The sequence below is a fragment of the Heterodontus francisci genome, chromosome 13, assembly GCF_036365525.1.
Source record: "Heterodontus francisci isolate sHetFra1 chromosome 13, sHetFra1.hap1, whole genome shotgun sequence".
In the NCBI taxonomy this organism is placed as follows: Eukaryota; Metazoa; Chordata; class Chondrichthyes; order Heterodontiformes; family Heterodontidae; genus Heterodontus; species Heterodontus francisci.
The window spans coordinates 75,907,005-76,051,183 of NC_090383.1; the positions used below are offsets into that span (position 1 = coordinate 75,907,005).

The following is a 144,179-nucleotide window of genomic DNA, read 5'->3' on the forward strand; positions in this document are numbered from 1 at the left end:
GGGAGACCAAACGCAGACTGGGTGACCGCTTTGCGGAACACCTCCGCTCAGTCCGCAAGCAGGACCCTGAGCTTCCGGTTGCTTGCCATTTCAACACTGCCCCCTGCTCTCATGCTCACATCTCTATCCTGGGCTTGCTGCAGTATTCCAGTGAACATCAGCACAAGCTCGAGGAACAGCATCTCATTTACCGATTAGGCACACTACAGCCTGCCGGACTGAACATGGAGTTCAATAATTTCATAGCATGATGGGCCCCGATTTTATTTTTAGCTATTTTTTCTTTTTTTTACATTTTTTTGTATGTTTATTTTATTTCATCTTAGTTTGTTCAGTTTGCTTACCCACTGTTTTTTTCATGTTTGTACTTGCTGCTGTTCAATCTCAGTCCGTTAACACCCTATCTGTACTAATGCTTTGTCTCTCAACACACCATTAACATAATGTTTGCCTTTGCTCCATGACCTTCTGGTCAGCTAATCTGTGGCCTTGTCCAATCTACACCTTCTCCTTTGTTATCTCTTGCCCCACCCCCACTTTACTTGCTTATAACCTTTGACATTTCTAATATTTGTCAGTTCCAAAGTAGGGTCACTGACCCGAAACATTAACTCTGCTTCTCTCTCCACAGATGCTGCCAGACCTACTGAGTATTTTCAGCATTTCTCGTTTTTATTTCAGATTTCCAGCATCCGCAGTATTTTGCTTTTATTATTCTTCTCAGACCCCTCCATTTCCTCTCAACCAGACTCCCAACTAAAGCCTCCCAGACTGTCTCTCACCATCCAGCCATAATACACACCCTGGAGCTGGTTCAACTTGGTTTCAATTTTGCTGTTTACCCTCAAACTTTAGATGAGAGAATGTATCAATTAAGTATATCCATAAAGGAACCATTTTTTTGAGCAAGTAACTAAAGTAGTAGACAGAGAAATTTATATGAATATAGTTTATATTGACTTTCAGAAGGCATTTAATAAAGTTCTGCATTAAGAAGCTGTTAGCTCAAATTAAAGCTCATGTAATTGAAAGTAAATTATTGACTGATTGAATGATTAGTTGGGAGAAGACAGAGATAATAGGTATGTATGCAAATTGGAAGGAACAGACTAGTTGTGTACCACCAGGAACCTTAACTATTCACTGTAATTATTAATGACTTAGATATCACAAGAGAGCCATATATCCAAGTGTGCTGATGATACAAAAATTGAAGGCATAGTAAATAGTATAGACAGGAGCACAAAATAACAGACAACATTGATAAAGTGATTGGGCAAAACTGTGGCAGATGGATTTCAACACAGAGGATAGAGAGATCATCCATCTTGAACCAAATAAGGATAGACCAGAGCATAGTTTAAATATTAAAAAGCTAGGAACAGTGGTGATGCAGAGATTTAGGGGTCCATGCACACAGATCACTAAAATATAGTAGTCAAGTACAAAAGAAAAATCAAAAATAGCCTTTATATTTAGAATATAAAAAGGTAGAAGTTTTGCTACATCTATACAAAGCCCTGGTTAGACCACATCTAGAGTACTGTGTATAATTCTGGGCACCACACTTTAAAAAAAAAGATACAACGACCTTGGAAGCAATGCAGATTCACCAGCAAGCTACCAAAGCTCCAAGGGTTAAATTGAGATTACTAATTCCCTGGAATACAGAAGGTTAAGGGGTGATTTGAGCTTTTTAGGATTTTGAAAGGAAATGATAGGGTAGATCGAAACTTGCATTGGTTGGTGTCTGGGACAAGGGGAATTAACCATAAAATCAGAGCCAGATCATTTAGGAGGGAAGTTAGGAAACATGTCTACAGGAAGGTTAGTAGAAATGTGGAACTTTCTCCCACAATATGCAATAGATGCCCACTCACTCAATTAATAATTTTAAATCTAAGATCGATAAGATTTTTACTAGCCAAGGGTAATAAAGGGATTTTGGAGTCTAAGTGGGCAAATGGAGCTAAGAAACAGATCAGTCATAATTTCATTTAATGGCAGAAAAGGCTCAATGGGCTGAATAACCTACACCTGTTCCTATGATAGAGATGGAGAAGTTGGTAGACATAGTGATATCAGAGGGAAGGAAAAAAACTTACAGAAAGAACAAAAGCAAGTGTTTGAGAACATAGGAAATGTGGAAGCTATCGACGTTTAAACAAAAAATAAAATGGAACTAGGGAGATGGATACCAAAAGCAACAAGTTACAGAAAGATTTTTTTTTTTATTCTGTATAAAATGCATCTTGGATCACAGTTATGCAAATATATTTCCAATATTATATATTTAAATAGTTATTGACCAGCAATTTACTGGTCTTGAATTAACCTGAGCAATTCTCAAGCAGTTATGATTACTTGAATTCCCAAAGACCTTAAAAGGGACAGATCAGGTTGGCTCCAGAACATAGCCAAATCAGACTTTACAGTACTGAAAAGCAATGGCCAGGAAATCTATTGTAGAATGCATTTTGTATTATGAGGTGAAAGTGACTGCTCTTGACATTACATTTGATCAATTGTGATATCAAGGAACCCTAGCAAAATTGAAGTAAATGAAAATTGGGGCAAAACTTCCCACCGTTTGGAGTCATGTCTAGCAGAAAGGAAGATGGTTATAATTGTTGTCAGCCAATCATCTCAGCCCCAGGACATTGCTGTAGGAGTTCCTCAGGATAGTATCGGAGACCTAAACATCTTTGGCTGCTTCATCAATAACCTTTCCTCTAATGTAAGATCAGAAGTGGGGATGTTCGCTGATGATTGCTGTCACACCAACTTGCTTTGAATAATTTTCTTTAATCCACTGACGCGAGATCTGAATTTATAGTTTTTAAAAAAAGAAATTTTAAAAAGATCAGATAAAAGATGATTTTTGCTAGCAGTTTAAGATGGCCACCTGACTTGCAACATTGTATCCTACATTGCAAAGCATATGAGGAGGGAGACGAAATGTCTGCTCATCCCAACAAGAACTAAGACTCAAGAAGTTTAAGGGAACTGCTTGTTCTTTTTCTTTTAGGAAGAAAAACTGCTACTATGCTTGAATCAGAGTGACTGTCACGTGACAAGCCCCTCCCCATCTGTGGTTTTAAGCTTGTGTATCTTTGCAGCAGCAAGAAGCATCTGGACTCAGACACGTGCAGACCCAAGTGGGGGTCCCTCACTCTCTCTCTCCATTCCAGCTTGTAAGCTTCAAATCCTGCCTGTTGATTGTAGCCAGAATATGAAAAGGTGGTCAAACAGAAACCCTGTTGGAGGAAATCATCTGCATCAGTCTCCAAGAGACCCACCGAACCAGTCACCTACCTTTTCAAACTAAAAGCCTCAGGAACACTGAATTCAGCTAGAAGCCAGCCAATTCACCAAACCCCACAGACTGTATACCCCTTTTTTCTGTGGACTCTAATTCAACCAATCTACATTTCCCCACTCTGTAACCTGTATGTGTGTGTGTAAAGCTCTAGTGTGCGTGTGACTGAAAGTTGGCGCATAGTTTATTATTTTCATTAGTTTAGTTACAATAAAGTTAACCTCTTTCTTTGTTAAAGTCAAGAAAACCTGTCCGATTGGTTCTTGTTACTTTCTGAATTGGTCAGTACATCCACTTTCAGAAAGAATTAAACCTGTTGTGGTCAAACAAAGAGAGGGAAAAGAAGGAAGCCCTTCGACCCCATCTCACTTGACTGTAATAATTGCATACTCCTCAGATGCTGAAGCAGTCCATATCTGCATGCAGCAAAACCTGGATAACATTCAGGCTTGAGCTGATAAGTGGCAAGTAACATTCTCACCACACAAGTGCGAGGCAATGATCATCTCCAACAAAAGAATGAATCTAAAAATCTCCACCTGACATTCACGAGCAATACCATCACTGAATCCCTCACTTTTAATATCCTGGGGGTTACCATTAACCAGAAACTTAACTGGACCAGGCATAATAATACTGTGGCTACAAAAGCAGGTCAGCGGCTAGGAATTCTGCAGTGAGAACTCACCGCCTGATTCCCCAAAGCCTGTCCATTTGTGATGGAATACTCTCCACATGCCTGGATGAGTGCAGTTCCAACATTCAAGAAATTTAACACCATCTAGGACATAGCAGCTGGCTTAATTGGCACCCTATCCACCACCTTAAACATTCATTTCCTCCACCACTGGCACACTGTGACAGCAGTTATGTACCATCTACAAAATACACTGCAGCAACTCACCAAGGCTTCTTCAACAGCTTTTTTCAAACCTGCAACCTCTACCACCCAGAAGAACAAGGGCAGCATGCACATGGGATCACCACAACCTGCAAGTTCCCCTCCAAATCACATACCATCCTGATTTGGAACTATATCATCTATCCTTCACTGTAGCTGGGTCAAAATCCTGGAACTCCCTCCCTAACAGTACCACATGGAGTGCAGCTATTCAAGGCAGCTCACCAACATCTTTAAGGGCAATAAATACTGGCCTTGCCAGCAAAGCTCACATCCCATGAACTAATAAAAAAAGCTACAATGTTCTCATTGTAAAGCATTGTGCCCTCTGTCATGGAAAATCTGCTAGCTTTTAACTAAGAAAATTGTAGATTTACAATATGTATCACATTCCTTAAATTTATTTAAAATCATAAAAAGGTTGAAAACAAGCAAAAAGAGTGTCATTGGATATACAATTTTTGACCTTTACAATATTTAACAAAAATCAGTAGGTACAGTTAAATTTATGCCACATTTTTTATTTATTTAGAGATACAGCACTGACACAGGCCCTCCGGCCCACCGAGTCTGTGCCGACCAACAACCACCCATTTATACTAACCCTACAGTAATCCCATATTTCCCATCACCTCCCTACACTAGGGGCAATTTACAATGGCCAATTTACCTATCACCTGCAAGTCTTTGGATGTGGGAGGAAACCGGAGCACCCGGCGAAAACCCATGCAGACACAGGGAGAATTTGCAAACTCCGCACAGGCAGTACCCAGAATCGAATCCAGGTCCCTGGAGCTGTGAGGCTGTGGTGCTAACCACTGCGCCACTCTGCCGCCCTATCTCACACAAACAAACCTATCTCACACAAAAGACATTCGAGTTAGAAAGTAGCAATTCAACTCTATTATAAATGAACTGTATGAAATGTATTAATTTTCATTTGTTTAGATATTCCATACCACATTTATACAAGTTTACTTCACCTGAATCTTCATTTGTTGAATGTGAAGAACTGGTACATAGGCCAGAATTTTACACCCTCCCCACCCCTGGGAGCTGGCTGGAAGTGGGGGGGGGGGGGGTTGGTGTAAAACAGAGTGGGAGGTGCCATTCCTGTTGCCTACCTGCCCCATTGCCATTTTATCAGGAGTGGGGGAGGTTGAAAATGGCCCGCCCATCCAGTAGCACCTGGGCACTCGGGTAACCTGTGACCCATGGAGGGGCCCCCACACTGCACAAGACAACCCCTCTGGTGTACCTTCTCTCACCCTCTCAAGAGACTGCCTCCAGCCTTGTCGGGGCCCAGCCGATTGTGTGGGGCCTTGCTGGTGATACTCTCCTCTATTACAGGGCCTCTTCCATCTTGCTGCTCCTGTGTGGGTGCAGTCCCAGCAATGGCCACCAATCTCAGTGGTGCTGCTGGAACTGAAGAGCTGCCAGCTCGCTGTTTGGTCGGCAGCTCTTGGAGGTGGGACTTCCTGCCTCAGAGGGTCAGAGGTTCCACCTGAGGCTGATTAAGGGCGTCGGCCCAGACAAATTGATGTGTGGCTTCCAGGCCAGGCGGAGGTGGGCTCGCCCCTGACTTTTAAGCCGGTGGGCGGGGCCTCTATCACCACGTAAAATTCTGGCCAGTCACAATATACATTACGCTAGAACAGAATATCAGATAGGTTTAGTTAAAAGTGAATAAATTGACAAAGCAGAGAAAAAATAAAAAATCAAAAACTAAGCCATTTTGTACACATTTTAAAAAATCTTCCCTGCAACGTTAAATAGAATTAAGTAGAGTTTTTTGAAATACAAAACACCTAAAGAACAAATTAAACTCAATATCAAATCTAAGCCAATCATCTCTTACAAATCTAAATAAGATGGCAAATCTATTTTAAGTTGTATTTATTTAGGCAATTCTTAAAACTACTTAATTTTCCATTTTGTTTTCCCTCACTTTTAGACCCCTCCTCAGTGCTGCACACCTAGTTAGTATGAATAGAAGACTTTGGTCATGCACCTCTGCTATTACTCTAACCACTTCCAAACTGAGGTGCTAATTGTCTTTCATTGAACCTGGCTAGAAACATTAAAAAAAATCAGAAGTTATATACAGAAATGTACAAGTTGTCTGTTGACACTGAACATTTGGCAGGTTTAATGGCTGAGATGCAGTCTTCGCTTTGGGTATTGCTCATTAACATAAGAATCTATTTTCCTCTTGTGTGAGCTACGATTCTTCAGTAATTTCCTTTCATCAGTCTCTATGGGAGTTGCATCTGTTCTTCCAAATGGAAGAGCTTGTCCATTGCTATTTTGGAAGCACATCTCTGTGTTGGTCGAGAAGATTGCCTTATTTGTTTGGGACTGCTTCATAATGGGAACGAGACTTAGAGTTTGCAGAAGTCCCTCGGCTTTCTTCATAAATGTTGGTAAATGCTTGGGAGACAAAAAGGTACAGTTATTAGTACTTTTACATCACAATTATCCACACCGGCAAGAACTACAGAAATTAAGCTGTACATTATAGAAAATCCTTTAATGACCTTCAGACTTGATAAACTGATATATTACCTATAGGTCATGTAATTGTAAACATTTGGCTGTAGCAACCACTCATTGTTAAACCTACCCATAATCCAATTGCAATTGTAATCTAAACTGTAATCTTCACCCTAACCTCATCAATTATCCTACCTTCCTGAAGGCACTTATTCCTCAATGGGTACAGTTGCACAAGTGTTAATCACATTCAACTAACTTTTATTCACATAAGCTTCAAGAGCATTTACAGAAAATAAACTTTATTTGTTCTTGTGATGTGGGCAACACTGGCAAGGCAATATTTACTGCCTATCCTTATTTGCCCTGGGGATATTGAGGATCAATCACATGATGTGGGGCTGGAGTCGTGTAAACCAGATTGGACAGCAGGTTCCTTTCCCTAAACTAGACTAGTGAACTAGTTGGGTTTTTCCAACAATCAGGCAGCTTTCATGGTTAATTTGTGGTGCAAGCCCACAAATAATCAGATTTATTGAATTCAATTTCACAACTTGCCACTGTAGGATCTGAATACTAGCCCAGTACCATAACTACAGCCAAACACAATCCCTTCTACATATAAAAACAAGAAATGCTGGAACCACTCAGCAAGTCTGGCAGCATCTGTGGAAAGAGAAGCAGAGTTAACGTTTCGGGTCAGTGACCCTTCTTCGGAACACCTTCTCCACATGCTCACTTTCAGCAGCAGCCACTGAACAGTAGGAAGCCATGCCAGCTGACTAACCCATTGTTGCTGAAGCCAATTAATGCACCCTAGCTGATATCAGCTAACGCAGCAAAAATTAGGGATTGAACCTGGCACCTTATTGGTCAGTAAGGCTCAACTACTCATTGAGCTATTGAGGGTGCAAGTCTACTTTTTGCATTTTTCAACCTTTTCACTTCATTTTAGCAGAAAGTTCCTTTGAAATGAGCCGAGTCAAGAAGTTTCACAAAATTAGTACTCAATTCTTGCCACTGTAACAGACTTCAATAATGAGACATATTGTTTTACTAAACAACTTCAGTCACTGGGTGGAGCTGTACATGGGTACAGTTGTAGTTCTTGGTTTCTTAAAATTACCACCTAGTGGTTAAAATTAGGTAAATATTTGTGTAAATTTTAAAAATATGTGAACACTTCTAGCTGCTGGCAAAAATTAAGTACTGCAGCAAAGGAAGCACTGAATTAATTAAAACTGAACTATACATCCTGGGACTCAGACAACCAATTAATACACACACACACAAAATTTAGAAGTTTTTTTTGCTACATCCACAGCATGGATAGATACATACACAATTGCAACACTGGACATATGTATGTGAACACAGCCAGTTTAAATAATTCCCAACTATCCATTTCATTTTAAGGCAATTTAACAACCAAATGCAAACTTTTTTTAATAGCACAGTATTATAATTAGCTAAGAACACTGTACTGGAGATGGAATTAGAATAGCACCTTGGGGGAGTCCAACCTAAGGCAAACCAGTCTAGAGGTAAGACAACTTGTCCAAAGTTGTCTAAATCAAAGTGCTCATAAACAGTTCCTCCAAAGGCTCCAGTTGAGATCTTACAGTTCAAAAAAATTGAAACTCCTGAAATTTGTTAAGTAAAACTGCTGACTGAACTTCCTTTAGATAGAAGAATTAAAAATATAAAGATTGCTCTAGAATGCTTACCTTCATAATATCACTCATATCTTGAGAAATGTTTGATGCAACTCTCATCACTTGTGTCTCCTTGTATACTAATAAAAATGCATTTGCAAAATACATTAGATAAAAAAGTCATCTACATTAAGCACCAAGATAGCTTGATAATTACTGTGGTTCAGGATTTTTCTAAATCAGAAGGAAACCGTTCAGCAGACCCATGCCTCAAATGCAAATCCTTCCACAAAAATTACCTACCCTAAATGGATGCACAGAGTACCCATATAGTCTTCTGAATAAATAGTTCCTGACCCCAAAGATAATCGAACAGAACTCCATAATTATCCATCTAACCCATTTGTATTTATTACCCACCAATTGTTTCAGTTTCCACATTGTCTTTTGACTACAAGTTTTTAAACTACAGCTATATTAAGCATTCAAAACCACTTTTGTCAAACTGTGTAAATAAATGGTCACTATACAATTGACAGATCAGAAACAATATGGAATGCTATCTGTACAATGAGCAAAGTTAGCAAAAAATGTAACAAAAAGATTGTGATATCACTATTTTCAAAATGGACATCTGAATAAACAAGAAAAGAGCACCAATATTTGCCCTAATGCTCCTATTTCTCATTCACTCTTTCCCCTTGGCCACACTGTCCAAAAACATGTATGCCGATGATACCCGGCTCTACCTCACCACAACGACTTTGGTTGACTTCTATACTGCCTCCAATTTGTCATGTCGCTTGTCTAACACTGTGTTGGATGAGTGGAAGTTTCCTTCAACTAAATATTAGAAAGACGAGAGCCATTGTCTTTGGTCAACACCACAAACTCCACTCCATAGGCATTGACTTGATCCCTCTTTCTGATCGCTATGAGGCTGAACCAGAATGTTGGTGTCTTATTTTACCCTGAGTTAAGATTTAGAGCTCATGTCCTATTTGTCGCCAGGACTGCCTAATTCCACCTCTGTAACATTGCACATCTCTGCCCCTGCCTCAGCTCACCTGCTGCTGAAATCCTCATCCACTTCTTTGTTACCTTTAGACTCGATTATTCCAATGCTTTCCTGGCTGGCCTCCCAGTTTTTACCCTCTGTAAACGTGAGCTCATCCAAAGATATGTTACCCATATCCCAACTCACTAACTCCTGTTCACCCATCAACCATGTGTTAACTGTACATTAATTGTGTGCAGGTTGTGGGTATTAACTGGAGATTCACTTATGCCCCGAATAAGAACAGACTGAAACTGTGATGGTTAGGTTAGGAGATGCATGCTTGTAATGTGCATCTCTGTAAATAAATGCTTATAAAAAGGGGCACAGTGGTTAGCACCGCAGCCTCATAGCTCCAGCGACCCGGGTTCAATTCTGGGTCCTGCCTGTGTGGAGTTTGCAAGTTCTCCCTGTGTCTGCGTGGGTTTCCTCCCACAGCCAAAAGACTTGCAGGTTGATAGGTGAATTGGCCATTATAAATTGCCACTAGTATAGGTAGGTGGTAGGGGAATATAGGGACAGGTGAGGATGAGGTAGGAATATGGGATTAGTGTAGGATTAGTATAAATGGGTGGTTAATGGTCGGCACAGACTCGGTGGGCCGAAGGGCCTGTTTCAGTGCTGTATATCTAAATCTAAAAAGTGTGTAAAATTGGCTCCAGTTCTATCCTTCACTACCTGGTTTTCTGGTGTATAACATCCTGTACTCAGTGACCTACGTTGACTCCCAGTCAAACAATGCCTTGAATTTAAAATCATCACCCTTTTCAAATCCCTTCATGGTCTTGTCGCTCTACATCTCTGCAACATCTCCAGTCCTACAACCCTCCCACATCTGGCCTCTCCTGCATTCCAGATTTCCTTTGCACCATCATTGCAGGCCATGCCATCAGCTCCCAAGGCCTGAAGGTCTGCAATGCCATCCCTAAACTTCTCAATCCTACTTCTCTCTCCTTTAAGATGCTCCATAAAATCTACCTGTTTGTCAAAGCTTTTGGCCACCAGTCCTACTATCTGATGTGACTTAGTGTCAAATTTTGTTTGATATCACTCACTTGAAGCACCTTTAGATCTTTTACTTTGTTAAAGGCACTATATAAATGCAAGTTGTTGGAATTTCCATTTTGCCCTTCCCCAAAAGAATGAAGGAAAATCATTCATCCTTCAGTAGCTGGCTAAGAGGAGGAAAGGTAGTGGCTGGAGAAGCTGGCAATGTACCACACCTTCTAGTACTGATTGGTGCATGGTCCCAGATGAATCTTTGAGAAGAGCAAAAGGAGAGAGAAAAGCATGACACCAACCCACAAAGACAGCTAATTTCCATTTTTAATTTTCCCAATAAAACAATATTTGAATATATCTATTGGGTTGTGGTTCAGTGGGGAGCCTAGAAACTGGAGAAGGCATTGGAGACTGAAACAAAAATACAATTGTTACATGTTTACCTTGTTCTGGTTGGATTTCTGGTTTCATTTGGGAGGATACTGTAGGCTGATAAAGCTTCTGCACACAATGAAATATGTATTATCAGTAATGAAACTATATGTAAACAGTTAAAGTATTTAAATATCAAAGTAACCCCTCTGGTTCACTTTTAAGCTCCTACAGGTTGAATAGTAGAGTGGTCAAAATTGCAGACCTTTCTAATACTCGTACCAACTAACAGGAATCACAGAACCTTACAGCACAGAATGCCATTTGCCCCATTGTGCTTTAGCTGACTCGTTGGAAGAGCTATCGCCTTAGTCCTTCTCTTCCTCATACCAGTTTAGACTTTTATTTTTCAAATATTTAATTAGTTCCCCTTTAAAAGCTATTACACATTCTGCTTTCTTCACTGATTCGACTAAGGCATTCCATACGTCAACAGCGCACTGCACAAGAAATATTTTTGTAACTCTTCCTTTCAGTATCATGTGTTACAGCAGGAAGCAGACTGCATAAGTTCTCTTTCCCATAAAAGCAATGTCCGCTTAATCACAAAGGTCTGGATTTTACAGTAATAACAGCAAGGCTATCAGCACTCACTCTTACTATGCAGCAAATTGGACAGCAAATTCTGGAGTACACAAATGCACAATTAAACATGTAAAGTCAGAAGTTGCTGTCAGATACCCTGCGCCTCAATAGAGTTTGTCGTTTCAGTGCTCATAAATGGACTCGGCATTGAAATCACTGAAGGCATGAACTTGCTGTACTTGCCTACTAGTTCTGCATCAAGACGTTTGAAAACGTTAAGGCCAGTACATTCAGGAGTAAGGGAGTTTTTAAATAGTACAAAAAGTGCTGTACCACCTCTCTGGCCCTTAACATTAATAAGCGTGGACTCTTATTCCCTCAGAAGAAAATTAATGTTGGAGATTTAAGAAAAATACATTTTTAAAAACATTTTCTGCCTGTCTCTTTTCACTTTCTCATCATTCCATGCTTCACAATCTTTATTTCCAGGAATGGTAGCAAAGTGGTTATGTTACTGGACTAGTAATCCAGAGGTAAAAACAAGAAATGCTGGAACCACTCAGCAGGTCTGGCAGCATCTGTGGAAAGAGAAGCAGAGTTAACGTTTTGGGTCAGTGACCCTTCTTCGGAACGTTCGGGTCACTGACCCGAAACGTTAACTCTGCTTCTCTTTCCACAGATGCTGCCAGACCTGCTGAGTGGTTCCAGCATTTCTTGTTTTTATTTCAGATTTCCAGCATCCGCAGTATTTTGCTTTTATTTTAGTAATCCGGAGGCTTGGACTAACAATCTGGAGACATAAATTCAAATCCCACCATGGCAGTTGGGGAATTTAAAGTCAGTTAAATAAATCTGGAAAAAGAAGCTGGTAGCTGTAATGGTGAGCATGAAATTACCCAACTGTCATAAAAACCCATCTGGATTCAGAACACATCTAGCAGCTCAAAACTGGGTGCCCATGAGACGCTGTGGGCCATCAGCAGCAGCACCAGAAATTGTACTCCACCTTGTAGTCCAGCATATCCCTCACTCTACCATCACCATCAAGCCAGGGGGCCAACCAGTGGAGATCCATGAACATCCCCATCCTCAATAATGGCAGAACCCAATGCACGAGTGCAAAAGACAAGGCTGAAGCATTTGCAATCAGCTTCAGTCAGAAGTCTCGAGTGGATGGTACATCTTGGCCTCCATCATCCCAGAAGCCAGTCATCAGTCAATTCAATTCATGCCACATGAATCAAGAAAGGGTTGAAAGCACTGGATACAGCAAAGGCTATAGGCGCCCATAACATCCCGGCTGTGGTGCTGAAAACCTGTACTCTAAAATAAAGTCAATGGGAATTAGGGGAAAACTCTACAATGACTAGAGTAATACTTAGCACAAAGGAAGATGATTGCGGTTGTTGGAGGCCAACAGCCCCACGCCATCACTGTAGGAGCTCCTCAAGGGCCTAGGCCTAAACAATTTTAGCTGCTTCATCAATGACCTTCCCTCCACCATAAGGTCAGAGATGGGGATGCTCTCTGATGATTACACAGTGTTCAGTTCCATTCACAACTCCTCAGATAATGAAACACACACAGCAAGACCTGGACAACATTCAGGCTCACTGCCGGATTAGAGGAAATCTCTGCTGACAAGCCTGCAAGAGGCCTGTGGGCAGTTGTCAGCGAGGCGAATGCCGAGCACTATTCCTTCGTGTTGACAGCAAATTCCAGGCCGAGATGTTCCACCTAATGGGTAAAACTATGCAAATAAATCAAAGTGACAGCCAGCTCCATCACAACTTGTGGCCATGTGTCTAGGAAAGTGCACTGTAAGAATTAAGATATATGGTTTTCTGGGTTTCTTGAAGAGAAATTAGACTATAAATCAGGAGTGAACTAAATCACTATAAAATCCTAAATAAACCCTTGTGATAAGCCCACATTTTCAATATGATGTCAGAAACCACCACATATTTTGTGCAATTTGATGTGAACAATGCAAGGTTTCAATGCAAATGGGGGACAAGTTGGAAAACGTAAATGAAAATAGCAACACAGAAGACTTAAGGTTAATAAATTTTAGATACTGTGTTTTAGATTTAGAGATAAATGCTTGTACCAAGAGTTACTCCTTTTAGGAGCACATACAAAAAGGTCCTGTTCTAATTTAGTATCCATCTCCCCAACATTAATCTATCTTTTTTTCTTAAATTCAAACATCCACCATTTAATTGTTTGAAGTCAATGCATTTATAATGGCCTCCAGTGCCAAAATTGGGTACTGCAAATACTGCAATTTGATACTGACTTGACAAAACTGCCTTGTTGAGTTTGGAGGACTGGCCCCTTTTAACATATATACCCATCATTAATTGGAGAAAGGATTTACTGCATAATCAACAATTAAAGCAGTTCTCCCTCATTTGTTTCAACAACAGTATACAACTGAATATATTTACCAAGTACAGAAGAAGTTAGTTGCTGTCACATATAAAGCATAGTATTCAACATATCTGTAGCAAATCAGTACAAACTGAATTCCAAGACAAAAGATACAAAAAGAATATGAACGTACTAGTGACTCCCTTTCTGCTTTCATGGTGCTAACAAGATGTCCAACAATCTTCCTTGGAAACTGCTTACGTTTTGAGGCTGTCTCTTTGATACATTCATCTAAATCATCATCTAAACTCTTTATGTCATTACCTGGAAATAAAATTGTTATATCAGGACATTTAGTAAAAAGGCACAGTATTCATTTGCCAGATAGTAACAATACAATATTGCCTTTTTGGAATTGATCAATCAGCCTGTTGAAATCAGGTTCTATAGAGACCGTAACGAATATAAAAACCGCAAAAATCACATGGGTTTGCCTAGCACACAATTTTAATAAAGTATGGAGATGTTATGATCAGAGGAGTCAATAGCAACTGCTTGATCTTCCAGAAGCAGAATTGAATCAAGATTGATTAACAGATTGCTTAGTTGGAAGTATGAGACAGGAATAAAGAAAACCAATGATATTATGGTGGCACTTAATTCAACATTTTGGCTTACAAAATAATTCAAAAATCATTTAAATAGTTGGTTACAACCAGGAAACTCAGGTTCAGCTCTATTAGTAATGTTCTGCTGCTGAATGTTAATGCTGTTTTTGTAGTTGCTTCACTATTAAAATATATAAAAAGCATACTAGCTACACAGTAATAATAAACTTTGTAGACAGCCCAGTTACATAGGATGGCTGCTCAGAAATAGGCCATTTGGCCCATCTGGTCTCTGCTGTTTATGCTCCACACAAGTCTCCTCCCACTCTAACTGCATATTCTTCCATTAATTCCCACTCCCCCATATATTTATCGAACTCCCCCCAAACGCAACCATTCTTTGGGTAAAAAAAATTTCTTCTGAATTCTTTATTGAATTTAGTGACTCTCATATTTATGGCTCCTAATTTTGGCCTTCTCCACAAGTGGAAACATCTTCTCTGCATCTACCCTATCCAACCCCTTCATAGTTTTAAAGACCTCTATAAGTTCACCCTTCAGCATTGTCTTTTCTAGAGAAAAGAGCCACAGTCTGTCCAGACTTTCTTGCTAGTTATAACCTCTCAGCTCTGATATCCTTGTAAATATTTTTGAGCTTTCAGTGCCTCTATCTCCTTTTTTGTAATATGGTGGCCAGTACTTTAAGTGTGGTCTACCAAGGTTTTGTACAACTTTAAAGAGAACTTCCCTATTTTTCAATTCTATTTCCCCAGAAATGAACTCAGAAGTGTTTTGTTTTAATTTTTATGGCCTTGTTACCTTCTGTTGCTACTTATAATGATTTGTGAATGTGTACCCCTAGATCCCTTTGCTCCTCCACCCCAATTAGACTCTATTTTCCAATGAGTAAGTGGTCTTATTCCTCCTACTAAAATGCACCACCTCGCACTTATCTATATTACATTTAATTTGCCATTTATGTGTCTGTCCTGCATGTTTATTAAAGTCTTCTAATATTTTACAGTTTTCCTCAGTATTAACTATAACCCCCAATTTGCCCTCACCTGCAAATTTTGAAATTGTACTCCTGATTCGCAAATCCAAATCATTTATGTAAATGCTGAAGAGCAGTGATCCAGCACTGATCTTTGTGGAACACCACTTCCCACCTTCCACCAGTCTCAATGACTACCTTTAACTACTGCTTTCTGCTTTGTTTTGTAGTCAGCTAGCTATCCATTCTGCCATTTATGCAAATTCCACACGCTCTGACTTTAGTCATACAGGACGATATAGATGGGCTGGTAAAATGGGCGGAGCTGTGACAAACGGAATTTAATCCTGAGTAGTGAGAGATGATGCATTTTGTGAGGACTAACAAGGCAAGGGAATATACAATGGATGGTAGGACCCTAGGATGTACAGAGGGTCAGAGGGACCTTGGTGTACTTGTCCATAGATCACTGAAGGCAGCAGCACAGGTAGATAAGGTGGTTAGGAAAGCATATGGGATACTTGCCTTTATTAGCCGAGGCACAGAATATAAGAGCAGGAAGGTTATGATGGAGCTGTATAAAACGCTAGTTAGGCCACAGCTGGAGTACTGTGTACAGTTCTGGGCACCAAGGATGTGATTGCACTGGAGAGGGTGCAGAGGAGATTCACCAGGATGTTGGCTGGGCTGGAGCATTCTCAGCTATGAAGAGAAACTAAAAAGGCTGAGGTTGTTTTCCTTCGAGCAGAGAAGGCTGAGGGGAGATATGATTGAGGTATACAAAATTATGAGGGGCATTGATAGGTTTGATAGGAAGAAACTTTTTCCCTTAGCGGAGGGGTCAATAACCAGGGGGCATAGATTTAAGGTAAGGGACATGAGGTTTAGAGGGGATTTGAGGAAAAAAAATTTCAACCCAGAGGTTGGTTGGAATCTGGAATGCACTGCCTGAAGAGGTGGTAGAGGCAGGAATCCTCACAACATTTAAGAAGTATTTAGATGAGCACTTGAAATGCCATAGCATACAAGGCTACAGGCCACGTGCTGGAAAATGGGATTAGAATAGTTAGGTGCTTGATGGCCAGCACAGACATGATGGGCCGAAGGGCCTGTTTCTGTGCTGTATAACTCTATGACTATGAGTCTACAAAATGGCACCTTATTGAAGGCCTTTTGAAAATCTCAGCTCATGTCTACTGTTTGGTACTTCTAAGTGTCAAGCAGGATCTTCCCTTTTGAAATCCATGTAGACCATTCTATAACATCTTTGAGTAGAGTCCTTTACCTTTCTTATCACGGACGTTAAACTAATTGGTATATAGTTCCCTACGTTTGTTCGATCTCCCTTTTTAATGTAGGAATAACATCAGCATGATGGTTGATGTTGTATATTCCTTTGTCTTGCAAAAGCAATTGATAAAAGACTTGCATTTTATAGCAATTAAAATGCCCACCGGACATCTCAAAAAGCTTTTCAGCCAAAGAAGTACTTTTAAAATGTAACCACTGCTGTAATGTAGGAAATGGCGGCAGCAAATTTGCACACAGCAAACTCCCATGAACAACAATGTAATAATGACCAGATAATTTTCTTTTGTGACATTGATCGAGGAATAAATATTGGCTGGGACACCGGGTATAACTCCCCTGCTTGTCTTCAAAATAGTGCCATGGGATCTTCAAGTACTGCTTAGATGACTATTAAGAATAATTAGATCTCATGGGATTATAGAATAGCTAGCCGGCTGGAATTGCATAAGCAGGGGGTTGTTAATAATAGTGGATTGATTGGGGACTGGTTATGGATGGAGTTCTGCAGGGTGCTGTAATGGAACCATTGCTGCTCATGATCTAGGAAGGGACTAAATGGAACATTTCTTAAACTCAAATATGATGCAAAAAAGTGTGTAAGGATTAATATTTCAAACCAAACCAATAGCAGGACAGTAATAAAAATGAGAAATGCTGGAACCACTCAGCAGGTCTGGCAGCATCTGTGGAAAGAGAAGCAGAGTTAACGTTTCGGGTCAGTGACCCTTCTTCGGAAGGGTCCAGTTCCGAAGAAGGGTCACTGACCCGAAACGTTAACTCTGCTTCTCTTTCCACAGATGCTGCCAGACCTGCTGAGTGGTTCCAGCATTTCTTGTTTTTATTTCAGATTTCCAGCATCCGCAGTATTTTGCTTTTATTATAGCAGGACAGTAAATTTAGGTAAGTTAGGTGAATGGGCCTGTGTGGAAGATGCCATCCGATGTGGATGAGCGCAAGGTCAAACACTAAGGTTTAGGAAATTTCAGCTGTCCAGGAGGTAACCATTAAAGACAAAGGATCAAGAAAAGATTGAGGGATCATTAATTAAATGGGCATAGGCAGCTTAAGGTGCCTAGTGAGAAAGAAAATAGGGTTTCTGGTTGTACAGTTAGGACAATCAAGTCAAAAATTATTAGTACAATAATTAAAGCATGCAAGGTTATGATATATTTATATCTGAACTACTGTGTCCAGTTTTGGCTCCTGTGAAGGATATGGTGAAAGAGATCAAGGTTCTGGAGCGAGCTTAAAGGAGGCAGAGCAGGTTATTATCAAGCCTTAAAGCTCAGTAATGAGTACATGGACGGGGATCCAACAAACAAGTCACGTAAAGTATTAAGGCATTAACAGATTGATGAATCAAACAATTCCATTCAATTCAAACATATGCAATTGACAACTTGCCCAGCTAATGTAGTTATGAGATACCATTTCAAATGTCCTTGATGTCTTCCAACGACTTTGAATGGTATATTTGGGCTGACTTGATCCTAGTCAGGACAGACTAGGCTAAATTTCTCTATTGCTATGCTAATGTTTTTGCCACTTAACTGAACAATCATTGTTCTAGGGTCAATTTAAGTGATAATGCCGTAGAAGTATTTCTGCTATTTTGACATTGAGGCAAATAGTAAAGTTTTCAGTTACTTTAAATATACTATTTGCACCAAAGACTATTCACTTATGTGAATAATGTTAAATAAATATGAAATGTGTCTGTTAATTTATAGACTGAGCCTCAGCCTCAATGTATATTCTTCCACATTGAAAAAGCAACAGGTGCTATATTTTCAATAAACTGGATCACTATTGCAAAGGTTCACTGTTCAACCTCCAGGTCTTGCTTTATTTATCTAGATAATGGGAAGCAAAAAGGAATTTAAGAATGATGAAGAGAAAATGCCACCCTTCCTAGATTTATTTAAACAAAACCAAAGATGAACGGATACAGGAGAATTGTGATCAGATTGCATGGGAAAGTTTTGTTTTCTCTTAAAGCACAACATCTGCCTTATCATTACAATTTGATTCCAATCTAGAGATTGCAAAGAAAATTGAACTGAATTTATTTACTTCCATACCAGATCTCAGCTCCTCTTCCTCGGAGACTTCGTGCCAGAACAGCCCACTGACAAGGATATTCTCCTGAACTGCAGTTTCAAATATCTGCAAAAAGAATTATGGCACAGGTTCAAGTTGAAAATAATTCACTACATAGGGCTGGAATAAAAGGGATTATGAAAGGAAACTTGCAAAGGACATCAAAATCAATACAAAGAAATGTTATAGTTACATAAAGGGAAAACGGGTGGTCAACAGCAATGTAGGCCCACTAAAAGCTGAAAATGGAGATACCGTCATTGGTAATGGGGAAATGGCAGACATGTTGAACAATTACTTTGCCTCAGAATTTACAGTTAAAAAGGAGGATAACTTGCTGGAAGTCCCGAAAAAATTAATAGCCGATAGGGGACAGGGACTTAATACAATTAACTTAAGTAAAACATCAGTAACAAGGAAATTAATGGAACTAAAGAGTGAGAAATCCCCAGGACCTGACTGTTTCCATCCGAGGGTGTTAAAGGAAGTAGGGGAGCACATTGTAGATGTCCTAACTATAGTCTTTCAGAGTTCCCTAGATTCAGGAGAGGTCCCTCTGGATTGGAAAGTTGCACATGTCACTCCACTTTTTAAGAAGGGTGAAAGGCGGAACCAAGGAAATTACAGACCAGTTAGCCTGACATCTGTGGTGGGCAAGTTGCTGGAGTCTATAATCAAGGATAGGGTGACTGAACACCTAGAAAAATTTCAGTTAATCAGGGACAGCCAGCATGGATTCATGACGGGAAGGTCATGCCCGACAAATCTCACTGAATTTTTTGAAGAGGTGACTAAGGTAGTGGACAGGGGAATGTCTATGGTTGTTATTTATATGGACTTCCAGAAGGCATTTGATAAAGTCCCACAAAAGAGACTAACTCAGGTAGAAGCCCATGGAGTTGAGGGCAAATTATTGACATGGTTAGGAAATTGGTTGAGTGGTAGGCGACAAGAGTGTGGGGATAATGGGTAAGTACTCTGATTGACAGGATGTGACGAGTGGTGTCCCATAGGGATCTGTGTTGGGGCCTCAATTATTCATTATCGGCTTGGATGATGGCATAGTAAGTCATATATCCAAATTTGCTGATGATACAAAGTTAGGCAGCATTGTAGAGTCTAGATGACAGCATAAAATTGCAAGGACATATTGACATACTAGGTGAGTGGGCAAAACTGTGGCAGATGGATTTCAATGCGGGCAAGTGTGAGGTTATCTATTTTGGACCAAACGAAGGATAGAGTAGGGTACTTTCTAAATGGGAAGAGGTTAAGTACAGTGGATGTCCAAAGAGACTTGGGGGTTCAGGTGCATAGATCTTTAAAATGCCACGAGCAAGTGCAGAAAATAATCAAAAAGGCTAATGGAATGCTAGCCTTTATATCTAGAGGACTGGAGTATAAAGACACATAGGTTATGCTGCAGCTGTACAAAACCCTGGATAGACCCCACTTGCAATACTGTGAGTAGTTCTGGGCACCACACCTTAGGAAGGATATATTGGCCTTGGAGGGAGTACAACGTAGGTTTACAAGAATGCCATCTGGACTACAGGGGTTAAGTTACAAGAAGAGAATACACAAATTAGGCCTGTTTCCGCTAGAATTTAGAAGGTTAAAGAGTGACCTGATCGAAGTCTTCAAGGTATTACAGGAAAAGACAGGCTAGATAAAGATAAACTATTTTCACTGGTTGGAGATTCTAAAACTAGGGGGCATAGTCTAAAAATTCGGGCCAGGCCGTTCAGGAGAGATGTGAGGAAGCACTTCTTCACACAAAGGGTGGTAGAGGTTTGGAACTCTCTCCCACAAACAGCAGTTGAAGCTAGAACAGTTGTTAATTTTAAATCTAAGATAGATAGATTTTTGTTAAGCAAAGTTAGTAAGGGATATGGGCCAAAGGCAGGTATATGGAGTTAGGTCGTGGATCAGCCATGATCTCATTGAATGGTGGGACAGGCTTGAGGGGCTGAATGGCCTACTCCTGTTCCTATTTTCCAATGAATTTGCTGAAAAAAATAGCATGTCTCATGGCCTTATTAATGTTCAAATTAGACAGCAATTTGTAGCAAGGAAGATATACCCCATGGAATCACAAGGGTAATTTGTTATGCTCTGGTGTTAAGCTATGAAAATGGAATCTTGCCCTTACCTCCTGTGATTTTCGTGAAGTTGGTGCGCTTGCACATTATTTGTCATTAAATGTGCCAGAATGTTATTTCTAGTAATTATCAGTGCAAGTAATCTTTTATTGATGTGATTGTTAATAGCTGGAGAGTAGCATACACCATAGCATGGTGAAATATCTATATAGTGTATATACACACTATACAGACTAACCAAGCACATCTTTCATTTTTTAAAAAATTTATTTCATGGGATGTGGGCATTGCTGACAAGGGCAGCATTTGCTGCCCATCCCTAATTTCCCTTGAGAAGGCAATGGTGAGCTGCCCTTCTTGAACCACTGCAGTGCATCTAGTACAGGTACACACAGTGCTGTTAGGAAGGGAGTTCCAGGATTTTGATCCAGCAACAGTGAAGGAACGGCAATGTATTTCCATGGCAGGATGGTGTGCAGCTTGGAGGGAAACTTGCAGAAGGTGGTATTCCCATGTGTCTACTGCTGTTGTCTTCCTAAGTGGAAGAGGTACTGGGTTTGGAAGATGCTGTCAAAGGAGGCATGGTGAGTTGCTGCAGTGCCTCTAATATATGGTACACACTGCTGCCACCTGTGCACGGTGGCGGAGGCAGTGAATGTTTAAGGTCGTGAATGAAGTGCCGACCAAGTACGCTGCTTTGTCCTGGATGGTGTTGAGCTTCCTGAGTATTGTTGGAGCAGTATTCACCCAGGCAAGTGGAGAGTAATCCATCACACTAAAATAAAAGCAAAATACTGCGGATGCTGAAAATCTGAAATAAAAACAAGAAATGATGGAACCACTCAGCAGGTCTGGCAGCATCTGTGGAAAGAGAAGCAAAGTTAACGTTTCGGGTCAGTGGCAGGAACTGTTCCGAAGAAGGGTCACTGACCAGAAACGTTAACTCTGCTTCTCTTTCCACAGATGCTGCCAGATCTGCTGAGTGGTTCCAGCATTTCTTGTTTTTATTTCAGTAATCCATCACACTTCTGACTTGTGCCATGTAGATCGTGGACAGGCTTTGGGGAGTTAGGAGATGCGTTACTCACTGCAGAATTCCCAGCCTCTGACATGCTCTTGTAACAGAGTATTTATGTGGCTGCTCTAGTTCAGTTTCTGGTCAATGGTAATCCCCAGGATGTTGATAGTGGGGGATTCAGCAATGGTAATGCCATTGAAAGTCGAGGGGAGATGGTTAGATTCTTTCTTGTTGGAGATCGTCATTGCCTGGCACTTGTGTGGTGCTAATGTTACTTGCCACTTATCAGCCCAAACCTAAATGTTGTACAGGTCTTGTTGCATATGGACATGGACTGCTTCAGTATCTAAGGAGTTGTGAATGAATTGGAAGATTGTACAGTCATCCAGTATATTATACAGTGGTAGTACAAAGTTGACATTGCATTTACACCAGACATTATATATTATATTGAATAGAAATTATTACATTCAGAACATTATGCATTGCAATATACACATTGCCTATATAAGGCATTACATCACGTACATTACTGAAAACACCAAGTATATTCTTCTTTGGCCTCCTTGTCTCAAGAGACAATGGGTAAGCGCCTAGAGGTGGTCAGTGGTTTGTGGAGCAGTGTCTGGAGTGGCTATAAAGGCCAATTCTAGAGTGACAGACTCTTCCACAGGTGCTGCAGATAAAATTGGTTGTCGGGGCTGTTACACAGTTGGCTCTCTCCTTGCACTAAGTATATACATACTGCTTAACATAACATGACAGATTATATATTTATAGACCAGGTCTGTCCAACCTTTTCAGGCAGAGGGCCACATTACGATTTTTGCTCAGCCCCGGGGGGACCGGTCAGCAAATTTCAAATGATAAAGGCATTAAAAATTTATCTTACTAATAAAAACATCAAAAGTGCATTTTTGTGAAGAAGCTTTAAATGGGATGACTAATTTATTGACTTACTTTTTCGTCACTATATTGAAAACTGATTTAGTGACATACCTGGCATTATTTTTACTTGTACAAGCAGTCAACCTCTGCCTGCACACGATGTAGCAATGCAGAGTATTCTGGATAGATGTCCATCTTTCAGGAGAGACCCTGATCTCTCTCCTCCGCCCTCTCCCTACACATTGTGTGTGGGGGTCTCGTTCTCTCCCCCCCCACCCCCCTCTAGGACTAAGGGACACAGATTGAAAGTTTTGTGCAAAAGATGCAGCGAAAATATGAGGAAGCACTTTTTTTTTTTTTACGCAGTGGGTGGTAATGACCTGGAACAAGCTGTCCACAAGGATGGTGGAAACAGTGACGATCAATGACATCAAGAGGAGGTTGGATGGCGAACTGAGCGAAATAGACTTGCAGGGCTACGGGAATCGAGCCAGGGAGTGCTGACTTCAGAGGTCTGTGGAGTGTCAGCATGGGCTCAATGGACAGAATGGCCTCCTTCTGTGCCACAAGTAAATGATTCTTTGACTTTCTCCCCCCACCCACCCCCGTCTCTCTCCACCCACCCTCTCTGTATCTTCCTCCCCCCTCTCCACCCCTTGTGTCCAGTGTTCCCTGTTGCCCGCTCCGTGTTCCCCACTCAGCGTTGCTTGCTCAGTGTTCCCTGCTCTCTCTGTCCACCCCCTTTGTGCTCTCTCTCTTTTCTCTCCCCCTCCCTCTGTCCCCCCCATCCCCCTCTCAGTTGCAGAGAACGGAACCCTCAGCTTTTAAAAACATCATGCTGTCAGTTTCACAGGTGTCCGCTGCTGATATCGGGAACGGCCATTTCCAACAGACTTGGTGTTTGCTGGCGGGTTCTGACTTTGGAAAACCCAGAGTCTGTTGGGTAACGGCTGTTCCCTATATCAGCAGCTGATATCACAGAATCACAGAATAATACAGTGCAGAAGAGGCCCTTTGGCCCATCGAGTCTGCACCGATGCATTAAAGACGCCTGACCTGTCTACCTAATCCCATTTGCCAGCATTTGGCCCATAGCCTTGAATGTTATGACGTGCCAAGTGCTCATCCGGGTACTCTTTAAAGGATGTGAGGCAACCCGCCTCTACCACCCTCACAGGCAGTGCAAACCAGACTGTCACCACCCTCTGGGTAAAAAAGTTCTTCCTCAAATCCCCCTTAAACCTCCTGCCCCTCACCTTAAACTTGTGTCCCCTTGTAACTGACCCTTCAACTAAGGGGAACAGCTGCTCCCTATCCACCCTGTCCATGCCCCTCATAATCTTGTACACCTCGATCAGGTCACCCCTCAGTCTTCTCTGCTCCAGCAAAAACAACCCAAGCCTATCCAACCTCTTTTCATAGCTTAAATGTTCCATCCCAGGCACCATCCTGGTGAATCGCCTCTGCACCCCCTCCAGTGCAATCACATCTTTCCTATAATGTGGCGACCAGAATTGCACACAGTACTCCAGCTGTGGCCTTACCAAAGTTCTATACAACTCCAACATGGCCTCACTGCTTTTGTAATCTATGTCTCGATTGATGAAGGAAAGTGTCCCATATGCCTTTTTCACCACCCTATTAACCTGCCCTTCTGCCTTCAGAGATCTATGGACTAATACACCAAGGTCCCTTTGTTCCTCGGAACTTCCCAGTGTCAGGCCATTCATTGAATACTTCCGTGTCACATTACTCCTTCCAAAGTGTATCACTCACACTTTTCAGGGTTAAATTCCATCTGCCACTTTTCTGCCCATTTGCCCATCCCGTCTATATCTTCCTGTAACCCAAGACACTCAACCTCACTGTTAACCACTTGGCCAATCTTTGTGTCATTCGCGAACTTACTGATCCTACCCCCCACATAGTCATCTATGTCCTTTATATAAATGACGAACAATAGGGGACCCAGCACAGATCCCTGTGGCACGCCACTGGACACTGGCTTCCAGTCACTAAAACAGCCATCTGTCATCACTCTCTGTCTCCTACAGCTGCCAATTTTGAATCCACCTTATCAAGTTACCCTGTATCCCATGTGCATTTGCTTTCTTGATAAGTCTCCCATGTGGGACCTTGTCAAAGGCTTTGCTGTAATCCATATAAACTACATCAACTGCACGTCCCTCATCTACACACCTGGTCACATGCTCAAAAAATTCAATCAAATTTGTTAGGCATGACCTCCCTCTGACAAAGCCATGCTGACTATTCCTAATCAAATTTTGCCTCTCCAAGTGGAGATAGATTCTCTCCTTCAGAATTTTCTCCAATAGTTTCCCTACCACTGACGTGAGACTCACTGGTCTATAGTTCCCTGGCTTATCTCTACAACCTTTCTTAAATAGTGGGACCACATTAGCTGTTCTCCAGTGCTCTGGCACCTCCCCAGTGGCCAGAGAGGAATTAAAAATTTGGGTCAGAGCCCCTGCAATCACCACCCTCGCCTCCCACAGCATCCTGGGACACAAATCGTCCGGACCTGGAGATTTGTCCACTTTTAAGCCTGCCAAAACCTCCAATACCTTGTCACTCCCTATGACAATTTGCTCAAGAACCTCACAGTCTCTCTCTCTCTGAGTTCCATATCTACTTCCTCATTCTCTTGGGTGAAGACAGATGTGAAGTATTCATTCAACACCCTACCAATGTCCTCTGGCTCCACCCACAGATTTCCCCCTTGGTCCCTAATGGGTCCTACTCTTTCCCTGGTTATCCTCTTCCCATTGTTATACTTATAGAATATCTTGGGATTTTCCCTAATTTTACCAGCCAGAGCTTTCTCACGTCCCCTCTTTGCACTCCTAATTGCTTTCTTAAGCTCCATCCTACACTTTCTGTACTCCACTAATGCTTCCATTGATTTGCTCTCCTTGTATTTGCTAAAAGCCTCTCTTTTCCTACTCATCGTACCCTGAATGAGTCTGGTCATCCATGGTTCTCTGGGCTTGTTGCTCCTACCTATTACCCTAGAGGGAACATGTTGGGCCTGTACCCTCCCCATTTCCTTTTTGAATGCCCCCCACGGCTCTTCTGTAGATTTCCCGACAAGTAATTCTTTCCAGTCTACCTTGGTCAGATCCTGCTTTATTTTACTAAAATTCACTCTCCCCCAATCCAAAACCTTTTTTTGCAACTTGTCTATTTCTTTCTCCATAACAAGCTTAAATTGTACCATGTTGTGGTCGCTATCACCAAAATGCTCCCCCACCAACACATCAACCACCTGTCCGGCTTCATTCCCCAGAATTAGGTCCAGCACTGCACCCTCGCTTGTTGGATCCTCTACATATTGAGCTAAAAAGTTCTCCTGTATACATTTAAAGAACTACACTCCATCTAAGCCCTTAACACGGTGACTATCCAATTAATGTTGGGAAAGTTGAAATCACCTAATATAATTACCCTATTCTTATTTTTAACACACCTCTGCGAATTGCACACATATTTGCTCCACAATTTCCCGCTGACTATCTGGGGGTCTATAATAAACACCTAGCAATGTGGCTGTCCCTTTTTTATTCCTAAACTCTACCCATAAAGCTTCATTTGATGCCCCCTCCAAGATATCATCGCTCTTTACTGCAGTAACTGACTCCTTAACTAATATTGCAATGCCTCCTCCTCTTTTACCCCCTCCTCTGTCTCACCTGAAGATTCTATATCCCGGAATATTGAGCTGCCAATCCTGCCCCTCCCTCAACCATGCCTCCGTGATGGCTACTATATCACAATTCCACGTGTCAATCCTTGCCCTTATCTCATCCGTTTTACCTGTAATACTCCTGGCATTAAAGTAGAGGCCACCCATCCTGGTCTTACTCCCTTGAAACTTACTTCCATTGTATTCCCTCTGACTTGTTTGCTTTCCTGTGTTTAGCTGTGTCCCTATTCTGCTAGGAGTCTGCGTCCCCTCCCCCTGCCAAATTAGTTTAAACTCCTCCCAACAGCACTAGCAAACCCGCCAGCAAGGATGTTAGTCCCCCTCTGGTTCAGATGTAGACTGTCCCGCTTGTACAGGTCCCACCTTCCCCAGAAACGGTCCCAGTGGTCCAGGAATCTAAAACCCTCCCTCCTGCACCAACTCTTAAGCCACGCATTCATCTACGCTATTCTCCTACTTCTATACTCGCTAGCACGTGGCACTGGGAGTAATCCAGAGATTACAACCAGAGAGGTCCTGCTTTTTAGTCTGCTGCCTAACTCCCTGAATTCTTGATGCAAGACCTCATCCCTCTTTCTACCTATGTCATTGGTACCAACATGTACCATGGCCTCTGCTTTATCACCCTCCCCCTTCAGGATACCCTGCGGCCGTTCAGTGACATCCCGGACCCTGGCACCAGGGAGGCAACACACCATCCTGGTGTCATGTTGACGACCACAGTAGAGCCTATCTGTTCCCCTGACTACAGAATCCCCTATTACTATTGCTCTTCCTCTCCTTCCCCCGTCCTGTGTAGACAGGCTGCTTGTGGTGCCAGAAGCTTGGCTCTGTTCGCACTCCCTGGAGGAACCAGCCTCATCAGCCTCCAAAATGGAATACCGATTTGCAAGCAGGACCCCAGGGGACTCCTGAACTACCTGCCTGATTCTCTTGGACTGTCTGGTAGTCACCCATTCCCGTCCTTCCTCAAGTCCCTTCAGCTGCGGTGTGACCACCTCTCTATACGTGCTATCCACGATGCTCTCAGACTCACGGATATAGCAATGTTTTTAAAAGGCCGCTCTGTAAGAAGACGACAATGGGAAATTTCTCATCCCCAGTAACGGTGAGGATGAGGAACGACCCCAGGAAAAGTTTACACCCACGGGCTGGATGGAAACCTTAGGTGGGCCGGATCCTGGCCCGCGGGCCGTATGTTGGACAACACTGTTATAGACTGTTACACAGGACAAACAATATGTATATTTTATGCACGATATGTATTATAAAATGTTGTATATAGTTTGAGACAACACACAAACATTACACAACAACCCCAGACACACGGATTCCTCGAAAACACTTTCTCCCTCTTCTCTCCCATCCAATAGTATAAGGCTCCCTATAACATTTCTCCCTTCTCTTTGCCCCTCACAGGGTCCACCAAAAAACCTCCTCCATGAAAATATGGCCACTATAAATAGTTCCTCTGCCACCCAGGCCCAGTCCATTACACCTCCCCTCCTATTTATGGGGTTTGCTATAGCAGCCCCTCCCTCCAAAAAAAATTGTTATTCAACTCTTTTACTGCTTGTGGGATTGTGTGTAAACTGACCACATACAATAACTTGCATTTAATAATGTCTTTAACACAGAAAAATGTCAGGCATTTTCCAAAGGGTCCTGAACCTTTTTAGAAGAACAGGGAAGTTGAACAAAATCTTGAATCAAGAGATATGGTTGGAAAAGTTTTTTCATGGTGGCAAGGAAGAGAGGTGGAGAGAGTTGCAAAGAGGAGAGCCAAGGCAGCTGAAGCCTCTGCTACCAATGATAGAACAGAAGGCTAGAATGAGAAGACTGAAAGACATGGAACAAGTTGCAAGACTAGAGAATTTAAGATGGGCTCAGATGATGGAGGGAATGGGGACAAAGATTTTATATCCAATAATTTCTACTATAAGCCCACTGACTCTCACAGCTATCTTAATTACATTTCCTCCCACCCTGCTTCCTGTAAGAACTCTATTCCATTCCCCAAGTTTCTCTGTCTCATCTATTCTAACAATGCCACCTTCCATACCAGTGCTTCCGATATGTCTTCCTTTTTCCTCGATAGAGGATTCCCATCCATTGTGGTTGATAGGACTCTAGATATGTCCACACCATTTCCTTCACTTCTGCTCTCACCCCTTCCCCTCCCTCTTAGAACAATAGGGTTCCACTTGTTAATTCTGTATAAATTGTTTAATTATATGCAGGTGAAACGTGCTTGAGCACTTATAAGGAAATTCAATAAAGTGACTGGTGAAGGGTTTGAGTGACGAGCTACACGTTTGTAATTCTTTTACTCTGTACAATTAATGTGAAACCAGGTAAAGACAGGCTCCAGCATTATCCTTCCACAACAAGTTTTCTGGAAGTTAACACCCCTTGTCCTTTCCTTTCACCCACCAACCTCTACATTCAAAGGATCATCCTTTGCCCGTTCTGCCACATCCAGTGTGATTCCACCAAACAGATCTTCCCTTCCCAGCATTCCGAAGAGATCATTCTCTCTAAAACACGCTAGTCCACTCTTCAAACACCCCTGACAGCCCCTCCCCATCCCACAGCACCTTCACACATATGTGCAGTAGATGCAACACCTGCCCTGTTTACCTCTCCTCTTCCCACCATCCAGAACCCTAAGCACTCCTTCCAGGTGCAACAGCAATCTATTTGTACTTCTTCCAATTTAGTATATTGTACTTGCTGTTCACAATGCTGCCTGTCTACACTGACAAGACCAGATAGATTAGGTGATCACTTTGCAGAACACCTCTGTTTAGTGCACAAGTGTGACCCCAAGCTTCTGATTGTTTGACGCTTTAATTCTCTGTCCCACTCTGACTTCTCTGTCCTCAATCTCCTACACCGTTCCAATGAAGCTCAACGCAAGCTCCTGGAAGAGCACCGTATCTTTCGATTAACACTTCAGAGTCTTTTGGACTCAACATTGAGTTCAACAATTTCAGATCATAAACCCTGTCCCCTTTTTTTTTTTCAGATGGCAGCTGTTGGGTGATTATTTTGCGATTCCCATTTACAATCCTCCAGATCCTCTTTTTACTTTTCTTGTCCCATTACCACTCCCATTTGCCTTGCACCATCATCCCTTTTAATTTCCCCTGCCTTCCACCCTAGCTCAGACCTTCCCTCCCTTTCCTTGCTTTTGTACTTGCTTAAAACCTGTTACATCTCTACCTTTTTCCAATTCTGACAAAGGGTCATCAACTGGAAATGCTGTTTCTCTCTACACAGACCTGCATTTTTTGTTTTGATTTCAGATTTCCAGCATCCACAGTATTTTGCTCCTGTATTTTACATTATATCTATTTGGGGATGTGAAGCCAATGTAGGTCAGTGGGGATCTGATTGATGGTGGCAATGGTGGAGTTTGGATTTGGAGGGAAGAGGTCAGGAGGTTGCAAAATGATGGTCATCTTTCAAAACTCTGGAAAAGTTCCTACAGATTGGTAGGTGGCAAATGTAACCCCACTATTTCAAGAAAGGAGGGAGAGAGAAAATGGGGAACTACAGACCTACTAGTCTAACATCAGTCATAGGGAAAATGCTAGAATCTATAAAAAAGGATATGATAACAGGACACCTAGAAAATAACAGTAGGATTGGGCAGAGTCAACATGGATTTATGAAAGGGAAATCATGTTTAACATACCTGTTGGGAGTTTTTTTGAGGATGTAGCTAGCAGCATAGATAAGGTGGAACCAGTGGATGAGATATATTCAGATTTTCAGAAAGCTTTTGGTAAGGTCCCACACAAGAGGTTAGTAAACAAAATGAAAGCACATGGGATTGGGGGGAATATACTGGCATGAGTTGAGAATTGGTTAACAGTCAGAAAACTGAGAGCAAGAATAAACAGGTCATGCTCAGGTTGCAGACTGTGACTAGTGGGGTACTGCAAGGATCAATGCTAGGGCTCCAGCTATTGTCACAGAACCGTATTTATTTTCTCCTTGGATTAAAATAGTGTGCCTTTAAGACTCTGTCTGAAACAGTGTGCTTTTATGACTGAGTACAGGGTGCCAGCTGCACCTGTCCCTAGGCCACAGCAGGAGAGGTCACATGGTATAATGTTTCAATCTGACTGTGTGTAAAACTGGCAAAAGCCAGTCTGAACCAGTTAGTTTTGACAGACTCACCAGAAAGCATGCTGAAGGAAAGAGCTGTCTATTCTCTCTCAGCATAAATTCTACAAGGAGCTACAGGCCAAGTTAATTGCCTAAAAATAAAGCCTTTTTTTTTTAAAAAAGAGACTATTTGTATCACTGAAGGTAGCCAAATCCCTTTTCTTTACTTCCAAGTATTTGCTTCAAGATTGAATCTCTCTTGACTGATTGTCTTCTGGAATTCGAAGTAGTATTTCAACAGCGACACTGTGGGGTTTAAAATTCAAGTTGACCTATTGCTATGCTCATCGTTGAAAGAACTGTTTGATGCCTGCCGCAGCCGAAGTGTTTTGAATTCCAATCTATTGAAGGACTATTTCATCAAATCCGCGTGGAGACTTCGAGTACCATTTGATTATTTTCACATTAGAATACATCACCCATCAGGAATGTAACCCACAAAGACTTATTTATTAGAAACAGCTAATTTTTTTAAAAACATAATTTTTTCAAAAAAAGAAACTGGTTAACCGTGATTTTTGAGTGTATGTGTGTGAATGGGGAAGTTAGGTTAAAATAAGAAGTTACAAGGTTTTTAGACATTGGTTTATCTTAATAGTGTTTAAGATTTAGTTTTTTTTAATAAATGGTTAACTCGTTGTCTAAAGATACCTGGTTTGGTCTGTTTTATTCTGGGGGTTACTACAGTGTTTAATTTGGCTGTTTATCGATTGGGTGGGAAAACTTTAGTAATAAGCTGCGGCCTCTGGAGTGATGGGACTGAATTGACAATGCATTGCTCCTGCCTCGGTTGTAACACTATTCACAATCTGTATCAATGATTTGGATGTGGGGATTAAATGTTATATTTCCAAGTTTGCAGATAACACAAAACTAGGTGGAAGTGAGAGCTGTGAAGAGGATGCAAAGATACTTAAAGTTGATTTGGAGAGACTAAGCAAGTGGGCAAAATTTGGCAGGTGGAATACAATGTGGAGAAAAGTGAGGTTATCCACTTTAGTACAGAGTATTTCTTAAATGGTGAGACACTGGGAAGTGATGAACTTCAAAGGTACTTACTTGGGTGTCCTTGTTCATGAGCCACTGAAAGCTAACATACAGGTACAGCAAGCAATTAGGAAGGCAAATGGTATGTTGACTTTCATCAACAGGATTTGAGTATAGGAGTAACAATGTCTTACTGCAATTATACAGAGCCTTAGTGAGACTGTACCCTGAGTATTATGTAGTTTTGGTCTCCTTACCCAAGGAAAGATATACTTTCCAGAGGGTGTGCAACAAAGGTTCACCGAACTAATTCCTGGGATAGAGGGATTGTTCTATGAGGAAAGATTAAATAGACTGGGCCTTTATTCTCTGGGTTTCAGAAGAATGAGAGGTGATCTTATTTAAACATACAAAATTCTTACAGGGTTGATGCAGGAAGGATGTTTCCCCTGTCTGGTGAGTCCAGAACAGGAGGGACACAGTCTCAGAATAAGGAGCAGGCCATTTAGGACTGAGATGAGGATGAATTTCTTCACTCAGAAAGTAGATGAATCTTTGGAATTCTCTGCCCCAGAGGGCTGTAGAGGCTCAGTTATTGAGCATGTTCAAGACTGAAATCAGTAGATTTCTACATATTAAAAACATCGCAGAGATGAGGATAGTGCAAGAAAATGGCATTGAAGTAGATCAACCATGATTTTATTGAATGGCGGAGCAGTCTCGAAGGGCTGAATGGCCTACTCCTGCTCCTATTTCTTATGTTGCAAGGGAGATGTTGAGAGTTGAAAAACTGGATCCGGGATTGGGGCAAAGATGACCAAGGTTCAGGGAAAGCTACCCTCCCTGATCTCCCCGATCCACAGGCCCTCAGCCGGTCTCCCTGGAGACGCAGGCTCCCCGCTCTATCGGTACCGTTACACTCACCCCCCGGGCCTCCCGCTCTCCTTCCAGCGGTATTTTTTCCAGCCGCTTCTGCAGCGGCTCCAGCAGCCGCTCGAGCGCCTCCAACATCGCGCGCTTGGAGCGGCAACGCACGCGCCCATCTCGCACCTCCATCCGTCCACTCTCTCCGTTGAAATCCTTAAACCGCCAAGGCGCGAGTTCAGCCACTTTTCCGCCGCTTTTTTTTTTGCCTTTTCCGGCCGAATCATCAAACGACAGTTCCGCCTGGGCTGACGTCAGATCCATGATTTTAGCAATGACAATTGCGCATAGAATGCGCCGTACAGGTCGGTCATTTATTGTTCGTGGAAAATAAATCAAGTGGTATTTTTACGGAACAGATCTAAATAACACAACAGAATAGAAGACTCCGGCACCAGGAAAGGACGCTGCATTTTTCCAATCATAAAGGACAATTAAAGAAATGCCTTTTTGTTTCTGAGCTGGTGGTGCGTCCGTTTTTGTAGTCCGGGCAACATGAACGGATTCATCGATTGTCACTGTCACCTGGCAGCGCGGGAATTCCTCACAGTAAGAGCTCGGCCTCTTTCCACTCAGTAAAAGTAATGCCTTCTCAACCTGTTAGCGATTATCGTGTAATAGTTCAGAACCGTGCTTCCTACCGCCCGAGCGAAGGGCCACAGGTTTTATTCCTGGGCTGTGTTGCGTCAGTGTGGTGGTGGGGCACCGCAGTTGGTCTTGTTTCGGAGCTGGTAGGAAATGAACTAGGGTTCCTGCTCCTAGTCACTATTCTGCAACTTGTCAGTAGATGGGTTGTGATTCTCCCTTTTGGTTCCTCAGGCTCTCTGCATTTACCATTCGGGACAGACATGAACTCTGAGTACTTGGGTGCCGTACTGGAGAGCATCCAGTACCTGTGGAAGTGTACCCCAGCAATTCATCAATGCCTTGAGGAGAGGGAGAAATTTTTTAAAAAATCAAATCTATTAGTTTTCCTTTCTTTCCATTATCACTTATCCAGACAGCGCCCTTTTAAACAATGCTCTATCCTTGGCAACGTTGTATTTTATATTCAAATTAGCCCAAAGTATATTTTTGTGTGGATTCTAGGTAATTTATAGACTGGGACTTCTATAAAAGTTTTCACTTTGTTAAAGTTAGTTTGTTTTCAACAATAGAACATTGTTTTCACGTTCTCTAAATTTGTTTTTGAGACCCTTAAAAGCTCTGTAGCCAAATGTGCAGTTTACTGTACCACTGAGTTGTTTAGACCAGAATATCCAAGATTTGATTCCCTGTTAGTTTTGAATTAGTTGCTCTTTCTAAGAGCAGTAGCTAGGTTGAGGCCCCAGGTGACAGCTAGTCTCAGGGACCCCACATTAGGGAAATGATAATTAACCTAGATTCCTGTTTCTAATTGCAATCCAGAGATACCTGGTAAAAAGCAGGAAACTATAGGCCAGTTTGCCTAATGTCTGTCATTGGGAAAATGCTAGAATCCATTATTAAAGAGGTAGTAATAGGGCATTTAGCAAAGCACAATGCAATCAGGCAGAGTTAACATGGTTTTGTGAAAGGGAAATTGTGTTTGACAAATTTATTAGCGTTTTGTGAGGATGTAACAAGTAGGGTGTATAAAGGGGAGCCAGTAGATGTAGTATATTTGGATTTCCAAAAGGCATTTTAATAAGGTGTCACATAAAAGATTATTATACAAGATAAGAGCTCGTGGTGTTTGGGGTGATATATTAGCACGGTTAGAGGACTGGCTAACTGACAGGAAACTAGAGTTGGGATAATTGGGTTATTTTCAGGATGGTAAACTGTAACAATGGAGTGCCACAGGGATCAGTGCTGGGGCCTCAACTATTTGCGATCTATGTTAATGACTTGGATGAAGGACTGACTGTATTGTAGCCAAATTTGCTGATACAAAGATAGGTAGGAAAGCAAGTTGTAAGGAGATACAAAAAATCTGCAAAGGGATCTAGATAGGTTAAAGTGGGAAAACATTGGCAGATGGAGTACAAAAGTGGGAAAATATAAGGTAGTCCACTTTGACAGGAAGAATAGAAAAGCAGAATATTATTTAAATGGAGTGAGACTGCAGAATGGTATGGTACAGAGAGACCTGGGTGTCCTTTTACATGAATCACAAAAGGTCAGCATGCAAGTAATTAGGAAGTCAAATGGAATGTTGGCCTTTATTGCAAGTAGGGTAGAGTATAAAAGTAGGGAAGTCTTGCTAAAACTGTGCAGGGCATTAGTGAGACTGCACCTAGAGTATTGTGTACAGTTTTGGTCTCCTTATTTAAGGAGGGACATACTTTCATTGGAAGCAGTTCAGAGAATGTTCAATCGGCTGATTCCTGAAATGATGGATTTGTCTAATGAGGAAAGGTAGCAGGTTGGGCCTATACTCATTGGAGTTTAGAAATTTGAGGGGTGATCTTATTGCAGTGTATATAATTCTGCGGAGGCTTGACAATGTAGATATTGAGAGGATGTTTCCCCTCATGGAGGAATCTAGAACTAGGAGGCACAGTTTCAAATTAAGGGGTCTCCTATTTAAGTCAGAGATGAGGAGGAATTTCTTCTCTGAGGGCTGTTAGTGTTTGGAATTCTCTTCCCCGGCGAGCAGTGGAAGATGAGTCTTTGAATATCTTCAAGGCTGAGTTAGACAGATTTTTGATTGACAGGGGAGTCAAGGTTTATGGGGGACAGGCAGGAAAGTGGAGTTAAGGCCACAATCAGATCAGCCAAGATCTTATTGAATGGCGGAGCGGGCTTGAGGGGCCGAATAGCCTACTCCTGCTCCTACTTATGTTTTTAAGTGCATGCGGGTGAACATTAGATGAATACAGAACCAGACATTTGTGTGTTGGCCTCTACAGTGAATCACTCACTGAAACTTAATGTTTATACCCACACTGCGTGACATGTAGCCATTTGGATAGGATGCTCTTAGAATCATACTGCAGTAGGGCTCTTACAATTACAATATCTTACAATTGGGGCGGTGCAGTGGTTAGCACTGCAGCCTCACAGCTCCAGCGACCCGGGTTCAGTTCTGGGTACTGCCTGTGCAGACTTTGCAAGTTCTCCCTTTGACTGCATAGGTTTCCACCGGGTGCTCCGGTTTCCTCGCACAGCCAAAGACTTGCAGGTTGATGGGTAAATTGACCATTGTAAATTGCCCCTACTGAAGGTAGGTGGTAGGAGAATGGCGGGGATTGGTAGGGAATATGGGATTAATGTAGGATTAGTATAAATGGGTGGTTGTTGGTCGGCACAGACGCTGTGGGCCGAAGGGCCTGTTTCAGTGCTGTATCTCTAAATAAATAAAAAAAATTGCATTCCTCTTGTTTTAAAGGTGGCACATAGTTCCAACAGCTTTTGTTTTTAAACAGAATTTGTGAATAGTAATAAGTCCCTACTTTCTAGTCACACCAGTGAATACAAAACCTCACACCTCCTTACTGTAGATTGTGACCCCATCGTCCTCTTCCTCCACAATTTCAGGAAGTTAGCAGTTAGATGAAATGTTGCTACTCATTTGGGCATTAGGTGGATTAGTGGGTTAGCACATTCATAGAATATAAAACTGTAAAATTTCCGTGGAGTTCTTCTGGTCTCCTGATGCAACTCTGGCAGGAGACCGTCAAAACCATGGGGAGCCAGCATAAACAATGATCATTTAAGCCATTTTCCTTGGGCTTTAACTAGTGTGCTGGAGTCACAGTAGGACCCCTGGGGAATTTTAGCATGAGAAAGTTATGTCAGGGAACAGGCTTTTCAACTCATACCATTTAATTTTACTCTTCTGAAGCAACTATCTAATTTCTTTTTTAAATAATTTATGGTCACTACTAGCCAGCACAAGTATCTCAGCCTTGGTTATTGAGCCTTCAGCCACTTTTTTCCCTATTTCTTGGAGCACCATCCTAAATCATTCTGCTTTTCCACTTCTCTCTCCACCTTTAAAAACCTATCTATTTGACGAAGATTTCAGTTACCTCTATCCATCCGTGGCTCTTTGTTTATTTGCCTATGTATTTTATTTGTGATGCATTTTGGGATAATTTGAATATTAATCATGCCAAATAAATACAAATTTTTGTTGATGTTGAATCAGCATTCCACTTTCTCATTACTCTTATATCCTTTCTATAACAAGGTGTCCAAAACTGTGCACAGTACTGCAACTGCAGCATAAGGGCTTGTGCATGTTCAAAATTACTTCCTTGCATTTATGCCTCTAGGTACAAAACCAAGAATTCTGTTCGCCATTACTATGGCCTTACCTACTTTAATGCTGCCTTTAATGAGTCGTGTACTTTTTAAAATTCTTTCATGGGACGTGAGCGTCATTGGCAAGGCCAACATTTGTTGCCCGTCCCTAATTGCCCTTGAGAAGGTGGTGGTGAATCATCTTCTTGAACTGCTGCTGTCCATGTGGTGTAGGTACGCCCAGAGTGCTGTTAGGAAGGGAGTTACAGGTTTTTGACCCTGTGACAGTGAAGGAACAAGGATATAGTTCCACGTCAGGATGGTACGTGGTTTGGAGGGGAACTTGCAGGTGATGGTGTGTCCATGCGTCTGCTGCCCTTGGCCTTCTCAGTGGTAGAGGTCCCAAGCTTGTAGATGTTGTCAAAGGAGACTTGGCGAGTTGCTACAGTGCATCTCGTAAATGCTACACACTGCTGCCACTGTGCATCTGTGGTGGAGGGAGTGAAAGTTTAGGGTGGTGGATGGGATGCCGATCAAATGGGCTGCTTTGTCTTAGATGGTGTCAAGCTTCCTGAGTGTTTTGGAGCTGCACCCGTTCAGGCAAGTGGAGAATATTCCATCACACTCCTGACTTCTGCCTTGTAGATGGTGGACAGGCTCAGGGGAGTCAGGAAGTGTGTTACTTGCTGCAGAATTCCCAGCCTCTGACCTCTTGTAGCCATAGTATTTATATGGCTGGTCCAGTTAAGTTTCTGATCAGTGGTAGCACCGCCCTCTACCCCCCCCCTCACCCCAGGATGTTGATGGTGGAGGAATCAGTGATCATTGAATGTCAAGGGGAGGTGGTTAGATTCTCTCTTGTTTGAGATGGTCATTGCCTGGCACTTGTGTGCCGCAAATGTTACTTACCACTTGTCAGCCAAAGCCTGAATGTTGTACTTGCTGCATGTGGACACGGTCTGCTGCAGTATCTGAGGAGTTGTGAATGGTGCTGAACACTGCAATCAGCAGTGAACACCCCCACTTCTGATTTTATGATGGAGGGAAGGTCACTGATGAGGCAGCTGAAGATGGTTGGGCCTAGGACTGCAGCAATGTGTGGGGGCTGAGATGATCGGCATCCAACAGCCACAACCATCTTCCTTTGTGCTAGGTATGACTCCAAAAAGAGAAAGACTTGCATTTATACTGACTTTCATGATCACCAAACGTCTTAAAGTGCTTTGCAGCCAATTACGTACTTTTGAATTGTAGTCACTGTTGTAATGTGGGAAACGAGTGGAGAGTTTTCCTCCTGATTCCCATTGACTTCAGTTTTGCTGGGGCTACTTGATGGCAAGGGAAGTCACTCTCACCTCACCTCTGGAATTCAGCTCTTTTGTTCATGTTTGGACCAAGACTGTAATGAGATCTGGAGCCGAGTGCCTTGGCGGAGCACAAACTGAGCATCGATGAGCAGGTTATTGCTGAGCAAGTGCCTCTTGATTGCACTGTTGACAACCCCTTCCACCACTTTGTTGATGACAGAGAGTGGACTGATGGGACGGTAATTGGCCCTATTGGATTTGTCCTGCTTTTGTGGACTGGACATACCTGGGCAATTTTCCACATTGTCGAGTAGATGCCAGTGTTGTAACTGTACTGGTACAGCTTGGCTAAGGGTGTGGCTAGTTCTGGGGCACAAGTCTTTAGCACTACAGCCAGGATATTGTCAATGCCTTCACATGTTTCTTGATATCACATGGAGTGAATCGAATTGGCTGAAGACTGGCATCTGTGATGCTGGGGATCTCAGGAGGAGGCCGAGGTGGATCATCCACTTGGCACTTCTGGCTGAAGATAGTTGCAAATGCTTCAGCCTTGTCTATTGCACTCACATGCTGGACTCCCCCATCATTGAGGATGGGGATGTTTATGGATACTCCTTTACGGGTCGGAAACTCATCTTGGGGTCAAATGCGACACCAAGGTGGCAAACAGAATGGCTTAATTTCTGATGGTTAGCAGGGAGAGGAATGGAGTTGGTAGTTAGGGACTAGAGTTTGGAGCGGGGACAGAAAACGGTGTCTTCAGTCTTCTCAATATTTAAGAGGAGATTTCTGTTTATCCAGTACTAGATGTCATTTAAGTAGTCTGATAATTTAGCAACAGTTGAGGAGTTGAGAGAGGTGGTGGTGAGGTAGAGCTGGGTGTCATCAGCGTACATGTGAAAACTAACGCTGTGCTTTCAGATGATGTCACCGAGGGGTAGCATGTAGATGAAAAATAGGAGGGGGCCCAGGATAGATCCTTGGGGACACCTGAGGTAATGGTGTAGGAACAGGAAGAGAAGCCATTGCAAGTGATACTCTGGCTAATATTAGATAGATAAGAATGGAGCTAGGTTAAAGCAGTCACACGCAGCTGTACGACAATGGAGAGGCATTGGAGGAGGATGGTGTGGTCAAAGGCTACAGACAGGCTGAGAAGGACTCGGAGGAAAGGTTTACTGTTATCAAAATCACAAATGACATTCTATGTGATTGTGACGAGCTGTTTCGGTGCTGTGGCAGGAGCAGAAACCTGATTGGAGGGATTCAGACATGGACTTTGGGAATGATAGGAACAGATTTGAAAGGTGAAACATATTCAAGGACTTTAGAGAGGAAAGGGAGGTTGGAGATAGGACGGTAGATTGCAAGGGTTGATTTTTTGAGGAGAGGAGTGATGACGGCAGATTTAAAGGAGAGAGGGGCAACACTTGAAGAGAGAGAATCTTTAGCAATATTGGCCACCATGGGTACCAGGAGGGGAAGTTGGGAGTTCATCAGTTTCGTGAGAATAGAGTCAAGGGAGCAGGAGTAGGACTCATGGACAAAATGAGCACAGTGAGGGGAGATAGGAGAGAAACTCGAGAAAGATGTGAGTTCAGAGCTAGGACAGGGTAGAGCATGAGAGGAAGTTTGGCCAGGTGGGCTAGTGGAAGGGAGGGACAGAGCAGAGATAGCTGGTCAGGTGGAGGAAATAGAGGAAAGAAGTTTAATAAGATGGTTTGCAGTAGCGAATAGAAGCCGGGGGTTATCTTGGCATTCCATGATGAGTTGTTTCAACAGACGAGTTTTAAGTCGTCCAACCAGATATGGCTAAACCAGTTGTCTGCCATAACCTTTCAAGTCTGCATCCCTTAGACTTCAGGGAGCAGAGATGAGGGCCGTACTGGGGGAACAGCCAGGGTGAGAGAGAGAGTGAGTGTGGTTTTATTGGGGACTGGGGCATCAAAGATAGAGGTGAGGGTGTAGGTGAGCAAATCAGTAGCTGAGAAACGTTGTGGTAAATGGAGGGCCAAAGACTAGTCAGTTGGGATTTTGAAAGTGTAGTTGTAAGTGAACTGGGGGATAGATCTTTCCTGGGATGGATACAGAAGGAGATAGGGTTTGGGCGAGAAAGGGGGATGTGGATGGTGAGTGATACAAAGAAGTGATCAGAGATGGCCTTAGCTGTAATTGATACGATGGACTGGCGATAGCACTTGAGATGGCAAGGTCAATGGGGTTTATGGTTTGAGGGGTTTACAAGGAGGGAGAGATTTAGGTAGGATAAAGGGGCAGTGAGCTCAGAGGAGAGAGGACATGATGAGTTGAGATGGAAGTTGAAATCACAGAGGATGAAAAGCCATTCTTTGCAGAGGCTGAGGGAGGAAAGCAGCGAAGATATCTCTGTGATAAAATTTTTATCATACTTGGGAGGACAGTAGAGAACAATGATTTTGAAAGAGAGGTGAGATGCTCAATGGAAGATGTGGCAGAGGAGTAGGGTAGGGGGGAGGGGGTTAGGCCAAGGTGTGATCAGATGATAAATGCCACACCACCGCCGCACAGTCTTGGCAGAGCAAGTGGTGAAAGATGTGGCCAGGTGGGCGGCTTCATTAAGTGGCAAGGTGTCATCACCCCTCAGCTAAATTTCCATTAAGGCCATGTTGGTGCAGTTATCCACAATAAGTTCATATATGGCAAGAGCCTTGTTCACAAATGAATGGACATTCTGAAGGGAGATGGGTAGAGAGGTGGTGAGAGCTGAACTACTGGCAGAGTCCACAAGGTCAGCAATGGGAGGAGTGAATTGGACAGAAAGGAGATTGGCAAGATTAGCCCCCAGCGGCCACGCTGAGTGAGTGGGATGGGGCATTTAGGGTTGTTGAAGAGTGTATGTGTGCTGAGCATTCGACCTGCCCTTATGCATAACACTGCACTTTTTCGAATTAAACACTATTTGCCTATCATGAGCCCAATCCCGTAATGCATCGCGATCCGCCTGAAGCAATAGAGCATCATTTACAGGCCTAACACTTGTACAGATCTTAATACTGTTTGTAAATTTCACTGATCTGTTAAAGCTACAGTGGGAGATTGGGATTAATAGGCCTGAAGGACTGGTAAAGTTTACTCATTGATTGACCAAAATCTACCAAACAGGAGTAGCAGTTCCAGTCCTCCAGACCCAAGAGCTTAAACAAGCTAAAGTTCAAAGTTGCTGAAGAAAGCATTGTACACAGAACTGACTGCAGTCTCATGGGTCAGATCAAAATAGCTCAAAGGCTGCATTTGGCCTGCAGGTGGCATCTTGGATGTCGATGCACCACTAAATGCTTTTTTGAAAGTCCACATATGCCTCATCCACTGCATTTTCCTTTTCAATTCCTCCTTTTATTTCTTCAAAGGAATCTGTAACGGTCGTCAGCCGTGACCTGCCTTTTTGAAATCTAGTTTTGATTAGATCACGTTTCCCAAAATACTTATGTAATTTCCTTCTGTATTTTAAGCCCTAGTAGTTTACCAGTAACTGAAGTAAGGCTAACTAGTCTGTGCAAAGTCCTGGCTTATCCTGTCTCCTTTTTTGGAAAAGAAGAAAATCAAATTTTCCTCAAATCAGTGCCTCTGCTATTTCTTTCATTGCTTCTGTCAGGGTTCTTAGATTAAGCCAAAGGATCCCAGTGATTTATCTACCTTAAGTTTAATTAACTTATTTAATACCATCTACTCTTTGAATAATAACCTCCACTAACTGTTATATACCCATCTTTACTGGTTCTTCAATCCCAATAGCTATCTACTCTGAAAACTAAAGCAAAGTATTTATTTTGTATCTCTGCCAGTTCCTCAATTTCTACTACAAACTTGCTTATTTTGTCTCTTAATGGTTCTATCCCAATTTAGATTTTTTTTTTAGATTTAGAGATACAGCACTGAAACAGGCCCTTCAGCCCACCGAGTCTGTGCCGACCATTAACCACCCATTTATACTAATCCTACACTAATCCCATATTCCTACCACATCCTCACCTGTCCCTATATTTCCCTACCACCTACCTATACTAGTGACAATTTATAATGGCCAATTCACCTATCAACCTGCAAGTCTTTTGGCTGTGGAAGGAAACCGGAGCACCCGGAGGAAACCCACGCAGACACAGGGAGAACTTGCAAACTCCACACTGGCAGTATCCAGAATTGAACCCGGGTCGCTGGAGCTGTGAGGCTGCGGTGCTAACCACTGCGCCACTGTGCTTTTGTGCCCATAGAAAGGCTTTTTTTTGCTATATTTCTTTGACACACCCTCTTTGCTTTTCTAACATTCCTTTCTGTAGTTTTCCTATATTGTTTACAGTTTGTTCTGGCTGTCTTTTTATTATCTGCTCTATAAGCACTAAATGCCTTTTTTTAGTTTTAAATTTGTTCTAGTTTCCTTTTATGGCACCACAGCCTTTGATACACTCTCTTACTCTTTAAGTGTGAAGTGATGCATTTTGGTAGGAAGAATGAGGAGGGGCAATATAAAATCAAGGGGCTGCAGAAGTAGAGGGAACCTTGGGATATATGTGTACAAATCATTGAAAGTGGCTTGGCAGTTTGAGAAATTGGTTAGTAAAGCATATGAGATCCTGGGCTTTATAAATAGGGGCATAGAGTACAAAAGCAAGGAAGTTATGACGAATCTGTATAAAACACTGGTTCAGCCTCAAGTGGACATCATAGAGAGGGTGAAGAATATTCTGCAGGGGCAAGTGTGTGAGCCAGTATCAAAGAATAGCAAGGGCAGGTGTTGAGGTCCTATGGTCAAATTTTCAGGAGCTAGGAAGGAAGTTTAAAAACTAGGTCCTCGAAATTAGTAATCTCCGGATTACTACCAGTGGCACACCCCAGCAAGAGTAGAAATAGGAAGGTAGTGAGGATCAATGCATGGCTTGAGGCATGGTGTAGGAGGGAGGTCTTCAGATCCTGTCTTTCAGCACATCATTAACATACCGTTTGCCTTTGCTCCATGACCTTCTGTTATTCTCTGTGACCTTGTTCTGTCAACACCTCTTTTGTTATCTCTTGCCTCACCCTCGCTTTACTTGCTTAAAACCTTTTACGTTTCTAATATCTGACAGTTCTGATGAAGGGTCACTGACCTGAAACATTAACTCTGTTTCTCTCTGCACAGATGCTGCCAGACCTGCTGAGTATTTCCAGCATTTCTTGTTTGTGATTCAAAAATCTGTCTGTCTCAGCCTTAAATATACTCAACAATGGAGCAGCCACAACCCTCAGAGGTAGATAATTCCAAAGATTCACAACACTCTTGAGTATTGGAATTTCTCCTCATCTTCGTCCTAAACAATCGACCTGAGATTCCCCAGCTAAGGGAAACAACCTCTCTTGTATGCTTGTATGTTTCAATGAGATCACCTCTGATTCTTCTAAACTCCAGAGTATAGACCCAATTTACTCAAACTCTCATCATAGGACAACCCGCTCATCCCAGGAACAATCTAGTGATCCTTTGCTGTACTGCCTCCTAAGCAAGTGTATCCTTCCTTAGATATGGAGACCAAAACTGCACACATAAGAATCCTAAGAAATCAGAGCAGCAGTAGGCCATTCGGCCCCTCAAGCCTGCCCCGCCATTCAATAAGATCATGGCTGATCTGCTCCAGACCTCAACTCCTCTTTTGTGCCAGCTCCTCATTGCCCTCAACTCCCCGATATTTCAAAAATCTATCTACCTCCTCTTTAAATACTTAGTGATCTAGCCTGCACAACCCTCTGGGGTAGAGAATTCCAGACAGTCACTACTGTCTGAGAGAAGAAATTCCTTCGCATCTCAGTTTTAAATGAGTGTCCCCCTATTCTGTAACTATGTCCCCTAGTTCGAGATTCCCCCACTAGTGGAAACATCTTCTCAACATCTACCCTGTCGAGCCCCCTCAGAATCTTGTACGTTTCAATAAGATCACCCTCATTCTTCTAAACTCTAATGAATAAAGGCCTCACCTGTTTAGCCGTTCTTGATGAGTCAACCCCTTCATCCCAGGAATCAGCCTAGTGAATCTCTTTTGAACTGCATGCAATGCCAGTATATCCTTTCTTAAATATGGGGACCAAAACTGTACACAGTACTCCAGGTGCAGCCTCACCAACACCCTGTACAGTTGTAACAAGACTTCTTTATTTTTAAACTCCAACCCCCTAACAATAAAGGCCAAAATTCCTTTTGCCTTCTGAATTACTTGCTGCACCTGCATGCTAACCTTTTGTGTTTCATGCACAAGAGCATCCAGATCCCTCTGCGCTGCACTTTTTTGAAGTTTCTCTCCATTTAAATAATAATCTGCCTTTTGGCTCTTCCTACCAAAGTGCATGATCTCACACTTCCCTACATTAAACTCCATCTGCCAAGATTTTGCCCACTCACTCAACCTATCTAAATCCCCTTGCAGATTCCTTATGTCCTCATCACAACATGCCTCTCACCTATTTTTGTATCATCAGCAAATCTAGATATATTACACTCTGCCCCCTCCTCCAAGTCATTAATATAGAAAGTAAATAATTGAGGCCCTAAGACTGATCCTTGTGGCACTCCACTAGTTAACGTCTTTCCAACCTGAAAAAGACCCATTAATCCCGACTCTCTCTCTTCTGTGAGATAACCAATCCTCAATCCATGCTAATACATTACCCCCAATACTGTGAGCTCCTATCTTGTGCAATAATCTTTTATGTGGCACCTTACTGAATGCCTTCTAGAAATCCAAATACACTACATCTACCAGTTCCCCTTTATCAACTCTGCTTGTTATATCCTCAAATAACTCTGGAAAATTTGTCAAACATGATTTCCCTTTCACAAAACCATGTTGACTCTGTTTGATTGCGTTAAGCTTTTCTTAATGTCCTGCTATTTCTTCCTTAATAATGGACTCCAGCATTTTCCCAACGACCGATATTGGGCTGACTGGCCTATAGTTTCATGTTTTTTGTCTCCCTCCCTTCTTGAACAGGGGTGTCACATTAGCGGTTTCCCAATCTGCTGGGACCCGCCTGAAATCCAGTGAGTTCCGGAATATTTCGACCAATGCCTCCACTATCTCTGCAGGCCATCAGATCCTGGCGACCTTTCTGCCTATAGTCCCATTAGTTTGTCGAATACTTTGCCCCTCGTGATAGAGACTGTTACAAGATCTTTCCTCCCATTAGCTCCTTGCTTATCTGATATCTGTGGGATGTTTATAGTGTCCTCCACCGTGAAGACTGATGCAAAATATTGGTTTAAAATATCTGCCATTTCCCTGTTTCCCAGTCAAAAAGAAGGACTCATTTCCCATTATCAATTCTCCAGTCGCATCCTCCAAGGGTTCCACGCTCACTTTAGCTACTCTCTTTTTATATACCTGTAGAAGCTCATGCTGTTTGTTTTTCTATTTCTTGCCAATTTACTTTCATGATCAGTTTTCTCCCTCTTTATTAGATTTTTAGTCATCCACTGCTGGTTCCTAAAAAAAATTCCTGATCCTCTGGCCTACCACTAGTTTTCACCGCTTTGATTACCTTAGTTTTTGATTTGATACTCTCCTTGACTGCCTTTGTTAACCACGGGTGCTTCATCCTTTTCATCGAGTCTTTTTTGACTGGAATAAATTTTTGCTGAGCGTTAAGAAATATCTGTTTAAATGTCTGCCACTGACCTTCCCCTTAGTCTATTTTCCCAGCCCGCTTTAGACAACTCTTTCATCATACCTCTGTAATTGCCCTTGTTTAAGTTGAGGACGCTGGTTTGAGACCTGAGTTGCTCGCCCTCAAACTGAATTTGAAATTCTACCATGTTGTGATTGCTACCCCTTAGAGGATCCTTAACTACAATATCTCTTCTTAATCCTACCTCACTGCACATTTCTAGATCAAAAATAGCCAGTTCCTGGGTAGGTTCTGAAAAGTATTGCTCTAAGTAACAATCCCTGATGCACCCTGCAAATTCATCTTCCATGTTACCTCTGTCAATCTGATTTGTCCAGTCAATATGCAGATTAAAATCACCCATGACAATTGTAGTGCTCTTCTTACACGTCTCCATTATTTCCCTATTTAAATTTTGTCCTACAGTGAGGCAACTCTTCAGAAGCCTATTGACTACTCCCACCGTGACTTCTTCCCCTTGCTATTCCTTATTTCCACCCAAACTGATTCCACATCACGATCTATTGCACCGATATCACTACTCACCACCACGCTGATACCTTCCTTTTATTAACAAAGCTACCCCACCTCATTTTCCTTTTTGCCTATTTTTCTGAAATGTCGAATACCCTTGAATATTGAGTTCCCAGTCTTGGTCACCCTGCAACCACGTCTCTGTAATAGCTATCAAGCCATATTCATTTATTTCTATTTGTTATGTCAACTCATCTATCTTGTTACAAATGCTGTGTGCATCCAGGTAAAGAGCCTTAAGCTTTGACTTTTTACCATTATTACACATTCTGGTTCTAATATCTACTGCACTCTTCTGCTTATATTTTCTGCCCCTTCCTGTCACACTTTGATTAGTGTTCGCCTGTTCACTACCCTGCACCTCTGCTCTCTCATTTCTTTTTGATTTTTTAAACTTCCCTCCAATTGACCCCTCCCCTCCCCCCCCCCCCCCACTAATTAATTTAAAGTCCTATCTACAACCTTAGTTATACAATTCGCCTGGATACTGGTCCCAGTATGTTTCAAATGAAACCCGTCCCAACGGAACAGCTCTCTCCTTCCCCAGTAGTGGTGCCAGTGCCCCATGAATCAGAACCCATTTCTCCCACACAAATCTTTGAGCCAAGCATTTACACCTCTAATCTTATTTACCCTATGCCAATTTGCACATGGCTCAGGTAGTAATCCGGAGATTATTACCTTTGAGGTTCTGCCTTTTAATTTAGCCCCAAGCTTCTCATAGTCCCTCAGCAGATCCTCTTTGCTCGTCGTTGGTACTTATGTGGACCACGACAACTGGATCCTTTCCCTCCCATCCAAGTTCCTCTCCAGCCCAGAAGAGATGTCCTTAACCTTGCCAGCAGGTAGGCAACACAGCCTTCGGGACTCACTGTCTTTGCTGCAGAGAACAGTATCTATTCCCCTAACTATGCTATCCCCCTATTACTACATTTCTCTCTTCTCTTCCCCCCCCCCCCCCCCCCCCATTTGAATGGCACTCTGAATCACAGTGCTGTAGTCAGTTCGCTCATCCTCCCTGCTGTCTGTGCCCTTGTCCACGCCGGGAGCAAGAACCTGGTAACTATTGGATAAGGGGACTGGCTGAGGCTCCTGCAAAGCTAAATTCTGGATGCCTATACCTGCCTCACTCGCAGTCTCACCCTCCTGTCCCTGACCACGGTCCAAATATGATGTAATTAATCTAAGGGGTGTGATTGTCTCCTGAAACACAATGTCCAGGTAACTCCCTCCCTTATGTGTTGCAGTGTCCGCAGCTCAGACTCCAGCTCATCAGCTCTGAGCTGAAGGTCCTCGAGCAGCCAACACTTGCAGATGTGGCCACCGTGGATCGCACCGGTGCCACCAGCTCCCATTTACTACAGCTGCAACACATCGCCTGCCCAGCCCACTATTCTATTTAATTAATTAATTTGGATGTTAATATTTGGATCTTTGATGCTATGTTTGAATTAAAAGTACCTGTTTAAACATCAATTGTAATTAATACTTCTAGTCCTGCTCTGTATTTATACTCTTGTTGTACTACCACGATTGAAAAATTTTTAATTACCCAGCTCCTAATTTGAACCAATACCTCCCTCCGCCTCAGTTTTTAGTTATCATGCTAATGAATCGATCAAGTCTTATTTTATATTTGATTAACTTAGATTAACCGGCCTGCTTCTGTTTCCCCACGCTCTCTGTTGATTGTGACGTCACTTTTCGATTTTTTTTTGATTTGCCTTGGAACCTCCCGCTCCTCTCCCACTGCTTCTCTCTGAATTGCCAAGGTTCTAGGTTACCTTTTGAATGCTGTCCTCTCCCGCTGCTTCTCTCCGAATCTCCGAGGTTCTGGCGCACTTTTTGAATGCTCTCCTTTCCTGCTGCTTCTCTCCGAATCTCCGAGGCAGTGTAAATTCCGCTCACAGATGAGCCAGAGATCTTGATTACGATGAGAACCAGGAACCCAGATCAAAGACCCTTTTGAAAGCAGCGTACAAGGTTGTGACACCAAAAGGGTTTTGCTCTTAGACGGGAACCAGGGGCTCTGAAATGCAAATCCAAGTTGCAATTGTTAACACCTGGAAACAAAGGAAGGCCCAGATGGTTTTGCTATGATTAGACTTACGGGCCAGGGTTTTGTCTTGGTGACAGGGTCTCGACCACTGGCAAAAGCGCCGGCGAGAGGCCCACGCCACCTCCTCTGGTGAAGGTCCACTATATCAGTACCAATTAGGCACTTAAGCAGACAGCGGCGGGTCATCCCCAGGATCAAGGACTCCAGCAGCAGAAGTCCCACCTGCTTAGAGCTACTGGCCAGTCACCATGGAGGTGGTGGCTGCTGCCAGTAGAGCACTCACCCAAGGCCCTGGACCCAGTCCACAGGTAAGTCCCAGCAGGAGGTATTTTGCTGTGTGCCGGTTGTGGTGGAGGAGGGTACAGAGGGGCAAATGTCGGGGGGGGGGCGTAGGTGGGTAGCTCTCAGCAGGCGCCCCTTCCCCATGCCGGGTCCATCATTCAGGCACTGGGTGCCTTTTAACGAAGGATACCCTCTCCCAAGAGATAGCAAGTAACAAGCACAGGTTTGCTTGACGTGCTCCCTGTGCGGCGACTGGCATGCCCGCCGCTGGGCTAAATTCGGCGGCAGCAGGATGAGGCCCTTAATTGGGCATTAATTGCCCACTTAAGTGCCTCAATTGGCGGTGGAGCGGGAAGACCATTCACAGGCCTTCCCACTCCGGACCTAATTTGGATGGAGGTGTGAAAGTAACGGGAAACTGCCTTGCCACCATCCCACCCATTTATATGCTCTCCCTGCCTCCAAACCCGACCTGTGGGAGGGCTTAAAATTCCTGCCAATGTCTCTGAGAATTGTGAACGGCAAATGACTCTTGACTTTTTGATCTGGATAAATTCAAGAGGCTTTCCTCAGTCTGGAGGCTGAAAGGAAGAAAGCAAGACCAACATGCAGAGCTGTGCAGCATAGAGAGAGAAAAAACTGCACTCGGGTCACCGATACAGTAAAAGGCTGCTAAGACTTGAACCCAATTTGAAAGTTGAGGTCTGCGGAAGAGAAAAGACCAACGGACTCACCAGAGATTGCCATATTTAAGGAAGTCCAGGTCAAATGTGCTTGGAAGAAGTGAGTGAAGAGGACATTGGCTTTGAGAAGAACTGGGAGATCAAACCCATTGCAACTGGGAGGAGTTTGAAACTTTTAACTGCAAGGATGGAAAAAAGACTGATGGGGCGGTGATTGGCCGGGTTGGTCTTGTCCTGCATTTTATGTATAGGACATACCTGGGCAATTTTCCACATTGCAGGGTAGATACCAGTGTTGTAGCTGTACTGGAACAACTTGGCTAGGGGTGTTGCAAGTTCTGGAGTACAGGTATTCAGTACTATTGCTGGAATATTGTCAGGGCCCATAGCCTTTGCAGTATCCAGTGCCTTCAGTCGTTTCTTGATATCACGCAGAGTGAATCGAATTGGCTGAAGTCTGGCATCTGTGATGCTAGGGACTTCAAGAGGAGGCTGAGATGGATCATCAACTCGGCACTTCTGGCTGAAGATTGTTGCAAATGCTTCAGCCTTATCTTTTGCAGTGATGTGCTGGGTTCCCCCATCATTGAGGATGGGGATATTTGTGGAGCCATCTCCTCCAATTAGTTGTTTAATTGTCCACCACTATTCACGGCTGGATGTGGCAGGACTGACCATTGGTTATGGGATCGCTTAGCTCTGTCTATCGCATGCTGCATACGCAGTTTGGCACGCAGATAGCCCTGTGTTGTAGCTTCACCAGGTTGACACCTCATTTTGAGGTATGCCTAGTGCTGCTCCTAGCATGCCCTCCTGTACTCTTCATAAAACTAAGGTTGCTCTCCTGTCTTGATGGTAATGGTAGAGTGGGGGATATACTGGGCCATGAGGTTACAGATTGTGGTTGAGTACAATTCTGCTGCTGCTGATGGCCCACAGCGCCTCATGGACGCCTAGTTTTGCATTGCTAGATCTAATCGAAATCTATCCCATTTAGCACGGTGGTAGTGCCACACAACACGAAGGAGGGTATCCTCAATGTGAAGGTGGGACTTTGTCTCCACAAGGACTGTGCGGTGGTCACTCCTACCAATACTGTCATGGACAGATGCATCTGCAGCAGGCAGATTGGTGAGGACGAGGTCAAGTATGTTCTCCCCTCTTGTTGGTTCCTTCACCACCTGCGGCATACCCAGTCTAGCAGATATGTCCTTTAGGACTTGGCCAGCTCGGTCAGTATTGGTGCTACTGAGCCACTCTTGGTGATGGACATTGACGTCCCCACCTAGAGTACATTTTGTGCCCTTGTCACCCTCAGTGCTTCCTCCAAGTGCTGTTCAACATGGAGGAGTACTGACTCATCAGCTGAGGGAGGGCTGTAGGTGGTAATCAGCAGGAGGTTTCTTTGTCCATGTTTGACCTGATGCCATGAGACTTCATGGGGTCCAGAGTCGATGTTGAGGACTCCCAGGGCAACTCCCTCCCTATTGATGGTAATACAAAACACTGCAAGCTTGAGTGCATATCTTCTGGGGTAACAAAGAATGTGATCTAATAACGTTTTGATTAAGTTTTATATGGATACTTTCTCCTTTGCTTTATTCTGGAGTCTACAGGTTTTAAGATAAATAGGTTTTAATGTTGACGTCATAAATAACTTCAGAAAGTTATGAAGAAACAACTGAACAGAACACTTTAACGAGTCAACTGAAATGTTCAAGACTAAGATTGATAAATTTTTGTTAGATAAAATGATCTAGGATATGAAGCAAAGGAGGTTAAATGGCGTTGATGTGCCAATCAACTATAACCAAATAGAATGGTGGAATAGGTTTAAGGGGCTAAATGTTCCTCAATTCTTATGAGTAAAGATAACATTTGAGAGACCTTTTCACTAAAGGAAATACAATGTGGAAATTCGATTCATGGTTTTCACTTGGAAAGGGATCTCAGAGAGACCTTATATTGTTTAGAATGTGTGTTAATTTAATGCTTCAATTCTATTCCATTTTGAATGCATTTTAAGTTTTTATCAGATCACATTTAGACCTTTTGGGCTGAATTTTACGCCGCCACAGCAGGTCGGATGGTGTCGTGGGGGCGGCGTAAAGTTGAGCGGGAGGCTCCGGGTGGTCTACCCGCTCCGCTCCCGCCTCTGGTCAACGTTACGGTGGTCGGGAACCGGCCCACCCGCCTGAGGTCAATCAAGGCTCTTAACGGCCACTTAAGAGCCCTCGCCCGCCTCCATGGGTAATTTGCCTGTGGCAAGCGGGCGTGCTGGGGATGTGAAAGGCCGCCCAGCAATAGCTGCTGGCCTTTCCGCGCACCGGGACGGGGGGGCCATGGTAGTCGCACACAGGGTGCCTGATTGAGGGCTGCCCCCGCCTCCCAATTCACCTTGGGACCCAAGACACCCCCTCTCCCCAAACGACCACTCCAGCCTCACCAGGGAAAGACCAATCCCCCTTGTGAGGCAAGCCCAACTTATCTCGTCTCCAGGCTCCATGGCGTCGGCTGGGCTGCAGTCCCAGCAGTGGCCACCTCTCCCGCTGATTGCCCGGCAGCTCACTGAGGAGTGACCTCCTCCCTCAAGTGGGTGGAAGCCCTGTCTCGGGACAATTAAAGCCCGGGGACCCGTAAAATATGGGACGGATCCCCGGGTTGGGCGAAAGCAGATTCGCTACCGACTTTTACATTGGTGGCGAATTTCTGTCCGCCTAAGTTAAAATCCAGCCCTTTCAGTTTCCTCACCAAGGCTGTGAAGATTAAAGTGCTTGTGTAAGAGCCAGCCAGCAAATATGTAAAATTTGTCTAAACAGTAAGATAATTTGCTGCTAGGATTAAGGACCGCTTTGACAGATTTACACTGTATAAGCATAAAGAATTATTTGTTACACAATGTATTCTCAACTTTATTAGAAAATTATCCATCCACTGCCCTAAAGTTAATGCATATCAAAGTTTCTTCATCAAATATTGTTAAAACTGTAATGTGTATTTACAATCAAAATATTCTGCACAACAATGCATATGGAAAAAATGCTTTATGTATCTATTTTCATGCTTCATTTAAGCATAATAAGAGCACTAGAGGGCAGTATATAAACACTTTCTTGTGACAGGCCACAAGTTAAGTTTGAATGATATAGGGCCTTCAGTGCATTTGATCTCATCTTTTTCAGGATGCCATATATACCTTCTACCTATCACTGCATCTACTCTTTTCTCAAAAGAATCTGTCCACCTAGCAACTCATTCTGCATGTTGATTATCCTCTGTGAAGAATTATTTTCTGATACCTGTCCTAAATTTCAGTCACACCTCTGAACCTTTAAACTCTTGCCCAACTTGCCTGGCACATCTGAAAGTATTATTTCTGGTTAATTTTATCTGATAGATATCTTGCATAACTCCATGAGGTCTTTTCTGTAATTTTTTTGTCTCCTTTTGAGGTCAAACAGCTGTATTTGTCAAATCATTCTTCATAGTTCTGATACCAGGTTTTAAATTTGTTGCTTTTCTCTGCTCAGGGGACACAATAAGCACTGTGGTAATGTTACTGGACTCATGATCCAGAGGCTTTTAGCCCAACTATTTTGGCTGTATTCCAACTCAAGTCCTAGAGATCAAAGGATAAAATTCAGAGCCTAATTCATTCCACCACCGAGTGTCACACATAGCACTTTTAATCATTTGACTGGTAATTCAAGAGATAAATTGTTTTATGAGCCTATCATGATTTTCTGCTGACAGGCATATGATGTTTTAGAGGTGTGATCTCTTAAGGTTGACCTCTCTGAGGCTAGACTGTGAAGGGTGACAAATTTGAAAGGATGCACACAAGACACAAGAGTATTTAATTCTATAGATGTGTTAGATTGTCTGGAAAGATGCTATACCTCCATAATAGCAATCAATAGAGGAAAAATATACCACCTAGTTCATAAATGAAGACTGCTGTCATTAAATGCCCAACAGTATTTTAAATTTGCATAATTATCTTTGTTAAACTAACTTTGGTAAAGTGAAGATTATGGACATCATTACTAATCTTGTTTCTTTCATTTTAGGATATCGATGCAGTGATAGAGCAAGCTAAAAAGGTACAGTGTTATTTATTTCTATTAATCAATTCTTGCATTAAATAAAACACACAAAAAAATGTTAATTTCCACAAAAGCATCAAAGAATAAGTATTCCTAAATTGACATTTCTGGTATGGGGGTTACTGATACTAATCAGAATTTCCTCAGAGCTTCTCCAGCTTCACCGCCATAACTTCTTGGGAAATATGGTGGAATCCCCTGTTTACACACACAGTGGGGCTTCTGCCACACCTCCAGTGAAATTACAACAACTGAGTGTGAGCAGCTCTGAAGAAATTCCAGGTGTATGATTTAACACAACAATCTGCTAAGTGTGAATTTTACCCCATCTGGACCAATATTTTCAATGTGGTTAGCTTGCTGAGACTGCAACCACGTGTTTCTGCCCACTTGCAGGCTGGCCCTGTTACACAGACAGCTCATGGTACACTAAACAATGTAATAAACTCACTATCGTAACTGGCACTCTAGCTGATGTGGAGAAAAGTGTGAAAAGGCTGGTTAGCACCTGAGCTACCATGCCTGTTGAATGTGTAGTCTTTAATTAGAGCTGAGCAGCAGTGTTTCTATTTTTGATTGCATCTTGCAGGCTTATATACAGCTGTTGCTGATGTGAGGATGGTTGTCAATTACAGCAATTCTTGTTCTTTACAGGCTGGACTTCTAGCTCTTGTAGCAGTAGCAGAGCATTCTGGAGAATTTGAAAGGCTAATAGAACTTTCAGACAAGTATGTATATTATACCTTTTACACATTATTTGTAAAATATCCAAGCCCTAAAGCCTCTCTGATAATTCATTTGGTAAAGGTACTATGTGATGTGGTACTGAATCATATAGACTAGGCAGGTCTTATGTTTGATTCCAGGTTTATACTGAGATAGCTAACCTCAGCTGCAATTTTGCAGAGATGCTACTTTTGGCCTCATTATCATTGAGCTATGAACAAGGAAAAAAAATCAGCAAACACCCCTGCACTTGATTGCTATCTAGCGTCCCCTGAAGGAAAACGTGTATGAGCATTGGATGATGAAATTCCCTTTAGCCAAATGACCCATCAACACTCACATGAAGAATGGCCTCTTAACTGAGGAACTAGAGGATTGCACCATTGGCAGAACTCAGCAACAGAAAATCTCCAAGTTATTCTGTTTCCTTCATGTACATATTCCTTTTAAACTTGTATTGAATGACACTGTGTGCTGCTTACCTTGACCTTTAAATTCAGATTTGATTCAGATCTGTCAGTGTAGGTACCTGTTTTGAAGTGTTCACTTCTGATGGTTTTTAAAGGGACGGGAAGAAAAACGTTAATCCAAAACTGTTAATTAAAGTGCTAATTGTGTCCCATGGTGGCAGTATTTATGTTTTTACAGTTATAGAAGGCAGCCACAATTTTATTTTTTCAAAGGACTCAGGTGCCCAGATAAAACTAACTACAAGTCTGCTTAACACTCCTGAGTTTAAAGACCAAAATAACATGGCATGTAACCATTTGGGGATCAATTAAATAGTGCTCAGCCTGTACTTGAAGGAAATCACTTGGGCTATGATTCATGGTGAAGATATATCTTGACGTTACGTGAACCATTACTAAAAACTATATATTCAGTGTTGAAATTGCAATGTAATTGTATCCCCAAACCCATCTAAATTTGGCCTCCTGTGCAATGCCCCTTTCTTTGCCTCGGCTTTGGTGGCCATGTTTTCTGCTGCCTTAACTTCCCTACTTATATACGAGGGATAAATTTAAAAAGGGAGGGAAGAGAGAAAACTGGGAACTACAGACCTGTTAGTCTTGCATCAGTAGTAGGGAAAATGTTAGAATCTATTCTCAAGGATGTGATAAATGGACACTTGGATGATAATCTGATTGGGCATAGTCAAAATAGATTTATGAATGAGAAATCATGTTTGACGAACCTGTTGGAGTTTTTTGAGGATGTTACTAACAGAATTGATAAAGGGGAGTTGGTGGACGTAGTATGCTTGGATTTTCAGAAGGTTTTTGATGAAGTCCCCCACAGGAGGTTGGTTAGCAAAATTAAAGCACATGAGATAAGAGGTTATATATAGGCATGGGTTAAGGATTGGTTAACAGGCAGAAAACAGAGAGTAGGAATAAACGGGTCATTATTGTGTTGGCAGGCTGTGACTAGTGGGGTACCACAAGGATCAGTACTTCGGCCCCAGCTGTTCACAATATATATCAATGATTTGGATGTGGGGACCAAATTTAATATTTCCAAGTCTGCAGATGACACAAAACTAAGTGGGAATGTGTGTTGTGAGGAAGATGCAAAGCGGCTTCAAGGGGATTTGGACAGGCTAAGTGAGTGGGCAAGAACGTGGCAGATGGAATATAATGTGGAAAAATGTGAGGTTATTTATTTTGGTAGGAGGAATAGATGTGCAGAGTATTTCTTAAATGGTAAGAGATTGGAAAGTGTAGATGTACAAAGGGGCCTGGGTGTCCTCGTCAATAAGTCATTGAAAGCTAACATGCAGATGCAGCAAGCAATCAGGAAGGCTAATGGTATGTTAGCCTTTATTGCAAGAGGATTTGAGTAGAGGAGTAGGGAAGTCTTGCTTCAATTGTATAGAACCTTGGTTAGACTGCACCTGGAGTACTGTGTGCAGTTTTGTTCCCCTTACCTTAGAAAGGATATTATTGCCATAGAGGGAGTGCAACAAAGGTTCACTTGACTTATTCCTGGGTTGGCGGGACTGTCCTATGAAGAGTAATTGGGGAAACTGGGCCTGTATTCTCTAGAGTTTTGAAGAATGAGAGGTGATCGCATTGAAACCTACAAAATACTTAAAACGATAGACAGGGTAGATGCAGCTAAGATGTTTCCCCTGGTTGGGATGTCTAGAACCAGAGGACACAATTTCAAATAAGGGGGAAACCCCTTAGGACAGAGATGAGGAGAAATTTCTTTACTCAGAGGGTTGTGAATCTTGAAATTCTCTACCCCAGAGAGCTATGGAAGCTCAGTCATTGAGTATGTTTAGGTAGAGATGGACAGTTTTCGAAATACCAGTGACATGAAGTGATATGGGGATGGTGTGGGAAAGAGGCATTGGAGCGGATGATCAGCCGTGATCTAACTGAATGGCCGCGCAGACTCAATGGGCTGAATGGCCTACTCCTGCTCCTATGTTCCTTCCTAAACCTCTGCACATTCCTCTTCCCCTTTAAGACCTTTTGACCAAGCTTTTTGTCGCTCCATTTAATATCATCATCTTTAACTCAGCATCCTTTCTTTTTTAGAATTACACCTCTGTAAATCACCTTGGGACATTTTTCTCCTGTAAAGGTTGAATATAAATACAAGTTCTTGTAATACTCAGTTTCGTAGTCATGAAATGTTTGAATGGAATCATGCAAATTTGTATTTCTATGTTCTTAAATTCAGGAAAAATTCAAATAACTGCAAATCTATCAGCATGATTAAAATTTCTTTGCATTTCAAACTGACTTATGAAAACAGGTCATGTGGCTAAATAGTAAGTAACATAAGAGTACCACAAAGGCAAAATGACTTGCTTGATAGAAGGAAGGTTACATTATTTCATTTGGCAGTCCAAGTTAATGTGTCATCCTCTTGAGCTGCATCATGGCATGCCCAATCCATTTGGAACAAAGACATATTTAGTAACAAGTTAATGTAATCTTGAATCAAATTTTATGAGAAAGCTAAACTAATAAATAGCACATGGCAGCCATTTCAAAGGTAATAACCTTTTGACATTTTCAGTACTACTTTTCAATTTTCTGCCTCTTCAAGATGTTGACACTTTCGGACACTATTCCTTAGGGTACTCTTCCTTTGGTTTTAGCAGCTCGTACAATCAGATTCACCAGAAGGGTGAATGTTCAAAGTAAACTAGTTGCAACAGCAGTGAACCTCAATGAAAAAAACACAGCCAAAGCAAGTGTTTTGCCATTGGCACACATCACTGACATGAAACAGCATAGATTAATCCTTTTGAGTACTGAATGTCTTGGAACATGCGTGTTTGGTAACTGCCAAAAATAAATCTGGCAGCTCCTTTGATTCAATGGCCAGTCTTCATATGTGAGCCTTGACCATATTCGAAGGCTGTTAAACCATTGGAGACATCACACCAGGGCTTCACCCTCCTCTCATTGTAGAAATGAAAATCAGGCAGTTTCCGTAATGGTCAGCCTATCGTAATCCTCCCAGACATCAAGCTGAAAATCTACCCCGGTTTCCACACACTTGCACTTGCCAGAGGTAGTTATTGGTTAAAGATAAGACATTGCTAATTTCTGCCCCTCTCCCAGAAAGGAGAAAATTGACTGATATTTGCTGTCAAGGGCCGTTGTAGTGCTTCCACCATTGTTCTGGCTGAGATGGCATCAAACCACAAACCATGAATTCTACCTGGGATCATCCTGGTCTGTTTGGTTCATTATCTCACCATATGGTACATTTACATTAAGAGTCATTAAGATGCACAGTGCTCCTAAAGGACTTTGGATTGGAATGTTAATAGCAGAAATTTTTCTTCAGTAAGATAAATGATGGAATATCTAGTACAGGTTTGTCTACAATTTAGTGCTGTGGCTTTCCATTACTCATCATTTTCTTTCTCCCAATATTATGACTAATATGTCTGGTCCTGGTTGCTCTCCATCCTGTGTTATCACAAATCCCACATTTGTATACAAAGCGTCCATCTAATTGTCTCACCTAGTATGACAAATACTTTTAAATGTTCGTTTATGGTTATTTGGTCTTATTGTTCCTCCCCACTCTGTGTTATCACCAATCCCACATTTTTACACAAGGTGCCTATCTATTGGCTCCCCTAATATCACAATTACTATTAATTATTTTACTGTTATTCAATCACATCGTTCCTCTCCACCATGTGTTTATTCCAATTGCATATTTTTATACAGGATACCTATCTAATTGTCTCCCATAATACCATAAACATTCTTAATTACTCTTTTATTGTCCTTTACTCAATTTGCAGAGGTAAACATAGATTCAAAATCCTTTGTTTTGATGATGCTCCTTTCTAACTAGTGCAGAAGACAGCCTATATAGGCCATGTCAAAACTTGAGCAATGGTATGGGATGCTGATGGTACAGAAATACATCACTGTTAACAAATCCAGTCACTGAATCTATAAAGTTTGCAAATGCAATCTAGAAGCATACTGAGCTCTGACCAGACAACAAAATCATTGTTCCTTTGATTTCAGACAAGGATTTAACTGAAGTTGCAATTTGGGCCAAATGTTTTTGTGGTATCCTGGCAGGTTATCCTGGCTGATATGATCTGTGTGTCATGATCATATTTCACAATTTGGCCTATTCCAGTTTGAACAGAAACAGAGAGCTAGCTATATAATGGAATGGATGAAAGCACTTTGTGTTGTGCATTGAGCTTTATATCAAAGAAAGCTCACAGATTTGACTTCTGGTCTAAGGTAAGTTATTGATTTAAGCCAGGATGATAGTGGAAGCACACCATTTGGTTTTGGTGTTCCCAGGGTAGGAAGGAAAAGTGTGATGGCTGTCCAGTGACTTCTGCTGGGAGAGTATGCATGCATAAATGTTGGGAGAAGACGAGATTAAACTCAGTTCTGACACGCCAGTTCTGACATTCATTAATTAGTGTTTAGCATGAATGATTTTGATGGCCTGCTGGTGCTCATGGAACTGTACCCAGTATGAATCATTGACTTTCTAAAAATAAAAACAGTAGTTTTCAGCAAGGCCACTCAGAGATCTAAAATTAACTTGTGTTTGAGAAAAACGTTTAATCATTTGTCCCATAGTGTATCTTTTTGACAGTTTTCACTTTATTTATTTGAAGGATCTTTAGCTGTAATTTTGTAGGATAGAATGTTCTTTTGATAAAATGAGCGATAGAGTAGTTGAAGCACATTTTCTTAATTCTGGTTATTCTTTCCTGTATAACTCATTTACCTGTGGTTGTTAGTATCAGTGATTTACTGTTTTGAACAGTTGGTTTTCACAATTCCTCCCTGTCCTGTTCCATCCTTTTGCTGCCTTTTGCACATTTTGTAAAGTTGCATGTAGATTCACACTTCTCTGTTATGAAGATGCTACTTTCTCAGCGGTGTGGAGAAAACCACCCATACCATCCTGTCAGAACTTGCACAGTATTGAATGATGTCAGGAAATATTTAAATTTGTTCTGCCATGAGCAGGTTAATATTGCAAACAGATACAGACACAGAATCCGCATTCTTTGAAAATATAATCCGGGAGCATATACTCCTTTCTAACTAGTGTAGAGAGGACGGCCCATATAGGCCATGTCAAAACTTGAGCAATGCTACGGGACGCTGATTGTGCAGAAATACCAGTGAAGCAGGGGAGCTCCAGTATAGGTAAAGCACTTTTACTACTCCAAGATAGTAATGATGAAAGGTCACAGACCTATTAACTCTGTTTCTCTGTCTCCACAGATGCTGCCAGACCTGCTAAGTATTTCCAGCACTTTGTTTTTATTTCTGATTGCCAGCATCTGAAATTTTGCTTTTATTTATATACTACTCCAAGCATGCTTTTGACACCAAGATCAAAGTAGGCCTCTCTCAGCATATGGACATAGAGTCAATTACAGTACAGGAGGCGGCCATTCAGCCCGTCAAGTCCATGCTGGCTCTCCATGGAGTCAGTCCCACTCCCCGGCTCAATCCCTGTAGCCCTGCCAGTCTATTTCTTTCAGGTGGCCATCCAACATCCTCTTGAAGTCATTGATTGTCTTTGCTTCCACCATCCTTGTGGGCAGCGAGCTCCAGATCATTGCATAAAAAAGTGCTTCCTCATATTCCCCTTGCATCTTTTGCCCAAAACTTTCAATATATGTCCTCTAGCCCTTGTACCATTTGTTAATGGGAACAAATTTTCCTTGTCTAACTTATCTAGCCTGTCATAATATTCTACATTTCTATTAAATCTCTCCTCGATCTCCTTTATTCCAAGGAGAACAAACCCAGCTTTTCCAGCCTTACCTTGTAGCTAAAATCCTCCATCCATGGAACCATTCTAATAAATCTCCTCTGCACCTGCTCAAGGACCCTCACATCCTTCTTGAAATGTGGCAGCCAGAACTGGATGCAGTACTCCAGTTGGGGCCTCACCAGAGCTTTATAAAGGTTCAGCATAACTTCCCTGCTTTTGTACTCAATGCCTCTATTTATGAAGCCCAAGATCCCATATGCTTTACTAACCACTCTCTCAATATGTCCTGCCACTTTCTAAGATCTATGCACATGCACCCCCAGGTCCCTCTGTTCCTGCACACTCTTTAAAACTGTGCCATTAAGTATATATTGCCTCTTCCATATTCCTTCTGCCAAAATACATCACCTCACATTTGTCAGTATTAAATTCCATCTGCCGCCTATGTATGGCCTGTTGCAGGCAGTTCATATCATCCTCGCTGTTTGCCACACCTCCAAGTTTGGTGCCATCAGCAAATTTTGAGATTCTGCTCTGTATTCCAAAATCCAGTTCATTTATATGCATCAAAAAAAGTAGTGGTCCCAGCACTGACCCTTTGGGAACACCACTGTCTACCATCTTCCAGTCTGAAAAGCAACCATTTACTACGACTTGCTGTTTTATGTCTATAAGATGATTTCTTTTTAATCCAGTTGGACACTGACCCTTCTATTCCATGAGTTTCAATTTTCTTAACCAGCCTTTTATTTGGAACCTTATCAAATGCTTTTTTAAAATCCATATAAACAACATCCAGCACATTCCCTTCATTAACCTTCTCTGTTATTTCATCAACAATTCAGTTAGATTTATCAAACATGATCTGCCTTTTACAAATCCATGCTGACTATAATTAACTTGAACTTCTCTAAGTGTCCATTGATATTTTCCCTGATTATAGTTTCTAAAACTTTAACAACCACTGAGACTTGGTTGAGGGAAGGGCATGATTGGCAACTAAATATCCCAGGATATCGATGTTTCCAGCGGGATAGAGAGGGAGGTAAAAGGGGTGGAGGAGTTGCAGTACTGGTCAAAGAGGATATCACAGCTGTGCTGAAGGAGGGCACTATGGAGGACTCGAGCAGTGAGGCAATATGGGCAGAACTCAGAAATAGGAAGGGTGCGGTAACAATGTTGGGGTGCGGTAACAATGTACTACAGGCCTCCCAACAGCGAGCGTGAGATAGAGGTACAAATATGTAAACAGATTATGGAAAGCTGTAGGAGCAACAGGGTGGTGGTGATAGGAGATTTTAATTTTCCCAACATTGACTGGGATTCACTTAGTGTTAGAGGTCCAGATGGAGCAGAATTTGTAAGGAGCATCCAGGAGGGTTTTCTAGAGCAGTATGTAAATAGTCCAACTCGGGAAGGGGCCATATTGGACCTGGTGTTGGGGAATGAGCCCGGCCAGGTGGTTGAAGTTTCAGTAGGGGACTACGTTGGGAATAGTGATCACAATTCCGTAAGTTTTAGAATACTCATGGACAAAGACGAGAGTGGTCCCAAAGGAAGAGTGCTAAATTGGGGGAAGGCCAACTATACCAAAATTCGGCAGGAGCTGGGGAATGTAGATTGGGAGCAGCTGTTTGAAGGTAAATCCACATTTGATATGTGGGAGGCTTTTAAAGAGAGGTTGATTAGCGTGCAGGAGAGACATGTTCCTGTGAAAATGAGGGATAGAAATGGCAAGATTAGGGAACCATGGATGACAGGTGAAATTGTGAGACTAGCTAAGATGAAAAAGGAAGCATACATAAGGTCTAGGAGGCTGAAGAAAGACGAAGCTTTGAAAGAATATCGGGAATGTAGGACCAATCTGAAATGAGGAATTAATGAGGGCTAAAAGGGATCATGAAATATCTTTAGCAAACAGGGTTAAAGAAAATCCCAAAGCCTTTTAGTCAGTATCTAGACAGATACATGAATGGGCAGGAAGTAAAGAGATACCGACCCTTAGATAATAGGCGACAGGTTTAGATAGAGGATTTGGATCGGCGTAGGCTTGGAGGGCCGAAGGGCCTGTTCCTGTGCTGTAATTTTCTTTGTTCTTTGTTCTTCATATATAAGGAGCAAGAGGGTAACTAGAGAAAGGATTGGCCCACTCAAGGACAAAGGAGGAAGGTTAGGCGTGGAGTCAGAGAAAATGGGTGAGATTCTAAATGAGTACTTTGCATCGGTATTCACCGAGGAGAGGGACATGACGGATGTTGAGGTTAGGGACAGATGTTTGATTACTCTAGGTCAAGTCGGCATAAGGAGGGAGGAAGTGTTGGGTATTCTAAAAGGCATTAAGGTGGACAAGTCCCCAGATCCGGATGGGATCTATCCCAGGTTACTGAGGGAAGCGAGAGAGGAAATAGCTGGGGCCTTAGCAGATATCTTTGCAGCATCCTTAAACACGGGTGAGGTCCCGGAGGACTGGAGAATTGCTAATGTTGTCCCCTTGTTTAAGAAGGGTAGCAGGGAAAATCCAGGTAATTATAGACCGGTGAGCCTGACGTCAGTGGTAGGGAAGCTGCTGGAGAAGATACTGAGGGATAGGATCTATTCCCATTTGGAAGAAAATGGGCTTATCAGTGATAGGCAACATGGTTTTGTGCAGGGAAGGTCATGTCTTACCAACTTAATAGAATTCTTTGAGGAAGTGACAAAGTTGATTGATGAGGGAAGGGCTGTAGATGTCATATACATGGACTTCAGTAAGGCGTTTGATAAGGTTCCCCATGGTAGGCTGATGGACAAAGTGAAGTCGCATGGGGTCCAGGGTGTACTAGCTAGATGGATAAAGAACTGGCTGGGCAACAGGAGACAGAGAGTAGCAGTGGAAGGGAGTTTCTCAAAATGGAGACGTGTGACCAGTGGTGTTCCACAGGGATCCGTGCTGGGACCACTGTTGTTTGTGATATACATAAATGATTTGGAGGAAAGTATAGGTGGTCTGATTAGCAAGTTTGCAGACGACACTAAGATTGGTGGAGTAGCAGATAGTGAAGGGGACTGTCAGAGAATACAGCAGAATTTAAATAGATTGGAGAGTTGGGCAGAGAAATGGCAGATGGAGTTCAATCAGGGCAAATGCAAGGTGATGCATTTTGGAAGATCCAATTCAAGAGTGAATTATACAGTAAATGGAAAGGTCCTGAGGAAATTTGATGTACAGAGAGATTTGGGTGTTCAGGTCCATTGTTCCCTGAAGGTGGCAACGCAGGTCAATAGAGTGGTCAAGAAGGCATACGGCATGCTTTCCTTCATCGGACAGGGTATTGAGTACAAGGGTTGGCAGGTCATGTTACAGTTGTATAAGACTTTGGTTCGGCCACATTTGGAATACTGCGTGCAGTTCTGGTCGCCACATTACCAAAAGGATGTAGATGCTTTGGAGAGGGTGCAGAGGAGGTTCACCAGGATGTTGCCTGGTATGGAGGGCGCTAGCTATGAAGAGAGGTTGAGCAGATTAGGATTATTTTCATTAGAAAGACGGAAGTTGAGGGGGGACCTGATTGAGGTGTACAAAATCATGAGAGGTATAGACAGGGTGGATAGCAAGAAGCTTTTTCCCAGAGTGGGGGATTCAATTACTAGGGGTCACGAGTTCAAAGTGCGAGGGGAAAAGTTTAGGGGGGATATGCGTGGAAAGTTCTTTACGCAGAGGGTGGTGGGTGCCTGGAACGCGTTGCCAGCGGAGGTGGTAGGCGCGGGCACGATAGCGTCTTTTAAGATGTATCTAGACAGATACATGAATGGGCAGGAAGCAAAGAGAAAGAGACCCTTAGAAAATAGGCGACATGTTTACATAGAGGATCTGGATCGGCGCAGGCTTGGAGGGCCGAAGGGCCTGTTCCTGTGCTGTAATTTTCTTTGTTCTTTGTAATGTTAAACTAACTGGCCTATAGTTGCTAGTACTGTCCTTACACCCTTCCTTGAATAAGGGTGTCATATTTGCCACTCTTCAATCCTCTGTCATCTCCTCCGTAGCAAGGGAAGTTTGGAAGATTTTGACAAACCCTTCCGTTATGTCTATCCCCACTTCCTTTAGCAACCTGGGATGCAAATCATCTGGACCAGTTGACTTCTCTATCCTAAACATAGCTAGCCTTTTTAGTACCTCCCCTCTCTCAATTTTTATAATTTCCATTGCCTCTACTCTCTCTGCTTCTGCTGATAATTTGTCAGCCTCCATTTCCTTTAGTGAACACTGATACAAAGTACTCCTATTAGCCTTGCCCTACGCCTCTAAGCATATATTACCCTCTCTGTCCCTAATAGGCCCCACTCCTCCTCTTACTACTGGCTTACTATTAACATACCAGTAGAAGATCTTTGGGTTCCCTTTTATGTTGACTGCCATTCTATTTTCATATTCTCTCTTTGTCAGTCTTACTCTCCTCTTTATTGTTAATCAGTCTTGCTTTTCAGGTAGATATCGAATGATCTGTAGACTTTTAGTATTTGATGGATTTAAAATTTTATGGCAACCAAATCATATAAAATAGGTTACCTCAAACAAATAACTTGCACTAATGTGAGACTGCAGACTTATGCATTGACATGGTTAGACTTGTTACCATATTGAATAGTTGAGGCAATAATCATAGATTCATTTAAGTGGACGCTAGATAAGTACATGAGGGAGACTTGAGAGAAGGATATGCTGATCAGATAAGTTGAAGTAGGACGGGAAGAGGCTCATGTGGAGTTATTGGCATAGACCAGTTGGCCAGAATGGTCTGTTTCTGTGTGGTAAATTCTAAGTAACTTCAATTGCATGAGGGAATTGGTAATGCAATAACCTTTAAGTAAAAATGAACAACAGCACTCTGAGGTCTTGAGTAGCCTGATACAACTGTTGAAAAAAAGAATTTAAACAGCCTAAACAATAATAGGCCCTGTAAAAGTGAATTAAATGCAGGTTATGCCATAATGAAGATTTTATAACTGAAAACACTATAGAACAGGAATATAGTACTCGTTCAATGTACCTTCTTTGATACCCTTATGTAGCTTATACCTTTTATTGACAATATACTTTTTAACATTTATTTTCAGGTACACTGGATTTGTGCTACCGTGTCTCGGTGTTCATCCAGTGCAAGGAAATTCACCACAAGAACAGCGTGCTGCCACTCTTCAGGTAGTTTCAAAACAAAAGTCAGTGTTATATTCAAGATTTATGCCTAATTGACATTGGAGGAATTTTTGGTAAATTAGTACGAGGATTTCTTTTTTAGTTAAAGTCAGTGCACACGAAACACATGATATTTAGGAATGCGGATTAGATTCTTCAGCCAGGACAAGTCAGAGGCAGTAGTCAAATATTCAAGGTTCTGCAAAAATATATTTTAAAATAAGAGTATTTCATCTACCAGTTAGCAGATGTAATAATTGTCAATGACTGTCAATCAACCTCTTTTGTCCAGGAAGTAAATAGTTTTAAGTGTGAATTTCATTCCTACAAGTTGTGAATTGTTTTGGGAAATGTTACAAATGCCATTTTTAAATTTTTACAATTTTAGATTTTTTTTTCTGTCTTTTTTCGCTCTCTCAATCTAACCTTTCTTTTCCTCTCTTCTTTCTGTTTCTGTTATGACATGAATTCACCCACTTTAATTCACTCTCTTCCTCAATCCTTCCTCTGTTTATTTCTCAATCTTTTTATCTCATTGGTTAAGGAGATATTCTTTTTGCCCCATTGTTTCCACGCTCCCAGATGCTTCTCTCTCCACAGATGCTGCCTGACCTGCAGAGTATTTCCAGCACTTTCTGTTTTTATTTTTCCCAGATGTCCTGTTGCCCTCGCTGTACTGCTATCAGCTCTCACCTCCAGCCACTTTGTAGGTAAAAGATTTTAAAACCTAGAAGTGCAATTGTAAGCCTAACTAATGGGGCACACTACAAGATGCTCCACTCCAGCAAAATCTGGTCCATTGTGGCTATCTTTGGTCATCTCTTTCAGAAACATACATTGATCTCATTTGTTTATTTTGGTTTGTTTGCTTTCTCTTTATTAAAAGGTCAATTTCTGTCTTCCAGGATTTGCAGACTGCACTTCCATTAATAGAAAAATATAAAGACTATTTACTGGCAATCGGAGAGGTAATTTCAATTCAGGTTTTCAAATTTTCTACTCTAGTCTTGGAATATAAATCTTGGTTGCAAGGAAATCAGACAGTCATGTTGTATTGACTAGCAATAAATTGTCTGACTGAAATGAGGTTTAGTGATGTGATTATTATACACTGTTGCTGCACCAATGGTGCTGTGCACTGCTGCCCCCCAAAAAGCAAAACATATAGAGGATATGTTAAGTAGGCCTGACTCACTTTTTCATTTATATAGCAGCAGTAGGGAAAACATCTCATGTAATCCCATTGTGTAACTTTTATATCCCTGTAATTTTAGACCTTGAGTTTAGTTGGTTTTAAACAAATTGAGATTTTTTTCATAAGATAATATTTTGGAATACAGAATATGAGTACAGTAATTAGAGACATGACGTGATATGTGCAGCATTGGGGTTATCTTCATGTCATTTTGGGTTTTTTGTAGACTAATTGATAGCGATTGATTGTTATGATTAGTCAATAACTGCATTATCATTATATCATGCGACTACCGGTATGGTAGAAGGCAAACAAGATGGACTACGATCTTTTGTCATCTAGCAATTCCTATGTTCCTATGAAAGAAGTATAATGACATACCCACTGTGTGCTCCACTGTCACTGATGATGGATGGGGCCAGGTTCTATACTTGATGGATGAAGAATGTTTGTACATTTCATACAGCTATCCAGTCATTCACTCATTAACTTTACAAGGATCAATACAGCATTCCCAAACACAACTGAATTACAGGGTCCTCTTCTGGTTTAACCCAAAGTGCTGGCAATACTCAGCAGGTGAGGCAGCATCTGTGGAGATAGAAGCAGTTAACATTTCAGGTCTGTGACCTTTCATCAGAACTGGAAACGGTTAGAAAAGAATTACGTTTTACGCAAGTGAAGTGGGGGGTGGTTGGTGGGGAAGAGAACAAAAGGGAAGGTGTGTGACAGGGTAGCGGGCAGGAGAGATTAAATAACAAAGCTGTCATGGGATAAAGGCAAAGATCGTGTTAACGTTTGTGATGAAAGACAAAGCATTAGTCCAGAGAGAATGATAATGGCAGAATAATGAGCAGCTCTGTCCACATGAAAAACAGACACATGGTTAAAAAATAAAATATAAAAATATATTTTTTTAAAAAGGCCAGTCATACTCTGAAATTCTTGAGCTCAAGATTGAGTCCACAAGGCTATAGAGTGCCTAATTGAAAGATCAGGTGCTGCTCCTTGAGCTTGTGTTGATGTTCACTGGAATACTGCAGCAGGCCAAGGACAGAAATGTGGGCATGAGAGCAGGGGGGGGTGTATTGAAATGACAAGTAATTGAAAGTTCGGGGTCATGCTTTCAGACTGAACGGAGGTGTTCCACAAAGCGGTTACCCAATCTACGTTTAGTCTCCCCAATGTAGAGGTGACTGCATTGTGAGCAGTGAATAAATTATACAAAATTGAAGGAAGGGAACGATGTGTTGGGGGTGATGGAGGTATGGACCAGGGTGTCACAGAGGAACAATCCCTTCAGAATGCTGATAGGGAAGGGAAGGTGTGTTTAGTGGTGGTATCACGCTGGAGGTGGCAGGAATGGTGGAGGACGATCCTTTGGATGTGGAGGCTGGTGGGGTGCAAAGCATGATCCCGAGCTTCTGATTGCTTGCCATTTCAACATACCCTCCTGCTCTCATGCCCACATTTCTGTCCTTGGCCTGCTACAGTGTTCCAGTGAACATCAACGCAAGTTCGAGGAGCAGCACCTGATCTTTCAATTAGGCACTCTACAACCTTGGAAATTCAACCTCGAGTTCAAGAATTTCAGAGCATGACTGGCCTTTTAAAATATTTTTTGTATTATTGTGTTTTATTTTTTAAACCATGTGCCTGTATTTCATATGGCCAGAGCTGCTCATTATTCAGCCATTAACACTCCCTCTGGACTAATGCTTTGTTTTTCACCTCAAGCATTAACACGATCTTTGCCTTTGTCCCATGACAGCTTTGTTATTTAATCTCTCCTGCCCTCTGCCCTATCACACACCTTCCCCTTTGTTCTCTTTCCCACCAACCCCACCCCCCTTCACTTGCTTAAAACCTAATTCTTTTCTAACGTTTGCCACTTCTGATGAAAGGTCACAGACCTGAAATGTTAACAATGCTTTTCTCTCCACAGGTGCTGCCTGACCTGCTGAGTATTTCCAGCACTTCCTGTTTTTATTTCAGACTTCCAGCCTCTGCAGTATTTTGCTTTTACTCTTCTTCTGCTTGTCCTTTTTTAATTCTTAGTTTTCCTGTCTGTCTTTTTTCATTTTCTCTTAATCCACTCTCTTTCCCTCTCTTTATTTCTCATGTTAGCTCTATTTTCATTTGACTCTAATTCATCCTACTTCCTCCTCCGTTTTTCATTCTTTATCAGTTTCTATCATTTTCTTTCATTGGTTAAGGAGATAAGTCAATGGGCATAAGGTCCCAAACGCAACATTGATACTGCATCAATGTTCTAGCAACATGCGGCACAAATTGGTGGATGATTGCATCGACGTCATGGCCTTGACAAAAACCTGGCTGAGGGATGATGACCCCTTTCCCTTAAATGAGGCCTCCCTGCCTGGCCAAACCTTCCACCAGTTGCCCTGCCAAGAGCGTCGCAGTAGCAGTGTGGCTCTCATCACCAAATCACACAATGGCCTGTCCCCTTACTCCTCTGGCACTTTCTCCTCCTTTTGAGCATCTCACTTTTTTCCACCTCTCATTTAAAATCCTCATTCTCTACCACCCAACCAAGAACTATGAAAATTTTCCCACCGAGATATCTTCACTGCTTTCCTCCCTCAGCCTTTGCATTGAACAGCTTCTCATTGTCAGTGATTTCAACATTCATCTCCATTCATTACTTTCCCTCTTTGAGTTCACTACCCTCTTATTCCCCTTTCATCTCGCTCTCTGTGTAAACTCCCCAACCCATGTTCACATCCACCTCATGGCCTTGCCATCTCATTTTCTTCCAATATTATCAATCACAGATAAGCCCATCTATGATCACTTCCTTGTATTGCTTGACTCCCCTGCCCCTCCACCAAACCCTGCTTTCTTCTGTGTCCACCCCTGGAAAAAAATCTCTCTTCCATTCACTTAGAAATGCATTTTCAAAATCTTTGTCCCTCTGTTCATCACATTTCTGCAGCTACTGATCTGCTCCACCTTTGAAGACATAGCCTCCTTTCAAAGTATTACTCTCTCTCGCCCAGAGGGGTGTTCCCCCTGATACTGCCCTCATCTCTGTTCCCTTAAGTTGAAGGGATGGACAATTAAATGGATATGGTGGACAACAAGTTTAGCCATACACTGCCTGATCTAGTTGGATCACATAAAGTACGATCGGGTCCTGCTCCTGTCTGCCAAAATTGCTCACTATTCCAAGATCGTCCTGGAAGGCAAAGATAACCCCTAGCTTCTTTTCTATTTTTTATTCGTTCGTGGGATGTGGGTGTCGCTGGCTACGCCAGCATTTATTGCCCATCCCTAATTGCCCTTGAGCAGGTGGCGGTGAGCTGCCTTTTTGAACCGCTGCAGTCCTTGGGGTGTTGGTACGCCAACAATGCTGTTTGGAAGGGAATGGTGCTGTTAGGAAATCAGGCCCATCTCTACACAAAACTATTTTTTAAAACCCCTCTCCTCTGTCTCCTCCACCCTCATCTCCAAAAACAAGTGTGAAGAGCTCTTTGACTTCTTTGTTACTAAGATTGAGACCATCTCATCGACTTCCCTAGTTTTCCCTAGCCCACGAGGCCAAACTTCCTCAAAAGATCGTCCCTACCCTAGCCTTAAACTCACATTTTTCTCTAGTTTCTCTCCTATCTCCTCGCATGCCCTCTTGCCCATGAGGCCAACCTCCTGCTCCCTTGACCCGATTTCCACTAAACTGCTGATCACCCAACTTCCCATCCTGGCTCCCATGTTAACTGATGGGATTAATGTTTCTTTCTCCTCTGATATGACCACCCCTGCGCTCCCTTTCAAATCTGCAGTCGTCATCCCTCACAAAAAATTCCCTACACCGCTTTGTCCTTGCAAACTACCGCCCCATCTGCAACCTCCCTTTCCTCTCAGGTTGTTGAACATGTTGTCGCCTCTCAAATCTGTGCCCATCTTTCAAGGAACTCCATGTTTGAATCCCTCTCATCACATTTCCATCCCTGCCCTAGTATTGAAATGGCTCTTAATCAAAGTCACAAATGACATCCTATGTGACTGTAATAAACGTAAACTATCCCTCCTATTCTTTCTCAACCTTTCTGCAGCCTTAGACACAGTTGTGCATACCATCTTCCTCCAATGCCTGTCCACCATTCTTCAGCTGAGTGGGACTGCACTGGCCTGGGTCCATTCATCTATCTAATCATAGCCAGAGAATCAAAATGGCTTCTATTCCCACTCCCTCCCATTTTTCATCTACATGTTACCCTTTGCTAGCCTCACCTGAAAATATAGCATCAGTTTCCACATGTAGACTGACGACACACAGCTCTATCTCACAATCACCTCTCTCAACTATCTCTCAATTGTTAATCTGCTTGTTCCACATCCAGTACTGGATAAGCAGAAATTTCCTTCAGTTAAATATTGAGAAGACTAAAACCATTAAGTGAGATTTTGGGCTGGCTTTTCTGACCGACATCAGACCATATGGGGAGCCTGAGCCCGTCCATGTCATCAGCAGCCCGCTGGTGCAACCTTCCAGGAGACAGCCAGCTAATTGGCCACCTCCACAGCGGGTGAGTTCCTGAAACTGGAGGCCCAATCAGAGGGCCTGCTGAGATGTCAAGCCGGCAACTCAACTCTGAGGTGAGTGCAAGGTAGGGGCATCAGGGTGGAGGGGAAATTCCTCTGCAGAAGTAATGACGGGTGCGATTGCAGCCGTTCATCCCCGTGGCCCTGTTATTAGGGCATGGAGCCTCTGGCTCCGATGGCCACCTGGCCTGCCGCCAGGTGACCGCCTCAATTGAGCTGGTAGCCTCTGCACGTAGCGGGGGACTGCACTGACTGGGAAAATACCAGCACTGTTGCAAAATGACCCATAAATGGGGCCTTAATTGCCCTGATTGGCTGCCCGCCTCCGTCCAGCGAGCAATTGACCTGGTTTCCACCCTGCCCCGGGAAAGTCCTCCACTGGCAGGAATGCATCGGGGAACTGTCCTGATGCAGCTCCCCCCCCCCCCCCCCCCCCCTATTTTCCCAGCCCACCCATCCATCTTCACAGGGCCAGGAAAATTCAGCCCTTTAACTCACTCAGAACCCACTCTCTTAGAACTAAAATCAGGCCCATTGTCTTTGGGTCCCACTACAAATTCTGTTTCCCAGCCATCAACTCCATCCTTCTCCCTGACAACTGTCTGAGGCTAAACCAGTCTGTTTGCAACCTTGGTATTATATATGACCCAGTGATGAGCTTCCAACCACATATCTGCACCTTCACTTAAACCGCCTATTTCCATCTCCATAACATTGCCTGACTGCGTCCCTGCCTCAGCCAATCTGCTGCCTTTTTCATCCATGCCTTTGTTTTATCCATACTTGACTATTCCAATACATTCCTGGCCAGCTTCCAATGTTTTATCCTCTGTAAACTTAAGGTCATCCAAAATTCTGCTGCTTGTATCCTAATTCACACCAAGTTGTGTTCATCCATCACCTTTGTGCTCACTGATCTAGGTTGACTCCCGGTAAAGCAACGCTGCAATTTTAAAATTCTCATTCTTGTTTTCAAATCACTCCATGGCCTTACCCCTCCCTATCAGTGAAATCTCTTTTAGCCCCACAACCCTCCAAGATATCTGTGCTCCTCTAATTATGTACTCTTGAGCATCCCCAATTTTAATTGCTCTACCATTAGTGGCCATGCCTGGAGATGCTGAGGTCCAAGCTCTGGAATTCTCTCCTGAAAGCTCTACCTCTCTTTCCTCCTTTTAAGAGACTCCTTAAAACCAAACTCTCTGACCAAGCTTTTGGCCATCTGCCCTAATGTCTGCTTCTGTGGCTCAGTGTTAAATTTTGCTTATAACACTCCTGTGAAGGGCCTTGCGACGTTTTATTATGTTAAAGTTACAAGTTTCTTGTAAATATAGTGTGAAGCTGACAATGAGCCTAAAAGTTCAGTAAATGCTGTTTGCTGCCAAGCCTGCCTTTGCAACAATTTCTGGCCCTTTATAGTTCTGTTCTTAAAAAGAAACTCCCTGAGACAAATCAGGGAGATAAATTTTCTGGCTTCATAGTTAAAGTATATAAGCTTTTAAACGGGCTAATTTCAGTCTGGAGTAATACCCAAATAACAAAATAATCTGAAAATAATACATTTCAAAACTAAACATAATACTTATACAAAGCTGCATCTGGCATACTGATCCAAAAATATTTTAATACTGGATTATTTGAGCAGATTTTTTGCAGAAAGAAAATGGCCATAAAATCAATCATAAGCACATTAGGAGTCATTTAACCCTTAGTGCCTAAGCCAGCTACTTGAAAGAGCTATCCAATTAAGACCATTCCCTGCTCTTTCCCCATAGTTCTGAAAAGTTTTTCCCATTTGAAAACTACTATTCAATCTGCTTCCACCATCCTTTCAGTCAGTGCATTAACTCACTGCATAAACAAATTCTCCTTATCTCCCCCCACCCCCCCAGTTCTTTTGACAATTATCTTAAATCTGTGTCCTCTGTTTACCAACTTCCTGGCAGTGGAAAAACTTCCTCCTTAATTACTCTATCAAAACCCCTCATACTTTTGAACACCTCTATTCAATCTCCCCTTAACTTTCTCTGCTCGAAGAATAATCCCAGTTTCTCCAGTCTCTCCACAGAACTGAAGTCTCTCATCCCTGGGATTATTCAGGTAAATTTACTCTGCACCCTCTCAAAGGCCTTGACATCATTCCTAAATTGGACATAGTACGTCAGCTGAGGCATAAACAGTGATTTATAAAGGTCTAGTATAACTCCGTTGCTTTTGTTCCATACCTTCACTTATTAAAGCCATGGGTTCCACATGCTTTTTTAATAGCTTTATCAACTTGTCCTGCCAACTTCAAAGATTAATGTATATGAACCCCTACGTCTGTTTCGGCACACCCTTTAAAACTGTACTATTTAGTTTCTATTGTCTTTCCACATTCTTCTCTTGAAATGCATCATATTGTTTTATTCAGCATGATATAATATTTTGTACTGCTTAAAAAAAAATTAAGAACATTTAATCTTCCATTGACCTTTTAGCATTGAAGTTATGTCAATGCATTGAGCAGAAAATGGTTCACACAACTTGGTATGAAACAGAAGGCTTTGTCTATGTTGACAAAGCAACAATAATAATCAATAAGTCATCTGGAACTATTGTCATTGTCATATGTATTTTAAAAAAATAAAAATGCCAGGTGGTTACTGTATTAGTATTTGGGGGTCAAGGCTTAAAATCTATTAAAATTATGTTTGTGATGTTTTAGGTACTGTACTAATATGGCCTCAGCCCCCTCAATGGTGCAGTACTGCATTATTTTTCATTGAATGCTAGATCTAGCATATCATAATGGTTGTATAAAAATCAGATAATAGCTCTTATTCCTTTGTCAATTGTAGCAATGTTGGTCTGTGAATCCTCTCCAAGTCAACATTATACAAAAACTCCATTTATTCAGATCGCAAATGTTAACAATAGAGGATGTAAGCCAAAAAAAAATGAGATAAAATATCTCATTCTATTGTCAGTCCAAACAAGTATTACAAATTGACAACATATAAAATAGAAATTGTCCATATTAACTTCTTAAAAAATCACTTTTACTCAAGATCTCTATACATAACTGTACCGGTGATAACCGTGTGAATTCAGCTCGCTACCTTTGCCACAATGGTGATGTTATACAGATCACCATTCTTAAGGCCAGGATTTGCTGCAGTCTATGGGATTAAAAGAATAAGGGGGTTATTTTTGTGAAAGGGTGAAAACAGGTGCTAAATGAGTGCTGTACTATTAAGCTACAAATCATTAAATATATTCAAGAAAGAGTTAGATATAGTTCTTAGGGCTAAAGGAATCAAGGGATACGGGGAGAAAGTGGGAACAAGGTACTGAGTTTGGACGATCAGCCATGATTGTATTGAATGGCAGTGCAGGCTAGAAGGGCCGAATGGCCTACTCCTATTTTCTATGTTTCTATACATGCGAGTCTAGTTTTAGTACACAATAGTGGTTCTAATTGCTGATTACCATAATTTGCACTTGCCAGGAAGTGCAGGTCAGCACTTAAGCACTGATTTGATGCAATTTGTGTGGAGCAGTACATGTGGGTTACACTCACCGACTTCCACTGAAGATGTGGAGTGTGCTGGCTGATACACTACGGCATGTTTCAGGATGGCTCAGGATGAGGGAGAGGACACACAAGTTCTTGGATGTGGCACTGGAGGTCCTGGTGGAGGAGGCCCAGAGGAGGGATGGCCTGTACTCGCAAAGGGGAAGGAGTCCATCTCGCCCTCCTGTCCCTCTCTCCTGCCGCTGTCTGGCCTCCTCTCATTCCTCCTGTGGACCAAGAGGGACCCCTAGCAAGATCCCCATGACCAAGCACTCCCTTTCTCTCCTTGTGACTCTTATAAGGTGTCCAGTAAGGTAAAGTAGCACAGCACCTAATTTTTTTAGATGTCCTCAGAGAATTTCCAGAAAAAATGTTGATAGAGTGTTGATGAAGTCTTGCAATGTGTCCTAGAAAGGTGTTTCAAAAATACTGTTCATACCTCCAGCAGCAAGTAGTCAGTAAAAGGTGATATATGTTTAAGTAGCACTCAAAATCCTCTGCAATGACTTGCTCCCAATCAACTGGACAGTGTTAGTAGAGCGGATTAGGTCAAGCGCTATCCACAAAATGCCATGTAGCCTCCTTAATGAACACTAGCAGGCATTTTAACTGGTAATCAGACCCTTTAATGATCCTCCGGCGGCTGTTCCTAGTGCGGTTCAACTCCTGTACCAAGATGGCGTCTTGTGCTAAACACAGGCTAAACCTGCATTTTGGCTTACGACCCCATATTGGCCAACTTAGAGGCTCTTCAGTGTCTAAAATATCCAGAAAAATGCCCTCTAAGAGTAGGCTTAGGGAGTAACATCAATAAAAATGCTCCCAGTGTTTTTTCCCCCCAGTTCATTTTAGTCGGTTTTAAACTATTTTCTGGAGCTATCAGCAGTGGTAATTACTGATACAGGTGTGTTAATGCACTCACTGTTAATATAGTAATGTCTATAGCGAGTGATAAATAATTTTTAAGTTTAAAACTGACAAAAAAAAAACTGCACTTGATCAATCGTAGCATTGTGAATACATCTGAACCAAATGGCTGACTGTTGGTGTTTATTATCAACATCACACAAACCCAAACACATCCATTGAATCATCCACCTTTCACAGTAAAGCTTCTGATAGATGGTGAAATCGTAGCAATCAGACAATTACATAATTGAATTCTGAGTGTAAGAACAGCATCAAATTAAAATAACAGTATATGAACACCTAAGCGAACCATTTAGAATCGTAGAATCACAGAAATTTACGGCATGGAAGGAGACCATTTGGCCAAAAAAAAAAGCTATCCAGCCTAATCCCACTTTCTGGCTCTTGATCCATAGCCTTGTAGGTTACAGCATTTTAAGTGCATTTCCAAGTGCTTTTTAAATGCAGTGAGGATTTCTGCCTCTACTGCCCTTTCAGGTTCCAGACCCCTACAATTCTCTGGGTGAAATAGTTTCTCAACTCCCCTCTGATCCTTTGACCAATTAATTTAAATCTATGCCCACTGGTTATTGACCTCTCTACTAAGAGAAATAGGTCCTTCCTAGGCCCAAAATAATTTTATACACCTCAACTATATCTCCCCTCAGCCTTCTATTTTCCAAAGAAAACAATTCCAGCCTATCTGATCTTTCCTCATAACTAAAATTTTCCAGTCCTGGCAACATCCTCGTAAATCTCCCCTGTACGCTCTCTGGTGCAATCACAACCTTCCTTGTAAGGTGGTGGTCAGAACTGTATGCAGCTACTCTAGCTGTGGCCTAACTAGTGTCCTAAAAGCATAACCTCCCTGTTCTTGCATTCTCTGCTTCAGCTAATAAAGGGAAGTATCCTGTATGCCTTCTTAACCACCTTGTTGGCCTGTTCTACTACCTTCAGGGATCTGTGGACATGTACTCCAAAGTCTTTACACTTCAGTTCTTCTTCTTTGGCCTCCTTGTCACAAGAGACAGTGGGTAAGTGCCTAGAGGTGGTCAGTGGTTTGTGAAGCAGCGCCTGGAGTGGCTATAAAAGACAATTCTAGAGTGACAGACTCTTCCACAGGTGCTGCAGATAAAATTGGTTTCGGGGCTGTTACACAGTTGGCTCTCCCCTTGTGCTTCTGTCTTTTTTCAACTGCTAAGTCTCTTCGACTCGCCACACTTTATGGCTGCCCGCCAGTTCTGGCGATCACTGGCAACTGACTCCCACGACTTGTGATCAATGTCACGTTTGCAGACATCTTTAAAGCAGAGACATGGATGGCCGGTGGGTCTGATACCAGTGACGAGCTCGCTGTGCAATGTGTCCTTGGGGATCCTGCCATCTTCCATGCGGCTCACGTGGCCAAGCCATCTCAAGCGCCGCTGGCTCAGTAGGGTGTATATGCTGGGGATGTTGGCCGCCTCGAGGACTTCTGTGTTGGAGATATGGTCCTGCCACCTGATGCCAAGGATTCTCCATAGGCAGCGAAGATGGAATGAATTGAGACGTCGCTCTTGGCTGACATACGTTGTCCAGGCCTCACTGCCGTAGAGCAAGGTACTGAGGACACAGGCTTGATACACTTGGACTTTTGTGTTCCATGTCCGTGCGCCATTTTCCCACACTCTCTTGGCCAGTCTGGCCTATATCCTACCATTTATTGTGTATTCCCTTGCCTTGTTTGCCCTTCCCAAATGCATTACCTCACATTTATCCAGATTGAATTCCATTTGCCACTTTTCTAAGCATCTGACTAGTCCATTGATATCTTGCTGCAGTCTACAGCTTTCCTCCTCACTATCAACCTCATGGCCAATCTTTGTATCATCTTCAAACCTCTTAATAATGCCCCCTACATTCAAGTCCAAATCATTGATATGTACCATGAAAAATAAGGGACCTAAGACTGAGACCTGCAGAACAACTGGAAACATCCTTCCAGACACAAAAACACCTGTTGATCACTATGCATTGCTTCTTGCCACTGATCCAGTTTTGGATCCAGCTTGCCACTTCCCCATAGATCCCATGAGCTTTTACTTTTTTGACCAGTCTGTCATGTGGGACCTTGTCAGAAGCCAGTCACACCTCTTAGGATAGGCTCATTTGTTTTGGTCAGGGACAGGAGGGTGTGACTGCGAATCAGGAAGGTAAGGGGTTGGAGAAGGTGGGAATGAAGGAACCTGAGCCCTTGCAATTGAGCAACAAGTTCAAGCTTCTTGCAGCTGGTAGGGACAAGAGTGAGGGCTGTAGTGTGAATGAGCAGACTGACCATGGCACAGGAAGCCGTTCAAACGGGGGGAGCAAAAAGGAAAGTAGTGGCAGTAGGGGACAGTATAGTGAGGGGGATTGACACTGTTCTCTGCAGCAAAGAGAGAGAGTCCAGAAGGCTGTGTTGCCTGCCTGGTGCCAGGGTTTGGGACATCTGCTCAGGGCTAGAGAGGAATTTGCAGTGAGAGGGGGAGGATCCAGTTCTTGTGATCCATGTAGCTACCAATGACATAGGCAGGACAAGGAAAGGTTCTGCATAGTCAGTATGAGGAGCGAGGCACCAAATTAAGAAGCAGAACTTCAAAGGTAATAATCGCTAGTTTATTACCTGAGCCAACTGCAAATTAGAGTAGGATTAAGATTGGAGAAATGAATGCATGGCTCAAAGACTGATGTGTAGAAGTGGGTTCTGGTTCGTGGGGCACTAGCACCAGTACTTGGAAAAGTGGAGGTTGTACCATTGGGACTGTCTACACCTGAACCGTGCTGGGACCAGTGTGCTAGTGAGCCGCATAACTAAGGAAGTAGAGAGGGTTTAAAACTAAATAGTGGGGACAGGGATCAAATTTGGGAAGATGTGGTAAATCAAAGAGTAGAGACAAGGCAATAGAGAAAGGTATCAATATGGGAAAAGATAAACAGACTGTGACCGGAAGAGACAGAGAGTACAAATCTAACAGTAAATCAGCAGACAAGGCTAGAGGTTACAAAATTAATAAAAGAACAAAACTAAAGGCTCTGTATCTGAATGTACGTAGCATTTGAAACAAAACAGGTGAACTGATAGCAGAAATAGAAATAAATAAGTACAATCTGATGACCATTACAGAGACATGGCTGCAGGTTGACAGCGATTGGGACCTGAATATTGAAGGGTACATGACATTTAGGAAGGACAGGAAGCTAGGAAAAGGTGGAGCAGTGGCTCTATTAATTAATGACTGCTTTAGCACAAAAGAGAGGGATGACCCAAGTTCAGGAAATCAGGTGTAGAAGCTGTTTGGGTCGAGATGATAAAGGCAAGAAGTCACTTGTGGGAGTGGTGTATAGGCCACCTAACAGTAACCACACTGTAGGACGGGGTATAAAGTAAGAAATAATGGGTGCTTGTCAGAAAGGTATGGCGATAATCATGGAGGCTTTTACTCTACATATAAACTGGTAAAATAAGATGGCAAAGGTAGCTTAGATGAGAAGTTCATAGAATGTTTTTGGGATAGTTTCTTAGAACAGCACGTTCTGGAGCCAACCAGAGAACAGGCTATACAGGACCTGGTTTTGTGCAACGAGATAGGATTAATTAATGACCTCATAGTGAAGGTGCCCCAAGGCAGCAGCAATCATAATGTGATTGAATTTTACTTTCAGTTCGAGGGAGAGAGGAGTGGGTCTATGACTAGTATTTTAATCTTAAATAAGGGCAATTATGAGGGCATGAAGCAGAGCTAGCTAAAGTGAACTGGCAGATCAGGTTAAGGGAATAGAGATGCAGTGGCAGACATTTAAGGGGATATTTCATAATACACAGAATAGATATATTGCAACAAGAGAAAAAAATTCCAAGTGGATGACCCACCATCTGGGGTTAACTAAAAAAGTTAAAGATAGTACCAAACTTAAAGAAAAAGCATATAATTGCACAAAGATGGGTGGCAGTTCAGAAGACTGGAAAGAATATAAAAAGCAGCTAAGAACGATGAAAAGGTTAACAAGGAGGGAAAAATTAGAGTACGAGAGAAAGCTAGCTAGAAATATAAAGACAGATACTAAGAGTTTCTATAGCTATTTAAGAAAAAGAGTTAACAAAGTGAGCATTGGTCCTATAGAAAAGTGAGTCTGGGGAATTAATAAGGGAAAATAAGGAGATGGCAGATGATTCGAACAGATATTTTGCATCAGTCTTCACTATAGAGGATATAAGTAACATTCCAGAAACAGCTGTAAATCAGGAAATTGAAGGGAGGGAGGAACTGAAGAAAATTACAATCACCATGGAAGTGGCACTGAGCAAATTGTTGCAGCTGGTTGCCGATAAGACCCCGGGTCTTAAAAGAAATGGCTGATGAGGTAGTTGATGCGTTGGTTTTAATTTTCCAAAATTGCCTACATTCGGGGAAGGTTCCATTTGATTGGAAAATAGCGAATGTAACTCATTTATTCATAAAGGGAGGGAGACCGAAAGCAGGAAACTACAGGCCAGAAACTACAGGGAAAATGTTTGAAGCTATTATTAAAGACGTTATAGCAGGACACAGAAATATTCACGGTAATCAGGCAGAGTCAACATGGTTTTGTGAAAGAGAAATCATACTTAACCAATTTATTGCAGTTCTTTTAAGAAGTAACGTGCTGTGGTTAAAGGGCAATCAGTAGATGTACTGTACTTAGATTTCCAGAAGGCATTTGATGAGGTGCCACATGAAAAGTTATTGCGGAAAATAAAAGCTCATGGTATAGGGCAGTGTTGTCCCACATATGGACCGTGAGCCAGGATCCGGCCCACGAAAGGATTCCATCCAGCCCGTGGACCAAACTGTACCCGGTGTTCAACTCCAGAAAGCTTGTTATAGAAGGATAAGGCTGGACCCTATATTTACTCAGTTTCACATTTATTGTGCAGGGTAAAAGGATTACAAACATGCAGCTCTTTACACAAATCCCTCTCCCAGTCCCAGTGAGTGTCTACTTTAAAGTGTTCAACTAAAACCCCAATTAACTCTCTTTACCTGCATATAATCACACAATTAACAGATTCCCTTCTTTCTTTTACAATACAACTTAGATTAACATGCTCCAAAGAATATTTCAAAATTAAATTCCATATTGGGCACAAAGCTTTTTTTACATTGTGAGAAGCCCCTCAACCAACACCTGCAACAATTTATTTGCACTCGCATTTCTCTTTGTGAAACAATTGGATAGCTGATGACTTGCATCTACCCATTTAAGTTTGGAAATTTCCTTTTCTGTTCAGCATTTGTTTCAGTCCAGTGAGGTCAATACGTAGTCTTTTCTCACTCACACTTTTTGTAGAGTGTACATTGTCTCACAAAGAATGATTATCCACATAACATTCAATGAGTATCCTGTCTTCAGGATGTCCCTTGTTCAGAATTTCACCCAAAATATTTGAAAAATAGAACCCCATGTCCACTGCCTCCACAAGATCCAGTGTTTCAGCAACAATCCCGATTAATCGTGAAGAATGAACCTCAAAAGTTTGATTTCCATGCTTGATAACTACTGTCTTACCATCCTGACCGATTACCTTACCAGGGCCCTTCCATTCCCTAAGGCCCTATCTTTTATAATTAGACCAAATCTCCTGAATTAAATTCTGCCTCAGATGGTCTTGTATGATGCCTCAGAGCTCTGCAAATTTTCTCAAGAGACCTCAGCCTTGATGAAAGCCCGTCTCCCTGCATGTAAAGCATTCAAATGTATAAAAAAATTGAACTAATTGTAGTACCTTCTAGAGCAGGAGGACTGTCGCACAGTACAAAAGGCAATTTGGGATTACGCCCATAGGCCAACTGATTAGGGACTATATCCTCCGACCATCTGAAGTGAATTCTTCACATGAACCTCCTGTGCCAGGGCAGTTGTCAACTTGCAGTTTGGCTGGTCAGCCAAGATTTTATGTAACATTTCATCAACCACTGCGTGATTCCTTACACAAAGCCCATTGCTGAAAGGACTTTCAGCTGCAGTATTTATAATGGTAATGTTCATGTTTTCGCACATATCCCTGAACTCGTCATTGGCAAATTCCCCTCCATTATCAGTCAGAAACTTAGCTGGTGCCTCAAGCCCAGTCCCTATTCATTTCTCCATAATTTTATCTATAATCACCCTTTTGTCCTTACTATTTATTATTGTAGAAAGACTAAATCTAATTGCTAGGTCTATAAAATGTAAAATGAAAATATTCTTGTCTTTGTCCCATACCTCTAAATCCATGGCAACTACCTCGTTAAAGTCACATGCCAATGGATGGCTGACAGTAGGATGTGATGGTGTCCTCTGATACTTATTACAAATCTCACACTTTTCACTAATCTCTTCTATTATCCTCGTATACTCTCCATCAGTCACACCTGCATCTTTTAATAGAGTTTTTAATCTCTGACAAGAGGGTGAGCAAATTGCTTGTGCAACTTTGACAATTTGCCTTTTATCTCTCTCATTTGTAACATCTGATGCCATCAATACTTCTCCAACACTCTGACTAGAAATATCAAGTTTTGTTAAGGGGATACAATAATGCCCGACTCGGTAAATTGCAAATTCACTGGCTTCCCAAAAACAATTGAATTATCGTGCTTCATATCAAGTTTCATCTGTGTCTTTTTCATCGAAGGCTTACTCAATAGTAAAGGTATCTCACTGGAGGCTACATCAGTACTGATAAAGTGGCTTACTCCAGCTATTTTACATGAGATTACTACTCTCTTCGGTGACTTCAGTGTCGTCATCACCAAATCTAAAGCTGGTAGTACTTTTACACTCCTTAACCTTGTGTTGATCCTCACTACTGAGTGGTCACAGTGTTATCTGGATTCAGTCAGTTCCACATACTGTCGACGTACAAGCGCTGTCCAGTACCACACAGTTGAACGAATCCGCAACCAACACATTCATCACAGGACTAAAACTCCTTGTAACTAATAAAATTATTTCAGATCCATCAGTATCTTCCTCTTCTGCCTCAGAATTTTCTGCGTCCTGTTATTTCGAAGACTCTTCAGTTCATTGCATAATACTTTGAGTCACATCTGAAACACCTATTAACTGTTCATTAGGCATTCCTGAGATTCATTCACCTTGGATTGCTGTTCCAACCCTGTCTTCCACGGTAATATTCAGATCTGCTAAAGGTGTTTTCATCCTCATTCCTGCAGTCTTTAACTCTTCCATTGTACTTAGGCCTGCTTCCAGTACCTGGATTATTTCTAAATCTTGTAAACATTGAGTCCTCCATTTTTTTGTCACCTCAGTGTCCCACTGGTTCTAGCAGGACTGCGAGAAATGACTCTTTCTCAGGAATATTTTTAAAGCTGCAGACATTTGGTCCAACAGGGAGTCTTTGTCCAAGGACCGAAGCCCAGTTAGAACCAGGAGCTTGTCCATATGCGACACCCTAGCACAATCTAGCAATTTAAAAGCTAGCACTGAACCAGTGATCTCAAAATTGAACTTCCTCAATCTTTTATACAGTCAGTTAAAGTCTGTGATATACTCCTCCATTGAATAACCATCTGTTTTCCAAAATCCTGTCAAAGTCTGACCATGCCTCATACGTATTCAATAGGTCATCTTTCTTGTAAATTTAATCCAAAAATCCTAACAGAAGATCCAACCCTTCATCGGCATCCAACTGATGACCATCCAGTTCAGAAAACACTGTACTTCTGATTTTACTTTTCGTAGGAAATGACAACGCCAAGGCCATGCCTCGTTCCCTTTTTCGTAGCGATGTAACCCGTGTCTACATATCCACTTCATTCTTCCACTGGTCATATGGTTCAGACTCCGAAAACACCGGAGGGTAATCATACCCTGACATTTTGCGCTTGCTTTCTGCCATATTTTTCACAATGGCCGTTGAGGCTTTAGTCTTCTATCCAATAAAAATCCTATTTTTCAACCTTCAGCTTTAGGCAGCCATCCTGTGCTACCATGTTCAACTCCAGAAAGCTTGTTATAGAAGGTTAAGGCTGGACCCTATATTTACTCAGTTTCACATTTATTGTGCAGAGTAAAAGGATTACAAACATGTAGCTCTTCACACAAATCCCCTTCCCACTCCCAGTGAGTGTTTGCTTTTAAGTGCTCAACTAAAACCTCAATTAACTCCCTTCACCTGCATATAATCACACAATTAACACCCAGGGTTATTTCTCATCCATCCCTGGGCTCTATGACTGGTGATGGGAAATTTCCCATTGTCGGCTTCTTGCAGAGTTGCCTTTTTAAAAACATTGCATTGTCAGTTTCACAGCTCAGCTGCTGAAGCAGAAATATATTTCCCAACTTTGACAGATTCGGGGTTTTCTGACTTTTCTTTAAAAGCCTGTTGTGAAACCCCGAATCTGTCTGGGTGAGACCACACCTGGAGTACTGTCTTCTTTGGCCTCCTTGTCTCTAGAGACGATGGGTAAGCACCTGGAGGTGGTCAGTGGTTTGTGAGCAGTACCTGGAGTGGCTATAAAGGCCAATTCTAGAGTGACAGACTCTTCCACAGGTGCTGCAGATAAAAATGGTTGTCAGGGCTGTTACACAGTTGGCTCTCCCCTTGCGCTTCTGTCTTTTTTCCTGCCAACAGCTAAGTCTCTTCGACTCGCCACTCTTTAGCCCCGCCTTTATGGCTGCCCGCCAGCTCTGGCGATCCCTGGCAACTGACTCCCACAACTTGTGATCAATGTCACAGGACTTCATGTCGTGTTTGCAGACATCTTTAAAGCAGAGACATGGACGGCTGGTGGGTCTGATACCAGTGACGAGCTCGCTGTACAATGTGTCCTTGGGATCCTGACATCTTCCATGCGGCTCACATGGCCAAGCTATCTCAAGCGCCACTGGCTCAGTAGGGTGTATATGCTGGGGATGTTGGCCGCCTCGAGGACTTCTCCGTTGGAGATACAGTCCTGCCACCTGATGCCAAGGTTTCTCCGTAGGCAGCGAAGGTGGAATGAATTGAGACTTCGCTCTTGGCTGACATACGTTGTCCAGGCCTTGCTGCCATAGAGCAAGGTACTGAGGACACAGGCTTGATACACTTGGACTTTTGTGTTCCGTGTCAGTGAGCCATTTTCCCACACTGTCTTGGCCAGTCTAGGCATAGCAGCGGACGCCTTTCCCATGCGCTTGTTGATTTCTGCATCGAGAGACAGGGTTACTGGTGATAGTTGAGACTAGGTAGGTGAACTCTTGAACCACTTCCAGAGCGTGGTCGCCGATATTGATGGATAGAGCATTTCTGACGTCCTGTCCCATGATGTTCGTTTGCTTGAGGCTGATGGTTAGGCCAAAATCGTTGCAGGCAGCCACAATCCTGTCGATGAATCTCTGCAGACACCCTTCTGTGTGAGATGTTAATGCAGCATCGTCGGCAAAGAGGAGTTCCCTGATGAGGACCTTCCGTACTTTGGTCTTCGCTCTTAGGTTGTTCAACTTTGCCCGTCTAACATCTGATCTTGTGTGGAGGAAAATTCCTTCTTCTGAAGGCTTGAACGCATGTGAGAGTAGCAGGGAGAGGAAGATCCCAAACAGTGTAGATGCGAGATCGTAGCCCTGTTTCACGCCACTCAGGATAGGAAAGGGGTCTGATGAGGCGCCGCTATGCTGAATTGTGCCTTTCATATTGTCATGGAATGAGGTGATGATACTTAGTAGCTTTGGTGGACATCCGATCTTTTCTAGTAGTCTGAAGGGACCACATCTGCTGACGAGGTCAAAGGCTTTGGTGAGATCTATGAAAGTGGAAACTTCAGAGGAATGTATGATGGCATCAAGAGAACTTTTGGGCCAACCATCAGGAACATCGCCGCCTCAATTCTAAATCAGGGGACACAATCACTGACCAACGCAGGCAAATGGACCGCTGGGTGGAGCACTACCTAGAACTGTACTTGGGGGAAAATGTTGTCACTGAGACTGCCCTCAATGTAGCCCCGTCTCTGCCAGTCATGGATGAGCTGGACAAACAGCCAACAAAATCGGAACTCAGTGATGCCATTGATTCTCTAGCCAGTGGAAAAGCCCCTGCGAAGGACGGCATTACCCCTGAAGTAATCAAGAGTGCCAAGCCTGCTATACTCTCAGCACTCCATGATCTGCTTTGCCTGTGCTGGGATGAGGGAGCAGTACCACAGGACATGCGCGATGCCGATATCATCATCCTCTATAAGGACAAGGGTAACCATGGTGACTGGAACAACTACCATGGCATCTCCCTGCTCAGCATAGTGGGGAAAGTCTTCGTTCGAGTTGTTTTAAATAGGTTCCAGAAGCTGGCTGAGTATGTCTACCCTGAGGCACAGCGTGGCTTTCGAGCAGAGAGATCCACCATTGACATGCTGTTCTCCCTTCGCCAGATACAGGAGAAATGCCACGAACAACAGATGCCCCTCTACGTTGGAGTACTTTGTCTCCTTATTAAAGGAAGGATGTAAATGCGTTGGACGAAGTGCACAGAAGGTTTACTAGACTAATACCTGGAATGGGCAGGTTGTCTTATGAGGAAAAGTTGGGCAGGCTAGGCTTGTATCCGCTGGAGTTTAAAAGAGTAAGAGGCGACTTGATTGAAACATATAAGATTCTGAGGGGTCTTGACAGGGTGGATGTGGAAAAGATGTGTCCCCTTGTGGGAGAATCTAGAACTAGGGGTCACTGTTTAAAAATAAGGGGTCGCCCATTTAAGACAGATGAGAAGAATTTTTTTTCTCTCGGGGTCGTGAATCTTTGGAACTATCTTCCTCAAAAGGCCATGGAAGCAGAGTCTTTGAATATTTTTAAGGCAGAGGTAGGTAGATTCTTGATAAGCAAGGGGGTGAAAGGTTATTGGGGTAGGCAGGAATATGGAGTTGAGGTTACAATCAGATCAGCCATGATCTTATTGAGTAGTGGAGCAGGCTCGAGGGGCTGAGTGACCTACTCCTGCTCCTAATTCGTATATTGGTAGCCTTGCTAAAATTCATGTAGACTACATCAAATGTGTCAACCCACCTTTTTTACCTCCACAGAAAATTCAGTCAAGTTAGTCAGGCATGACCCCTTAAAAAAAAAAAATCCATGCTGACTATCCTTGATTAATGGCGCAGTGGTTAGCACTGCAGCCTCACAGCTCCAGCGACCCGGGTTCAATTCTGGGTACTGCCTGTGTGGAGTTTGCAAGTTCTCCCTGTGTCTGCGTGGGTTTCTTCCGGGTGCTCCGGTTTCCTCCAACATGCCAAAGACTTGCAGGTTGATAGGTAAATTGGCCATTAGCAATTGCCCCTAGTATAGGTAGGTGGCAGGGAAATATAGGGACAGGTGGGGATGTGGTAGGAATGTGGAATTAGTGTAGGATTAGTATAAATGGGTGGTTGATGGTCGGCACAGACTCGGTGGGCCGAAGGGCCTGTTTCAGTGCTGTATCTCTAAACTAAACTAAACTAATCCATGCCTTTCTAAATGATGATTCATACTGACCCGCAGAATTTTTTCCAATAATTTGCCCACCACCAAGGTTCAGTGATTGGCCTGTAATTACCTTGTCTATCCCTTTCTCCCTTTTTAAACAATGGCACAATGTTGGCAGTCCTCCAGTCCTCTGGCACCATGCCTCTAGCCAGAGAAGATTGGAAAATGATGGTCAGAGTGGATGGAGGGCCAAATACTAGGAAGTTGGTAGTTTGCGGGTGAATAAAAAGTATTCACAAGATGGGTAAAGGTAGCTGCATGGATGACTAAACCTCAAATTTGTAAACATTGCTTTAACATGAAGGCACACAATTATTAATGGACTGAAAAATAATGTTTTTGATAATTCTACATTGATCTAGTCGATTAATGTGTATAATCTGAGTAATTTTATATAAAATTCCCTCATGTTGGCTTCTGATTTTATTCCAGGTTGGATTGGATTTCACCCCACGATTTGCCAGCACTGAGGCACAGAAAAATGAACAGAGAAAGGTCTTCATTGAACAGATTGAAATTGCAAAGCAGCTGGATTTACCTTTGTACTGTAAAACCTCTTTTCTTTGTGAATTGGGAGATGGGTATAGTAAAGTTCAAGCTACTTGCCGTCTATTTTGTCGTAATTATGAATGTCTACAGGCTAATTTGGCTATAGCTTGTAGTCCATCCGTAGTTGGAAATTCCTGAGGACACATTGTCCTCATCATTTTTGGCAGTTAGTAAATGTGCAGGTTCCAAAAAACATTCAGTAATCAAAAGGGTTAATCTGCGTCGTTTTATTTCAGTTATATGTGCCACTTTGGGTGTTTTTCTTTGCAGTTCACTGCTGTTGCGGCTAGTTTACTTTGAGCATTCTCCCTTTTTCTGCATCTGATTGCATGTTCGCAGATCAAGAAGTTGAACTTGCATGGCCTTCCTCTTTTCATGACTCAATTCTAATCAAAGCGATGGAGTAAGGCTAGATAGCATGCAACATGTTCAAGACTGCCATTTCTGGTTTGCAGGGAACAATCTAGATATTGTTAGGCTTGGTTTTTTGGGACGTTTTGTTTCGAACAGCAAACTGTAAACAAAAGGTGTGTGTATATTTATTAAGAAGATAAAAGATTCACATGACACTGGGCGTGGGGAGAAGGGGAACAGGGCCATAAATACCAAGATACCAGCTGCATTACTGAACTAAAAAAAAAGCACGTGATTTAGAACACGCACTTGGTGTTCTGTGTGCCAAAGCAGACAGTGTTGGGTCTTTTGTCAATGTTTAATTAAATGACAGGTGCAGAACATATAAGCACAGACTTAATTACTATGAGGTGGGGGAGTAGTTTCAACATTGTGTTGCTGTGCACAAATGCAATATTGGAATGTCTCAGCTTGGACACCTTGTAATCAAAATGCAAGTGCTGATTTCTGGAATGTGTTGTGGAGGAATTTAAGGACAGTCATCACTGAAGTTAGTGGAGCTATTTTCTGTGTCTCTGTTTAAACTCTGAACAATTTAAGGGGTTCCACAGCAAGAATGGGGGTGGGGTAAATCAAAAATACAAAATCTGTGACCAGGTGGATGATCTTTTAAGTTCTCTTTCATTATTTTCAAAACACCTAAGCTGTAACAGGGCTGGAAGTAGTGCTGCAATGTTTCCGTCTAAGAATTGATTAAAAAAAACTGAAACAGCTTAACATATATTTTTAATTATTTGTTCTTGTGATGTGAGCATCGCTGGCAAGGTCAGCCTTTATTGCTCATCCCTAATTGCCCTTGAGAACCTGGTGGTGAGCCACCATTTTGAACCACTGCAGGCGTGACAGGGGAGGGGGTAAAAGAGTAGCTGGCATTGCACTATTGACCAAGGAGTCAATTACTGTAGTAAGGAGGGATGATATCTTAGAAGGTTCCTCAAATGAGGCCATATGGGTAGAACTTAAAAACAAAAAGGGGGCAATCACTTGGCTGGGAGTGTACTCCTGGCCTCCCTTCAGGGAGAGATAGAGGAGCAGATATGTAGGCAAATCTCAGGTGTAAAAATAATAGAGTAATAATAGTAGGGGATTTCAACTTCCCCAATATCAACGGGATAATCTTAGTGCAAAAGGCTTAAAGGGGGCGGAATTCTTAAAATGCATACAGGAGAGCTTTTTGAGCCAGCACGTAGAACGTCCTACAAGAGAAGGGGCGGTACTGGACCTGATCCTAGGGAATGAAGCCGGACAAGTGGTAGGAGTGTTATTGGGGGAGCATTTCAGGGATAGTGACCATAACTCTTAAGATTTCAGGTAGTTATGGAAAAGGTCAATGATGGACTGGAAATAAAGGTACTGAATTGGGGGAAGGCCAATTTCAATATGATAAAACAGGATCTCGCCATAGTGGACTGGGAGCAGCTACCTGTAGGAAAGTCTACATCAGACCAGTGGGAGTCATTCAAAGAGGAAATAGTGAGAGTTCAGAGCCAACATCTTCTCGTTAAGATGAAGGGTAGGACCAACAAGTCCAGGGAACCCTGGTTATCAAGGGATATAGTGGATTGGATAAGGGAAAAAAGGAGGCTTATGGCAGATTCAGAGCACTGAAAACAACGGAGGCACTAGAGGAGCATAGAAAGTGTGGGGGCTACTTAAAAAGTGATTAGGAGAGCGAGGAGGGGACATGAAAAAACACTGACTGGCAAGTTAAAGGAAAATCCCAAGGCGTTTTATAAGTACATTAAGGGCAAGAGGATAACCAGGGAAAGAGTAGGGCACATTAGGGAACAAATTGGCAATCTGTGTGTGGAGCCGGAGGACATAGGTGAGGTTTTAAATGATTACTTTTCATCTGTGTTCACTATGGAGAAGGACGATGTAGGTGTAGAGATCAGGAAAGGGGATTGTGATATACTTGAACATATTAGCATTGAAAGGGAGGAAGTATTAGCTGTTTCAGCGGGCTAAAAAGTGGATAATTCCCCAGGCCCAGATGAGATGTATCCCATGCTGTTATGTGAGGCAAGGAAGGAGATAGCAGGGGCTCTGACACAAATCTTCAAATCCTCTATGGCCACAAGAGAGGTCCCTCATGGGAGATTGATTAAGAAGGTAAGAGCCAATGGGATCCAGGGCAATTTGGCAAATTGGATCCAAAATTGGCTTAGTGGCAGGAGGCAGAGGGTGATGGTCGAGGGTTGGTTTTGCGAGTGGAAACCTGTGACCAGTGGTGTACTGCAGGGATCGGTGCTGGGACCGTTGCTGTTTGTAGTGTACATTAATGATTTAGACGTGAATAAAGGAGGTATGATCAGTAAGTTTGCAAATGACACGAAAATTGGTGGTGTCGTTAATAGTGAGGAGGAAAGACTTAGATTACAGGACGATATAGATGGGCTGGTAAAATGGGCAGAGAAGTGGCAAATGGAATTGAATCCTGAGAAGTGTGAGGTGATGCATTTTGGACTAGCAAGGGAATATACAATGGATGATAGGACCCTAGGAAGTACAGAGGGTCAGAAGGAGCTTGGTGTACTTGTCCATAGATCATTGAAGGCAGCAGCACAGGTAGATAAGGTGGTGAGGAAGGCATATGGGATACTTGCCTTTATTAGCCAAGGCATAGAATATAAGAGCAGGGAGGTTATGATGGAGCTGTATAAAACGCTAGTTAAGCCACAGCTGGAGCACTGTGTACAATTTTGGGCGCCACACTGTAGGAAGGATGTGATTGCACTGGAGAGGGTGCAGGGAGATTACCAGGATGTTGCCTGGACTGGAGCATTTCAGCTATGAAGAGAGACTAGAAAGGCTGGGGTTGTTTTCCTTAGAGCAGAGAAGGCTGAGGGGGGGACCTGATTGAGATATACAAAATTATGAGGGGCATTCATAGGTTAGATAGGAAGAAACTTTTTCCCTTAGCAGAGGGGTGAATAACCAGGGGGCATAGATTTAAGGTAAGGGGCAGGAGGTTTAGAGGGGATTTGAGGAAAAATTTGTTCACCCAGAGGGTGTTTGGAATCTGGAACGCACTGCCTGAAGAGGTGGTAGAGGCAGGAACCCTCACAACATTTAAGAAGTATTTAGATGAGCACTTGAAATGCCATAGCATACAGGGCTACGGGCCAAGTGCTGTAAAATGGGATTAGACTAGTTCGGTGCTTGATGGCTGGCACAGACGCGATGGGCCGAAGGGCCTGTTTCTGTGCTGTATAACTCTATGATTCTATGAAGACCATGTGATGTAGGTACTTCCCCAGTGCTATTAGGGAGGAAGTTCTAGGATTGTGACCCAGCGACAGTGAAGGAACGGAAATATATTTCCAATTCAAGGTGGAGTGTGACTTGGTAAGGAACTTGCAGATGGTAGTATTCCCATGCATCTTCTGCCCTTGTTCTTCTAGGTGGTAGTGAATGCAGGTTTAGAGGGTGCTGTCAAAGGAGCCTTGGCGAGTTGCTGCAGTGCATCTTGTAGCTGGTACACACTGCGGCTCCTGTGCGCCTGTGGTGGAGGGAGTGAATGTTTAAGATGGTGGGGTGCTGATCAAGCAGGCTGCTGTGTCTTGGATGGTGCCAAGTTTCTTGAATGTTGTTAGAGGTGCACTCATTCAGGCAATTGGAGAGTTTTCCATTCACACTTTGGGGATTTGGGGATTTAGAAGGTTAGTTACTTTTCCCATAGTAACACCCAGGATGTTGAAGGTGGGGGATTCAACATGATAATCCCATTGAATGTCAAGCAGATTGTTAGATTCTCTTGTTGCAGATGGTCATTGCCTGGCACTTGTGTGGCACGAATGTTAATTGCCACTTATCACCTCAAGCCTGAATGTTGTCCAGGTCTTGCTGCATGTGGGCATGACCTGCTTCCGTGCCTGTGGAGTTGCGAATGGTACTGAATACTGTGCAATCATCATTTCATATCAGATTTTTAGTTGGAAATTACCATTTTAAATTTATTCCAATGGATCATTCAGTGTATTGCTTGCATTGTATTATGCTAATTACTCATTTTCTTCCTTATAGAAATGTACATTCTCGCTCTGCTGGGCGCCCAACGATTAATCTTCTGAAGGAGCAAGGTCTAAAATTTAAATTTATTGTTTTCAGTTTTATACAAGTCACTTGCATATTGAATGTTAAACAGAGGTATCTAAGACCAAATGGAATTGTCATATTTTTCTTACAATCACTCATTTAATTTCCATTTAATTTCACCCAGCCTTTTCTTGCTGATTCCCATTCATCTGCCAAGAGCAGTAGGCATTGTTATTTAGCCATGTTGTCAAAGCTGTGGCATCTTTTTCCAGGTACACGTGCAAACTACGTGTGTGAGATAATGGAGCACATGGTACTTTTTTCAATAAAGGCTCCTTTACATGTCATGATACTAGCCAGAAAGTGAAACTAAATTATTTGCCTAGCCCAATATTGTCTCACTCAGATAAATGCTGGAAATACTCAGCAGATCTGGCAGCATTTGTGGAGAGAGAAACAGAGTTAACATTCAGATCAGTGACTTTTCATCAGAACTGGGAAAGTTAGAAATGTAATAAGTTTTAAGCAAGCGAAAGTGGGAGGTTGGAAAATGAACAAAAGGGAAGGTTTGTGATAGGGTGGAAGACAGGAGATATTAAATTACAAAACTGTTGGGGGGGGATGGGGGGAAGCCAAAGGGACTGGTAATGAGACAAGTAAAGAAACAAATGTTGTGTCCAGAGAAGGTGTAAATAACAGAATGATGAACAGCTGCCATCCGTAAGCAAAAAAAAGAGAAACAAGAGAGTAAAACCAAAACCAGCTAAGAGAAAGAAAACAAAATGGAGATAGAGGTTACAGTCTGAAATTGTTGAACTCCGTGTTGAATCCGAAAGGCTGTTAAGTAACTAATAGAAAGATTGCGTTGAGCTTCACTGGAACACTGCAAGAAGCCAAGGACAGAGTGGTCAGCATGGCAGCAAGGTGAAGAATTAAAATGACAGGTGACTAGAAGCTCAGCAAAGTGGTCATCCAATCTGCCTTTGGTCTTCTTAGCATAGAGCAGACTGCATTGTGAGCAGCGAATACATTATACTAAATTGAAAGAAGTACATGTAAATCGTTGTTTCACCTGGAAGAAGTATTTTGGGCCTTGGACAGTGATGAGGGAGGAGGTAAAATGGTGAGGGTAATTGAGAAGTGGACCATGATGCTGCGAATGGAACAGGTCCTTCGGGATTGCTGAAAGGGGAGGGGAAGATGTTTTTGGTGGTGGCAACACCGCTGGAGGTGGCAGAAATGGCGGAGGATAATCCATTGAATATGGAGACTGGTGGGGCGGAAGGTGAGGACAAGGGGAATCCTATCACAGCTTTGGTAGGGAGGGGAAGGGGTGACAGCAGAAGTGCGGGAAATGTGATGAATATGGTCGCGGGCCCTGTCAGCCACAGTGGGGGAAGAGTCCTCGGTTGAGGAAAAAGGAAGACATATGAGAAGCGCTCATATGGAAGGTTGCATCTTCGGAATAGATGTGACCGAGATGGAGAAACTGAGAGAATGGAATGGAGTCCTTACACGAAGTGGTGTGTGAGCAAGTGTCGTCAGGGTAATTGTGGGAATCTTATATGTGGCTTATACTGAATATACTGATGTCCTATACCCAGAAATGGAGACTGAGAACTCGAGGAAGGGTAGAATCAGAGATGGACCATGTGAAAGTGAGAGAAATATGGAAATTGGAAGCTTCTGTTTATCTCTCCACAGATGCTGCCTGACCTGCTGAGTATTTCTAGCATTTTCGGTTTTTATTTCAAATTTCCAGCATTTGCAGTATTTTGCTTTTGCATTACTGTCTCCCTCATATCGGACAGCAGAATGGCATCTTGCATTGGACCACCAGTATCCAGTCTGTGGAATTCACTACCCCAGAGTGCGGTGGATGCCAGGATATTGAGTAAATTTAAGGAGGAGATAGACAGATTTTTAATTAGTAATGGGTTGAAGAGTTATGGAGAATGAGCAGGAAAGTGGAGTTGAGGCAGAGATGAGATCGGCCATGATCGTATTGAATGGCAGAGCAGGCTTGAGGCGCTGAATTGCCTACTCCTGCTCCTAGTTCTTATGTTCTTATCCAATGCTGCAGAGTGGAGGGATACAGGTTCATAAAGAGAGATTACAAACCTTTTGTTCTGCTAACCTGCACTTAAGATCTCTGGTCTTAGATAAATGGGGTGTGCCCATAGGAAAGAACAGATTGCGCAAACCTAAGCTCCACTTAAGTTGAATCCTCAATTTGGTCTGGTCTGGTTAAACTTCGGTGGTGGGTTGTCATGAGTGCTGGACTTGTGGCTGACCAGGAAAAAAAATGTATTGCTATATACTGTTACACAATAAAGTGCAATTCTTTTGTTTTTCTAGGAGCTAAGAAAGTGCTGCTTCATGCTTTTGATGGAAAACCCTCTGTGGCTATGGAAGGGGTGAAAGCGGGATTTTTCTTTTCAATTCCACCATCCATCATAAGAAGCGAGCAGGTTAGATCAAATATAATAATGTTCTTGAAAAACATACATGCGAGGCATGTAGCAGTTACATTAACTAAAGCAATGAAAACCCAAAACTTTGTTTCTAAGTTTAAGGTACAATATTTGTGAAAAGCAAAGTCCAAGATGCTTCTACAACTATCTGTTTGCTCAACCACTCCCTCACCTCCACCTTTGATGCCCTTGCCTTCAGCAAAATGTTACTGCCTCTTGTGCTCGCCATTACCCTGGTATGGCCCATGTCTTCACAGCCTCAAATCAAAGCGGCATAGATTTGAGCACAACTGAGCTCTGCATCAACCCCTATCGAACCTTCTACTCTTCTGTCAAAACAACAGTCCAGAATTATCCTGAAGAGGAAAGATAACTTAGCTTCTATCCTGCGCCATCTGCACCATCTCCTTAAACCTTTCAACTCTGCCCTCTATGCCGTCATCTCCAACAGCAAATGAAAGGAGCTCGTAAAGTTCTTTGTCACTAAGATTCTGTTGTTTTCCTCCCCCATTCCCTTTCCCATCAAGCCAAACCTCCCCACATGCTCCCCACTGCCCTACCCCTGAACAGTAGTGTCTCTATTTCTGTCCAATCTCACTTCATACCACCTTTGAGCTCATTTTGTCCAGGAGACCCAATTCCTGCTCTCTTAACTCTTTACGTACTAACCGCTGATCACCCAACTTTCCTTCCTGGTCCCCATGGCTAGTTGACATTGTAAATGGTCACAACACCCTGCCTCCCACTCCTTTCAAAACCACCGTCATCAACCTTTCCTCAAAACACCCACTTTCGACCCCTTGGTCCTTGAAAATAATCACTCTTTCTACAATCTCCCTTTCCTCTCCAAAGTCTTGAACGTGTTGTAATATCCCAAATATATGTTCATCTTTTCTGCAACTTCCTGTTTGAATCTCTCCAATCAGATTTATGCTCCTGCCTCAACACCAAAATGGCCCTAACCAAGATCACAAATGACATCCTCTGTGATTGTGGTGCATCATCCCTTCTTGTCCTTCATGTCTCTGCAGCTTTTAACATACTCAACTACACCATCTTCCTCCAATGCCACTTTGTCATTGTCGAGCTCAGCGGGACTACCATCACTTGGCTCGATTCTTCCCACTCTGATTGTAGCCAGAGTATCTCCAGCAATGACTTCTCTTCTCATCCTCACAATGTAACCTCTAGAGTCCACCAAGGCCCCTTCCTCTTTCTCTACTTCTGCCCCTTGGCAACATCATCCATAAACATGGGATCAGCTTCCACATACATGCTAACAACACCTATTCAACCTTCTCACCACCTCTCTCAACCCCTCCACTGTCTGTGTTGTCTGACTATTTTTCTGGATGATGTCTTAATTTTGGATGAGCTGATAACATTCCCCTCCTCATCTTCTCCAGTCAGGCTGAACCAGACTGTTTGCAACCTTGGCAAACAGAGAAAATCTTCACCATATGAGGGCAGAATCCGACTTAGTGGTGATAACCCCTTAGTTAATAATTTGCCAGTACCCTCTACCTGACTAACGCATGAAGTGTGATCATGTGGATGAGATACTGAAGGGCTGCTGGCACCCATGGGATTATACCACAGGAAGATATTATATCCTTACAATTAGAGAAAATTTCAGAGGGCAAAGAGAAAACTAAGAAACTAGTCATGTAGTTAGTTAGCACATAAATGAAACTTAAATGTTGATGTTCAGCATTCATTTACACCAATTTCCATACAGTCAAATCTTGTGAATACTAACCTGTGGGACAGACAGAATAGGTTTGTCACAGGAGATTTTTCTTAGGGGAATTATCTTCAAACTACTACAATGAATTGTTTTCTGTGGATTATAAAGATATTAAAAAATGTTGTTTAATCTGAAATTTTCTGGATCAGTTTCCAATTTCTGTAAGCTGCAGACAAACTAATTTTCGTATTGCTTTTCCCAAGAAGCAGAAATTGGTGAAGCAGCTGCCACTAGAGTTTATGTGCCTGGAAACAGACTCTCCCGCACTAGGGCCAGAAAAACAGGTAAAATTAGTCATATTTTGTGTGACTGTCACTCTCAAATCAAAGAAGGATATTATAGAGGAGGTGAATCCAGAAGCAGTTTAGAGCAAGGTGACTGTATGATGCATAAAAAGGAAACTTTAGATAAATTAAGGGAAGACACAGTGTCAGGAGCCCAAAAGAATATATCCTATAATTCTTACAAAACAGAGAGACAACCTCCGAGGGCCAGAAGTTATGGGGGGGAATTTTAAACCCCCAAAACTTTTTTTAATTTTCAAAATATACTTTATTCATAAAAATCTGTTTAAAAAAAATACATTACAAAACAGTTCCAAACAGCACCAAGTCAAACAATAAAAAGAGTGCAAAGGAGATCAGTTTCCTTCAATACAGGAGAGAGTTGTCTCACAACCCTTCCATTTCATTTTGCATGCCATGTACATTTTACAGCAACAAAATATTTTCTGGATACAGTTCGAGGGGTTTTCCACGGATTCCAACCCCTCAGTTCAGCTTGGTGGGGGGACCTTACACAGTGGTCTTTCCCATTGAGCCTTTGCCGCGGCTACCCCAAACTTTAGTGCGTCCCTCAGCACGTAGTCCTGGACCTTGGAATGTGCCAGTCTGCAACATTCAGTCGTGGACAACTCTTTGCGCTGGAAGACCAGCAAGTTTAGGGCAGACCAAAGGGCGTCTTTCACCAAATTGATGGTCCTCCAGCAGCAGTTGATGTTTATCTCAGTGTACGTCCCTGGGAACAGCCCATAGAGCACGGACTCCTGTGTTACAGAGCTGTTTGGGATGATCCTCGACAAAAACCACTGCATCTCTTTCCACACCTGCTTTACAAAGACACATTCCAGAAGGAGGTGGCCAACCGTCCCTTCCCCACCACAGTCACCTCGAGGGCATTGTGCGGAGGGGGTGAGACTTCGGGCGTGCAGGAAGGACCTGATGGGGAGGGCTCTTCTCACCACCAGCCAAGCTACATCTTGGTGCTTGTTTGAAAGTTCTGGTGATGAGGCATTCCGCCAAATGACTTTGGCAGTCTGCTCGAGGAACCATCCGACAGGATCCACCATCTCCTTTTCCCGTAGGGCCTTGAGGACATTCTGTGCAGACCACTGCCCGATGGATTGGTGGTCAAAGGTGTTCTTCTGCAGAAACCTTTTCACGAAGAATAGGTGGTACGGCATGGTCCAACTGGATGGAGCGTTCCGCGGCAATGTGACCAGGCCCATCCTTCGCAACACCAGGGACAGATAGAACCTCAGCACGTAGTGACAGTTGGAGTTTGCGTACTGGAGTACTACACACAGCTTGATGCAGCCGCACACGAAGGTAGTCATCAGGATGAGGGCGATGTTGGGTACATTTTTCCCGCCCTTATCCAGAGATTTGAACATCGTGTCCCTCCGGACCCAGTCCATTTGGATCCCTAGATGAAGTGGAAAATGGCTCGGGTGACCGCCACAGCGCAGGAGTGGGGTATGGGCCAGACCTGCACCACGTACAGCAACAACGTGAGCGCCTCGTACCTGATGACCAGGTTCTTGCCCACAATGGAGAGAGATCACTGCTCCCACATGCTCAGCTTGTGTTGTACCCTGGCTACCCGCTCCTTCCAGGTTTTGATGCTTGCCCCGGCCTTTCCGAACCATATCCCCAGCACCTTCAGGTACCCAAAACGTGTGCGTTTAGGTTGGGCAGCGTGTAAAAATGCAAACAATCTAAAACCTGCCCACCTGGTTTTAAGGGGTGGAGGGGTATGGGCAAGCGCAGGCCATAGATTGTAATGCCTGGAGATGCTACATCAGGAGGGCTACAGCCACCTTTGAGACTGAGTGAAGAACCAGCATGAAAGAGAAAAGGAGAAGGAAAGATCCAATTGCCCCCAGCAGCAACTACACCTTCACTTGTACCCACTGTGGGGGAATCTGCCGGTCACGGATATGCCTGACTAGCCACCAGCAGACCTGCAACCGATGACTACAACCTTCCCAAAATCTTCGTCCACGAAGAAATGCCAAGAGACCAAGATGATGTGTTGTGTGTTTCAGGAGACAGTGGTGTAATGGTAATGTCACTAGACCAGTAATTCCACAAGCCTAGGCCAATACTCCGGGAATATGGGTTTGAATCCAACTACGACAGGTGGTGAAACCCGAATTCAATAAATGGAATTTTTATAAAAAGCTAGTCTAATGGTGACCGTGAAACCATTGTTGGTTGTTGTAAAGCCCATCTGGTTCACTAATGTCCTTTAGGGAAGGAAATCTGCTGTCCTTACCAGGTCTGGCCTACATGTGACTCCAGACTCACAGCAATGTGGTTGACTCTTAAATGCCCTCTGAAATGGCCTACCAAGCCACTGTTTCTCAAGGGCAAATAGGGATGGGCAATAAATGCTGGCCTAGCCAGTGATGCCCACATCCCATGAATGAATAAAGAAAAGCTCAAGACCCCATCCTGGCCACTTCAGAGGCTATTCTCATTGTTCTAATGTAGACTACAGGTAATAAGATAGAAGAATTTGAAGTTACAAAGAAATGAGAGAGAGTAAATAGAAGCAGACTGTTCCCGGTAGTTGAAGCATCAAGAACAAGGGGCCCTAAATACAAGATTACATGTAAGAAATTCAGAAGAGGGTAGGGGAATCTTATTTTCACAGAATGGTGTGAGGCTGTGAAATTAATTTACCAGGTTAATTGGTTGAGGCAAAACTATGTCAACATTCAAGATTAAATTGGATAGGTGAATGAAGGAAAAGCAGTTGAAGGGATAATGGGAACAGGTTGGGTAAATAACTTTAGAACTATTTGTTCATGTGGACCATAAATGGACTGATTGGGACAAATGGCATACTTCTATGTATAAGTGCTTTATGTATTCAAGTTCATTCAACAACACTATTGCATTCAAAATCCAAGGCAACTAGTAGACTTGGTCAATAGAACTCTAGTCAATCATCATATTGGCCTTCCAAAATGATGAGTGAGGAGATGCTGCATTCCTCACATAGCTATGTATTGTTCATTTTTTAAAAGGTTTATTTATTAGAATTTTGTAGGAATAAAACAGTAATAATTATAGATGTCATGAAGTTAACCATAAATACAAATCCAAACACGATGAATTGAAAGCATTTTGGGAGATAAAGAATATTCTGTAACCCATCATGCAAAATGAAGGTTGTGGAAAACAGGGGACGAGCCTGAAAGAAGAAACAACACAGTAACTGTTAAAATAGTGCAAATAGAATCTAATCATGATTAAAAGAAAACTCAAAATGAATAAGCACTGAAGGATCTTCAGATTACTAAATCCATTACTAATAGAAAAGAACAGGCAGTTGTTTGAAATATGTTTTTAGTATGTTTTAAGAACCCACATAATCTATTGCAGATCCTCCCTTCATTACCATATTTTCTCTGCCCCACTCAAATACATTTCTCTAAGTTTTTGAAGTGTGTTCAATCTTTAACTCAGACACAACTGAAGCTGGTTTAGAGTAGATGAGTTTTCCTTTGGGAATTCCACTTGCCTTTAGGGAGCTGGAGAACGAGGAGAAGTCGACAGCCATGAACAGAGAAAAGTGCATTTGCATCAGAGTAGGTCTTACCAGACCCATGCCTACTAAAAAAGCCAAATATTTGGGCCATGCCACAGTTACTTGAACATGTTGGATGAACTGTGTTTTTGCTGCTTTTGCTTCACCAATAATGCGGTCGTAGAAATTTGCTGTCTTATACAATTAAACTTCCTGCAGAACCAAAACAACTCTGCCCTTGGTGGTGAAAGTCACAATTGTCTTGAACTTTGCTGCCTCGCATGAAATCAGTCTTATCAACCAGTCTGCAATGCACCACGATGTGCATCAGGGCAATATAAGTGGCTCTTTTCTTTAATGCAGAGCAGCTGTCGTTGCGTGGCCTAATCAGTGCAGGCTGTTTTCCATAATTATTTAAATAAAAGGATCTCAGAAATCCCTGGAGATTATCTTTCCACACCAATGGTGAGATGTATTTTTGGGTGTGCTACTGTTTTGCCTCTAATAGAGAATCTTTCTACATGTTACACCACTGCTGAAATCGGCCAATTCAGTATCACCTAAGGATCAAATTTTGGGCCTTGCTGTTCTGTATGCTTCAATTCTACACGAGGCATTGCATCTATTAACAGAGACTGGGATAATGAATTTTCATGAAAGATTATTGTTACTGTCACTGCAGATTAAATTTACCATTTATACTTTGTAACTTAGAAAAAAGTAAAAGGAAAGGTTTGAAGCATCTGTTTGGAAGCGTATTGTAGCTGACAGCGGACACAAAGTTCTTCGAAATTATTCATAGATTAATTGTTTGATTTGCTTCCTTCACTGCAATCTACAATTGCACTCCATTTGGTGAAAGTCAGTGAAACACATTTATTGCTGTTTTACAGATGAGAAATGAACCTAAGAACATATCCATCTCCTGTCAGTACATTGCACAGATTAAAGGGCTTTCAGTGGAAAATGTCATGGAAGTGACAACACGGAATGCATGCAAACTTTTCCCAAAGCTTCAAAAAATAATCTGTCGATGACCCAGGTTATTTCTGCAATAAAAAAGAAAAGTACAAAAATGAGTAAGAATGATTTACTTCCTGGAAAAAAAGAGATTGAATAATTCTACCCTAAGCTATTTTTTTCATTACACAACTTGGAGTTAAGCAAGAATAAGGTATGTTAGAAGCAACCTTAAAGTTTGTTGTAGCAGTTCTGATTTACTTCACTACATTTAATGTATAAATCTATTAAAACTAAAGTAAAAAAATATTTCCAGTAGTCATTAATTTGCCAATCATTGGTGATGATAAAAAGAATAAACTGCAAATCTGAACTAAAAGCAAAAGAAGCTGGAAATCCACAACAGATCCATCATTATCTGAAACAAGAAATGAAGGTTAACATTAGGGTGTATCTTTCTGCCTCTCTACCTTGCTTTCCTCTTTTAAGACACTCCTGAAAACCTACCACTGACCAAGCTTTTGGGCATTTGACCTAATATCTCATGATCTGCGGTGTCATTTAAAAAATGTTCCTGTGAAACACCTTAGGACATTTTATTACATTAAAGGCAGTATACAAATATAAGTTGTTGTTGTAGACCATTTATCAAAGGAATATTGCACTGTACTGTAGGAAATTGTTCTTCTACCTTAGGGGCATTTGTAATTTTCACAACAGTACCCATATCCTTTCCATCACCAAGATCGTAATATTGTCTAGTTCTGCCACTTTCTCAGCCCATCAGCTGCTGAAACTCTCATCCTTTGTTAACTCCAACTATTCCAATCCTCTCTTGGCTGGCTTCACACCTTCCACCCTCCATAAACTTCAGCTCATCCAAAACTTCACTACCCCTATTCTAACTTGCCTAAAATACCATTCACACTTTCTGACCTACATCAGCTCACAGTCTGACAATGCCCCAAAATTTAAAATTCTCATTCTTGTGTTCAAGCCCCTCCAAGGGCAGCACAGTGGTGAAGTGACTAGCGCCGCAGCCTCACAGCTCCAGCGACCCGGGTTCGGTTCTGGGTACTACCTGTGCGGAGTTTGCAAGTTTTCCCTGTGACTGCATGGGTTTCTTCCATTTGCTCCCGGTTTCTTCCCACATGCCAAAGACTTGCGGGTTGATAGGTAAATTGGCCTTTGTAAAAAAAAATTGTCCCTAGTGTAGGTCGGTGGTAGGAGAATTGAGGGTAGGTGGGAATGTGAGAGGGAAAAATAGGATTAATATAGGATTAGTATAAATGGGTGGTTGATGGTTGGCATGGACTCGGAGGGCCGAAGGGCCTGTTTCGGTGCTGTATCTCTCTGACTCTAAGACTTCACCTCTCCCTATCTTTATAACTTCCTCCTGTTCTACAACCCACCAAGATCTCTTCGTGCCTCCAATTCTGGCTTCTTGTAAATCACTGATTTCCATCGTCCCATCATTAGCTGTGATACCTTGAGCTGTCTAGGCATTAAGTTCTGGAATTCCCTCCCGAAATGTGTCTCGTTCTTCACATTTCCTCCTTTAACCTTTTTTGGTCATCTATCCTAATTTTTCCTTATCTGGCTCAGTGACAAATTCTACCATCTTACCTATTTTCCCTGCCCACTGTAGCCAACTCTGTCTTCATACCCTTGTAATTACCTTTATTTGGTTGTCTTACATATTAAGCCACTTTTCTGGATTATAAATGGAATGTCAAAGTTAAAGACAGAAAAACAAGGTGCTTGCTGTAATCTGTCACAGTCCTTAATTAAGACAAATATTCAGATTGTGTAAATGGAATAATGCCTACAGAAGGGTTACCCAGAGGATCAGAGCAGTTTTTCCCAGAGACTTCAATGTGCCGAAATCCTTCATCAATTTTAAGAAACTAACTTGAGATAGCACCAAGAACGTCAAAGAGTTGCAAATTTATTACGTTAATAAAGGGTATAAAGTAATACATTTCTCAAGACTTACAAAGTACAAATTGAAATTACGAGGGATCAGATGATTTGTTATTTCAGCTTTGTTATTATGTAGGTTAACTTTAGAAGTGAAGTTCATCCAAGTTACATCAGAAACCTAATGGTGAGAACTGAGCTTTAGCACGGCACTAAGATGTGTGCTTGCCTGAGTTGTTAATTGGAGTTATGCTCCAGTCTGAAGACCTTGGAGAAGGAGAAGAAATCAGGTGCATTTTCTATCTATAATACATTCTTTCTTCAGTTTTATTGGGTGGTTAGGGATGAGTTTACCAGTGTGAGGTACAGGCCATTTTAACTGCTGGGTTTCATTTAAATAAGTTAGGCACAATTCCCGCTTGTACCCAGTGTAAGTGACATGGTGCCAGTAGGCAAGCACAGCAGGAGTCCACTGCCGGGGATCAACGGATACATTCCCTGGCAAATGTAAATCATGAGAGGCTTCTGGGGGTGATTGTAGGGAGTGAGTGGACCCTGGATCAGAGGAGGGCTAAAATGTCCTTGTGGGACCTGGAGGAGCATTCCTATTCTGGCCCTTGTGGAAACTTAAAAATAATTTAAAGTAGCTTACCTTATCAGCCCTCTTCTGTGCAAACTACCATGTGATACTGAGTTTCCTTGGCGAGACCAGCACTGGATGTCGAACACACAACTGCACATTAAAATCTAGTCAGAGTTCAACTGGCATCATCCGATCCTGATCTTTAACTATTTATAAGGCTCTTGCCTCTCAAATGTCTGGAGTTAAAAATACAGCCGCCAAGAATGCAGTGTCAAGTTGGAGGGAAGGACACTGCCTCTATATTACACCACCCCTCATTTTCATCAGAAGTGGGGGTTAAAATCAGCCTTCATAAGTCTTGTGTACATGCAGAATTACTGTAAAGTAGGATTTACCTTTCTGCTGCACCTGGGGTGCCGATTTCTATACTGCTGCTAGGACAGCATCAGATTGCCATAGGATACTCAGCCCATCTTTCGGGGAGTGTAGCCATTACTGGTGCATTTTTCACCACCTTCCTTGCTGTTGTGCTTTAGAAATTCATGCGATTGATCTGCAAAGTGCCCACATTACCCAGGCAAATAGTTTTTGGATGTTTCAAAATTTGCTCCAATTTGGAATTGTTAAGTTTATAAACCAAAAGCCAATCAAAGACTTTGTTGGACTGAAGGTAGTGGGGGAGTGAAGTTGTTGATATCACTTCTGTAGAGTTTTGTGTTCCACCCCACCAGCCTGGATCCCATGGATGCAAAGATTCTTCCTAAAATGCCATAATCAGGGATTGTGTGGACACAACAAACAAGATGAAAAAGTTGGCAACCAACGTACTCTCTAATTTTTTTTTTTTTGCAGTGCGCAGCCGATTCATTTAAGTGCATAGGCCCTAGAATTATTTTTGTGCAGCCTCCCACACGCGATAACTTGGAGATTGACTTGTGTGTGGCCTGCACAAGAACTTTTGGGTTGCTACGTGGCCGCGCAACTAAGAGAGAACATTGGTAGCAACTCTGTCTGGTCCCGTGCATACTGAAAGAAAGGAAGTTTTACATTTCTAAAGTAGCTTGTTACATCTCTAGAAACATCTAAGAGAGTGAAGTACCTTGAAGTGACTATTGTTATGTAAGCAAATGTGACAGTCATTTTACACATGGAAGGATTCCACAAACAGTAATGAGATCCAGCCTAAAATTGCTCCCCCAACTTCTTAGTTCCTCTGACTATGGCTTATCGTGAATTCCCCCTCCCTTTGTCCCACCATTGGTGACTGTGTCTTCAGTTGCAGAAGAATTCCCTCCCTAAACCTTACCACCTCTCACCTCCCTCTCCTTCTTTAAGATCCTCCTTAAGACCAATCTCTTTGACCAAGCTTTTAGTCAGCATTCCTATTATCTTTTTCTCTGGCTCAGCGTCCATGTTTTTGAGAATGTCTGTGAACCGCAGTGGGACATTTTTCTATCTTCAAGGCTTTGTATAAATGCACATTGTTGTTGGCATTGAGATAAACGACAGGAATTTGTCTATGGTGATTTTGATTGTGAACAATGTTGATCAAGACACTGCGGGAATTCCTTGTTCCACCTCAAATAGTGCCATGGAATCTTTTACATCCACCTAAACAAGCAAATGGGGCCTAAGTTTAATGCTTCATCCAAAGGACCACATCTGTCTCAGTATTGAACTGGACTGCCAGTTTAGTCAGTGCAATCTCAAGTCCTGGAATTGGGTTCAAATATAGGGTAGTCTGAATCAGAGGCAAAGGTGCCACCAACTCAATGATATTGAAGGGTTGGAATATTTGAATGTGTCCCTAAAGGCCATTTAAACAAGCACGGGGAATAAGAAGCCCAATTCTACCCAATAGAAGCCTCTTTCTGTGTTCAAGCAGACCACCAGTTTTAGTATGTTTGTGTTGTTATAGTGCTGCATCAGTTACTGTATGGTACCAGTTTAGTTTGAGTTGACTATTCTAAGGACTGCTTTGTCCAGCCAGAAGGCTGGGATGCTGTCATTTCAGTTGAGGAGAATATAGGCCTTATTAGTATGTGCACATTCCTGGAACACTTGGCTTTTCTGTGGATTAAGATGATTGTGGCAGAACTGAGGGACTCTGGATTGTATGGTAGAAAAGCCTAATCAGTAATGAGGCGGCGGAGTGGGGTCAGTTCAGGTTTAGATTGCTTCTCTGATTTTGATAATTCCACAGGCAATCTACGGTGTGGAAAAACCTCAGCCATCCTAGGGCTTTTTGTGGGTGCACAAATATCTACTTGCATATAGCCAATAATGGCGTGTACCTTAAGGAATGCAGAAATTTAGTGAAATATTTAACTGCTTTTGCGAACTGCTGAAATGTATTTAGGTGGGTATATGGTGAAGCAGTTATCTCCTTAAGGGAACAGTGCACAGGAAAGCAGCTAACACCTGTGATGATCAACCATGGGTTCCTTGAAGGATTCTGTGGCTTAAAACTTGGAGGAAATCATGACCTTCGCTGCTATGGACAATATAGAGTGGATGACTGCCCCTGCAGGTCTTTCTGAATCAGGTAGCATGTCTCAGTTGCATTCTGTCCTGTTAGACCTGCACCTGATCATGCAGTGCACCTCCATCAAGCTCAGATAGCTGCTTCAGTTGCAGTACATCCACTGCCAGTAGTAGTCTGTTAGCCACATCATTCACCCAAAGTTTTTCATGATAGGTCTCTAAAACAGCTTCAAAAAGTACAATTTTTAACTTTTCATTAATGTTTGTTAATCAATTTTTGAAAGAGTAAGAACACTCAGTTAAACATTGGTAAATAGCCTCTTTACACTTGCTATCAGTATACAACCTTTAACACATCCACTTTTTTGCTAAAATTAGCAGACAAAAGAAAATATAGGGGTAGATTTTTGGTTGGGACACCAAACTGGCTCATTATTGACAACGGCACCCACCCAAATGGCAGTCGAGAGGCTCGAACCACTTTCAGATTTGAGTTTCATTATCATTTTGTTGGCTAGTTATGGACACCAAATTGGCAGTCTGCTGCAGCTCACCACTTTCCCGAGACAGGAAATCAGCTTGCTACAGCGTACATTCAACTGGCCAGTAAGACACTATGGTCTGCTTCTATCCAGTGTCAATACAGCAAGATGTAACCTTATGCTATGCTTAATCATCTAACCGACAATCAGATGTGTTTCGGCACCCTACCAATCCCAGACAGAGAGATTTATTTTCCAGACAATAGATCACGTGATATTGACAGCTTACACATTGCCAACAGTCATAATGGAAGAGGGAAAGGAGTGCATTACAGGCTGGTTCAAGAAACAAAAAACAATCTCTTAAATTCCAGCCAAATGTCCAATACTGTCCACCTCCCCACCGCTGAACATACAACAGGTGTCCAAAACAAACTCAGTCGGGTGAATCTTTCCACCAATAAATGGGTCCGGAGTTTGCTGTAGAAATTACGGTGAAGCTCACCCTTATCAAAGAATAAATTGGATATCAATTTCCAGCGACCCCACATATGCAGTTAAACACAGAAATCAGGAAGTAGCTGTCCAAGATGCCTGCTTCTCCAGAAGCTTCACTATAGCCGTATCTCACCAAAAGACTCAGTATTTCATAATACTTAGCAAAGATACTTTCCAGTGAGAAAGAAAGACTCTTATGAAAAGGATGCACTATTTGTGGCTAGTTAAGGATAGTGTCAAATTGAAAGAAAAAGCGTACAATTCTGCAAAGATTAGTGGTAGGTCAGAAGATTGGACAGAATTTAAAAACCAGCAAAGAATGAGGGAAAAATTAGAGTATGAGAGAAAGCTAGCTAGAAATATAAAACAGATAGTAAGAGTTTCTACAAGTATTTAAAAAGGAAAAGAGTAATTAAAGTGAGCATTGGTCCTCTGGAGTGAGAGTCTGCAGTATTAATAATGCGAAACAAGGAAATAGAAGCATTGAACAGATATTTTGTGCCTGTCTTCACTGTAACAACATCCCAGAAATACTTGTAAATCAAGAGGTGAAAGGGAGGAACTTAAAACAATTACGATCACTAAGGAAAGGGTACTGAGAAAACTAATAAAACTAAAGGCTGAGAAGTCTCCAGGACCTGATGGCCTGCATCCTAGGGTCTTAAAAGAAGTAGCTGCTGAGATAGTAGATGCATACAAAATTCCCGAGAAAGGTCCCATCAGATTGGAAAATAGCAAATGTAACTCCCCTATTCAAGAAAGGAGGGAGACAGAAAGCAGGAAACTACAGACTAGTTAGCCTAACCTATCGTGGGTAAATGCTAGAATCTATTATTAAACAGGTTACAGCAGGGCAGTTAGAAACTCATAATGTGATCAGGCAGAATCAACATGGTTTTGTGAAAGGGAAATTGTGTTTGACTAATTTATTAGAGTTCTTTAAGGAGCAACAAGCAATGTGGATAAAGGGCAACCTGTAGATATGGTGTACTTGGAATTCCAAAACATATTTGATAAGGTGCCACATCAAAGCTTACTACTCAAAATAAGAGCTCATGGTGTAGGGGGTAACTTATTAGCGTGGATAGAGGATTGGTTAGCTAACGGAGCAGAGAGGGATAAATGGGGCATTTTTGGGTTGGCTTGCTGTAACTAGTGGAGTGCCACAGGGACTACTGCTGGGGCCTCAACTATTTACAATCTATATCAATGACTTAGATGAAGGGACTGGATGTATGGTTGCTAAATTTGCTGATGACACAAAGATAGGTAGGAGAGTAAGTTGTAACGAGGACATAAAGAGTCTGCAAAGGGAGATAGATAGGTTAAGTGAGTGGCAAAAAAAATGACAAATGGAGTATAATGTGGGAAAATGTGAACTTGTTCACTTTGGCAGGAAGAATAGAAAAGCAGGATATTTATTATTTAAATTGAGAGAGATTGCAGAATTCTGTGGTACAGAGGGATCTGGGTGTCCTGGCACATGATTCACAAAGGTTAGTATGCAGGTACAGCAATTGATTCAGAAGGAAAATGGAATATTGAGGTTTATTGCAAGGGGATTGGAATATAAAATTAGGGACGTTTTGCTACAATTGTATAGGGCTTTGGTGAAATCACATCTGGAGTATGGTGTACAGTTTTGCTCTCCTTACCAAGAAAGGATATAATTGCATTATAAGCATTTCAGAGAAGGTTCACACCACTGATTCCTGGGATGAAGGGGTTATCTTATGAGGAAAGGTTGGACAAGTTGGGCCTGTATCCATTGGACTTTAGAAGAATGAGAGGTGATCTTATTGAAACATATAAGGTCCTTAGGGGACTTGACAAGGTGGATGCTGAATGGATGTTTCCCCTTATGGGAGAGACTAGAACTAGGGTGTACAGTTTAAAAAAAAAAGGTATTTCCCATTTAATTCAGAAATGAGGAGAATTCTTTTTCTGTCATAGGGTTGTTAGTCAGAGTGCAGTGGAGGCAGGGTCATTGAATATTTTTGAGGGTGAGTTAGACAGATTCTTGATTGACAATGGAGTCAAAGAGTATAGGAAGTAGACGGGAAAGTAGAGTTGAGGCCCAATCAGATCAGCCATGATCTTATCAAATGGCGGAGCAGGTTCCAGCAGCCAAATGGCCTACTCCTACTCCTGAACACTTATATGTTCGTATGTATTGAAACATATAGAGCAACATGAAGTTGCGGTATTTACCAATAGGTGCCCACTAAACTCACCAGAAAACATGAAAGCTTGTCCATTCATGTATAAACAAATTTTTAATGATGCATGAAGTCTTAATTACTGCAAAACAACTTCTCTGGCATAGAAAATGCACTTCTACAAATGTGGAGTCTCATTCCTTCAAATGTTAATTATTGTTCAAGATGTTAAATTAAAAACTTAAATAACTTTTTAAAAAACTTTTTCTGTCTTTTATCCCTCTCTCTTAATCCTATCTTTTTTCCTTCTTTTGGAGACACACCCAATGCTTGCCCTATTCACACAGGTCCCAGATCCCCTATACAGGGGATTTCTAATAACCACAAGTTCCAGTGCAAAAGTCTGCAGAATGACTGTGGGCAAGTATAAGTGTAATACGAACATACGAGTTAGGAGCAGGAATAGGCCACTCGGCTCCTCGAGCCAGCTCCACCATTCATTACGTTCATGGCTGAACTGATTTCTCCGCATTACCACCTACCCCCGATAACCTTTCACCCCCTTGCTTATCAAGAATCTATCTATCTCTGCCTTAAACATATTCAAAGACTCTGCTTCCACTGCCTTTTGAGGGAGAGAGATCCAAAGACTCACAATACTCAGAGAAAAAAATTCTCCTCATCTCTGTCTTAAATGGGCAACCCCTTATTTTTAAACAGTGACTCCTGGTTCTAGATTCTCCTACAAGGGGACCAGCATGTTCCTATGAGGAAGAAGGATAAGTTTGGCAAGTTTCGGGAACCTTGGATAACGCGGGATATTGTGAGCCTCGTCAAAAATAAAAAGGAAGCATTCCTAAGGGCTGGAAGGTTAGGAACAGACGAATCCCTTGAGGAATATAAAGACAGTAGGAAGGAACTTAAGCAAGGAGTCAGGAGGGCTAAAAGGGGTTATGAGAAGTCATTGGCAAACAGGATTAAGGAAAATCCCAAGGCTTTTTATACGTATATAAAGAGTAAGAGGGTAACCATGGAAAGGGTTGGCCCGCTCAAGGACAGAGAAGGGAATCTATGTGTGGAGCCAGAGGAAATGGGCGAGGTACTAAATGAGTACTTTGCATCAGTATTCACCAAGGAGAAGGACTTGGTGGATGATGAGCCTAGGAAAGGGAGTGTAGATAGTCTCAGTCATCTCATTATCAAAAAGGAGGAGGTGTTGGGTGTCTTGCAAAGCATTAAGGTAGATAAGTCCCCAGGGCCTGATGGGATCTACCCCAGAATATTGAGGGAGGCAAGGGAAGAAATTGCTGGGGCCTTGACAGAAATCTTTGCATCCTCATTGGCTACAGGTGAGGTCCCAGAGGACTGGAGAATAGCCAATGTTGTTGCTTTGTTTAAGAAAGGTAGCAAGGATAATCCAGGAAATTATAGGCCGGTGAGCCTTACGTCAGTGGTAGGGAAATTATTAGAGAGGATTCTTCGGGACAGGATTTACTCCCATTTGGAAACAAATGGACTTATTAACAAGAGGCAGCATGGTTTTGTGAAGGGGAGGTCATGTCTCACAAACTTGATTGAGTTTTTTGAGGAAGTGACGAAGATGATTGATGAAGGAAGGGCAGTGGATGTTATTTATTTATTTATTTTTATTTAGAGATACAGCACTGAAACAGACCCTTCGGCCCACCGAGTCTGTGCCGACCATCAACCACCCATTTATACTAATCCCACATTAATCCCATTACCCTCTCACATCCCCACCTTCCCTCAATTCCCCTACCGTCTACCTATACTAGGGGCAATTTATAATGGCCAATTTACCTATCAACCTGCAAGTCTTTGGCTGTGGGAGGAAACCGGAGCACCCGGCGAAAACCCACGCGGTCACAGGGAGAATTTGCAAACTCCGCACAGGCAGTACCCAGAATCGAACCCGGGTTGCTGGAGCTGTGAGGCTGCAGTGCTAACCACTGTGCCGCCCTATTATCTATATGGACTTCAGTAAAACCTTGGACAAGGTCCCTCATGGCAGACTGGTGCAAAAGGTGAAGTCACACGGGATCAGGGGGGAGCTGGCAAGGTGGACACAGAACTGGCTCGGTCATAGAAGACAGAGGGTAGCAGTGGAAGTGTGCTTTTCTGAATGGAGGGATGTGATTAGTGGTGTTCCGCAGGGATCAGTGCTGGGACCTTTACTGTTTGTAGTATATATAAGTGATTTGGAGGAAAATGTAGCTGGTCTGATTAGTAAGTTTGCGGACGACACAAAGGTTGGTGGAGTTGCGGACAGTGATGAGGATTGTCAGAGGATACAGCAGGATATAGATCGGTTGGAGACTTGGGCAGAGAAATGGCAGATAGAGTTTAATCCGGACAAATGTGAGGTAATGCATTTTGGAAGGTCTAATGCAGGTGGGAAGTATACAGTAAATGGCAGAACCCTTAGAAGTATTGACAGGCAGAGAGATCTGGGCGTACAGGTCCACAGGTCACTGAAAGTGGCAACGCAGGTGGATAAGGTAGTCAAGAAGGCATACGGCATGCTTGCCTTCATCGGTCGGGGCATAGAGTATAAAAATTGGCAAGTCATGCTGCAGCTGTACAGAACTTTAGTTAGGCCACACTTAGAATATTGCGTGCAATTCTGGTCACCACACTACCAGAAGGACGTGGAGGCTTTGGAGAGGGTACAGAGGAGGTTTACCAGGATGCTGCCTGGTCTGGAGGGCATTAGCTATGAGGAGAGGTTGGATAGACTCGGATTGTTTTCACTGGAACGACGGAGGTGGAGGGGCGACATGATAGAGATTTACAAAGTTATAAGCGGCATGGACAGAGTGGATAGTCAGAAGCTTTTTCCCAGGGTGGAAGAGTCAGTTGCTAGGGGGCATAGGTTTAAGGTGAGAGAGGCAAAGTTTAGAGGGGATGTGCGAGGCAAGTTCTTTACACAGAGGGAGGTGAGTGCCTGGAACTTGTTGCCGGGGGAGGTGGTGGAAGCAGATACAATAGAGACGTTTAAGAGGCATCTTGACAAATACATGAATAGGATGGGAATAGAGGGATACGGACCCCGGAAGTGCAGAAAGTTTTAGTTTAGGCAGGCGTCAAGATCGGCACAGGCTTGGAGGGCCGAATGGCCTGTTCCTGTGCTTTACTGTTCTTTGTTCTTTGAATACTAACATGTCTGCAACTAAACCAAGTAGCTGTCCAAGCCAGGGTGAAGTAACTTGGGATAAGTGAAAAGCACTGTCTATGGAGGAGTTCAGGAAAATGGCTGAGCAGTGTGGGATCACTGTACGTGGCAAGGCTAGGAAGTCTGAACTCCCAAGGCTAGTGGTCAACCATTTTTCCCTTGAATCTGAAGACTAAGCAGTGTTAGAAACAGAATCCGACAGGGTATTGTTAGCAAAGATACAACTGGAATGGAGGAAACTTGAATTTGAGGAAAGGGAGAGGGAGAAAGAGAGAGCCTTCCAGAAGGAACGTGAAGAAAATGAAAGGCAGCAGAGAGAGAGAAAGAATATTCCAGAAAGAATCCGAAGAGAGAGTTGAAGCGGCTTGAGTTAACTAGGGGGTGACAGAGTAACCCTAGTGAAAGCGTGGCCAATAAGGAGGAGCAAAATTCAGGGCTGGGCACAAGATTGATAAAACTCACTCAATTAATTCCAAAAATCAGTGAGGAAAAGGTGGAAGCATTTTTCGTGTCTTTCTAGAAACACAAGGCAACTAAAATGACCAGCTGAGACCTGGTCTCTTTTACCGCAAAGCAAAATAACCTGAAAAGCCCATGAGCTTTATTCCTTGTTGCCAGATGAGAGTTATGAACTAACCAAAACTGCTATCCTAGGGGCATATGAATTAGTACCTGAAGCCTATCGTCAAAGGTTTGGAACCCTCAAAAAGCAAGCTAATCAAACTTATCTGGAGTTTGAAAGAAGCAAGCAGCTGACTTTTGACCAGTGGCTGAGGGCTTTAAAAATACAACTCAGCTATGAGACACTCAGAGAAGTAATTCTGTTAGAGGAATTTAAAAACTTTCTCCCATTCTGAATAAAAACCCATGTTGAAGAGCAGCAGGTTCAGGGAGCCCAGCAAGCAGCCCTTCTGGCCGATGAGTTTGCTTTAATTTATAAGTGGTTTCCCAGGGGAGAACCTTTCCTAATCACCCCCACAAATCTGAAAAGGACAAAAGGTGGGATGGTGATAGAAGCCCAGGCAATCCTGGAAGAGAAAGGAAAGCAGGAGATACAGAGGGCCCTCCTCCAGCCAAAAAGGAAGGTGCTGTGAGCAAGAGTGAGACCCGGTGACCTGTGTGCTTCCATTGTAATAAAGCAGGGCATCTAAAAGCAGACTGCTGGAAACTAAAGGGGAAACCGGTAGGTTTAATCAGGGCACACCTGCTCAGTGACGATGAGGGCCTGATGGAAAACACAGAACAAGCTGTGGCTTTAACTGCTGTAAGTGCAACCCAGGAAGCTCACTACGACCATTGCAGGAAAAGTTAAATTGAATTTCTGAAGGTTATCGGGGTTTTGTATTTGAAGGGCAAGTTACCCCATATCCCTTGAGTGGGGCAAGCAAGCCCGTAGTATTTCTTAGAGACACAGGGGTGACTATATCCCTTTTTACTGGGAAAAGCCCGACCTTTCTCCCAGAGAGTGCAGTGAGCACCAAAATGGTGGTGAATGGTATTGGAGGGCAGTGTATGCCTTTACCGGTACACCGGGTGCACCTGGAGTGCGACCTAGTTTCGGGACTGGTGACTGTAGGGATTGTCCCTAGTTTGCTTTTGGACGGGGTTGACCTGCTCCTAGGTTGAACTGGCAGGGGTGAAGCTGGTAGCCCCCCCCAGTAGTGAAAGAAGGACCGTAGGGGGTCAGAGAGACAGGGCAGTGGCAGGACATGGTACCCTGCAGAGTTCCTAAATGTGTAGTGGATCAGACCATGATCAACCCAGCTCCCCCAGAGCAGACTGCATTGGCACTGCAGGCAAATCACCATGAGGTCTGCCTGTCCAAGACTTTCTTTGGAAAGTTAGGAGACCCAGGGAATTAATTAATTGGATTTTGCCTAGCTGAGGCTCAGCGAGCTGACCCAGTATTGAGAGTTAGCACAGGCTGCCCAGTCTGAAAGTGAAGCAGAGGGAGTCTTTGAGTGTTACTATTTAAAGAACGAGGTACTGATGAGGAAATGGAGTTCTTCTCACAGACCTGAGAGCAAGGAGTGGACAGTAGTTCACCAGTTAGTGGTGCCACAGAGGTACCAGGGTGAAATATTAAGAAGGGCCCACAAGACTACAGTAGCTGTACATGACAGTATATGAAAGACTAAAGCCCGCTTAAGACAGCAGTTTGACTGGTCAAAACTCTACAAAGATGTGGTGGAGTACTGTAGGAGTTGCCACATGTGCCAGGTTGAGGGAAAACCCCAACCTACAATGAAACCTTCACCTCCAAGTCCTGTACCAGCGTTAAGAGGACCGTCCAGCAGAGGGCTGATGAACTGTAAGGGAGCCCACCAGGAACAAAAGGGGACAGGCAGGCACATGCTGGCAAAAGTTTCGAAAGAGAAGGGGGAAAAGTGAACAAGAGGGCAGGTTAAATGAAGTCCGGAAAGAATCCCAGATGAAAACCCCTACTGTCTGGTCAACCAACCCCCAAAAATGTGAAAAAGATAGACCCCACATCCTCGTATGCAAATGCAGACTCCAGAAGCACCCCACCAGAGTTGCTAACAGCATTTACAAGAACCTGCAGGGACAAAGAGAGACCTCTAGGGGGCAGAGAAACCGTTATGGTGATGATTCACCTAGTCAAAGTGCCACAGGAGCATGCAGCCAAGTTTGCACAAATACCTACAGATAGGAGTGTCCCAGAGAACAAAGGGGAGAGTAACAAAGACTCCTTCCTCACAGTCAGAGAAAAAGGGAACCACCCATCCCCTGAAGCCAAAAGTCTTTGCATGAATCAGGGAGTTCAGGATAGACCTGCCCTCCTACTAACTCTCCTGAGGAAAAAAAGTGAAAATTAATGCAGCCCTGGCACCCAGAACAGACCATTTTTAATCAGCTTTAAGATTGGTGAATGAATGGAAATGAATGAGAGAATTGCATGGTTTTTCATTTTGTATCTTATATTTCTCTCAAACTCTGTAATGAAATGCGCCTGTTTTCCTCAAATCGCATTTCATTCCCCTGGGTGTGGAGGTGTCAGGCAAGCCCCCAACATACCAAGACTGAGGCACACATTATTTCACCACATTAAAACTTAAAATTGCAAGCCCCTGACTGAAAGAACATCTGCATAGTACCAGACAGTGTTCAAACAAAGGAACCAGTCCCCGCCCCAATGCACAGAAGATACCTGGTCAAACCAGTCGATCACGTGACCACCTGCTGGCCAACTAGGGGAGTTTTAAATTGGAAATACAGAATTTGAACTTAGAACGCCGTGTGCTCCCAGTTGGAACAGAACCTCCAGTCCTGCCTGCCTTCATCTCTTTCCCACGGAACTGAATCTTGTGAAAACACGTGAACCTCAAAGAGAGAAAAGTTTTCTACGTGAACAAGGTTTATAAAGGAACACTGGGCCCCGACGAACAGCAAGACTACCTACAATCAAGTGAGCTCAAAGCACAGGAAACAAGAGACTCTTCTGATATTGCCTCAAACCCCTCTTTACTATATTTTCCTCCTCTTTTCTGTCCCAATTTGCATGTGTATATCACGTGTGCATGCTCACACATATATCCTAGGCGTTAACTGTATTAGAGTTTAAGTTTAAGCTTAAGGTTTAATAAATTTCATCTTTCACCATTAAACCCGAGAAAATCTGGTGTGTTGCTTTCTTTCCTTATAATTGGAAAGTTGTGAACAAGGATTCACAAAAGGGGGAGCTCCAAATGCAGTGTGTTTAAAAATAAAACCCTGTTACAGTAAGACAAGGTAAAGACCACAAAAGACCCCTAGACACATTTCTCACCTGGTCGTAACATATGTTTCATTCAAGTCGCCTCTCACTTTTCTAAATTTCAGCCTAGCCTGTCCAATCTTTCCTCATAATATAGCCCGCCCATTCCAGGTATCAATCTAGTAAACCTTAGAACATAGAACAGTAGAGCACAGTACAGGCCCTTCAGCCTACGATGTTGTGCCGAACCTTTAACCTACTCTAAGATCAAACTACCTACATACCCTTCATTCTACTATCATCCATGTACCTATCCAAGAGTCGCTTAAATGTCCCTAATGTATCTGCTTCTACTACCACCGCTGGCAGCGCATTCCACGCACCCACCACTTTCTGTGTAAAGAACCTACCTCTGACATCTCCCCGAAACCTTCCTCCAATCACCTTAAAATTATGCCCCCTGGTGATAGCCCTTTCCGCCCTGGGAAAACGTCTCTGGCTATCCACTCTATTTATTGCCTCTCATCATCTTGTATCCCTCTATCAAGTCACCTCTCATCCTTCTTCGTTCCAATGAGAAAAGCCCTAGCACCCTCAACCTTTCTTCGTAAGACATGCCCTCCAGTCCAGGCAGCATCCTGGTAAATCTCCTCTGCACCCTCTCTAAACCTTCTTTAAACTGCTTCCAACGCACATCCTTCCTTAAATAAGGAGACCAATACTGTACACAGTACTCCAGACGTGGTCTCACCAATGCCCTGTATAGCTGAAGCATAACCTCCCTTCATTTTGGATTCATTCCCCTCGCAATAAACGATAACATTCTCTTAGCTTTCCTAATTACGTGCTGTACCTGCATACTAACCTTTTGCGATTCATGCACTAGGACACCCAGATCCCTCTGCATCTCAGAGCTCTGCAATCTCTCACCATTTAGATAATATGCTTCTTTATTATTTTTCCTGCCAAAATGGACAACTTCGCATTTTTCCACATTAGTTGTTGAGTCAGAAACTTTAGGGACTTTCAAACGGCTTTTAGATAGGTATATGGATAAAGGAGAATGATGGGGTATAGATTAAATTGTCCTTGACAGAGGACAAGGGATCGGCACAACATCGTGGGCCGAAGGGCCTGTTCTGTGCTGTATTTTCTATGTTCTATGTACTCCATCTGCCAGATTTTTGACCACATACTTAACCGATCTATGTCCTCTTCACAACCTACTTTCCTACCTATTTTTGTGTCATCAGCAAATTTAGCAAGCATACCTTCGGTCTCTTCATCTAAGTCATATATATAAATTATAAGAAGTTGATGCGCCAGCACAGATCCCTGTGGCACACCACTCATTACATCTTGCCAACCAGAAAATGACCCATTTATGCTTACTCTCTGTTTCCTGTTAGCTAGTCAATCTTCTATCCATGCCAACATGTTACCCTCCACACCATGAGCTTTTTATTTTTTGCAATAACCTTTGATGTGGCACCTTATCAAATGTCTTCTGGAAATCTAAGTACAGTACATCCACCAGTTGCCCTTCGTCCACAGCACATGTAACTCCCTCAAAGAACTCCAATAAATTGGTTAAACATGATTTCCCTTTAACAAAACCATGTTGACTGTGCCTGATTACCTTCAATTTTTCGAAGTGCCCTGCTATAACGTCTTTATAGCTTCTAATATTTTCCCTAAGACAGATGTTAAGATAACTGGCCTGTAGTTTCCTGCTTTCTGTCTCCCTCCCTTTTTGAATAAAGGAGTTACATTCGCTATTTTCCAGTCCAGCGGAACCTTCCCTGAATCTAGGGAATTTCGGAAAATTAAAACCAATGCATCGACTATCTCACTCGCCACTTCTTTTAAGACCCTAGGATGAGGTCTATCAGGACCCAGGGACTAGTCAGCGCACAGCTCCAATAATTTACTCAGTACCACTTCCCTTGTGATTGTAATTTTGTTGCTTTCCTCCCTCCCTTCCATTTCCTGACTTACAGCTAATTCTGGGATGTTACTTGTATCCACTATAGTGAAGACCGATGCAAAATACCTGTTCAATTCATCTGCCATCTCCTTATTATATATTATTAATTCCCCAGACTCATTCTCTATAGGACCAAAGTTCATTTTAGTAACTCTTTTCTTTTTAAAATATCTATAGAAACTCTTACTATCAGTCTTTATATTTCTAGCTAGCTTTCTCTCGTACCCTAACTTTACCTTCCTTATCAATCTTTTCGTCAATCGCTGCTGTTTTTTATATTCTGTCCAATCTTCTGACCTGCCTCGCATCTTTGCGCAATTATATGCGTTTTCTTCAAGTTTGATACTATCTTTCATTGTTTTAGTTAACCACAGATGGCGGGTCCCCCCCCCCCCCCCCCCCCCCCCCCACCCTTGGCATTTTTCTCTCTCGTTGGAATGTATTTATTCTGTGTATTCTGAAATATCCCCTTAAATGTCTGCCAATGCATCTCAATTGACTTATCCCTTAACCTGATTTGCCAGTTCACTTTAGCTAGCTCTGCTTTCATGCCCTCATAATTGCCCTTATTTAAGTTTAAAATACTAGTCTTGGACCCACTCCTCTCTCCCTCAAACTAATGTAAAATTCAATCATATTATGATCCCTGCTACCTAGGGGCGCCTTAACTATGAGGTCATTAATTAATCCTATCTCATTGCACAATACCAGGTTTAGTATAGCCTGCTCTCTGGTTGGCTCCAGAATGTACTGTTCCCAGAAATTATCCTGAAAACATTTTATGTATTCCTCATCTAAGCTACCTCTGCCCATCTGATTTTTCCAGTCTATATGTAGGTTAAAATCCCCCATGATTATCGCCGTACCTTGCTGACAGGCTGCCATTATTCCTTCCTTTATACTTCGTTCTACAGTGTGGTTAACATTAGGTGGCCTGTACACCACTCCCACAAGTGACTTATTGCCTTTATCATTTCTCTTCTCAACCCAAACTGCTTCTACATCCTGGTTTTCTGAACTTAGGTCATCCCTCTCTATTGCGCGAATACCATCATAAATTAACAGAGCCACCCCTCCACCTTTTCCTAGCTTCCTGTCCTTCCTAAATGCCATGTACCCTTCAATATTGAGGTCCCAATCCATGTCATCCTGCAGCCATGTCTCTGTAATGGCTATCAGATCGTATTTATTTATTTCTATTTGCATTCTCAGTTCATCTGTTTTGTTTCGAATGCTACGTGCATTCAGATACAGAACCTTTAGCTTTGTCCTTTTATTATTTTTGTAACCTCGAGTCTTATCTGTTGATTTACTCTTAGATTTGTACGCTCTATCCCTTCCTGTCACAGTCTGTTTATCATTTCCCATATTAATACCTTCCTGTGTTGCCTTGTCTCTACTCCTTGATTTACCATATCTTCCCAAATTTGATCCCTTGCCTCCACCATTCAGTTTAAAACCCTCTCCACTTCCCTAGTTATGCGGCTCGCTAGAACAATAAATGGCTGGCTCCATTTGTTCACCACTGACTGCAAAATCTGAGCCATGATGTTTCCTCAATCCATCAAAATTGGATAATGGCTGGGGCGGGTGGAAGAGAGCAAGTGTCATGTTCAGTCGTAAATCTGAGATGAAACATTGCCAAAAATAGTAGAAAGATATTTGACATTTCATCCACTGCCAAGCAGTAAACATATTCTGCACGTTACGTAAAACTTTCTGAACAGTTTGCTCTTTTAAATGACCAGGGGTATTAATTCATAATCCATTGTGAATCATAGGCCAGAATTTTATGGCCCCCCCAGCAAGCGGGCTGGTGGCAGGGTATGCCGAAAAATTGAGTGGGAGGTGGGGGTGCCTTTCCCAACACCTTCCCACCTCCGCTGCAATTTTACATGGTGTGGCATTGGCAAGAAACGGCCCCCCTGCCTCAGACCAATCAAGGCCCTTAATGACTTCCTCCTGCCGCCGCAGGTATTTTACCTGCAGAAGGTGGGTGGCAAAGGCCCCAAGACCACCAGATTCCTTCTTGCGGGCTAGGAATCCTTCCTGATCGGGTACCCTGTGCCCATGGAGGGCTGCCTCTGAAGTAAAGGCCTGCTACCCGACCCGAACTCGACGGGACCCGATGACATGTGTCGGGTTCGGGTCGGGTCGGGCCACTCTTCCGGGTCCGGCCTTTCGGCTCAGGACAGGTCGGGCCGGGCCCAGGTTGGACATACACAGCAAGGCAAGTGTTAAAAGTTAAAAACTTACCTGAGCTGCAAGTCCGGGACTTCAAGCAGGGAAACTGAGTCTGCGCAGTGAGCGTCTCTATGATGTCATCACACTTATGCTGCAGCTTCTGGCAGATTGGGAGTCGGAAGGTAAGTGAAGGGAATATTGTGGTCGTCGGGTCGGGTTTTTTTGTCACTTGAGCAGGCCTTTACCCTGAAGCCCCAAACGGCCGCAACACACAACATTCCCCCACCCCCCCCCCCCCCCGCCCCTTTTGCTTCGCTGGGGCGGCGCAGCTGAATTTTTAGGGCCTAGCCGGTGACACTTACCTGCTTTCTGGGACCGTCCATCCTTTTCATGCTGAAGCTGGGTGTAGTCCCAGCAGTGGCCACCACTCCCAGTCGAGCTGCTGGGACCAAGAGCTGCTGGCCCACTGTTTGGCTGGCAGCTCCATTAGGCAGGACTTCCTGCCTCAAGGAGGTGGAAGTCCCACCCAAGGCCAATTAAGGGCCCAGAGAGTGAAAAATCCCGGCGTTGCTCCCCAGGCCCAGCGGAGGCGAGCTCACCCCTGACTTTTCAGCCAGTGGGCGGCACCTCCCAATGTTAAATTCTGGCCAGAGAATCTTACAGCGCAGAAGAAAACCATTTGATCCAACGTGTTTGTGCCCGCTCTTTGAAAAAGCTTTCCAATTAGTTCCATTCCCCTGCTCTTTGCCCACAGCCTGCAAATTTTTCTCTTTTTCGGTAAATATCCCTCTCGAAAGTTACTACTGAATCTCCTTATACCACCCTTTCGAGTAGTGCATTCAGATCATAACAACTCTCTTGTGAAAAACAAAAGTGTGGTTTTTTTGCTAATTATCTTAAACATGTATCAAAGAACAAAGAACAAAGAACAAAGATAATTACAGCACAGGAACAGGCCCTTCGGCCCTCCAAGCCTGCGCCGATCCAGATCCTCTCTCTAAACATGTCGCCTATTTTCTAAGGTTCTGTATCTCTTTTCTTCCTGCCCATTCATGTATCTGTCTAGATACATCTTAAAAGACTCCATCGTGCCCGCATCTACCACCTCCGCTGGCAATGCGTTCCAGGTGCCCACCACCCTCTGCGTAAAGAACTTTCCACGCATATCCCCCCTAAACTTTTCCCCTTTCACTTTGAACTCGTGTCCTCTAGTAATTGAAACCCCCACTCTGGGAAAAAGCCTCTTGCTATCCACCCTGTCTATACCTCTCATGATTTTGTACACCTCAATCAGGTCCCCCCTCAACCTCCGTCTTTCTAATGAAAATAATCCTAATCTGCTCAACCTCTCTTCATAGCTAGCACCCTCCATACCAGGCAACATCCTGGTGAACCTCCTCTGCACCCTCTCCAAAGCGTCCACATCCTTTTGATAATGTGGCAACCAGAACTGTACGCAGTATTCCAAATGTGGCCGAACCAAAGTCCTATACAACTGTAACATGACCTGCCAACTCTTGTACTCAATGCCCCGTCCGATGAAGGAAAGCATGCCGTATGCCTTCTTGACCACTCTATTTACCTGCGTTGCCACCTTCAGGGAACAGTGGACCTGAACACCCAAATCTCTCTGGACATCAATTTTCCCCAGGACTTTTCCATTTACTGTATAGTTCACTCTTGAATTGGATCTTCCAAAATGCATCACCTCGCATTTGCCCTGATTGAACTCCATCTGCCATTTCTCTGCCCAACTCTCCAATCTATCTATATTCTGCTGTATTCTCTGACAGTCCCCTTCACTATCTGCTACTCCACCAATCTTAGTGTCGTCTGCAAATTTGCTAATCAGTCCACCTATACTTTCCTCCAAATCATTAATGTATATCACAAACAACAGTGGTCCCAGCACGGATCCCTGTGGAACACCACTGGTCACACGTCTCCATTTTGAGAAACTCCCTTCTACTGCTACTCTCTGTCTCCTGTTGCCCAGCCAGTTCTTTATCCATCTAGCTAGTACACCTTGGACCCCAAGCGCCTTCACTTTCTCCATCAGCCTGCCATGGGGAACCTTATCAAACGCCTTACTGAAGTCCATGTATATGACATCGACAGCCCTTCCGTCATCAATCAACTTTGTCACTTCCTCAAAGAATTCTATTAAGTTGGTAAGACATGACCTTCCCTGCACAAAACCATGTTGCCTATCACTGATGAGCCCATTTTCTTCCAAATGGGAATAGATCCTATCCCTCAGTATCTTCTCCAGCAGCTTCCCTACCACTGACGTCAGGCTCACCGGTCTATAATTACCTGGATTATCCCTGCTACCCTTCTTAAACAAGGGGACAACATTAGCAATTCTCCAGTCCTCCGGGACCTCACCCGTGTTTAAGGATGCTGCAAAGATATCTGTTAAGGCCCCAGCTATTTCCTCTCTCGCTTCCCTCAGTAACCTGGGATAGATCCCATCCGGACCTGGGGACTTGTCCACCTTAATGCCCTTTAGAATACCCAACACTTCCTCCCTCCTTATGCCGACTTGACCTAGAGTAATCAAACATCTGTTCCTAACCTCAACATCCGTCATGTCCCTCTCCTCGGTGAATACCGATGCAAAGTACTCGTTTAGAATCTCACCCATTTTCTCTGAGTCCAAGCATAACATTCCTCCTTTGTCCTTTAGTGGGCCAATCCTTTCTCTAGTTACCCTCTTTCTCCTTATATATGAATAAAAGGCTTTGGGATTTTCCTTAACCCTGTTTGCTAAAGATATTTCATGACCCCTTTTAGCCCTCTTAATTCCTCGTTTCAGATTGGTCCTACATTCCCGATATTCTTTCAAAGCTTCGTCTTTCATCAGCCGCCTAGACCTTATGTATGCTTCCTTTTTCCTCTTAGCTAGTCTCACAATTTCACCTGTCATCCATGGTTCCCTAATCTTGCCATTTCTATCCCTCATTTTCACAGGAACATGTCTCTCCTGCACGCTAATCAACCTCTCTTTAAAAGCCTCCCACATATCACATGTGGATTTACCTTCAAACAGCTGCTCCCAATCTACATTTCCTAGCTCCTGCCGAATTTTGGTGTAGTTGGCCTTCCCCCAATTTAGCACTCTCCCTTTTGGACCACTCTCGTCTTTGTCCATGAGTATTTTAAAGCTTACGGAATTGTGATCACTATTCCCAAAGTAGTCCCCTACTGAAACTTCAACAACCTGGCCGGGCTCATTCCCCAACACCAGGTCCAGTATGGCCCCTTCCCGAGTTGGACTATTTACATACTGCTCTAGAAAACCCTCCTGGATGCTCCTTACAAATTCTGCTCCATCTGGACCTCTAACACTAAGCGAATCCCAGTCAATGTTGGGAAAATTAAAATCTCCTATCACCACCACCCTGTTGCTCCTACATCTTTCCATAATCTGTTTACATATTTGTACCTCTATCTCACGCTCGCTGTTGGGAGGCCTGTAGTACAGCCCCAACATTGTTACCGCACCCTTCCTATTTCTGAGTTCTGTCCATATTGCCTCACTGCTCGAGTCCTCCATAGTGCCCTCCTTCAGCACAGCTGTGATATCCTCTTTGACCAGTAATGCAACTCCTCCACCCCTTTTACCTCCCTCTCTATCCCGCCTGAAGCATCGATATCCTGGGATATTTAGTTGCCAATCATGCCCTTCCCTCAACCAAGTCTCAGTAATAGCAATAACATCATACTCCCAGGTACTAATCCAAGCCCTAAGTTCATCTGCCTTACCTACTACACTTCTTGCATTAAAACAAATGCACCTCAGACCACCAGTCCCTTTATATTCATCATCTGCTCCCTGCCTGCTCTTCCCCTTAGTCACACTGACTTCATTATCTAGTTCCTTACAGGCTTTTGTTACTACCTCCTTACTGTCAACTGACCTCAATTGGTTCCCATCCCCCTGCCACATTAGTTTAAACCCTCCCCAACAGCGTTAGCAAAAGCACCTCCAAGGACATTGGTTCCAGTCCGGCCCAGGTGTAGACCGTCCAATTTGTAATAGTCCCACCTCCCCCAGAACCGGTCCCAATGTCCCAAAAATCTGAACCCCTCCTTCCTGCACCATCTCTCAAGCCACGCATTCATCCTGACTATTCTTTCATTTTTACTCTGACTATCACGTGGCACTGGTAGTAATCCTGAGATTACTACCTTTGAGGTCCTACTTTTTAACTTGGCTCCTAACTCCCTAAACTCTGCATGTAGGACCTCATCCCGTTTTTTACCTATATCATTAGTGCCGATGTGCACAATGACAACTGGCTGTTCACCCTCCCCCTTTAGAATGTTCTGCAGCCGATCTGAGACGTCCCTGACCCGTGCACCTGGGAGGCAACATACCATTCGGGAGCCTCGTTTTCAACCACAGAACCGCCTATCTACTCCCCTTACAATCGAATCCCCTACGACTATAGCCCTTCCACTCTTTTTCCCGCCCTTCGGAACAGCAGAGCCAGCCACGGTGCCATGGACCTGGCTACTGCTGCCTTCCCCTGGTGAGCCATCTCCCTCAACAGTATCCAAAACGGTATACTTGTTTTGGAGGGAGATGACCGCAGAGGACTCCTGCACTGCCTTCCTGCTCTTTCTCTGCCTTTTGGTCACCCATTCCCTTTCTCCCTCAGCAATCCTAATCTGCGGTGTGACCAATTCACTAAACGTGCTATCCACGACCTCCTCAGCATCGCGCATGCTCCAAAGTGAGTCCATCCGCAGCTCGAGAGCCGTCATGCGGTCTAACAAGAGCTGCAGCTGGACACACTTCCTGCACGTGAAGGAGTCAGGGTCATCAGCCATGTCCCTGAGCTCCCACATTGAGCAAGAGGAGCATGATACGGGTCTGAGATCTCCTGCCATTTTTAATCTTAAGTTTAAACTTAGTTAAATGAAAAAGGAACGAAAAGTTTTTACCAATCACAATAAAACCAGAGAAATCGAAAAAGCCTTACCTTATAAACACCCCACCGAGTCCTTTTTTTTGGTTAGAGGAGGAGGGCGGGTGGGAGACACTACAAGTGTGGTGTCTCGGGTTCAGAAACCGCCCAAATATATAGTGTTTTACTTACCCAGCAGCCCCCTGGCCTCCGCCGAAAAACAAAAGGAAATTAAATTTACTTTCAAACGGACTTTCCCAGCTGCTCACTCGCTCACACGCTGCTCCCGAAAAAGCTGCTGCACTGAAAGGAAAGTTATTTTAAACCGCCCAAATATATAGTGTTTTACTTACCCAGCAGCCCCCTGGCCTCCGCCGAAAAACAAAAGGAAATTAAATTTACTTTCAAACGGACTTTCTCAGCTGCTCACTCGCTCACACGCTGCTCCCGAAAAAGCTGCTGCACTGAAAGGAAAGTTATTTTAAACCGCCCAAATATATAGTGTTTTACTTACCCAGCAGCCCCCTGGCCTCCGCCGAAAAACAAAAGGAAATTAAATTTACTTTCAAACGGACTTTCTCAGCTGCTCACTCGCTCACACGCTGCTCCCGAAAAAGCTGTATCCTCTGGTTATCGGCCCTCCTGTCCGTAGAAAGAATTTCTCTCTATTTACTCTATCAAAACCCTTCATAATTTTGAACTTCTCTATTAAATTTCCCCTTAACTTTCACTGCTCTAAAGAGAACAATCCCAGCTTCTGTAGTCTTTTCACATAACTGAAGTCCTTCATCACTGATACCATTTTAGTAAATCTCCACTGTATCCTCTCTCAAGGTCTGGCGGTCAGAATTGGACACAATACTCCAGCTGAGACCTAAACAGTGATTGATAAAGGTTTAGCATAACTTCCTAGCATTTGTACTCTATTCCTCTATTTATAAACCCCAGGATCCCCTATGCTTCTTTAACAGCTTTATCAACTTGTCCTGCTACCTTCAAAGATTTGTGCACAAACACCCATAAGTTTCTGTGTACCTGCTTCCCCCTTAAAATTCCACCATTTAGCTTATATTATCCTCATTCTTCTCCGCATTACATTTTTTTTCTGGCATGTGTCTGCCCATTTCATCAGTCAATATCCTCCTGAAGTCTGTTATTCTCTTCCTCACAGTTAACTAAATTTCCAAGTTTAGTGTCATCTACAAACTTTGAAATGTTGCCCCCTATGCCCAAGACCAGGTCATGTATCAAACAGAGCTGCATTCCTAATACCAACCCCTAGGGGACACCACTGTATATTTCCCTCCAGTCTGATGGTAACTGTTTACCACTACTCCCTAGTTTCTGTCCCATATCTAATTTTCTATCCATGCTATCGCTGTCCCTTTATCCCATGGGCTTCTCTTGTCCTATAATGTGGCTATTTATCAAACTGATAAACTGAACTGCAGCAATTTAAAGTATCACATTTCTTGGTCTTTTAAGTCAGAATCTATCTATCTCAAAGAATACAAACAAACAGTCCATGTCCATTTCAGGCCTGCAAACTCTGGCAATTTCGCTCAACACCTAGGCAATTCAATTCTATTTGTGCTTATATTTCTTATTCAGTGGTTTTTAAATTTTGTAGGTCGGGTCTGGAAATGTCTGGTCTCAGCACAAATGCCTCATAGGTGGATAAAACGTAAGTCATAACACCAAAAAGACAACTGTTTCTGATGTACGCAAACTCATAGGAATATTGATTTAATTGTTATGTGTAGCCCATGAGGCACCATGCTCTGCACCTAAGCAACCAACAAAGAGAGGAAAGCTTGGACATAAATATTATAGTTATGTATTCCCATTTATGTTTGTATGTACGTGGGAAGCTGTTATATTTTACAATGTTGTGTGAAATACCATAATGTTCATTAAGATTCCCTTCTCAGTGTATTAAAAACTCTGCATATATGATTTTTTAAAAATTTCAAATTCTACCTTTTTGCATTTACTTATTTTTATCCTTTTTTTAAAAAAAAAGTCTTAAAATACAGAATCTGAACGTTGTTGGTCTAGGGTAGCCCATAAGGTCAAATTCATCTTTCAGACTGAGGTTTTAAAATATATATAGGATTCCACTTTTCTAATTTTATAGTTGTAAAAATTTATTTTCCTGGGAATTTCCTTTTAGGGAATTAAAAAAAAATCCAAATCATACTAACTAGTTTACAACCTTCGATCATTGCCCACAAGTATGAAAGTGTCAAAAAATGAAATTTGAAAAATGTTAAGTTGTACAGATGTTTTACTAAAAATGTATTTAAAAAATAAACCTGCCCAGCAAAAAATGAAATTCAACTTCAGTTAAACTTGGTGCCCTTACAGACTTCAAGCTCCTCTCCACCTGTAAGTTTTCTCATTCCATATACATTTCAGAATTATAACATTTCCTTCTGCGACAATTATTTCTGGAGATAGAAAGACACTTTAAAATACATGAAAGTTATCCATACCTTTAATTTTAAAAAAAATTCCAAGGAAGTTAGGGATTTCAGTTTTATCTAGAGTGTGAAAATATATTTTGCCTCACTCATGGATCTCGCAAAACAGTTTACATGATAAGTCAAATAAAATGGACTCTGTCTCATCTTTCTTCATAGTCATCATTGTTGCATTTCTCTTTTGCATTCCTTTTTAGCTTCTATCTCTTTCTTATCCTCTTTTCTCCCCTTGACTCTTAATGTTTCTCTCTCACTCCTCTGCCTATCTTTATTTTTTTTTTCTTTCTGGTGCAAGGTGATGGGTGGTATCATGTGTATGGAAATGGCAGGGAAAGAAGTTTGCAGGCCAGCCTTTTACAGCGAAAACTTGGCCCAAGGCCATCAGTTCCTGCTACCCATTTCTCCTCTCAAATCCCCCACCCTTCGTATCATCCCTTCACTTTGATCATTATCCCTTTCACTTTACAACTAACTTCTTTCTCAACCTTTGTATCATCTCCACCCCCTTCTCTTTTGCTCTCATCTGTTCAGGAAGTTCAGCTGCTAGGCAGTACTGATGCATGCTGTGAAATTGAAAGTAATTTGAAAGTACCACAGCATCAGTAAAAACACAACTCAATACTTCAAGCGCCAGACAAATAGTACAAATTAAGCTGCAGCCTTCCAACACAGAAACAGACCTCTGCAGGATTATCTATATAACGTCTTACTATGTAACATCATTGCTAGGGGGAATCTGACAAATATTTTGTTAAGGCGTGTTCTAAAAAAAGGTTGACAGTTACTAATTTGAAAAAGAACAAAAAGAACCCTACCCTAATCTCTCAGGCATTGCAACATTGATAGGTATGATTATAGTTCCACCCCCAACAGACTTTATTTTATTGGTGACAAACTAATTTCTGAACAGTGCTATTAAGACTCTGAGTACATGCCATTTTATCCTGTGTATTGGACAATATATTATTAGTTCTACTGACTTATGGTAATTGAATGTTATACTGTGTTCTTACTGGTCCTAGACCCAACTATCTTACTTCATCAATAGGCTTCCTTCCATCATAAGGTCAGAATAGGCCTATTTGCTGGTGATCTCACAGTGTTCATCTCCATTCACAGTTCCTCCAATAATGAAGCAACCTATGCCTGCATTCAGCAAGATCTGGACAACCTCCATGCTTGGGCTAATAAATGGCAAGTGACATATGCGACACTCACATACCCAGCAATGACCATCTACAAGAGATAGCCTAACCACCTCCTGACAAAAATGGCATTACCATTGCCGAAGTACCTGTCATCAACATTCTTGGGGGGGCGGGATGGAGGTCACTATGACCGGAAAACCAACTGGACTAGCCATATAAATGGCTATTAGAGAAGGCCAGAGCCTGCTACTCCGTAGCGAGTAGCTCACCTCCTGACTTTTCCAAAACTCTCCACCACCTACAAGACACAAGTTGGAAGTATAATGTAATACTCTCCACTTGCCTAGCTGGATATAACATTCAAGATGCTTTGCACCATCAAGGACAAAGCAGTCCACTTGATCAGCACCTCATCCAGTAGCCTAAACGTGCATCATCAGTGCAACATGGCTGCAGTGTATATTATCTACAGATGCACTGCAGCAACTCAACAACAGTTCTTTGACTTGTGCCTCCTAAACTCACCACCTAGAAGGACAAAAAGTAGAAGGTGCATGGGAAAACTAGGACCTCCATGTCATACTCTATTCTCTCTTGGACATATATCACCATTCTTTCATTCTCAGGGGGTCAAAATCTTGGACCTCCCTACCTAACAGCGTTGTGGGAGCACCTACACTACATGGACTACAGGGGTTCAAGAGAAAGTCAACTACCATCTTCTTAGGAAACTAGGGATGGGCAATAAATGCTAGCCTTGCCAGCGACACTCACATCCTGAAAAAAAAAAATCATGAGAACATTAGTATTTTAAAGCTCAAGTTCCATGATTATGTGCTTATTTATTGTGTTGAGAACAAAAGGAATCTTATTTCAAAAGAAATGAATGCAAAAGTGAACCAGAGAATTATACAGAAATTTAAATAAAATTAATTTAATTAAAATATAAGAAGAAATCACATATTGGAACATTTTTATATAATGAAGATTTATGAATAAAGAGCTTGGGAGTTAAAAATTAATTAATGTGAAATATATTAAAATATATTGTTACAATCAGATGGTCAAAAGACTCCCCTCTTGTGCCTCTCCTTGTTTGACCGCAACAGGGTTTATTTCTTTTAAACATTGTAAATGCTCACAATTCAGTGATTAGTTAACCCTATGATCATAAACGAACAAATTGGAAAGATTTTCTTGAATTTAAAACAAGAAAGGTTAGTTTATTGCACATAAAATTAAAACCCAATCTAAGTAAAATAATAAACTACTCTTCAACTTTCACACACGAGAATCTCACACAAATTGGTTACAAAGTGAAGAAGAATAGATTGGTTGGATTACAGTCCAGAACAATAAAAAACAAATATACAGCCTGTGGAGTCTGACAATTCAGTTGTCTTCCGAATGTGGTCCTGAAGTTTCTGGCTGGTAGAGGTGGCCACCTGGTTTAGGGTTTTCTTGGAGACAGTGATGCAGACGGTTTTCTACCCAGGGTCTCTGTTTGAAGCAATGATAGACTTAGATGTTTTGCAGCCAACAGACAGGGTTCGGACAGGGTGGCCTGGAGCGAGAGGGAGAGAGTGTGCCACAGAACCCACCTGGGTCCCGCACTGGTCAAACTCAGGTGCTTGTCTGCTGTAGAGAGAAGGAACTACCAGTTTTCACACAGATGGAGGCTCTGTCACATGATGGCCCAGTGTTTTCTCTCTTTTGTATCTTAATTACATCAAGTCTAAGAATTCCAATCTCTCTCAGGTCCCATTGTTTCAGTAATTACCTTTTGAGTGGTTTGTCTCCACCAATGTTAATGTTCCAAGATGGCTTTGAATGTCTTGTTAATGAAGGCAGGACCAGGTAGTCTATTCAAAATTCTAATCATTGTTCTACTTGGAGATTAACCAGACATTCGTCTCCACCTTGATACTTTGGAACGTAAGGTATTTAGATGCAAATGGCAGTGGCCATTTTCACTGCTAGCAGTGATCCTTTTATCAGTTTTATTTTCTCCTGCTTTCATTTTAAAGTTTAATTCAGGTTTCCAACCAATGGATTAAAAAAATCATCATTCAGCATAGCATATGTCCATGACAAATCTGGTCAATCCCTGCTAACAGTAAATTGACATGTGTATTTTTTATGGTCTGTCCTAGTCTGTCTCACTTTATTGAGAAAGATTGAGAAGGAGGGAGACAATCATTTTTAGAAACATTGGACTTTACACCACAGAAAGAGGTCATTTGTCCTATCATATCTGCATCAACTGATTCCTAGAGCAATCCAAGGCTAATCACACAGACCTACTCTCTCCCCACCATATCTTGTACCTCCTTGTGCTTCAAATAGCTCTCTAATTTTCCATTGAAGGTTGCTATATTTTCTGCCACACCCTGTAGCAAAGCATTCCATGTTGCAACAACACCACTGTGTAAACAGATTCTCTCCATACACAGTTCACGCAGGATAATAGGTTTGAACTTATTCCTGTGTGGAATCCTATAAATCTATTTTTTCCCTCCCTTTTGCTTTTTTATGATTTTTTTTTTACCTCTCTTCCACTCGTTTGTCATGATGTTTTTCTGAGATCTTTCGCTTCTATATTTCTTCTAATGGGTGGTGTAATTTGACATGGCAGATCTGACCAGGGATCCAGTCAGGTTTTGGATCATGATATATAGGAGCAGAGATGGGGCCAGCATATAAGGTGTTTCCTCCCTTACTCCTTCCTACTGCACCATCACCTCCCAATCCTTCATCCCCTCTAGCATACATTCTTCTTGTTCCCTGTGGCGTACCCTCTATCCTGCTTTCCATGTCATACGTCCCCGTCCACCTGCTATTCCCTTCAACTCCCTCATTCCCACTACCTCAGACTTTTGGGTCCTGAGGGGCGCGGGGGTGGAATTGTATGGCTAATGCATAGTGTCATGCAGGCTCCCACCTGCCAAGAACGAGGCACATTAATTTTGCCACATAGACATTAAATTTCAAATGATTTCTGGGAAGAAGAGAAGGCCTGTGACAAGGGGTTGCCAGGCCCTTGGCTGGAAAGACAGTTTTGCATATTAACAGACAGTGTTTGAAAGGACAAGACAATCCACAAAGCCAGAAGTGGTTATACGAGTCGGTCATGTGACTACTCTGCTGGCCAACTTGGGGAGTTTTAAATTGTAGGTACAGTGTTTGAACTGGCAGAAAACAGAATGCTCCTGGACTGAAGAAGACATCCTGTTTGTTTGCCTGCTCCCATTTCTTTCTCACCAGCTTCTGAATCCATTGAAGACACATGAAACCTAAGAGAGGAAAGTCTCCTACAGTGAACAAAGTTTAAGAAGAAAACTGGGCCCCAACGAAAAGCAAGATCTACCTACCAGCAAGGACTCTACAGTGAGCTCAAAGACCCGTAACAAAATCTCTTCAGATATTGCCTCAAACCTTTCCGCTTTATTTCTTCTGCTCTGTTCTGTCCCTATCTGCATGTGTATATCACATATGCATACTAGGGTGGGCACGTCGTGTATCCGTAGATATTAACCAAATTAGAGTTTAAGTTTAATAAAATTTCACTTTTCTTCTTTAAACCTAAAAAAGCCTGATTGTGCTGGTCTTTGCCTTATAATTGAAAAGCGGTGAACAAGGATTCACCAAGGGGGAGCTAAAACAGTGTGTTTAAAATTAAACCCTGTTATAGTAAGACCAGCTGAAGGCTGAAAGAGAACCCTAGACCTCTTTCTCACCTGGTCGTAACAATAGGATGACTTTCTCCAGTACACCCTTGCTGGAAAGGTCTTGTAATCCTTACATTTACCCTTTTTTCCCTATATTCTAACCTGTACCTTATCCCTGTCATGCCCTTCATTGCCACTCCCATCCTGTATCTTCCTGCTTTCTATATCACACCCTCTCCCAATGCAACATCTCTTACTCTTCTCACTCCCATCACCTTCTCATTCCCACTACTGTCACACAAGCATTATCTCCACTTTCCCTCACCTATATATTATCTCCTCCACCTAATTGCATTCCCCCTCTCCATCTCACTCCTAATCCAATTGCAGGTTGACCTCAAATGCTTTTTCAAAAAACATTGTGCTTTGAAGTGCATAAACTGCTATAAATAAAAGCAGATATCACAGGGAATACCCTGATGATGTAGGAGTGGGACAAGAATGGTGGCTGAAAGAATACATGACCAAGGATGCATGGACCACCATAAGATCACCTCTCAGGCATTTCCTTTCCAGGCGGAGCTGCCCAAGTCCTTCCAGTCTTTCCTCATAACTCAGACTGTTAACACTCAGAGATAGATCCTTAACTTGCTGCCCAGGCACAAAACTGGTGTTGCAGATCGGTTGCCTGTTCGAGAAGCTACCCGATTTTCATCTCCATTGAAATCAATGGAATGAAAATCAGGTGGTTTCTATATCAGGCGATCATTCCACGCCAGTTTGAGGCCCATGCGGCATATTGAAAATCTATCCCAGAGATCAGCATTGTGTCTGTCCTCTGCACTGCTTCCAGCATTTGAATGTCTCCCTTGTTTCTTAGCAAGTAGAACTGGACATGGTACTCAAGGTGTGGTCTGACCAGTGCAATGTACAGCATGATCACAACTTTGATATGTTTTGGCTATGTAGTTCAACATTCTACTGAATATTGTTGTGCGTTAGCTGGGCATGTTCAACATCTGAGTCTACTCATACTCTTAATTTCATCCTTAGCTATTTCAACACCATTCTTGAAGTACATATTTTTCTTTCCCATCTGCAATACTTTACACTTGTCTGCATTAAATTTTGTCTGCCATTGTTCAGCCCACTCACTGTCAAATTATCACCTTTCTACCTATAGTTGTCACCTCTTGCCAAATCAAAATGTTTACATAGGGGTTTGGAGGGTTTGGAATTTTGGCTCGGTTCTGAGGTTTACTTTGTAGTTGGTGAAAATGTAGCTTAAAGGAGGAGTACTTGTTATTCAAAATCCTATTTTTTGAATAATTAATATCTTTGACTTTTTAAATCATTATGTTTGTTGCTATCATAGAGATCACCACACAGGAGGGACACTTATCTATTGCGCCACTCCAGTGATGTCAACAGAAAGTATTCAGAGCATTTTATATTTTTGTAGAGTTGGCCAACACAGAAAATAATTCTACAAATGCAGATTTTCTGTCCTTATAATGCAGTTCCACTCAATGACTTGTTGAGAGGGTATTACATTATTGGAGGAGCCATCTTTCTGATGAGATGTTAAATGAGGCTGTCTGCACTTTAGGTGGGCAAAAAATATTCCATGGTACCACCTTGAAGAGGAGCCTGGGAATTTTCCCCAGTGTCCTGGCCAATATTTATCCTTCAACCAGTATCATTATCACATTATTGTTTATATGAGTTAGCTGCATTTCCAACATTACAACAGTGACTGTACTTCAAAAGTACTTAATTGGCTGTAAAGTGCTTTGGGACCTCCCGAGGATGTGAAAGGTGCTATATAAAAGCAAGTTCTTTCCTTCCGTCAGTTGGAGGAAAAGCTCTGGAGTGACTTCAGGATGGTTTGAAGTTGTGCTCTGAAGCCACTCACCACAAAGGCCTAACAGGTAGGGACATCTCAGATAGATTTGAATATTTTCTTTTAAAAAATGAGAGAATTTCTAACAAAAAAACACTCCCTGCACCTTAATAATGTTGATTATCTAATCACACAGAAAGCGAAAGACAAATAATGTATTGCTGGTTCAAATAGTCGTTCCGCACCCAGGCTTGACTTTCTTTTATCAGATTACTTATCTGCTGAGCAGCTGGAGCCGCTCTTGGTGAAAGCAGCCGCGGCGCAGAGAAGGCCAAAGCCCAGGTACCATGGCAACCGCGGGGTTCAAGTCTCTCTCCCTCTTTGTAGGTGATGGAAAAGTGAAATAATCAACTGCAGTATTCTGTTATGATGATGGCGGGCCTTGGTGCTGCGGGGCATCGACTCCGGCACAACTCCGTCCCGAATGTACAGCCATGTGTGCAAACTTCCCACCCGCCTCACATGGGACCAATAACAATGAAACAAACGGCCGCGCTTCAACTAACCCCGACTTTTCATTGTATTCACAGTTGGTTGTTGACATAAAACAGTTGCTTCTTTCCTTGAGCCAGTTTTATACACAGTGCCCTTCCCCTTTTGTTGCAGGAATACTCACAGCTGCAGAATTGCTCAACCACTCACTAAGATATCTTTGTCCCCAGTAAATATTTGCTTTCTTGTACTATTGAACTATGCCCCAGATATGGGCCGGAATTTTATGCCCCCTCCCCCCAACGAGTGGGCGGGGGGTTCCGGCACCTTCCCACCTCTGTTGCGATTTTACGCCGGGCAGCAGCAGTGAGAAATGGCCCACCCGCCCCAGGCCAATTAGGGCTCTTAAAGCGGCCAATTAATTGCCACTTAAGGGCCTCCTCCCACTGTCGCTGTATTTTACCTGCGGCAGCCAGACTGCAAAGGCCCCAAGAACCCCGCCTGGTAAAACCAGGCAGCCTACTTGCGGGCTGTGGGGGGCCTGATCGGGCACCCTGTGCCCCACAGAGGGCCACCTCCTAAGCCGCAATGCCCCCTACCCCCCCCCCCCCCAACCTAACCGACACCCGCCCCACCCCTTGCCTCACCAGGGCCCAGCGATTGTCCCCGGCAAGGCTCCAAAAACTTGCCATCGTTCAGAAACCATCCTTCATCTTCCTGTTTAAGCTGGGTGTAGTCACAGCAATGGCCACCGCTCCCAGTGGTGCTGCTGGAACCAAGAACTGTCTTCCTGCTGATTGGCCAGCAGTTGCATTAGTGGGACTTCCTGCCTCAAAGTGGTGGAAGCCCTGCCCAAGACCAATTAAGGGCCAGGGGAGTGTAAAATCCCGGTGTGGCGCCCCATGCCTGGTGGAGGCGGGCTCGCCACCAACCTCCTGCCCAACGTAAAATTCCGGTCGTTGTCTCCAACTATGCTTCCCCTCAAGTCCAAGATATGCACAGCATTGTTTAGAAGAATGGTTTAGCTATTCTACACCAGGTCTAGCTGGACTACATCAAGCATTATTAGACCTCACTCTCTGCCAAAACTGCCCCATCCTTGAGGATAATTTTGGAGAGCAAATATAGCACCTGGCTTCTTTTCTCCATTACCAATTGTCTCATTACCCCTCAACTCTCATGGACTTCTTTGTCACTAAAATAGTCTCCATCCATTCACCTGTTTCTGCTGCTTCTTTGTCCCCTTCCCCTTGGTAACCAAGCCAAACCAATTCCCCCTCAGTCCTTTAGCCCTGAACCCTAGTTCCTCATCAATTTGCCCTCATGCCTTCTCAGATCTTGTCCATGTGACCCACCTGTTGCTCCCTTGGCCCCATTCCCACCACACTGCTGAGCACTCAGCTTCCTTTCCTGGCTCCATGCTAGCTGACATTGTAAATAGTTCCTTTTCGTCAGGTACTAACCATCTGGCCCTTTCAAAAACCTTGAGCCCTTTAATATTGCAAACCTACTCCATCTCTAACCTCCCTTTCCTCTCCAGTCCTTGAACATGTCATCTCAGAAATCAGTGCCCATCTTAACTGAAATTTACCTACTGTTACTTCTGTAACATCGGCCAAGACAGTGGTACCAATCTGCTGCTGATACCCTCATCTAAGTCTTTGTCACCTCAAAACTCAATTATCCTAATGTCCTCCTGGCTCCCACCCTCTACGTGCTGTAACCATCAGTTGATCCAAATTCTACTGTCCTTGTCCTGTACTGCACTAAGATCTGTTCACCCATCCCCCACTTTGCTGACCTATGTTGGCTCCCACTCTCGTAATATCTTCAGTTTCAAATTTTTATGCTCTTGTTTAAACCCTTCATGGCCTTGACCCTTAGTCTTGTCTCCAACTTACAGCCTTATGTTTCAACAGTGACTACACTGGAAAATTATTTAATTTGCTGTGAGCTGCTTGGGATGTCCTGAGAATGTGAAAGATTCTACATAAATGCAAGTTTTTCCTTCTTTATTGCACTTTTGGCAACTGTTGATTACATAAATAGTTGCTTTGAATTTATGTCATAATAGTTACAGTTGCCTATGACATCCATTTAATTAGTTTCCTGAAAATTGTCAGGTTGTGAACGCAGGCATATAAATAATCAATCTATAATGTTGTCTTAAAATTTAAGCATGCAAACATGTGCATCTCTTGGAAAATCAGTGTGCTGTATCAATGTAATCAGTAGGGGAGGCATTGACGTAGTGGTAGTGTCACTGGACTAGTGACCAGAGGTCCATGCTAATGCTCTAGGGACATGGGTTCAAAATCTGGAATTAAAAAGCTAGTCTAATGGTGACCATGAAACCATTGTCGATTGTTGTAAAAACCCATCTGGTTCACTAATATCCTTGAGGGAAGGAAATCTGCTGTCCTTACCTGGTCTGGCCTACATGTGACTTCAGACCCATAGCAATGTGATTGACTCTTAAATGGTTACTCAGGTCAAGGGCAATTAGGGATGGCAATAAATGCTGGCTTAGCCAGCGACACCCACATCCCATGAACGAATGAAACAAAAGACCTACTCATGCTTACAAGATGTTAACAATGTATAGCGCACAACCTCAAACATGACAGCATTGCATTGAACTAACCTTCCAACTTTTTTTATTTATGTTCAAATCCAATTTAGGTTTCCATATACTGTGTACCATTTCCATATTGAAGGGCAGACAGGCTATTTAAAATGTGCATCTTGCACTCACATTGAAATATTGTAACACTATGAATGGTATGTGTGCCACTTGGGAGATGGAAATTAAACACTTAGGAATCAAGTGACCTTTACACTTGTTGACATCAAAACACACCATAATTTGATTGTATTAGAATGAATGTGTATTCTAAAGAATGTGAAACAGGAAGATGAGAAATGGCTGGTTGGAGTAAGTGACCAGTGACTGTTCAGTTTTCAAAATGTCTTTGATCAAAGTCCATCAGACTGAACAGTAAAATGTGTTCTGATGAAGGGTCACAGACCTGAAATGTTAATTTTGATTCTCTCTACACAGATGCTGCCAGATCTTACCAGATTTAGTACTCCAGATGCCCCAGATTACTTACAACCAATGAGTTAATTTTGAAGTACTGTCACTGTTATTAATGTAGGCAAGTATAGCAGCATATTTATGCATAGCAAAAACCATAAACGGCTATTCTGATGAATGATTACATTTGAAGTATTAAATGGACTGGATTTTGTGGTCAGCAGCAAACAAATGGCAATTGCAATTTAGTTTACTGATACTTGCCCACAGACTTCGTGAGCTTTTGTAATGTGACTTGCAGTAATGAGGGAGTGGGGGGGCAGGGGAGGAGAAACAGTGGGGTTTTGAGTGGGAAACCTAGGTTTCTCCGCATGCTGTGGAGTTTTAATTTCACAGGATGCATATTTTCTTTTTGCAGTAAGATCCCTGCCCAGAAGTCAGCCTGATTGATAAGCTTGGTTTCCGGTCAAGCAGGGAGCACTTTGGAGCAGGCTGTATCCCCAGATCTGATTGCCAATCTTGAGATGGGGTGGGAGGGTGGGGCCTTTGCACTGGGAGGCGGTCCGATCCAAGGGAAGAAGGTAATATTGGAAGGCCGGTGATGGTCATGGGGAGAAGAGGCACTATTGCACCTCCTGGCCCACGGGCAGTGCTGTTAAGGGATTTACCTGCTTCCCGAAGCTGTTCTCATCTCTCTTCATCTGCTGGGTTTCCTGAGGCCTGGGAAACCTGGCTGTCCAGGGTTAAATCTGGTTGCCAGCATCATTAAAAAATTTAAAATTACAAAACCACCTCCTGGGAATGGATTGGCTGCTTGCCTCTGTTAAACTTGGAAGTGGGTGGGTTAGGGTCAGTTATCAGAGTTTTAGTTTTAACATCTCACCCGAACCCAACCCACCCATTTTTAGGGGTTCAAAGTCACCCTACAGAATCTGAACCAGGATATAATGCCAAATCATGTACAGAAAGTGAAATAGAGAGAAAGAAAGATGGGATTGAGATAAGAGATAAATAAATAAAAATTATTGTATGTTTTAATTCATTAAACTCTCCAACAATAATTAATATCTGAAAGAATTAGACTCCATGCTTTTAAAAGTAAATTTTCAGTGCCAGTGAGGTTGTTTGGCAGAAATTAAGACTTATCACGCTGTTAAAAATTGATGTAAACTTAAATGAACAAACACTAACCTTTCTGCTGTGTTTAATGGGCGTCTAACATTTAAGTACTGCAAATTCATGCCTTTTCATATATGTGAATGCCGAATCTCGGCAAGATATCAGAACAGCAAGGCAACTCAACAGCAACTTTATGATTTCCATGTTTAACTATGCACGTGCAGATGCCAGAAGTTGCTGTCCGATTTACTCCTTGGTAACCGTGGACGCTAATAGCCTCTGTTATTTCTACTGTAAAGTCCAGGCCAATAACTTATCTGTTCTCTCCATCTACAGAGTATTATCAGGATTTTTGTTTGTGTTTGCGATTTCCAGTATTTTTTTAAATTTAGGTTCTCTATAAAAAACTAGACACCTTCTCCTTCTCTCGACCACCCCACTCCCCCCATAACAAGGTACCACAGAAGAGATTTGTGTCAAGGTGTCAACTGTGACTCGGTGGTAGCACTCTCACCTCCTCAGTCAGAAGGCTGGGGATTCAAGCCCCGCTCCAGAGACTTGAAGCCATAATCTATGCTGACACTCTAGTGTAGTACTCCATCAGTACTACACTGATTAGAAGTGCCGTCTTATGGATACGATGGTAAACTGTTTTCCTGTCTGCCCTCTCAAATGGACATAAAAGATTCCATGACACTCTTGAAAAGAGCAGGGGAGCTCTCCCTGGTGTTCTGGGCAATATTTATCAATAAATCAAAATCACTGAAAAAGATTATCCTCCTGGTCATTATCACAGTGCTGTTTATGGGATCTTGCTGAGTGAAAATTGGCTGCCATGTTTCCTACATTACAACAGTGACTACACTTCAAAAATACTTCATTGACTGTAAAGTGCTTCGGGATACCCTTAGGTTGTGAAACTCACTATATAAATGCAATTTCTTTCTTACTCATTAAATACTGAAGCATCTCTGTTATTTCATTTTATATACCAGTATAATTTCACCTATCTTGAGTTGTCCCATCTCATCCTTAATGATTGTCCTTCCCCCTTTACTGTTCCCTTTGTTGGCTACTAGATTTATTCCTTCTGTTTCTTGGCTCTTATCTCTCATTTTGTTTCTGTTTGTAGATAATAAGTATCTAGTTACCATAGGCATGATCTTCTTTATTCAAACTTCACATACCACGTAGAGGGGGAAGAGGAAAGAAAAAACACTGGGATCTTTTACTTTGAGAGCTTATCATCATCGAAGAAACATGTTGGTCTGTGGACATCTGAGCACCTGTCTTATGTAGGGGAATGTATGCAGAAACATAACTAAGCATCATTGAGCAGAAGAAGAACCCACAATACTGGGTTGATACAATAAGGAATTAACAATACAAGTGCTCCGATGCACCCTATGAAACACAAGTGAACCCTTACTATGGTCTAGGAAAATGGACGTCTCTGGCTAAAAGTTTTTGGGCACGAACAATTTCTCTCTCTGGAGTGGAGGATGCAATCTTCTCTCAACACTGTCCGTCATCCAGCCATCTGGCAAGATAAGGGGCTGGATTTTGAGAGCCTGCCGCCGATCTCAGCGGCAAGCTCAAAAAATGTCAGCTACGCCAAAGAGCCGCCGCAATCTCAAACGCAGTGATTCATTTAAATAGCCAGAGCAGTGGGCTCGTTTAAATAGCCGGGGCAGCCCACCCCACCCACCCCCCAATCTGGTGGAGGGGGTGGGCTGTCCGTCCCTGGCAATGGTGTCAGCTGCCTGTGCCTGGCTGGCACCATTTTTAAAGCTCTGCCAGCATATTTAAATTTTTAATAAATATGCCCCAAAATTAAATAAATATATTTCTTTTGCCCCTTTCCCACCTCCAATAACAATTATAATAAATATTTGCCCTTCCCCCCCAAAACACTGACCTCTTACATCTGTCCTTAACCTCGCGCGCCCTCCCCACCCCCCCTCCACCGTCTATAAACTGCACAAAGTTTAGGTTTCAACCCCTCCCACCATCCCCTAAACCCATTGCGTGTATTTGACCCTGTTCCCTCATTCCCGCACTTAAAACTTACCTCCTTTCCCCCTGTCCCCCCAACCTGTGTCATGACTCGTTTTCCCGGAGGGGGATCTGAAGGCGCGGGAGCGCCAGCTGCCACACCAAAGATCATGGCAGACCCTTAAGATCTCAGGTAAATGTATTTAAGTGTATCAGTTTTATTGATCTGAATATTTAAATTGTGGTCCCATCGTCCAGCGGCTGGGGGGCAGCCACGGAACCTTGCCCCTGCCAGGAAGATCGGGCCAGGCCCTGACGGCAGCGAGGTCCATGGCGGGCCTCATCCGGAGCCATTTTCAGACCTCATCACCCCCCACCCCGCCACGGATCATGACGTCGAGGGATTCTTAAAATCCAGCCCAAGATCTCATTTATTTCCATACGATCAGAGACAGTTGTCCACTGAAATTCTGTCAGAGGTAGTGACAGAGATTGCAACAGTGGAACTGATAGTTGAATCTGCTTTCTTTCTGGGCTCTTGCTGTTCTTGCCTGAATATTTTGTGTCCTGGTGAAATCTTTTCATAAAATATCTGTGCTTTCCTCGAAAGAAAGAATATATATACTGTCTTTCATGACCTCATGTCCCAAAGTGCTTTACAACCAATGAAGTACTTTTGTAGTTACTGCTGTAAAGTAAGAAACATGGCAGCCTATTTATGCACAGCAAGGTATCAGAAACAGCAATGAAATAAATGACCAGATAACCTGGTTTAGTTTGTTGGTTGAGGGATAAATGTTGGCCAAGACACTGGGCGAATTCCTCTGCTGCTCTTCAAATAATGCTGTGGGATCTTCAACATCCACCTGAGAGGGCAGAATAGCCTTCAGTTTAATTTCTCATCTGGAAGAAGGCACCTCCAAATGTGCAGCACTCCCTCAGTACTGCACTGAAGTGTCAGTCTAGATTTTATGTTCAAGTCCCAACAGAGACCTCACTATTCCTGGGTTAGAATTTTCCTCCTTCGCCTATGCTGCGATTCCTCTGAAGCTCTGGTGTTGTAACAAAAAAGAAGTGCTCGGGAAAGAGGAGAGGAATATGAGTAACAACAAACACAAGTTAAGAAAGAGACCATATTCTCTGCCTTGCTGTTTGCACCATCACAGGAGATCCACTAGTAACATTTATAAATACTTTTTCTGAATGGCTGCAATGTTTCCCAAATTAGCACTTTTTGAAATTAGATATCTTATTTAACTTCAGAGGAGGAATAAAACAAATTAATCTCTTTGAAGCAAAGAAAGAACTCTTTTCTACCCTTTTTTATGAAGGTGACTGCTGCTGAAATAAAATGACACAAATGTCACAATTTCTGACATCAGTTCTGAAAATCTGACCGATCATGAACAACAGGTCCTCTTTATAAATTTAGGCTATCAGCTTTACGAGCATGCCTAAAGAAATCTGTAGGAGCGAAGTTTAAATTTATTTCTTGTTATTTACAAACCTAAGCATTTCTGCAGTTGGTAAATGTTGCCAGGTTGTATACTCTTGTCAATAATCTAAGCTCAAGGATACAAAAAATACAGTGTTATCTATCCACTTGAATAAACGAGAAGTGACCATCTTTATCTTGCTTTTGTTTCTTTAGCCAATTAGTTTGTTAGTTTAGTATAAGACAAGTATTTTGTTAGAGTTATACCAAGCTAGTCCCACACTGATAAGATTCCCTGGCAGCCCCAAGTCCTTGACGAAGGAATTTGACTATTGAATAGCTTCCATTTTATCCTCAATACTACAGGCATAAGTAGGATTTTCCAATATCATAATTCAGCATGAATTATTAGTTAAAATTATAACTCTCAATCCAAGGTCAGTATGAAAAATATAGTGACACAAGCAGCTAATCATGCACAAGAAAGCTAATTCCTTTCTTCACAAGTCTATGGCGAAGACTCAAAAGTCAGTGTGAGGAGTCAGCTGCTCCAACTCCCAGCTGGTGCTGTTCCAGATGGAAGGCTGCAAAAATTATAACTCTCAAGAAAGAATCACAGTCATACCTCTGATTGTTACATAGTCAATTAAAGACTGTTGGAACAACTCAATCATAACAACTTGTCATCTGATAGCAAAATTGATTTTGGAGCAAATCAGTTAATTTGAGACTCTGAAACCAATGGGCTGGAGCAGAATGATTGCTCTGATGTGCACAACAAATTCAGATCAACAACAGTTGACAACTCAACCCCTTTTGAGAGATGACAATGATGTGCTATAATTAAAGGGGATTTAATGGGAGAGGAAAGTGTAGGATGAAATTTTTTGTCAAAATACTATTTTTATTCAAAAAAATGATACTCTAACAAGAGATATTTCTTTGATTTTTTTTTAAAAACTCACTTTTACCACTGCCATGGACGGCCCACTTTTCTGCCAGACTGTCCAATGACCTCACCTATGGGGAGCAATCCTGAAGCATATCCATTGCAGATCCATAGCAAGGGGAGGTGGTGGTGTAATGGTAATGTAGACTAGTAGCCCAGAGGCTCAGGCTAATGGTCTGGAGATAAAAACAAGAAATGCTGGAATCACTCAGCAGGCCTGGCAGCATCTGTGGAAAGAGAAGCAGAGTTAACGTTTCGGGTCAGTGACCCTTCATCGGAACCCAGTCCGATGAAGGGTCACTGACCCGAAACGTTAACTCTGCTTCTCTTTCCACAGATGCTGCCAGACCTGCTGAGTGATTCCAGCATTTCTTGTTTTTATTTCAGATTTCCAGCATCCGCAGTATTTTGCTTTTATTATAATGGTCTGGAGACATGGGTTTGAATCACACCACAGCAGATGGTGAAATTTGAATTCAATTAATAAATCTGGAATTAAAAAGCTATTCTAATGGTGACCAGGAAACCATTGTCAATTGTTGTAAAAACCCATCTGGTTCACTAATGTTCTTTAGGGAAGGAAATCT

At 42.6% G+C, this 144,179-nt stretch overlaps 2 protein-coding genes across 8 annotated transcripts; one reads left to right on the forward strand and one right to left on the reverse strand.

Annotated features, from left to right (window-relative positions):
• Window positions 1-4,603: 4,603 nt before the first annotated feature.
• On the reverse strand, window positions 4,604-32,868 carry nsl1 (NSL1 component of MIS12 kinetochore complex). Its single transcript, XM_068044994.1, has 6 exons — window positions 32,590-32,868; window positions 18,752-18,836; window positions 13,951-14,081; window positions 10,871-10,928; window positions 8,441-8,508; window positions 4,604-6,650 (listed from the first exon to the last, which is right to left on the reverse strand). Exons 1-6 carry the CDS (start codon window positions 32,851-32,853, stop codon window positions 6,369-6,371), a joined length of 888 nt encoding a protein of 295 aa, XP_067901095.1. The 5' UTR covers window positions 32,854-32,868; the 3' UTR covers window positions 4,604-6,368.
• tatdn3 (TatD DNase domain containing 3) lies at window positions 32,818-101,418 on the forward strand. 7 transcript variants are annotated; one of them, XM_068044997.1, is made up of 10 exons: window positions 32,821-33,138; window positions 53,402-53,434; window positions 54,092-54,165; window positions 65,507-65,591; window positions 66,491-66,553; window positions 87,737-87,885; window positions 92,294-92,349; window positions 94,664-94,776; window positions 96,736-96,810; window positions 101,236-101,418. In XM_068044997.1, the coding sequence occupies exons 1-10, from the start codon at window positions 33,085-33,087 to the stop codon at window positions 101,377-101,379; spliced, it is 846 nt and encodes a 281-aa protein (XP_067901098.1). In that variant the 5' UTR covers window positions 32,821-33,084; the 3' UTR covers window positions 101,380-101,418. The 7 variants fall into 7 exon arrangements, with proteins under 7 accessions (XP_067901101.1, XP_067901098.1, XP_067901096.1 ...); XM_068044995.1 differs by having other exon boundaries at window positions 32,822-33,138; window positions 96,730-96,810; XM_068044996.1 differs by having other exon boundaries at window positions 32,824-33,138; window positions 96,733-96,810.
• Window positions 101,419-144,179: the final 42,761 nt, after the last annotated feature.

Bases quoted from the DNA above. Each gene is read 5' to 3' on its own strand.
- nsl1 (XM_068044994.1), bottom strand. From the start codon at position 32,853: ATGGATCTGACGTCAGCCCAGGCGGAACTGTCGTTTGATGATTCGGCC. The intron at 14,082-18,751 runs GTATGGAAGTAA...TTTTATTTCCAG, and splicing joins GGAAGAGGAGCTGAGATCTG to GTAATGACATAAAGAGTTTA. The intron at 10,929-13,950 runs GTACGTTCATAT...CATTGTGTGCAG, and splicing joins AAGCAGAAAGGGAGTCACTA to AAGCTTTATCAGCCTACAGT.
- tatdn3 (XM_068044995.1), top strand. From the start codon at position 33,085: ATGAACGGATTCATCGATTGTCACTGTCACCTGGCAGCGCGGGAATTC. The intron at 53,435-54,091 runs GTACAGTGTTAT...TGTTCTTTACAG, and splicing joins TGATAGAGCAAGCTAAAAAG to GCTGGACTTCTAGCTCTTGT. The intron at 87,886-92,293 runs GTATAGTAAAGT...TCTTCCTTATAG, and splicing joins CTTTGTGAATTGGGAGATGG to AAATGTACATTCTCGCTCTG.